At 45.7% G+C, this 143481-nt stretch overlaps 2 protein-coding genes and 1 non-coding gene across 4 annotated transcripts; 2 read left to right on the top strand and 1 right to left on the bottom strand.

The window, feature by feature from the left end:
• Positions 1-34521: 34521 nt before the first annotated feature.
• PDIA6 (protein disulfide isomerase family A member 6) lies at positions 34522-65846 on the top strand. Its single transcript, XM_049784529.1, has 13 exons — positions 34522-34608; positions 41510-41651; positions 48747-48804; positions 50283-50409; positions 52594-52688; positions 55612-55742; positions 56369-56483; positions 56853-56993; positions 58527-58611; positions 58729-58801; positions 61219-61377; positions 63993-64089; positions 65379-65846. The coding sequence occupies exons 1-13, from the start codon at positions 34587-34589 to the stop codon at positions 65445-65447; spliced, it is 1314 nt and encodes a 437-aa protein (XP_049640486.1). The 5' UTR covers positions 34522-34586; the 3' UTR covers positions 65448-65846.
• Positions 65847-66505: 659 nt separating this feature from the next.
• ATP6V1C2 (ATPase H+ transporting V1 subunit C2) lies at positions 66506-138373 on the bottom strand. 2 transcript variants are annotated; one of them, XM_049784531.1, is made up of 13 exons: positions 138245-138373; positions 135958-136025; positions 95342-95427; positions 88672-88766; positions 81356-81447; positions 77942-78040; positions 77386-77454; positions 75523-75615; positions 75310-75403; positions 73178-73315; positions 72381-72478; positions 66854-66986; positions 66506-66595 (listed from the first exon to the last, which is right to left on the bottom strand). In XM_049784531.1, exons 1-13 carry the CDS (start codon positions 138371-138373, stop codon positions 66506-66508), a joined length of 1284 nt encoding a protein of 427 aa, XP_049640488.1. The 2 variants fall into 2 exon arrangements, with proteins under 2 accessions (XP_049640488.1, XP_049640489.1); XM_049784532.1 differs by lacking the exon at positions 73178-73315.
• Positions 99108-99214, top strand: LOC126025147 (U6 spliceosomal RNA). The gene has a single exon (XR_007501191.1). It is a non-coding gene; the product is annotated as a U6 spliceosomal RNA (small nuclear RNA).
• Positions 138374-143481: the final 5108 nt, after the last annotated feature.

Raw genomic sequence — 143481 nt, 5'->3', positions numbered from 1 at the left:
GGTTCCTGGATATTTCTTGTATACCTGGAGACTTGGAAAAACCAAGTCAGGGGTGAGGAGTATGCAGCAGAGAAGAACATTTTTATCCCACTGTTCTGACCCCAGAGATCCCAAAGATGGCTCCTGTGGCCAGCTGGAGAGAAAGGAGAACCTAGATCCTGGGGTCCTTCTAGAATGCAGGAGCCAGTGGACTAGACTATGTGCTGGCCTGTCTACAGGCAGGCCTGGGCTAGAAGGCCTTATCCCTAAAATTTGTCCATTTCCCCCTACCCTGGTGCTTTCCAATTGTCTTGGCTGGCTTTTTTTTCTGCATCCCACATCTTCTGGTGCTTTCCCCCTCACACTCACTCCCCACATCATTCTCCAAGACCCTTTTAATAGGGACCAAAGTGATAGCACAGCAGTAGGGCATTTTGCCTTGTACACTGCTGACCTAGGATGGACCCAGGTTCAATTCCCAGCATCCCAGATGGTTCCCTCAAGCCTGCCATGAGCGAATTTTGAGTGCAGAGCCAGGAGTAACCCCTGCGCACCACCGGGTGTGACCCCAAAACAAACAAAAATGACCCTTTAAGAAGCCCTGAAAGGCCATGCTCTGATCCAGGACCAAAGGTGGTTCGTTCGAATCCCGGTGTCCCATATGGTCCCCTGTGCCTGCCAGGAGCTATTTCTGAGCAGACAGCCAGGAGTAACCCCTGAGCACCGCCGGGTGTGCCCCAAAAACCAAAAAAAAAAAAGAAAAAAAAAAAAGAAAGGCCATGCTCTGGAGGCATCTGGGACTCTGGCTTCTACAGGTCTGAGATTCAGCAGCTCAGTCCTGATCTTGGCCTTGGCTTTTCTGCACCTCCAGTGTGTCCCCTGCTGGTCCACTTGATCCTCATGGACTTGTGTTTGTCTGAAGGAACCGCATGACCCTCAAGTCCATGACCCTGCCCTGAAAAATCACTTTTTCTGCTTAGATCTGGCCTCTAGGCTTCTGCCCCAGGAAGTTGGGCCCCAAACAGTGACTGAGAGGAAGAGATGGGGACTAGGAAGGCCCTGTGAATTAGAGCTCCACCATAACCGATATATTCCCCTATGGCATGAATCAAACCCAGCCAAATTTTTTGATGTAAGCATTTTTCTGAAGTATACGACATAAAAAAATAATAAAAACTCATAAATCCTCATCCTCACCTTTACTAAGCGTTTCTCCAGAGCCGGTGCTGCCCCCTAGGGGGCCCTTCTGGGAACTGCTTCGCACCATCAACACTCCCTCTGGCTTTAGACTTCTAGGGGACAGAATTCTGCCCATTAATGCGTTTGTGACGTGGCCTGTCTCCTGGGAGACAAGACATCTGAGATGCTTCTGTCTGGTGCTCATTGCCGGCATTCCCACAGGGAGATTTAACAAGCACTAGTGAGTGAGCCTTGAGCACTGAGTGCCGCCCTGGGATGAGTTGCTTGGCTCTCTGAAGGCCTTGTGCGTTCTGCTTTGAATTGAGGATTTCGTGTGGTTGGGGTTTTGTCGTTGCTGAAGAGGTGTGTCGCGTTGCCCAAGGTCAAACCCAGAGTCATTCAGGTGGTATGTACTTGGCCTGTGTAAAGAAACTGTCCTGGAAGAGAGGATTCTTTTCTGTTTCATTCAAGTATCAGAACCTAGACTGGACCTAGAATACAGCAGAGAAGCAGGTAACAATCTGAGGAGCAAACTAATTTGAATTAGGGCTGGAACGTGGGGGAGTGAGAAATTTTTTAATTAAAAATATTTGTAACATTGTGAAAATAAATCACTCTCGGGGCCGGGCGGTGGCGCTGGAGGTAAGGTGCCTGCCTTGCCTGCGCTAGCCTAGGACGGACCGCGGTTCGATCCCCCGGCGTTCCATATGGTCCCCCAAGAAGCCAGGAGCAACTTCTGAGCGCATAGCCAGGAGTAACCCCTGAGCGTCACAGGGTGTGGCCCAAAAACCAAAAAAAAAAAAAAAAATCACTCTCTGGAAAAAGTAATAGGATCTTTTTTTCTTCTCTACATATGATATATTTTTTAAAGAAGCAAGCTTGAATAGAGAGATCATAAAAGTAAGACCAGAACTCCCATATAACCCAATAATACCATTGTTAGCATCTACCTTCCAAACACAGAAATATTCATGCAAAAGGAAATTATGTTCATTGTAGCTCTTAGTGCAAGATACCCAAATGCCCAGCTGATACATGGATTAAAAAAATTGTAGCATAGGAGCCAGAAAAATTGTATATCAGGGAGGACACTTCCCTTCACACAGCCTAGATTTGATCCGTGGCACCCCATATGAGTCCCCAATGATGGCCAAGAGAGATCCTTGGGCACAAAGTCAGGAGTTAAGTCCTGAGCGTCTCTAGGTGTGGCTCTTCGAAAAAGGAAACAAAAAAAATTTTGTGGTATATATTATGCATAATATAATACCAGGACAAAGAAAGGACAATTTGATGCAACATGATGGAACTAGAAGTTACCGTGTTGATGGGGCTGGAGAGGTAGTACAGCAGTAGGGCATGTGCCTTGCATGCAGCCAACCCAGGACAGACCCAGGTTCAATTCCCAGCATCACATATGGTCCCCCGAGCCTTCCAGAAGTGATTTCTGAGCACAGAGCCAGGAATAACTCCTGAGCACTGCCACCAGGTGTGCCCCACACACACACAAAAATAAGTTACCATGTTGAATGAAATCATTTTGAAGGAACAGAAACTCTCATTTGTAAGATTGATACACACAGAAGGGATAAACTATGGGAAAAGGCAACAGAAATGGAGAACTGGTTCACAGAACTGAGCTTGGGAATAGGGAATGTGGAACAGGAGGAGACACTGGAGACAGAAGGAGATTGAAACTGAAGACACTGGAACAATACATTGGACAGGAGACATTGGAACAGGAGGGACCTTTGGGAAATTGGAGGAGGAATGCAGGCTCTGATAACAGGTTTGGCATTGGAATATGTGGCATGAAAACATCACTAGTGCTAAATGATAGCACCTCAACAAGATTCAAAAAAGAAGCTGCAGTCAAGGCTTTTGAGAGTTGTTCTTGTGGAATCCAAACCACATTTCTGGACCCTCACAGTGGCGCAGCATTGGCCCAAGGCCTTCGTTGCTGAACAAGGACCATGTCGGTGGGCACTGATCAGATAGCTGGTAAGGCTCAGAAGGACCTGAGGTGCCGTCACACCCTAATATGCCCCCCCCCCCAAGATGCCACCATGACTGGACTGGATGAGCTGCCAACTCACCTGCGACAGGCTCTCAGGTTCCTCCTTGGATCATAGTGGCCTGTCAGGGGTGTGTCATTGGAGGTGGCAAAAGAAAATTTAAGTTTTGCCTCATGAACTGCATTTGGTATTTGGGGTTTTGCAGTGCATGGATTCCCCCCACCCCAAATCCACTACTTACTTAGACAACCCTGAAATCTCTTGAATGGTGCTGTCTTGTCTTGAGTCCTGCCAAGAAGGAAAAGAAGTGACACCGGTATTCAGCCTGGCAACTCAGCGCCATCTGGTGGCAATTTGTTTATCATACCTTCCCCCGGAAAAAGACTGCGAAGACTGACTTTGAAGGAGAAATTGACTTGGCAGTCTTCAAAATTAACAAAATTCTAGAGGTTCAATAAAATTACTCAACCCAAAATAAATGAAGAACTTATTCGCACAGAGATTCTTCTTGGTATTCTTTCACTGAGACATTTATTCATTGGAAGGTTCCTTCATACATTTCCCCGGACTTCTGGAAATGCTGGGAAATCTAGAAATGCAGACATGACTGTATCAGGACCCTCATCCTCAAGATACCAGATGGCCCTCGAAGAAAACAGCTAGAGCTACCGCTTTACCTATAACTCACTGTTCAGCAAAGCTTGTGGGTGCAGCAACCCCTCAAAGACCTTGGGCACAGGTGTGTTGTTAGATCTGACAGTGGATGGAAATCGCCAAGCAGGATTTGGTTTGCTTCCTAGGCTGACAACCAAGATCAAAGACTCCCTGAGGGACTTGATGCCCATCAAGAGGGGCTTGGGGAAGAATGGTGGGGTTTGGACCTCTGGGGGCAGTCCCTGGGGCCATGGAAGTTTATTTGTGCCATTGTAGGTGACCAGACTGGCCCAATTTCTAATCCTCAACTAGTCCACCATTGGACTTTTGTGATTCTCTCAAAGGAAACTCAACATTTAATCAGAAATACATACTGGTAGAGTACAAATAATGTAGTATTAGAAAACTAGTTTGCGGGGCCGGGAACGCTAGAGGTAAGGTGTCTGCCTTGCAAGCGCTAGCATAGGACGGACCGCGGTTGGATCCCCCGGCGTCCCCATATGGTCCCCTCAAGCCAAGGGCGATTTCTGAGCACATAGCCAGGAGTAAACCCTGAGCATCAAACGGGTGTGACCCAAAAACCAAAAAAAGAAAAAAAGAAAAGAAAACTAGTTTGCATGGGTGCATGTCCTATTATCAAGTCTTACCCCTTGGAACAAGTGATTTCTGTTTAAACTTCTATAGCTTTTTATGACTAGCATAACTAGTCAGCCTTAATTTTTCTTTTTTTTTTTTTCTTTTTTGGTTTTTGGGTCACACCCAGCAGTGTTCAGGGGTTAGACCTTCTGCATGCAAGGCAAACTTCTTACCTCCATGCTATCTCTCCAGCCCATGCCTTAATTTTTCTAATCTAAATTATTCTATTCAAGGTAAACATGAAAAATCCTGTAATCTGTTCTTTGATATATGTCTCTTAGTATTATAAAAATAATAATGGGGGAAGAAGGAACAGAACTGGGTCTTCCTGAATCTCAGAAAGATTTTCCAGGAATGCCTGGAAAAGAATGGAATGAGTGAGAACAGTGTAAAGGAAGGGGAAGAGGTGACTGTTATGATAGTTCAGACTGAGATGTCAAAGCCTGAGGGAAGCAGCACCTGTGTGAAAGAAGTAAAGAAATATTTAGGGGCCGGAGAGATAGCATGGCGGTAAGGCGTTTGCCTTTCATGCAGGAGGTCATCGGTTTGAATCCCGGCGCCCCATATGGTCCCCCGTGCCTGCCAGGAGCAATTTCTGAACCTGGAGCCAGAAATAACCCCTGAGCACTGCTGGGTGTGACCCAAAAACCACAAAAAAAAAAAAAAAAGAAATATTTAGATTTCAAAATTGATGTGATTTAGTGATTGATTCTGAAAAAAAACACTTTATTTATTTATTTATTTATCTGTGGGTCTGCTTATGATAGAAGATCCTGGTGTTCCCAGATTTACAGACAACAACCTGTTAGTTTTTCTTTACCAGTGTTCTATAACATGGGAGGTGTGGGTATGAGCTGGCAGAAGCAGAAAGTGGGTAATGAGATGGGAGACAATCCATTGGCTGCAAAGAGGGAACATCCGTTATAGGACAAGACTCTGGTAACATGCAGTCAACAGAAGAGGCCTGGGAAAGAGGAGATTCCATGAGTGATTATTGCAGGCAGATAGATGGAGTGGAGGGAACCTTGGTAATGTAGATTGTGAAAGAAAGGTGCTATCTGGAACTCAACAAAAACATCAAGAACAGGGCCGGAGAGATAGCATGGAGGTAAGGCGTTTGCCTTTCACGCAGAAGGACGGTGGTTCGAATCCCAGCATCCCATATGGTCCCCTGTGCCTGCCAGGGACGATTTCTGAGCATAGAGCCATGAGTAACCCCTGAGAGCTGCCGGGTGTGACCCTCCCCAAAAAATTATATAAAAAAATATAAAGAACTTTGAATCAGAGGAGCCAGAAAACCTTAAAGGGCAGAATTTTATGACTGGACTCCTGAGAGAAGAGGCTTCCTTATAGGAAGAAAAGAAAATCATGAACAAGCCAAGCTCTCTCATTGGACTATACTCTAGCAGCAGACTTGGGAAAGAGGAAGTTTAGGAAAACTACTAAGAATTCACTTGGCAGAGGAAATGGTGCCCGTTCATCCAATGTGGACATAACCCAAATCTTGACCTGAGATGTGCGTTCTCTTTCTTTTACTTCAAGGTGTGCATTCTCCATCTTGGGTATTTTATTTTTATTTATTTATTTATTTTAATTATGTTATTTTTATATATTTATATTTTATTTGTTTTGTTTTATTTATTTATTTTTATTTTATTTTCTTGCATCTCTCCTTGTAATGAGTACTTGGCTCTCTCCACTCTGGAGAAATTGTGTCTTGAGACCATATTCTCTTTAAGTCCCTTCATATTGTGAGGTAAACTGAAGAAAAACTAAGCAGTGAAAAAACAGCTAACAAGGACTTAAGATCACAGAGGCACCCAAGTCACCTGATCAGGTTCAGCCAGATTAGCACAAAACAACTTTTGTTCAAGGCCAGCCATATCAGTTTTGTTACTTAGTTTGTGTAAATGTGTCTTGTTTTTCAAGGCCACATCAGCTTTGCTTATAATTTAGATTGTTTGTGGAAGAATTGTTTGTGAAAGAATGCTTGCCTGATTATTAGGACACATAAAAATAGTGTGGAGGAGGCCTGGAGAGATAGCACAGTGGTGTTTGCCTTGCAAGCAGCCAATCCAGGACCAAAGGTGGTTGGTTCGATTCCTGGTGTCCCATATGGTCCCCCGTGCCTGCCAGGAGCTATTTCTGAGCAGACAGCTGGAGTAACCCCTGAGCATCGCCGGGTGTGGCCCAAAAACAAAACAACAAAAAAAAATAGTGTGGAGGGGCCAGAGAGATAGCATAGAGGTAAAGCGTTTGCCTTGCATACAGAAGGTCGGTGGTTTGAATCCCAGCATCCCATATGGTCCCCTGAGCCTGCCAAGAGCGATTTCTGAGCATAGAGCCAGGAGTAACCCCTGAACACTGCTAGGTGACCTAAAAACCAAAAAAAAAAAAAAAAAAAAAAAAATTAGTGTGGTTACTTTCCTAGAAGCCAAGAGTTGTCGATACTACCTGTACTCTTGGTCCACGCAAATAAACCCCTTTCTCTTCCACCCACCTTGGCTGTGAAAAATCCGGACGACCCGACCCCCCAGTTGCCCAGCACAGAATAGTGAAAAAGGCACGTGCTCAGCAAATTGCAGGCAAGTTCCAAGTTTAATCTGATCGATCAGAGGTTCGAAACGTGCTCAGAGCAGAGCAGAGGTTGCGAACCTCAAAGTCTGAAATCAAGGGGTTTTTATACAGTTTTCAGGTGGGCTGTGTTATTTTTACAGAGGAAACAGGAATGGGCTTTGATATGGGGGAATCCGGAGGTTTTGGGGGTAGGTGTGAGTAGGGTCCAGACTTCAAGTCTCCAAGTGAGCGGGATCCAGACATTAAGTCTCCAAGATGTCTTCAGCACAATTAATGCAGGGTCTGTAAAACCATGGGGAGCCAGCAAATGGATCAGCACCTGTAACTCAGTAGATAAAAGACAAGCAGGTAGTTAACACAGAGGGGAGGTTGAGGGGGGAACATTGCATTGCATGAGAAAGAGACAGACAACTCCCATCAGGAATGTGTAGGGGAAAATATGTTTTTCACTTCTTTCATTTCCCACTCCTTCTTGTTAATAATTCTATTCTTAGAATTAACACAGAAGTAACCGAAGTAACCACTGCTAGCCAAGAACATTGAAGGGATTTTGGGCAGACGTCTCTTCTGTAACTACTTCCTGCTGAGGTGGGGCGGAGTTGGTTTCAGGGGTTAAGTTCAAGGTGCAGCAAGTGGTTACTCAGAGTTTTGTGGGTACTTCCTGATATTGCTGTCTTAGCACCATTAGCTTAACTTCCCCCACTTGAGTGCGGATAAAAGTTACAACTCTGTTTACGATACAGGGTCCTACTGCAACTATTAAGAGTACACTTAGCAGTGGACCAAGTAAAGGCAGGAGGTAGGGGAGGATTCCTTCCCATAGAGACCATAACGGTTGATCATAGAGTTCCTCCCTTCGCTTTGCTAATTCTTCCTGGTGTTTCTTTATTCTGTCTCGTACTATTCCGGATTTATTAACATAAAAGCAACATTCTTCTTGTAAAGCTACACACAATCCTCCTTTCTCGGCTAGGATTAAGTCTAGTCCACTCCGATTTTGCAGGACCACCCGGGCGAGTGAGTCATGCTGGTCTTGTAGGTCCTGGATAGACTTGTAAACCTGCCGGATGTCTGAGGCCAGTTGATCAGATAACTTATTATACCGGTCCAATGAAACTCCTAACCCTGCAGCTCCCATTCCTAATCCTCCGACCACACCTAACGCAGCCAGCAGGGGTAGTAATACTACAGCCCTACGAGTTCGAGTTCGGTGTCCTCCCAGGAGGTCTATGCTGGGAAGAGGGACTGGTTCAGTTCCTGGGAGAACATCAATGTTGGGTAGCAGGAAGGCAGGTGCACAAATGCCTGTGCTATTTCTGGGTAACACTGGATAAGCCAAATTTTCTCCACAGACCCAGACCTGTCCTGGGGGGAGGCATCCCAAGTCCAACGAGACTTCGGAGATGTTAGAGCACCTTGTTGTTGGTACTTGCCCTAAATCTATGGTTAGTGAGTAATTTTTAACATAGCAAGTGGAGGAGTCAAATTCCTGAGGGATTACCTTAAAGGGCTTGGTATAGGTGCAGTTTGAAAAGCTACTTATATTTGGTTTAGGCACAGGTATTGCTAATGGCCAATCGTTACTCATTTTCATGCATAGCCAGCAGTCAGCCGCTAAGCTTGGGTTGGTTTGATTTAAGAGCTTGTGAGTGTACTTTAGAATCTCATGTATATTTGAATCCAGATCCTCATTTAGCACCCTAGCTTGAAGGGAGGGGTGCTTGGGCCAGTTTGGCATTAGGTTATAAACTTCCTTTTCGGCCCATTCTATGGCTTCCTTTTCTTTTTCTTGATCTGTGGGCCCTCCCCCATCTGATATATGTAAAGGGGCCTTTAGAGGCCAGCAGACCACATCTCCAATATTTGCTAGACAATGTGCTGCCCCGTATGGAGTTTTAAAAGTTTCAGGACCCCATTCACCTCCAGTGCTCCCCTTGTAGGTATCAGTTAGTTTCGCCACCAGGTAGAGTTGGCCATTTTTAACGCACTGCTGATAGGTTTTATAGCACCGTGAGTGTACCTGAGTTAGCTCTACACATCCTGGGGGGCAGGTTCCTTTCGTGTCCGGGGGAAGGGGTTGGGGTTTTTGCTTACATACCCACTGAGCCTTGATTTCACCTGTGGAAGCTGTTGGCTTGAGCTGGAGATAGGCCGTTTTAGTGCCACAGTCGACTGCCTGTGTAGCTCGGTACTCAGGTTTGAACTGATGACCTCCGGGGCAGTCACAGGGGTTACCGTAGAGAGTCCTTAGCAGCTTTTGGTGTTCCACTGGCCGATCAAACCCCCCTAAGACTGGGGGCATTAGAAGTAACCACAGGAGTTGAGGCAGGAGGAGCAGTTTGCTGGCGTTTAAGCCGGATTTTGAGCGGGTTTTCTGCTCGCTCCACTGCCCACTCATTCTGATTAAATTCTATTGGTGCTGGCTTTAAATGTGAGGCGTGTATCCACGCCACAATACCGTCTACCTTAACTGCAGTAGGGGTCGTGAGGAGGACAACATACGGTCCCTTCCACCTGGGTTCTAGTGTTAGAGCACGATGTCGCCGCACGAGGACTGAGTCTCCTGGCTTGTAGTTGTGTGGTACTGTCAGGTCCCCGGGCTCGTATGCCTGCTGAAGATTTTTCCAGATGCACTTTTGCAGCGTGGTGACAGCAGCCAGTCGGGCAGCCAAGGGGGAAGAGGAAGCAAGAGAAGGTTCATAAGTATCAGTTATAACTTTTACTGGGGGAGGAGCCCCATATAGGATTTCAAAAGGGGTTAAACTACACTGGGAGGGGAGAGGGGTGTTTCGAGCCCGGAAAAGGGCTGAAGGGAGGAGGGAAATCCAGTCACTTACGCCAGTCTCTAGAGATAATTTAGTTAAAGTCTCCTTAATAGTTCTATTCATACGCTCTACCTGTCCTGAGCTGTGGGGATGATAGGCACAATGTAGCTTCCAATTGATTCCCAGAGCCCTGGCCAATCCCTGACTTACCTGGGCCACGAAAGCAGGTCCGTTATCGGACCCGATTACCTGGGGAAGTCCGAACCTGGGGAAAATATCATCTAGAATTTTCTTAGATACCATTTGCGCAGTTTCATTTTTACAGGGGTAGGCTTCTACCCAGCCGGAAAAAGTGTCCACAAAAACTAATAGGTATTTCAGTCCATATTTGGTGGGCTTGATCTCGGTGAAGTCAATCTCCCAGTGCTGTCCAGGTCGTGTTCCTCTTAATCGTTTTCCCATTTGGATTCTTCCAGGGTAGGCATTTACCAGCTGACATGGCTGGCACAACTTAACAACTTGTTCTGCAAGTCTTTTTATTTCCTCGGGGCGCGTGTCCCCCAGCCAGTCTTTTGCAATTTCTAACATTTTCCTGGGCCCTAGGTGGGTGAGGCGATGGAGTGTTTTTAGGTACTCTTGAATTCTTGAAGTTTTCTCTTGTCTAGGTACTTCCTTGAGTGGCAACAACCTTCTTGCCTCTGGGTCAGGCTCTTCTATTTCTTCCGGATCTAGTTCAGCAATTTTTGTAGTTTTCCACTCCGGCTTGAGTGGAGGTATAGGGATGTCTTCTCTGACCCATACTAATGCCTCCTCCTGAAGTGGCCTTGGTCCTGCGACGGGGCAGGGCAGTAGTCCCTCAGCTGCAGCCTTTGCCTCTGCATCTGCTTTTCGGTTCCCTGCTGCTACTGCTCCATTTCCTTTTTGATGTCCGGGGCAGTGAACGATGGCCAGTTCTTTGGGGAGTTGAAGGGCAGATAATAATTCCAGTATTTCCTTTTTATTTTTAATGTCCTTTCCCGCTGAAGTCAGCAGCCCTCGTCTTTGATAAATTATGCCATGGACGTGGGCGGTTCCAAAAGCATACCGACTATCTGTGTAGATGGTGGCTTTCTTCCCCTTTGCTAATTTTAAAGCTTTTGTTAATGCAATTAGTTCTGCCCGCTGAGCAGAAGTTCCATCTGGCAGCCGTTGGGCCCAAACCACTTTATGATTGCTTACTACTGCTGCTCCGGCTCTTCTTTCTCCTCCTTTTACAAAACTGCTCCCGTCTGTAAACCATATCACATCTGACTGCTTTAACGGCTGGTCCTGGAGATCTTTTCTGGTACTGCTTTCCTCAGCCAGTATGTCTTGGCATTTGTGCAGTACCGGCTCTGCTTCTTCTTCAGGCAGCAGAGTGGCTGGGTTTAAGGTGGCGGGTACTCCGATATGAATTCTGTCTTTGTCTAGCAGAATACTTTGATAGTGTGTAATTCTTGCGTTTGAGAGCCACCGGTCCGGAGGCTGGCGGATGATGCTTTCCAGTGCATGTGGGGCTACTATAGTTAGCTTTTGCCCAAGGGAGATCTTGTCAGCATCTTTTACCAAAAGGGCCGCGGCTGCAATTGCCCTAAGGCACTTGGGCCAGCCACTGGCTACTGTGTCCAATTTCTTTGATAAGTAGGCAACCGGTCTTTTCCACGGCCCGAGTGTTTGGGTTAAGACGCCTCTGGCCACCCCGCCTCTTTCTTCCAGAAATAAAGTGAATGGCTTACTCACATCAGGTAGAGCCAGCGCTGGGGCGGACAGCAGGGCCGTCTTGATTGCATCGAAGGCTTGTTGGCAATCAGGAGTCCATTCAAATGCTGCATCTCCCTTTGTGAGATGGTATAGAGGTGCTGCCAGGTTGGCAAAACCCGGAATCCATAAACGGCAAAACCCTGCTGTTCCCAGGAACTCACGCAGCTGTCGCCGTGTTGTTGGTGGCGGGATTTGGGCAACTACTTTTTTCCGAGCCTCCGTCAGCCATCGTTTGCCATCACGTAGGGTATATCCTAGGAACGTTACCTCCTGTCTGCATAATTGGGCCTTCTTGGCAGAGGCCCGGTATCCCAGCTGGGCTAGCTCTTGTAGCAAATCTAGAGTGGCTTGCCTGCAACTGCCCTCGGTTTCGGCAGCGATCAGCAGGTCATCGACATACTCTAACAGAGTTACCTGTGGGTGTTGTTCGCGAAAAGCACTTAGGTCCTGATGCAAAGCTTCATCAAAAATGGTGGGGGAGTTTTTAAATCCTTGCGGGAGTCGTGTCCATGTCAGCTGGCCTGAGATGCCGGCCTCCGTGTTTGTCCACTCGAAAGCAAACAACGGCTGGCTAGCTGGGTGCAAGGGTAAGCAGAAGAAGGCGTCTTTCAAATCCAACACAGTGTACCAAATTCTGTCTGGACTGAGGGTACTAAGCAGATTGTAGGGGTTGGGCACCGTAGGGTGAATGTCTTCCACCCGGGCATTAACTGCCCTCAAGTCCTGTACTGGTCTATAGTCCCCGGAGCTAGGTTTCTTGACAGGGAGGAGTGGAGTATTCCATTGGGACTGGCATTTTACCAGAATTCCTTGCTTATAGAGCTTTCTGATGTGGGGAGTTATTCCCTGCTTTGCTTCTTGACTCATGGGGTATTGCCTGATTCTTACAGGGGTTGCGGTTGCCTTTAATTCCACCACTACTGGTGCCTGTAGTTTTGCCAGCCCTAGTCCAGCAGTCTCGGCCCATGCTGCTGGTGCTATTTCTAACCACCAGTCCAGATCTGTTTTGGAGGTATGGATTTCTTCCTCAAATATTCTATACTCGTCTTCAGCTCTCATGGTTAAAATGGATGTTTCAATAGGTTGGACTTTTGGATTCCTAAAAATTACCTCAGGGCCTGTTTCCTCAAAAGTAATTTGTGCCCTTAATTTAGTTAATAGGTCTCGACCCATTAAAGGTGAAGGACAGTCTGGAATGACCAGGAAGGAGTGCTTTATTTCTCCTCTCCCCAGATCCATTGTACGACTAGTAGTCCAGGGTCTGTACTTGCTTCCATTTGCTCCCTGTACTAAAGTTATTTTGTTTGCCAATGGCCCTAGTGGTTTCTTCAGGACTGAATATACTGCTCCTGAATCTAACTCAAAATCCACGGGAGTCCCCTCCACTTTAAACTTAGCCCTGAGCTCCGGGAGGGGATTGGAGCCCCGACCCCCTCATTCGGAGTCTATTGCTAGGGTCTTTGTTGAGCGAGGTTTCGGGGGTTGGGAGCACTCCCGTGCCCAGTGCCCTATCTGTCCACATCGAACACACTGGTCCTTCTCGAGCTTGCGCGGCTTCCGTCGTGATCCTAAATCGCGACGCGGGCCTGAGCCCCATCCCGGGTTCTTACGTGGGCCCAGGTCCCTGTCTGCCCTTTCTGCACTGACTGCTACGGCCAGGGCTCTTGCTATTTGCTTAGTTCTCCTGTAATCTCTCCGATCTTCCTTCCGCTCTCTCTCTAATCTTTCTTTCTCTTCCTCTTCCTTCTTACGCTTTTCTCTCTCTTCTTCCCACTCTCTACGTTCCTTTTCTAACCTTTCTTCTCTCTCTTCTTTTGTTTCTTTTTTTTTCTCATATATCTTTTCTGCCTCTTTTAACACATCCTGCAAATTTTTGCCTTGTATGTTTTCTAGCCGCTGTAACTTCCTTCTAATATCTGTTGCTGACTGTCCTACAAAAGCCATGATTACTGATGCCTGATGGACCTCAGAAGCAGGGTCAAATGGGGTATATCGCCTATATGCCTCCATTAGTCTTTCTAGGAAGACAGCTGGTGGCTCCTCTGGCCCTTGTATTATTTCTTTTACCTTGGCTAAATTTGTGGGTTTCCTAGCAGCTTCCCGGAGACCTCTCATGAGTGTCTGGCGATAAGTGGACAGATGTTCCCTACCTCCAGGAGCGTTGGGGTCCCAGTCAGGTCTGCGCAAAGGAAAGATGTCATCTATTTCATCAGGCCTGTCGGTGATTAAACCACCATTCCCAATCACATTTTTCCGTGCTGCGGCCAGGATTCTATTTTGTTCCTCAGTAGTAAAGAGGGTTTTTATCAGTTGTTGGCAATCATCCCAGGTTGGTTGATGAGTGTTCATTAGGGAGTCAAAAAGGTTGATTAATTTAGTAGGGTCCTCTGAAAAAGAAGGATGATTTAGCTTCCAATTGTACAAATCAGAGGAGGGAAAAGGCCAGTACTGTAAGGTAGGCATATTTCCACCATGCCCATCGGGCAAAGGAACGTTGGGGACCACTGGTCTTAGTGGCATTATAGATGCTGCAAGAGGGGCAGAGCTTTGTCCTCTTAGCTGGCTCCGGGTCCCTGCAGCTGGTCCTGTGGGTCCATCCCCTCCCTCTGAGTCAGGGGGGGAGGGTGGATAGTATGATTCCTGTCCGTCTGTTGTTAAAACAGAAGGCAGGCAAGGGGCCCGGTCATGCCCCTTGGTTAATAGTGGTGGTGGTGGCTGGGGAGGGGCAGTGGGAGCTGACAGTGTGGATGGTTCCCCTCTCCCAAATGCAGGCTCTGCGGTGAGCCGCTGCGTCCCCTGGTCTGCACTTCCTGCATTCCCGCAGATCGAGGCAGGCGCTGGGGTGACCCACCACGCCCCCCCGTTTGCCCTTCCCTTCTCCGAACTTTCACAAGTTGAGGGAGACGCAGGTTGGGCAGACGCTCCCCGCTCTGCAGACCCGGGAAGCGGCCACGCCCCCTGACCTGCTCCCTGCTTCTCTGAACTTTCGCAAGTTGAGGGAGACGCAGGGGAGACAGGTGCCTCCCGTTGTGTGGATGCAGGCTGGGCGAATCTCCGTTCTGTGGGCCTGTAAGGGGGGGGCTCGAAAAGAAGAAGATCAGTTGTATCTGGATAAATGTTGGGGAACTGTGGTGGGCATAGAGGTGAGCCGGGAGGGGCTGGCTTCGTTATCTCCTCCGGGGCGCCTCCTTCTTGGGTTCTTACGGGAAGAATGCTATGGTTAGTAGGTGGGGGTAAGGAAGAGCGCTCAGGGTCAGGCGGCAAGGCGACCAGGCTGTCGGGAGCTGTTGGAAACAGAAAGGGGCGCATCCATTCCGGGGGGCTTTCACACAAATCTTCCCAAACAAGAATATAGGACTCCTGTTCTGGGTGTCCCTCGGGTTTGGCGCGGTAGATAACGCTTTTTACTTTCCGTACCGATGGCAAATGAAAAGAGCCTTCCTTAGGCCACCCTACACCAAAGGAGGGCCATTCAGAAGAGCAAAATGCCTGCCATTTTCTCTTCTTTATAACCCAAGACTGTTTTTTTTTTTTGCCCTTTTATTAACTTCTTTCCAGTGCTCTAGTGTAAGAGCAAGTGGTGTGGATTGTACCTGTCCCATTGCTGCCTGGTTTCACCAGCCTTATGCACAAACAGCTGTTACCAAGCCTCTCTTTCACACAGCAATATATCAAGCCCTCTTTCCACACCTAACAGTGTAACAACCAACAAGGAATAAAAAAAACACAATACAGAGTCCGATTTGGAACACGAAAACAAGGGTAGGGTGTTCCGTAGAGAGAAAACAACAAACTGGGATGAGTGTACCAGAATATGAGGCTGGATTAGTCCAGTTACAAGTAAGAGGACAGAAAGAACTAGTCACAGAAGACATAGAAAAAGAGAATGTCCGACCACTTGAGGGAGAAGTGTATTGCTTAAACCAATGTGTTCCTAACCGGAGCTCAGTTTGTCTTGCTGGAGGGCAAGTTTATCTGGAGAGACTTGACTGAGACCCTTTATTCTTCACCAGGATTTATCTATCGGACCACGTCTTTTATGGAGAAGACGGGGTACCTGGCTCCGGGGGACTTTTGCGGTCGGACTCAGTAGCGTTAGTTTAGATACAGTTAGTGAGAGATCTTAAACAGAAAGTTTTTCGGCTCAACAATCAAAGGACGAGCCCCAAGGGACTCACAATAGAGAAACACAATGACGATATCAGAATTGCCAGATATTCAACTCAAATCGCAAGCCAATATTCCAACAACAGTTTCAAATTCAATAATAGTGACAGAAAGCAAACCTACGACGCAGACAAACCTTTACACAGACAGACCTCCTTCCTGCAACCAGGGAACGTCTTCCCCGTTGCTTTAAATCGCCTCCTAGGCACCCTGGTGCGCGCGGCCAGGGATGTGACTTTGCGTTGGAGTTCGTCAACTCCTTTGCCACTCGGTATACGCATCGAGTGGGAACCTCAGTCTGGGATTCCAAAGTCACACACTTCCACGACTAAGCCCCTTAGTCGATTACCAGGTCTGTTTGCAATAGCGCTTCCCACAGATAAACCCAGAGCAAAGCACACGGGGAACTAGAGAGTGAGCTAAGGGGAGGAGGAGGGAGAAGGGATCCCAGGGAACTCACCAAGCAGACCTTGTTCACTCGTCCGGCTCGGGTGGGGTGTGTAAGGGTCTCCTGGTGGCTCGCCAAAAATGAAAAATCCGGACGACCCGACCCCCCAGTTGCCCAGCACAGAATAGTGAAAAAGGCACGTGCTCAGCAAATTGCAGGCAAGTTCCAAGTTTAATCTGATCGATCAGAGGTTCGAAACGTGCTCAGAGCAGAGCAGAGGTTGCGAACCTCAAAGTCTGAAATCAAGGGGTTTTTATACAGTTTTCAGGTGGGCTGTGTTATTTTTACAGAGGAAACAGGAATGGGCTTTGATATGGGGGAATCCGGAGGTTTTGGGGGTAGGTGTGAGTAGGGTCCAGACTTCAAGTCTCCAAGTGAGCGGGATCCAGACATTAAGTCTCCAAGATGTCTTCAGCACAATTAATGCAGGGTCTGTAAAACCATGGGGAGCCAGCAAATGGATCAGCACCTGTAACTCAGTAGATAAAAGACAAGCAGGTAGTTAACACAGAGGGGAGGTTGAGGGGGGAACATTGCATTGCATGAGAAAGAGACAGACAACTCCCATCAGGAATGTGTAGGGGAAAATATGTTTTTCACTTCTTTCAGCTGCAATCTCAATTTTATGCCATTCCTTAACAATATTTCCCATATAAACTTATCTCACTTCACTATCAGTCTCCTTGAAGATATTTTCAAAAAAGATAGGTAATGACTTGAAAGAGACTAACACTTATTTTTCCCTTTTCTACAAAGCACAACTTCTCACTTCAGCCTATATTCATGATTCTGGAATAACTTGGTGATGGGAACCAGTTTTCACATGTGTAGATCAAGTGGGATTCAGATGTAGTTTCAAAAATACTGTGTAAAGTCGGGGCCGAGAGATAGCACAGAGATAAGGCGTTTGCCTTGCATGCCGAAGGACAGCGGCTCAAATCCCGGCATCGCATATGGTTCCCCTAGCCTGCCAGGAGTGATTTCTGAGCGAAGAGCCAGGAGTAACTCGCCAGGTGTGACCCAAAAGCCAATATATATACTGTGTAAAGTCAATAAGACACAAGATATCTACTATGCAGGAGCTGAAAGCCAACTCTCTCAGTCCTAAACCTTTCAGGCACTTCCCAGGTGACTAAGAAGGGTGAAGAGGAAACAGCAGGCTCTATTTATCATCTCTCTACTCCATATAAATCACTTTCAAGAACAGAGAATCTACATATATGTGGAAAACAGCTGTGGAAGTGGGGTGTGTCCTACAGGGAGAGTGAGAGGTCCAGAGAGCTCCAGGATGAACCCCATTTTCTGACTGAGTGGGTCTGCTCCCTGAAGAAAATTTCTGAAGAGAAACCATTTTTTAAGTATTTTAATCTCTATATTTTCTTTTAATTAGTTACTTTTTTTAATTTTATGAAGGGCCCATGATTTACAAAGTTAGTTGGAGAAGTAGAACCGTCTGGCTCCAGGGATCAAATTGTTACAAAAATTTGACCAAGATTCAGAGTGATAGTACAGTGGGTAGGGTGTTTGCCTTGCACATGGCCAACCTGAGTTCAATCCCTGGCATCCTATATGCTTCCCTGAGCCTGCCAGGAGTAATTTCTGAGCACAGAGCCAGGAATAACACCTGAGTGCAACCAGATGTGACCCCAAACCCCAAAAATTAATTAACTAACTAATTAAAATATTTTTGAGCAAGAAGTAGGCAATACCCCCAAAAATGAGGGAGACATTTCAGTCTCATTTCTCATGTGGACTCTACCTGGTTATCATCACATATGGGTTGTACCCGGATGTAATTCACAAACACCTTCTAGGCTAGTTATGGGCTGCATGTTTTTCAGGGAACATTATTCATTCAACATATGCAATGGTTATTAACATACACAATGATTGGGATAATCAGTGATTAGTACAGTTTGCTTTACATTCCACATAGACATTTGCTAATTATTTTCGTTACCGTGTTCTGTTCCTGCTTAAGCAACCTGATCACATTTCCTCTCTTGCTCTGTTCTTGTTGTACCCTTATGATTTATAGCCTATTCATCTGTGCCAGCTCCTAGAGTGAGTCATTCAGAGATCCTGCTTTTAAGTTTCCCATTTCTCTCACTGACTTTCCCACTTCAGGATGTCATCAGGCTGCAGCCTATTCCAGGATGCAGCATCTGGAGCTGCCTCAGTCAAAGGCAAAAGGGAAAAGTCTGTCTTGCTCATCATCCTTCAGTAGAGGGTCCCTGTGGATTTCCCCAGAGCTGTAGGGCTGTGGGTCAGCTGCCACGAAGCCAATGTCCAGACTCACACTAAATTGGACACTGGCTTGTGGAAGCTGTGAACAAATGAGGATGACATCATAATTTTCCTATGTCTTTGAGTTATCATAAATGATTAATTGCATAGGTGCATGGCCTAGGCCAGGATATGATCCCAATGTCATGGAATCCAGACTTGAGCTACATTATTTAACATTATCAGGTGGCATGGAAAATGGGGACAATCTCACTTCCTAAAATGCTGCCTTGGAAGAAGCACCCCAATAAGGAATGTGGAGCCAATTATCTTTGTTTGTCCACCTGCAATAAAAATCCCTATTATTGCCCAGCACTTCCTCCTTTTTATGAGGAGCCCTCCAGTTCAATCCCCCGTGCACCTGATCCCCTGAGCACCAAGAGCCGGTTCTGAGCTCCTCTACCCTGCCCCCAAAAGATTCACTGTTTCTCCTTAGCCTTGTATCTCTGTAGAACTGTAATTGGGCTTCAGTAAAAGGGAACAAAGTCCCAAGGAACAGCACAGAAGTTTGAAATTCCTGCCTTGCATATGTGGTCACAAGCTCAAATCCCTGGTGTCCTACAAGGTAAGTGTCCTACCAGCTGTGCTATCACTCCAGCCCTAGAAATGCAAACTTCTGTAAACCTCATGATCATAAAACACAAGCACCACATGTGAATATGTGCCAGCACCACAGTCTGGCTTGTGGTGTCCCCTGGTTATCACAACAACAAAGGGAAGGGGGAGCAGGGAGGGATAGAAATAAATGAACAGGTGGGGGAGGAGGGAAATGGGGGTATTGGTAGTGGAAGTGTTGCACTGGTGAAGGGGGTGTTCTTTTTTACTGTAACCCAACTACAATCATGTTTGTAATCACGGTGTTTAAATAAAGATATTATTTTGGGGCCGGGCGGTGGCGCTAGAGGTAAGGTGCCTGCCTTACCTGTGCTAGCCTTGAACGGACCGAGGTTCCATCCCCCGGCATCCCATATGGTCCCCTAAGCCAAGAGCGACTTCTGAGCACATAGCCAGGAGTAACCCCTGAGCGTCACCGGGTGTGGCCCAAAAACCAAAAAAAAATAAATAAATAAAATAAAATAAAATAAAATAAAGATATTATTTTAAAATAAAAAATAAATAAAATGCAAGGATTAAAAAAAAAGAAATAAATGAACAAAATCTAACTTTGACATAATGATGCTGGTGCTACAATTTATGTTTCTTGCTGTATGGCAGTTCCATTCAATAAACCTTACTTTCTTTCAATAAATACAAGTTATATAATATATATTTAAAATATCAGTAAGCAAATTAATTTTCAACACATTGTCAAGATTTCTTCTATTTAGCAAACCAATTTAACAAAGAGTAGTATGGAAGGAAGGCAGGAAGGAAGGAAGGAAGGAAGGAAGGAAGGAAGGAAGGAAGGAAGGAAGGAAGGAAGGAAGGAAGAGGGAGGGAGGGAGGGAGGGAGGGAAGAATGGAGGGAGGAAAGAATGGAGGGAGGGAGAGAGAGAAAAGGAAGGAAGGAGGGAGGGAGGAAGGAAGGAAGAAGGAAGGAAGGAAGGGAGGGAGGGAGGGAGGGAGGGAGGGAGGGAGGGAGGGAGGGAGGAAAGAATGGAGGGAGGGAAAGAGAGAGAAAAGGAAGGAAGGAGGGAGGGAGGAAGGAAGGAAGGAAGGAAGGAAGGAAGAGAGGGAGGGAAGGGAGGGAAGAAAGGGAGGGAGGAAAGGGAGGGAGAAAAAGGAAGGGAGGAAAGGGAGGAAGGACAGGGCAGGAAAGGAAGGAAGGAAGGGAGGGAGGGAGGGAGGAAAGAATGGAGGGAGGGAAAGAGAGAGAAAAGGAAGGAAGGAGGGAGGGAGGGAGGAAGGAAGGAAGGAAAGAAGGAAGGAAGGAAGGAAGGAAGGAAGGAAGGAAGGAAGGAAGGAAGGAAGGAAGGAAGGAAGAGAGGGAGGGAAGGGAGGGAAGAAAGGGAAGGAAGAAAGGGAGGGAGGAAAGGGAGGGAGAAAAAGGAAGGGAGGAAAGGGAAGGGAGGAAAGGGAGGAAGGAAGGAAGGAAGAGAGGGAGGGAAGGGAGGGAAGAAAGGGAAGGAAGAAAGGGAGGGAGGAAAGGGAGGGAGAAAAAGGAAGGGAGGAAAGGGAAGGGAGGAAAGGGAGGAAGGACAGGGCAGGAAAGGAAGGAAGGAAGGGAGGGAGGGAGGAAGGAGAAGGAATGTGATAAGAGATAAAATGTCCAGGTTGGTGTACAGTGAAAAATAAGGATGGTGTAAAGTGGTTAGCTTACTACTGGATGAACAAATAAAGGTTATAGTTTTCTAAAAAAGAGATAAGAGACACGGCAAAGAATTTGGAAGCTGGACTCAAGTGATAGTTCAGCAGGTAAAGTACTTGCCTTCTATGTGGCCAACCTGAGTTATATCTCTTGCATCCCACATGGTCATGAGCACCTCTTGGAGTGATTCCTGAGTACAGAGCCAGAAGTAATTCCTGAGCACATCCAGGTGTGCCACCCCTCCACCAAAAAAAATTGGTAAACCGGCTTTTACGCCAAATAAGGAATAAACAAGACAATGACAGTGAGAATGGAAAAAGGGGAAACTACTTTAGATCTGGTGAGCATGGTTGCCACCAGTTAAACTCCTTAAAGAAGCACATATTGCAGAGGAAAGAGGTAGCAGGGTGGGGGAGAAAGATCTGAAGCTACTCCCAGCTATGCTCACTCAGCATCCAACTGTTAACCTCTAAGACACAAGAATAACTGAGTAGGATGCTTTGTATTAATCTTCACTCCTTTGGGAGAAATGAATCACCACAGTTTCTTCAGCCCAATCTAGCTCCAGAGCAGGATCATACAAGCAGGGGTCCTCACACTTTTTAAACAGGGGGCCAGTTCACTGTCCTTCAGACTGTTGGAGGGCCAGAGTACAGTAAAAACAAAAATTATGAACAAATTTCTATGCACACTGCATATATCTTATTTAGAAGTGAAGAAACAGGGCCCGGAGAGATAGCACAGCAGCGTTTGCCTTGCAAGCAAGCAGCCGATCCAGGACCAAAGGTGGTTGGTTCGAATCCCGGTGTCCCATATGGTCCTCCGTGCCTGCCAGGAGCTATTTCTGAGCAGATAGCCAGGAGTAACCCCTGAGCAATGCTGGGTGTGGTCCAAAAACCAAAAAAAAAAAAAAAAAAAAAAATTAAAAATTAAGAAAAAAAATGGGAATAAATACAATATGTGGCCTGCGGGCCGTAGTTTGAAGACCCCTGGAATATTCGCATCTCATCATCCTATAAATCTGGAGGGTAGAGTGTGTCAGAATCTCCTATTATATGACTGAAACCAAATTACAATCGTGTTTGGAATTGCGGTGTTTAAAAAAAGAAATTAAAAAAAAAAAGAATTGAAAAATAGTCAACCTGTCAACCCTTGGCTGGCATGTAAAATAAAAGATTATTGGGAGAAAAAAATAAAATAACCTCCCATGAGGATTGTTGCATTAAATAATTAACAATGGATCTGGATAGTGATGGATGGATGAAGGGATTTTTCTCTGCCATCCCAGGCCACATGGCTCCGCAATCCCCATCCAGCTGGCAGGTCCCAGGTTTAGGCGAACAGCGGAATCAGACTCATCCAGAGACTGGCGTCAGGAAGCATCAACTTTATTCATGCCCTATCCACCACACTGTGTGGCCTATATCATAACCTTTTAAGCATTAGCTATTCTTTTTTTTGTTTTGTTTTGTTTTGGTTTTTGGTTTTTGGGCCACACCCGGCGGCGCTCAGGGGTTACTCCTGGCTATCTGCTCAGAAATAGATCCTGGCAGGCATGGGGGACTTATATGGGACACCGGGATTCGAACCAACCACCTTAGGTCCTGGATCGGCTGCTTGCAAGATAAACACCGCTCTGCTATCTCTCCAGGCCCGCATTTGCTATTCTTAGCTAGCCCTGCATCTTAACTCCTTTCAGCCATCTTCCCTTTGACCTCCATGCTGGTCAAAGACCAAAAAGCAGAGAGCGGCGAATCCCCTGGGTCAAAGGCTTTATCTACCTTTTCCAAGACCCCTCCCAGGAATGGGCGGGGTCTTGCAGGTAAGGTCAAGTTACCTAGGGAGAAAGGAGGGATAAGGCTTCAGAGGATGTGCACAGAATCCAGGATCTTTAACTACAGAAACCTGACACCAACAACAGCGAATATGCAGGAGAAAAAAAAATTTACTGGGACCACAGAGAATAACTCTTGTTGGACAACCTAGTATGCCTGGAACCCAGAGCTAGTCTTATGCCAGAAAACTTCTTGTATTTAGGCCAAGGATTTTTCTTTCCATTTCCCTCATATTTTACTGGGTCGATGCAAACAACAACAGTCACCACTCTAACACCATTCTTACTGTATTTCTTTAACTCTTATCCTTAAGAGAAAAAAAAAAAAGAAGAGTTTACTAGGGCTTTAATGAGTTCATCGGTGATTCAATAATTTTCAAATATGTACTTGCTACTGAACTTTTTCTTATTTCCGTTCTCTTTCATCTCTTTAGTTTTTCTATTTTTAATAACTTTGCTTTTGTTCTTCCTGAAACAAATGTATTATATCAATTGTGTCAACTATATGATGTCTTTTCTAATAATAATGATAATAATAATAATAATAATAATAATAATAATAATAATAATAATAATAATAATAAAAAAAGAACCTCCCATGGCCCCACACTTAAATTCTAGCTGGAGATGAACTGTGGGAGGAACCTCAGAAAGAAAATGTTTATAAGGCCTTTCTCCATCCAGGAAAGCGGGTTCACAGCTTCCTCCTGAGATTCTCCAGATCAGCAGCATCAAACCACACTGGCTTTCCAAGTAGCCACCATGAGACTGGGGTTCAACTTTGTCTGAAATATTGCACAAAGCATAGGTGCATGGTCTATGCCAGGACACAATCCAAATGCCACGACGCCTGGATTTGAGTTGCATTATTTGACATTAGATGGCATAGAGAGTTGGGATGTTTTCACTTCCTGAAATGCTGCCTTAGGAGAAGCACTTCAATAAGGAATGTGGGGTGAGTTATCTTTGTTTGCCCAACTCAATAAAATCTCTTATTATTGCCCTTGGCAAGGATCTGTAGAACTACAGAAATGAGTGAGCAAATCCATCGCAGTCTGCCAAGCAAGCTCCTGCCAGCCGGATGTTTGACTTCTACCAACTCAGATACTGCTCAGAATGGGGCATGCGTAAGCACATAGCCAGACACCGAAGGCATCGGGGGAGCAGGACTCTATGGACTCTCTCCTTTCCACCTCTTTGACTTCCTAGTCATACTCTCTTAAATTTTTATTTTATTATTTTCATTTTTTTGGTTTTTGGGCCACAAGCAGCAGTGCTCAGGGGTTACTCCTTGCTCTGAACTCAGAAATTGCTCCTGGCAGGCTCTGGGGATCATAAGGAATGCCAGGAATGAACCTGGGTTCATCCCCGTTGGACTGCATGCAAGGCAAACACCCTGCCATTGTACTATCACTCCGGCCCCTCTCTTCAATTTGTATAGGGGTCCTACTCAGCCGTGCTGAAGGTGGGGTGCAGTGCTGGGGATCCAATGCAGCTTCATGCATAGGAGGCCAGGGGACTACCACTAGAACCACAGGAGCCTGCAATGGAAGTGCTTTGGTTTATATCAGTAACTGGGTGTTATTGGCCAGGGAGAGCCAATCATGAGAAATGAGATAGGATGTCTGAAATCAACCCCCTTCCCCAATCCTGGCTTCTCACAGGGCAACAGAGAGATTCGAGGAAGGCAGATAAACTTGAGGTGATCTGGCACATAGCGACACTATGAGTGAAAGAAATGGGGAACTCTTGTGGTGATGGAGGTGCTGTTTAAGTGGTGGAAATAAATGCTGATCTCCGTGTGCCTCTGAAAGGACCCTTCTCTGCACTGAGGAGGACATCAAGAGGACATCAGCACAGATGAGGCCATGAAATGAGCCTGAATCAATGTGCTGGAGCGATAGCACAGTGATAGGACATTTGCTTTGCATGTGGCTGACCCGGGATGGACCAGTATTCAATTCCCGGTATCCCATATGATCACTTGAGCCTGCCAGGAGCAATTTCTGAGTGCAGAGCCAGAAGTAGCCCCTGAGCACCGCCAGGTGCTCAAAAGAAACCAAGAAAAAAAGGAAAAGAGCCTGAATTTCTCTGTGTTAAATTCTTGGTCCCATCCCTTATTGCCAAATTGCATATGTCTCATTATTTCTATGAGAGAACTAGTCACACCAAATGCTAACTTCTTTTCTCCACTGGCCATAAGCCTTCTGAGAGCAAAGATAGTATTAATATTTTGCCAAGCTTCACTCCCAAGTTTTTGGATTGAACCTACCACACGAAGATTCTGTAAAGAGTTGTAGAATAAATGAATATGTGTGGATAATGAATTGATGTGTGGTTTAATGATATGATTAATGAAATGAGCAATAAAATAAAATTCATTTAAACTGTCAGAGTCAGCGATGTCACTCAGTAGTAAAAGCACATGCTCCCCAACATTGAGACCTGGATTCTGCAAAAAATAAAAATTTTAAACGGGTTTATCATTAATAAAATATTTTAATAAAAATACATTCAGAAAATTATTACTGGAACTAGAGAGACAGTACAGCATGTAGGTGCTTGCCTTGCAGGCCGAGTATGGTCTAAGCAACAACAATAATAGAAAATTTTGAAGGATCAACATTCTGGTAAGTTAGATGAAGTATTGTATGAATGCTTGATTGACTGAAAACAATGTCTGCACTGTGGTTAGTGAGAGAATAACTACATACACATGAGCAAATTATACATAAATGAAACAAAAGAGTAACATTGAGTAACTTTGGGAACAGATGTATGCATAATCTGTATAATTTGTATTATCTTAACTTTTCTCTTTTGCCCAATAGAAATAATTTCAAATTTTATTTCAATCTTTATTATCTACCCTCTCAGGAAGAGTGTTGGGAACACCCATGCTTAGAAGTTTAATTCTTTGGAAAAGAATTGTTGTAATCACATTAGTGTTGTTATTACAGTTGATTCAACAAACCGGAAGGTAACTTGGCAATATCAACAAAGCCGTAAGTGATGGTGTCTAGGTGAACAGCAGTGAGATGTTGCAGATACAGTACAACATTATTGCAGAGCTTAGCTGGTAAACGAACGTTCACTGGAATATTCCCTGAAAATATGAACATTCACTGGAAATTCTCTTGAGGGCTGCCCATCCTGATTCTTCCAGTAAGTCTCTGTCATCTGACTGGGTTTTTGCCTCCCTGAGAAAGTTTTCTGAAGAAAAGAGATCTGAGTGACATACATGCTGTGTGGGGTTGTTCAGTTCTCACTTAACACAATCTCACCAAGTGCCCGATGGGCCAGTGCTGATGCCTTAGCAGATGCAGACAGGCACAGACCTGCCCCCAAAGACCTCACAAATAGGACAAAATGAACCCTCCTGGCACAGTGTCCATTTCCACAACAGACAGGATATTGAACCTCCAAAGCAAGAGGGGATTTGTTTGCAGATAGAGTGAGGGAAGATAATCCTGACTTCTCTGGATGAGCTCTGTCACCCCTAAGTAATCCTAAGCATGAAAAAGGGAGGCAGAAGAGAGACCAGAGGTGTGTAAAGAGCAGGACTCAGCCTGAGATAGCTGACTCTGTGGTGGAGGGAGCAGCCAACAGGCTAGAAGCTGGAAAGTCTGAAGAAACAGGTTCTGCCTAAAGCTCCTGCAGAGAGCATTGCCCTGTGAGACCTGGCTGTTACCCTGTGAGACCTGTGTGGGTCAGCTCACTTCCCTGACAGGGAGGACATCTAGGTGCACTAAGATTCTCAATTTGTGAACACTAGTTACAACAGCAACAGAAGCCAACAGAGTTGCTAGCAAGGGGAGATCAAGAGTGTGTGAGAGAAAAATCACAGAGCCCAGAATTGCCCACCTTTGAAGGATGTGGTCAGTGGAGGCCTCTGAGGACTTGCGGCTTAAGCAGATCCCTACAATGGAGGAGGGGCTGAATGATAGCAGAGCAGGCAGGGAGTTTGTCTTGCACGCTCAATGTCCTGGGATCTCATATGGTCCCCTGAGCCCCTCTAAGTGATTCCTAAGTGCAGAGCCATAAAAGAAAACAAATGAACAAAGATTCCTACAGAATGCAATGGAGTCGTTATATGGAAGAGAAGGAGAGCAAAGAAGAGGGATGCCAGGCAAATCAGTTTATCTGATTGGCTGTTTTGTTTTATTTTATTTGCTTCTGGGGCCATACCTAGTGGTGCTCAGGGTTTACTCTGAGCTCTGTGCTCAGCGATCACCCCTGGTGGTGCTAGGGAACCATATGGGGTTTGTGTGTGGCAAGCACTTTGGCACTCTTTATTGTCTCTCTGACCTCACAATTGCTCATTTTAAGTGAGCAATTTAAAACCACTCCAATTATACTATGTTGTCGTTAGGGAAAATGAAGTCATGAAATTTGCTTATACATGATTGGACCTGGAGATTATTATGCTGAGTGAAATGAGTCAGAGGGAGAGGGATAAAGATAGAATAACTCCACTCATATGTGGGATATAGGGAACATTAAAAATCAAAAACTCTCCAACTGAGGGATAGCCGGTGAGACAGATAATGGATATGGCTATGGGACAGAAATAGTATTTGAAAGGAGGGACACAGAGCAGGTCACAGGCAGGTGGCAGGAAGCAGCAGTTCTCAACCATATATGCACAAGGCAAGCCAAAGGGAGCAGAGCACCCAACAGCAGCCAGAAGAGGCATCAGGGATAGAACAGCATATCATGGAGAGCATTGAGCCTCTGGGCACATTGAACCCAGAGGTTTCTGGGGGCAAAATAGGCAGAAATCAGACAAGAAGATCACTACCTTCTTAAAGATTTCAGATAAAGAACTCATAGACATTTGGAGCATCTGAAAGCTTGTTTTATATACAGACCTGCAAGGACGTGTCAGGAGTTAGACACAGGGAAATAGTTAGCTCCAAGAAGGGGACCAGATCCAGGAAAAGCCCAGCTCAGTTTCCTGCTGCTGGATGAGAAAATGCAGAAGTCAGAGAGGCTGAGCAGGATCCTATACCAGGTTTTGCCCTGCAGGGCCCTTGGCCTGGAGCCTGGAGCCTGAAGACGAAGGCAGAAGGCAGAAGGCACTTCTTCCACCCACAGTGCTTTTATGTCTCACACCCTGAGGAAGGAAAGGGGACTATCAGGAGAGATGTGCCTCTGCTCATTCTGACCCATTCCACATGTCTGACCTTTCCCTTCTTCATGAAAGGTACAGGCAGCCAAAGAGGTCAAGGGATAGAGGTAAGGAGTGGACTTTTCAATTATTCAACTGTGGAGCCTGAGTGATAATACAATGTAGGGTGTTTGTCTTGCACACAAACGACTTGGCCAACATCCCATTTGGGCCCCTGAGCCTGCCAAGAGTAATTCTTGAGTGTGGAGGTAGGAGTAACCCAGAACACCCAGGCCAAAAAAAAAAAAAATTATCCACCTTGGGGGACTGGGAAACATAAAGAACTAAAAAGAAAAGTGGCGGGCCTGGAGAGATAGCACAGCGGAGTTTGCCTTGCAAGCAGCAGATTCAGGACCAAAGGTAGTTGATTCAAATCCTGGTGTCCCATATGGTCTCCTGTGCCTGCCAGGAGCTATTTCTGAGCAGACTGCCAGGAGTAACCCCTGAGCACTGCCAGGTGTGACCCAAAAACCAAAAAAAAAAAAAAAAAGAAAAGTGGCATCTGTTTCTTTTACTTTTTTTGCTCTGCCCCTCTTTCCCTTTTTTCCTTAACTTGCATCTAGAAATTTGCACTGTCCCAATTTTATGGGACTGAGGGAATTAAAAGACAAAATGTCTGGGCCCGGAGAGATAGCACAGCGGCGTTTGCCTTGCAAGCAGCCGATCCAGGACCAAAGGTGGTTGGTTCGAATCCCGGTGTCCCATATGGTCCCCCGTGCCTGCCAGGAGCTATTTCTGAGCAGACAGCCAGGAGTAACCCCTGAGCACCGCCGGGTGTGGCCCAAAAACCAAAAAAAAAAAAAAAAAAAGACAAAATGTCTAAAGAAACCCGTTAAGGACTTAATCATGAGATAGATTTCTCTAGAACAATGCTTTCCAGTAGAAATGTGTGAGGAATATGTGGAATCAAACAAAATAAAACCAAAAGTGGGGCCCAGAAATGGGTTCAGGAGTAGTCTTGCACATGGTAGATCCAAGTTTGGTCCCCAGCACTGCATATAATCCTGCCAAACTCTACCCGAGACCACCAGGTGTGATCCCTGAGCTCTGCCCAGAGTCAGCAATAGGACCTGTGAACTACCAAGTGTGCTTATAAAAATCCACAAAGATAAAAGAAACTCAACCTTGGGCATCAGCAGAAAGGGCTGTGTCTAGTCTTTGAATGAAAGTCTGGTGCTGACCTGCCCCAGTGATGTGGAAAGACCCACATCTCCAGCTGTGGGCTATTGACACCCCAGAACAGTATCAGTAGCACCCTCAGTTCTATGGTTTCATATACAAACCTCACCCCCAAAACTAGGAGTAAAAAAAAAAAAGGTATTTGGGCTAGAGAGGTAGTCCAGCAAGTAAGGTGCACTCTCCATCCATGTACCTTCCACATGGATGACCCATTCTGAATGGTCCCCTTAGCACCACCAGGAGTTACTCCTCAGTGCAGTCAGGAGTAATCCCTGAGTGTCACTAAGAGTGGGCCAAAGAAAGAAGTCGAAGATATAGAAGAGTAGATTTTGACTATAAAAGGCCCAAACTCTCATAATAGGGGAATTATGGGGTCCTGGAGTCTGAATCCAAGTCAACCACCTATAAAACAAGTGCCTTACCCACTATACTATCTCTGGCCCTGTACTATAATCTTTTTATAGTTCATGATTCAAAAAAGACTCATTCCCTGATTTGATCTGAGCCTAAGGAGAGGTCAATATATCACCTGAACATCCAGGATTTGGGGTGCAGGAATGCAGGAAAGCACTTTGGGAGGAGTTCCTTGAGGGAGATGAAAAGTGTAAAGGAACAATAACAGGAATGTTTGGAATGTTTGAAAGTCAGAGGGCAGGCTGCAGTAGAGCTAATCTTGATCCTAATCAACCCAATTTCTATTTTGGGCACTAAGACTCCATTTCTCAGCTTCCTTTGCTGGGTTAGGTAAGGTGAGGAATACCTGGCTGACTTCTGGCCAATAAAACGCAGAATAGACTAGTCCTGGAGCAATATCCGATAGGATTCTCATTACCATTTTTGGAGTCAGCAAGTGCAACAAAACCAATCAAGGGCTTGAAGTAAATTCTAGAACTGCACTGTCCAATAAGATAGCCCCTAGCTACTTATGGCTATCTTATGGCTATGACCACTTGAATATAGATGTCTAAATTGAAACAACCTATATGTCAAAAATAGACCCTCGGTCACAAAGACTGACAAAATGGACATAAGTAACTCTTCATTCATTTTATGTCATTACAGGCTAACAGATAACATTGGGCATTTGGTGTTTTTTTGTTTTGGTTTGGTTTGGTTTTGAGATCACATCTAGTGGTGCTCAGGGGTTACTTCTGGTTCTGCGCTCAGAAATTGTCTCAGGCATGTTCAGGGGACCATTAGGGATGCCAGGATTCAAACCACCATCTGTCCTGGGTAGGCCACATGCAAGTCAAATGCCCTACCGCTGTGCTATCTCTCTGGCCCCAGGGGTATTTGGGGTTTAACTCTTATTAAAATCAATCTGTCCTTTCACATTTTAAAAATGTGGCCACTAGAAAAAATTTCTATTCCACATCTACTTCACAGTTCTCTGGACAGCCCTATTCAGAGCAATGTATTTGGATTTTTTTCATGATTACCTGACAAAGGAGCCAATACATTTTAGTCATCTTTCACAAAATTGAATAATACAAGCACACTATATCCTGTAGCCTCTAAAATACATTTTTCACTTTCTTCAAAAACCAATTTTGACCCTTAAGGATGTATGAATATTAATATTCAGAGCCCCATTAAAATAATACAAAACCTGTATAAATCAACCAACTGCATCTCATCCAACATCCCATCTCTCTCCTGTTTCCTTTGTAGTAAACTGGAAGTGGGGTTCTCCAGAGGCTATTTAGGGAGTTGTTGGCCTTAGATCTTGTGACAGGAGTGTTATGAATGCACTCTTCCATCTACCCTCCACACACTCTTTTGTTGTTTGTTTCCAAACAAACTCTACTGTGAATAGAAGAAGAAGAAGAAACAGCCTTTGTTTGCTTACAACCAGTGGCAACCGAGTCCGCAGCCACCAGCCTGTGTTTCAGAAGAGAAGTTCTGGAGAGGGAGATGCTGGTATGGAATTCCTGGGTCAATACCTGGAGAGCTGCTTGCTAGAAAGAGAAAGAACACTATGGTATAAGCCACTGAGGTGTTAGGGCCACCATCGATGACTCTGGCACCCCCACTCGTACATTTTACAACATAATCAAAAGGTCCAAAAACTTATTTTGAGGGCCCGGAGAGATAGTACAGCGGCGTTTGCCTTGCAAGCAGCCGATCCAGGACCAAAGGTGGTTGGTTCGAATCCCGGTGTCCCATATTGTCCCCGGTGCCTGCCAGGAGCTATTTCTGAGCAGACAGCCAGGAGTAACCCCTGAGCACCACCGGGTGTGACCCAAAAAACAAACAAACAAAAAAAAACTTATTTTGTTTTTTGTTTTTGGGCCACATCCAGCTGTGCACAAGAGTCACTTCTGACTCTGCTCTTAGAAATCACTCCTCCTAGGACAAGGACTCAAGTTTTGCATGTGAGAGTTCTAGATTCAATCTCCATGCACCATCACAAGGGGCCCCTGATTGAACACTCCTACATATGATGCCCCCAAACACACATGCCAACGAGATAACAAGTGGGTAAGCCAGCTCACCTTGCTTCAATCTTCATTGTACCAAATTGTTCCTCAAGTCCACCCAGAAGTGAATCATGGCAATGGTCCTCAAACTATGGCCCGCGGGCCACATATTGTATTTATTCCCATTTTGTTTCTTCACTTCTGAATAAGATATATGCAGTGTGCATAGAAATTTGTTCATAATTTTTGTTTTTACTATAATCTGGCCCTCCAACAGTCTGAAGGACAGTGAACTGGCCCCCTGTTTAAAAAGTTTGAGGACCCCTGATAGAGCCTGGAATAAGCCCTGAGCACCACCAGCTGTGACCCCCAAAGCAAAGCAAAGCAAATAAACATTAAGTAAAACAAAAATAAACAAAACCACACACACATATACACTAACTTCAGGAATCTATACTGCTCAGCCTACCATCTATATAAGATCTGAAAATCTCTCTAGTCACACAGTAAACCAGTACCACTGCATCTACTGGCATCTGTTGCTGATTTCTACCTAGTGTCTTGCTTAACAGCCAAATGCCAGCCACAATGTACTTAGGTGGATAGTTTCATTGAGTTGTACCCTCTTCACTCCCTTGAAAAACTGTTCCTGGAAGATTCTCTGGTTTGTCTGACAAATCTAGAATAAGTTCTAACATCTCTTCCTCTGGAAATGCCAATGCTACTCACCACCACTCCAGAACCCTACTATGCCAACAAAAGCTTGAGTCAGAATCCAAGATTTTTAGAAAGTTAGCAATCTGGAGAAAGAAAACATTATGAGCAAACAGGAAAACAAAACCAAAAAGTTCAAGTCCATTACCAATATAAGAGAAATCAGAGAAGAAAGGGAAGATAGTCTAAACCATGTTATACTGAAGATATTTCATTTTTGAAAATTTTACACCTGTTGAAGGGAGCTCTTGCTAGGGCTTTCCCAGAATTAGAACAAGTAAGTAAGGAGCTCTGAAACTTAAGCAATAGAAAGTCTACAAAGACAGCCTAAGGTCTGAAGGAACAGCTCAGTGGCTTTGAGCACCAGCCTTGCAAATTATGAGGTTGCAAATTCAATCTCCAGTACTACCACATGTGCTGAACATAATCATGGAGGGTATTTTTGTTGTTGTAAATTTGGGGTTACATCCAGCATTGTTCAGGATTTAATTGTGGATCTGTGCTCAGGGATCACTCCTGGTGGGGCTCGGAGACCATATGGGATGCTGAGGATCAACCGGGGTTCGCTGTGTGCAAAGCAAAGTGCCCTACCTGCTGTACTATTGCTCCAACCCTGATCCTGGTTCTTCTGTCAAAGGAAAACTATAGCCAAGAAGTGTAAACAAATCCTGGTGGACGCCTCAGTGAGGACCATAGACACTCCAGGCAAGTACAGTGTTGCCCCACCAAGCAAGGGACTAAGTATATCATAACTGAAATCCCATGTGTGACCCCCTTCCACTGGACACTACAACTAACAAAGAATGAGCATCACAGCCACATGCTTGTGTAAACCCCCTCATGGCAATAGCAAATAAATACATAAGTTTTTATTCAGACTTTCTTTCTTTTTGGGCCACATCCAGAGGTACTCAGCAGTTACTTCTGGCTCTGAGGACAGGAATTACTCCTGGTGATGCACTAGTTACTATCTGGGATGCCGGGGATCAAACCCCAGTCAGCTGCATGCAAGGCAAGTGCCCTACCCACTGTGTTATCACTCCAGCTCAAATAAATGCATTTTTATTTAGGGCCTAGGACATGGCTTAAAGAGCTGGAGCAAGAGCTTGCATGGAGCCCTAGCTTCACTTTCTGGCATTGCTGGTTCTGAGCACTGAACGTCCAGTACCATTCCATGTGGCCCAAATACATAATACATACATATGTATACTTACACGAAAAGATTTTAAAACTGGAGAGACAATATAGTGAGTAGAACAATTTGCCTTACCAACCGGGAGCACCACATAGGTCTCACCAAAATAGTAATAAAACTTTTAAAGATGCCTTGTCTGTCAAAAGCTTTACAATCAATACTGGGAATCTTTTTATTTTTAAACTTTACTGATTGATTGATTGGTTGTTGGGCCACACCAAGCGGTGCTCAAGGGTTACTCCTGTCTCTGCACTCAGAAATCGCTCCTGGCAGGCTCCGGGGATCCTATGGGAATGCCAGGAATCCAGTCGGGTCCCTCCAAGTAGGCCACATGCAATACAAGCGCCCTATCACTGTGCTATCTCACCGGTCCCAATACTGTATACTTTTTTTTTTTCTTTTGGTTTTTGGGTCACACCCAGCAGCGCTCAGGGGTTACTCCTGGCTCTACGCTCAGAAATCGCTTCTGGCAGGTTCGGGGGACCATATGACGGGATTCAAACCACCGCCCTTTCTGCATGCAAGGCAAACACCCTACCTCTATGCTATCTCTCCGGCCCCAATACTGGGTCTAAGTCAACAAAATTGATGGGTTTTTTCCTGCAGTATGTTCTTAGCAAATGTTGTTTTCTGCTCACTGGAAACACAAAATTTAAACTGTCATTTAATACGAGCCCCAAAGAAAAGTAATCTTTTGTGGGGAGGAGGGAGATTTGGGACATTGGTGATGGGAATGTTGCACTGGTGAAGGTGGGTGTTCTTTATATGTACTGAAACCCAACTACAATCATATTTGTAATCAAGGTGTTTAAATAAAGATAAAAAGAAAAGAAAAGAAAAGAAATCTTCCCTGGGGACAAAAAAAAAAGATACAGGGAGGCAGTCAGGAGAAGGAAAGACATAAAATAAAATAAAATAATAAAATAAATTAAAATATCGTCTAGGGCCCAATAGACAAGTTTCTGCGAACACAATAGCTCAAAGAGGGAAAAATCTCAAAGCCCAGCAGAGTGGGAGATGTCAGAGGCTTAGGGGAAGGAGATATTGACAAGCCCTGGGGGTGGGGGGGGGAACAAGGAGGAGAAATTTACAAGCCCCGCCCACAGGAAATCCCTCCGTAAAAAAAAAAACCCGTATCCTCTACCCGGCCGACTCCCATAGGCTGCACGGAATGAGTGACTCCTGCATCGACCAATGAAATGCAGCCACGGCTTGGCGAGCGCTTCCGGCCCGCCCCCGCCGCGCCTCCCAGCATTGGCTTGAAGGACCGAGGGCGGGCCGCGGAGCAGTGGGGGCGCGGCGGGCGGATCTGAGCGGGTGGCGGCGGTGGTGCGAGACCTCGGCATGGCGCGCCTGGTGCTGCTCGGTAGGTGCGGGAAAGGGGAGCCGGATTCTGGGGAGCGATCCACGATTTTTGTCCCGGGAACGGGCGCTGGAGTAGGGGGTAGGCCGCAGGAGTCAGCGGTGAAGTGGCTGGAGTGTGTGTGTGTATTTGGGGGGGGGGGTTCGAGGGAGCGCTAGGGAACCCCGAAGGAGTTAGGGAGAGCTCTGGGATTAGTTTTTGGGGGGATCGGGAATGGGGGGAAGCCCCACAGGGCAGTAGAAAAAGGGTTTTGGGGTGATCCTCCTTAGCTGGAGCCAGGTAAGTCACTCCTCAGGCCCTGAAGGACTTTGGGGTGCTTTGGGGGAGGTCTTTTTTGGGGGAAAGAGTCTCCTATGCTCTCCCTGGGGGTCAGGGTGGAGTCCCCAAGGCCTGCTCCAGCGTGATCACCTCAGGTTGGTTGGGGTGGGATATGGAGGGGGTGCGATCTCCAAAAGGTGGGTTGGGGGGAGGGTTCTGGGAGTATCTCGTGGGGGGGGGGGCCTCCTGATCCTCGGTGAATTATTTCTCCCGATCAAACCGAAATAGCAGAACCCTCGGTGATGCAAGATGCAAGGCCGCTGGGTGGAAGGTGCAAGGCCTCCTGGAAGCTGGTTTTCCGAGTGCAAGGACGCTGGACAAAATGTGGGAGCCAACTTCTCACGACCAGGCCTGCTTTCTGCTGTGGAGGCTGCTGGAAGCGTGTTGGAGATCCCCAGCACTTTTCCTGGCTCCCAGGCGCCCCCCAAGTCGGGACCTGTATCCTGCAGCAGGCTGGCCACACCCCGCCCCAGGCCACCCCTCTCTCAAAACAGCACTAACCATGCATAGGAGAACCAGGCATTGCTCTTGTAGGCTGGCCACCCTGGAGGGTGGTTTCGGGGCTAACGAGTTAATACACGCACACCCAAAGGGTATAAGCTTGATTCTAGGGTTTGCTGTACTCCTGTCGAGAGTAGGCTAAGCTGCTGAGTCCTAGGAGATTCTAATCTCCTTTTAGCAACCCTCTCTTTTGTGAATTTACTCTGAGCTCAGGAAGATCAGGAAGATGCAGATTCTGCCCCAGGATGAGCTCGTTGCTCTCGTGCGTGATATAGTCACCCTTTGGGGATCCCCTCTGGTGGTCCCACGCCTGCTTTGGGATCGAATCCTCATGTTAGCAGGTATGGAAGGAACATCAGCTATTGAGCTAAGATTTACAGCATCCTAGACTGCTGTGGAGGAGGGACTGGAAACCAGATGGCAAAGCCATCTGCTCTCACGTTCTAGTCTAGAATTTCTACGCAGGCATGTTTCGGCTTTCCTTTGGAGCACCTCATGGGCCAGTGAGGTGGCAGGAAGAGCTTTTGGACATTATTGGTCAGTGTCGGTGATGTGGGCCCCGTATTTTCCTTGAAGGTTTTCTTTTGAGAGGGCTACTTTCTGGGTACATAACTAGATATCCTTACATACATGCCATCACCTTTTTCTCTGAGCGTTGTGTTTGATTTCCTTCTAACCCAACTAGCAAGCACATAAGCCTTTTGAGGAGAATCAAGGGCTCACACCTTTTTTTCCAAGGAAGGGAGCCAAACCTCTGGTGAGAACCAGGCAAGATTTACAAAAGAAGGGACAGAGATATAGGACAATGAGTAGGGCGCTTCCCTTCTGTATGTAGCAGAAGTCAGTTCAATCGCCAGCACTCAGTGATGGTCCTCTGAGTCTGCCAGAAGTGCTTGTTGAATGCCCCCAGATATGGCCCCGAACAACCCTTCCTACCCCCCATTTATAAATAGAGCAAATTCAACATCATCAGTATAAAGGGATAAATGGGTGCCCACATTCATGCTCTGCTGAGTGTGGAAGGAAAGCACCTATATCGGTTATAGTTATGGGTCCCTTGGGTGCACAGCCTATTTCTGAGCAGGCAGAAAGGAGAGAAAGGGGCATGCATCCTCTCAGCATATCTGCTGGGCAGGGGAAGGGAAAGGCCTCCTGCCACTGTCCACTGAAGGTGTCACCTGGTGTGATGCTGCTGTTCTCTCCACATCATTTGGGTTGTCTAACCCTGTTCTGTGTCTAATGGTGTGGCCTCAAGCAGTTCCCCTTAACTCTGTCTACATTTTCTGATCTAAATATGGACTTGAGGGCCGGAGCGATGGCACAGCGGTAGGATTTTTGCCTTGCACGAGGCCAACTCAGGACAGATGGTGGTTCAGTTCCTGACATCCCATATGGTCCCCCAAGCCTGCCACAAGCAATTTCTGAACACAGAGCCAGGATTAACCCCTGAACGCTGCCAGTTGTGACTCACCCCCCAAATGGACTTGGGCTGAAGCAATGATAGTACAGCAGATAGAGCATTTGCCTTGCATGCAGCTGACCCGGGTTTAATTCCCGGCATCCCAGATGGTCCTCAGAGCACCACCACAAGTCATTTCTGAGCAAAGAGCCAGGAGTAATCCCTGAGCACCGCTATATATGACTTCAAAAATTTTTTAATTGGGCCCGGAGAGATAGCACAGCGGCGTTTGCCTTGCAAGCAGCCGATCCAGGACCAAAGATGGTTGGTTCGAATCCGGGTGTCCCATATGGTCCCCCGTGCCTGCCAGGAGCTATTTCTGAGCAGACAGCCAGGAGTAACCCCTGAGCATTGCCGGGTGTGACCCAAAAACCAAAAAAAAAAAATTTTTTTTTAATTAATTAAAATGGTCTCTGATGCAGACTACAGAGTTTTGAAATGAATGGCTCTGTTAAGAGTGTAGAACAATGTCAAATCTCATGTCATATAAGTTTTCTTAGTTAAGAATTCAGGAGGCTAGATGGGCAGCCAGATAAGTCAAAATGTTAGCCATATCTTCAGTCTCTTGTCAGTCTTTTTTCTTCCAAGGAAATATGTTTGAGAGATAGGAGGTGGGATTTAAGAATTTTCAGCATTAGTCTTGTTACTAGAGGAAAACATGGCAGCAATTAAATTATTTGGTGGGCTGAAAATTATCCCTAGCAGTATTAGGGGAACTTGAGTTGCTGAGGATCAAACCTGTGTTCCCTATGCAAACTTTGTTTCCAGCCCCTTGATCCATCTTCCTGGTGTAATGTTTTGCTGTGTTGGGGATGGAAGCCAAGGCCTCACACATGCAGGGACAACCAGCTCTCTCTGAGAGAGCTACATCCCCAGTCCCTGAAAATAGTAAATAAAAATGGTTACATTAAAAAAATAAAAAGAGGGGCCGGGAAGGTGGCACTAGAGGTAAGGTGTCTGCCTTGCAAGCGCTAGCCAAGGATCAGGACCGCGGTTCGATCCCCTGGCGTCCCATATGGTCTCCCCAAGCCAAGGGCGATTTCTGAGCACATAGCCAGGAGTAACCCCTGAGCGTCAAACGGGTGTGGCCCAAAAACCAAATAAATAAATAAATAAATAAATACATAAATACATAAATAAATAAATAAAAAGAGGGCCGGAGTGGTGGCGCAAGAAGTAAAGTGTCTGCCTTGTCCACACCAGCCTAGGACTGACCAAAGTTCTATCCTCGGTGTCCCATATGGTCCCCCAAGCCAGGAGCGATTTCTGCGCACATAGCCAGAAATCTGCGTGCATAGCATCACCAGGTGTGGCCCCCCAAAAATGCTAATAAATAAATAAATAAATAAATGAAATAAAACGAAAGAAAAGCAACTGGCTACATATGAGGGAATAAGCAATACTCAATTACTTGTATGGAAATGTCTGACTTAGTTGGAAAGAAATAGCTTTATAGACATAGAAATGTATAATAAAAATCATTTTGATAATATTTAGATTGTTCTGCTGCCTAAGACATGTAAAAAGGAAGCTGAGTGAAAGTACAGTGGGTAGGGTGTTCCCCTTGCATGCAGCCCACACGCATTTGATTCTATATCCCATATTGTTCCCTGAACCTTTCTAGAGTAACTCTTGAGGGGCCGGAGAGATAGCACAGCTGTAGGGCGTTTTCCTTACACACAGCCGAATCAGGACGAATGATGGTTCAAATCCCGGCATCCCATATGGTCCCCCATGCCTGCTAGAGTAACTCTTGAGTGCAGAGCCAGAAGTAACCTCCAAGGGCCGACAGATATGGACCAAAAACCAAAAAAAAAAAAGTAAAAGGATACATCAAATATTGTGTTTTCTAATGGACCATTTAATGGTTTTTTAAATTTTCATCATAATCTCAATGTACTGAACAAGCATCCATTTATATATAAAAGTAGTTCTTTAAAAGTAATTGGGTCCTCAGGACTGGAGAGATAGCACAGTGGTAGGGAGTTGGCCTTGCATGTGGCTGACTGGTTTGGGACCCGGTTCTGACATCCCATGTGGTCCCCCACTCTGCCGGGGGCCATTTCTGAGTGCAGAGCCATGAGTAACCCCTGAGCGCCACTGGGTGTGGCCCAAAAACAAAAACAGAAAAAATGATTGATCTCTGGTGGAGAGATAAAACAGGGTTTAAAGTGCTTGTCTTGCCTGTGTTCTCTGATTTGGACCTGCACACAGCATATAGGTTACACAGCACTACTAACAGTGATCATTAAGCATAGCCAAGTATATTCCCCTTCCCCGCTCCCACCTTCAAAAGTAGTGGATCTATTCATTTTCAAGCTTACACAGAATTAGGACTATCTCATTTTAGGTTCTTAGTTTAGAATAGCATTCAATTAAAATATACAGCCTTAGCTATAATGTAACATATTCTAGTCGCCTAGGACCAGAGAGATATTACAGCAGGCAGGGCATTTGCCTTGACTGTGATTGACTAGGTTCAATCTCCAACACCCCATACAGGTTCTCTGATGCCTTTCAGGAGTGATCCCTGAGTGCTGAATCAGGAATAAAAAATAAAATAAAAGGAAGTGAATTTTTAATATTACCAATTCAAAGTGTCTACAATTTCTCAAATAATGTTTCTTTTGATTTATTTTTCAGAAGATGAAGGAAAAAAGAATCCTGTCTAATGTTGAATGAAATCTAATTTTATTACACATTCTCACTTAACATTATGAATGGGTTTTGGAAACTAAAAGACCTACAGTAAGCCAGAGTCTAGAATGAATAACTGTTTTATTCAGTAGCAAATAGCAGGTTTTCTTTTTCTATAACTAAACAGTATTAAGAGGCCACTAATAGGGCTGGGGCGATGGCACAGGGGGTGGGGGCATTTGCCTTTCACATGGCCCAAACAGCATCCCATATGGTCTATCTCCCAAGTCTACCTGAAGTAATTTCTGAGCCAGGAGTAACCCTAACTGCTGCTGGTGTGGCCCAAAAACAAACAAAAAAAGAGGCCAGAGACATAATACAGGGGTTAAAATTTGTCTTGCACATAGCGAACTCAGTTCAATCCTAGGCATTACCTATAGTCCTGGGAACATCACTAGATATGGCCCAAGGGTCGCCCATTATTCCCCCACAAAAATAATCCATAAAACACAGCATTGAGGGGCCGGAGCCAAAGCAGTAGGGCCTTTGCCTTGCATGCACTAACCTAGGATGGACTGCAGTTTGATACCTCGGCATCCCATATTGTCTTCCAAGCCAGGAGCGATTTCTGAGCGCATAGCCAGGAGTACTAACCCCTGACTGTCACCAGGTGTGCCCCCCCCCCAAAAAAAAACCTACACAGCATTGAACAGAAGATATTTGAGAACCTGTGTTAGATACAGTTAATCTCTATTTGTAAAAACTCAACCACAAAGTTAAATGAGCATTGACTATGATTAAATGGTGTTTAAGTTTCTGAATACTCAATAGAGTATAGTTGGTACACTACTATGCTAACAATGCACTACTAAAATAACTACAAAGCTAAACAATGCTATCAGTAAAATGATAGATTTTATCCTCCTTATACCAGCTACATTATGAGACACTAATGATATGCTGTGTATAGTTAGTAGAACTAGTTTCTTTTAAATAGCTTTTGTCTTTGAGAGTCCTAATTTTGGGAGAAGAAAATTATATTTTAAAAATTTTGTTTTTTTGGGGGGGGCTGCACCTGTTGATGCTCAAGGGTTACTCCTGGCTATGTGCCCAGAAATCCTGGCTTGGGGGACCATATGGATGCTGGGGGTCGAACCGTGGTCCGTCCTAGGCTAGCGCAGGCAAGGTAAATGCCTTACCACTTGCATCATCACTCTGGCTCCTAAAACTTTTATTAATAAAGACTATTTACTAATATTGAAACTGAATAGCAAATACTGTTTGGATTTCTTAGGATCAGACGATAGATTTGACCTCCCAGTCCTGCACAGTCGTTGCTCAAAAATTAATAATTATGGTACTGCGAATACTGTGGTATTAGTAGAAGGTATTTTGGCAATATTGATTAGTGCATGGAAAGCACTAAGAATAATTTTTTACCTTTGACATTTGGCATATTCTGATGTTACCGCGTGCTCGGGGATCACTTCCAGTGGTGCTCAGGGGAATCATGGGGTAATAGGGATAAAACGCAGGTTGACCTTATACAATATGAACCCCTTAACTTCTGTGCTACCTAGCCCCTAATTTGGTTTGTTTGTTTGGGGGGAGCCACACCTGACTCAGTACATACTCCAAACTCTAGGATCAGGCGACCATGTGAGATGCTGGGGATTAAACCTAGTTCAACTGAGTGCAAGGCAAATGCCTTACCCACTGTGCTCTCTCTTTCCAGCCCCCACCCCCCAATTTTTAAATCTTTTTTCAAAGAAGTTGAGAAATGAAAGGGTGGACTTTGTTACCTTGCTCAGCACTGTACAAGTAAGAGTAATCTAGTGGATTTCCTTCCACCTGTAGCAGAAGGGCAGAGGCACAGGTTCAAAGGGATTGTGACCCAGGAAGCTGAAGTGGTCCAGATTTCCTGTTAGAAGGTGAACTCTGCCATTAATTGTGTTCTTTTTGTTTTGTTTTGTTTTGTTTTCACTTCAGGTCTGGTGAGCTGTACCTTCTTTCTAGCATCGAACGGTTTATATTCCTCCAGTGATGATGTGATTGAATTAACACCATCAAATTTCAACCGCGAAGTCATTCAAAGTGATGGTTTGTGGCTTGTAGAATTCTATGCCCCATGGTAAGTGTTACAAATTAGTTGTATATTTATGATACTTTTACAAATTAGGAAAAAATATGATATAGAAATGTCATTTGAGGAGAATGTGAAATTCTACAAAGTTATTATTAAATGGCTATAAGTAATAACTATTGTAAAATAGAAGAAATTAACTTCCCTGGTTTAAAGTGTTTCCCTCATGATAAATTAATAGGATGAGGAAGGATGGAATTGGTTTTATGAAGAAAACACATTGGACAAAGGAAAGGGAAGAACAAATACTGGTTCCACTTTATTTCTGAAAGAGTTTATTTCAGAAATAAATTAATTTAAAGATTTGGTTTAGGGAGGCCAGAGTATTAGTACCACAGGTAGAGAGCACTTGTATTATGTGCAGTCATTCAGGTTTGGTCCCTGAACCCTTTATGGTCCCTCCCAAATCCACCAGAAATGATCCCTGAGTCAGCAAGGAGTAAGCCCTGAGTGTAATGGGGATGTGGCTCCAAAACAAAAACAAACCAAAAAAGATTTGGGCTGGAGATAGGACAGTGGGTAGGACACTTTGCTTTCATTGCATTTGTCCAATTCCAGTTCTGTCCCTGGTACCACTTACGGAAACCAGCTAGGAATGATCCCCAAGTACAGGTAGGTGTGGTCCCAAATCACCACTGCCTCCCAAATCAGTTAAACATCCACATACTTTACATTCATCACTGAGGAAAAGAACAAGACAAATCTATGTGGTGTGAAGATGTAGTTGCCATTAAAATTAAAGTGCCACTGAAATTAGAGGTGTGTAATTAGATATAATCAGAACGCTTAATATGTTGTTTATGTAGCTAAAACATTGAATTACCTTAAATGTTTATCGCACTGAATACTGTTCATCTTAGTTTCTTTGTTTAGAAGCTCTTGATTTTTGTTTGTAATTCCAAGTGATAAATCTTTATTAGTTAATTTATTTGTATCAATAAATGTGCAAACCTTAACCTTTTGTGGTTTGGGGGACAAAATTTAGGTAGGACATGCAGTACTTGTGCCTTAACTCCTGAACTGTCTCCTTTGCGATTCCTGGCATCCCATGAGGCTCGCTTTCTTTTCTTTTCTTTTCTTTTCTTTTCTTTTCTTTTCTTTTCTTTTCTTTTCTTTTCTTTTCTTTTCTTTTCTTTTCTTTTCTTTTCTTTTCTTTTCTTTTCTTTCCTTTCCTTTCTTTCTTTCTTTTCTTTCTTCCTTTTTTTGGGTTTTTGGGTTTTTGGGCCACACCCGGCAGTGCTCAGGGGTCACTCCTGGCTGTCTGCTCAGAAATAGCTTCTGGCAGGCACAGGGGACCATATGGGACACCGGGATTCGAACCAACCACCTTTGGTCTGGATCGGCTGCTTGTAAGGCAAACACCACTGTGCTATCTCTCCAGGCCCCTTTCTTCCTTTCTTCCTTTTTTTTCTTTTCTTTCTTTCTTTCTTTCTTTCTTTCTTTCTTTCTTTCTTTCTTTCTTTCTTTCTTTCTTTCTTTCTTTCTTTCTTTCTTTCTTTCTTTCTTTCTTTCTTTCTTTCTTTCTTTCTTTCTTTCTTTCTTTCTTTCTTCTTTTTTCACTTTCTTTTCTCCTTTTTTCTTCCCTCCCTCCCTCCCTTTCTTTCTTTCTTTCTTCTTTTTTCACTTTCTTTTCTCCTTTTTTCTTCCCTCCCTCCCTCCCTTTCTTTCTTTCTTTCTTCTTTTTTCACTTTCTTTTCTCCTTTTTTCTTCCCTCCCTCTTTCTTTCTTTCTTTCTTTCTTTCTTTCTTTCTTTCTTTCTTTCTTTCTTTCTTTCTTTCTTTCTTTCTTTCTTTCTTTCTTTCTTTCTCTCTTTCTTTCTTTCTTTCTTTCTTTACTCTTTCTTTCTTTCTTCTTTTTTCACTTTCTTTTCTCCTTTTTTCTTCCCTCCCTCCCTCCCTTTCTTTCTTCTTTTTTCACTTTCTTTTCTCCTTTTTTCTTCCCTCCCTCCCTTTCTTTCTTTCTTTCTTTCTTTCTTTCTTTCTTTCTTTCTTTCTTTCTTTCTTTCTTTCTTTCTTTCTTTCTTTCTTTTATTTTATTATTTTTGGGGGGTTTTTGGGTCACACCCAGCGGTGCTCAGGGGTTACTCCTGGCTGTCTGCTCAGAAATAGCTCCTGGCAGGCACGGGGGACCATATGGGACACTGGGATTCGAACCAACCACCTTTGGTCCTGGATCGACTGCTTGCAAGGCAAACACTGCTGTGCTATCTCTCCGGGCCCTCTTTTTCTTTTTCTTTTTCACTTTCTTTTCTCTTTCTTTTTTTCTTCCCTCCCTTCCTCCTTCCCTCCCTTCCTCCCTCCCTTCCTCCCTCCGTCCCTCCCTCCCTTCCTCCCTCCCTCCCTCCCTCCCTCCCTCCCTCCCTCCCTCCCTCCCTTCCTTCCTCCCTTCCTTCCTTCCTTCCACAAGGCAGAGATAGGGAAAGTCCCAAAAGGGCTGAGGGAGACAGTCCAGTAGTAATTTCTGAGTGCAGAACCAGGTGTAACCCCTCAGCACTGCTGGGTGTGACCCAAAAACTAATGATGATAATAGTAATAATCTAGGAGTTGTTTTTATAAATATGGTTACGCTGGCAGTTTTGTTTGACAGTGTTCCAAATAAAAGAATACCTGATTGGAACAGGTACTCTTAACCTCCTTGTGCTTGGACTTTGGCAGATTGCTGAAAGCTTTGGATTAATTCCTTTCTAGAATAAAATATAGTATATAAGGATCACAAAGGGTAGCTAATATCTGAAAGAAATTTAGATTGAGAAAATATGGGGTTAAGGTGCTACTTTACATATTGTAGACCCTGACTTGACTGCCAATGCTGGTGTGGTCTCCGCCACAAGAACAGCCCCCGTGTGTCACCAAGCATAGACCCAAGTCCTACACATATATACACAACAACAACAACAACACAAAATAATGCTGCCAAATGTTAAAGTATTTGTAGTGTGTTATATACTCTGTTGCTGGGACAGTAAATAGGGCATTTAACAGTTGACCACCATAATGCCATTTAATTTCTGACAAAGTTACAAGTACTGTCCAACTATATAGTATGTTTATAGTTTTTAGTGAGACAATAAGTTTCTAGCCTGTATAAACAGCATGATTGTATTTTGTTTTGTTTTTCTATCATCCAAATCCACAGAGCCTCTAAATGTTAAAAATCTCCAGTCCTTTGAAGAGTTGGGATGCAGATGAATAATCCTTAAGTTAGGGGGTAGCTAAATCTTTCATGCATCTGGCATTTGATTTGTCCTTACGCTGTTATAATATTGATATTAAAGGTGGTATAAGTGCGTATATGACAATGGTATAAATATATATGTCATAAATATATTTATGGTACTATAATTACAATATATGTATAATAACATGTAACATGTTCATATAAATATAATAAATGTCCATAATATATAAATATTATATTTATGGTGGTACACATATGATTATCTTTAATCTAAAATTAAAGAAGTGCAGGATCCTTTAAAATTAAGACCTTTGGAAGTCTAAGTAATTCTCATCAACACCAAAAGGTTGTAAGTATGTAGAAACTAAGCTTTAGGGGATCTAGCTCCCTGAAAGGTCCTGACTTAAAACACGCACACTTGGGGGCCAAAGCAATAGCACAGCAGTTAGAGTATTTGCCTTGCACACAGCCGACTGCTAGGAGTAACCCCTGAGCACCACCAGGTGTCCCCCCCCCAAACAAAACAAAACACACACTCTTGAGAAAATGTGGGTCGAGTTCCAGGCCACTGCACAAGCACAATTTTTTTCTAAACACTGCATATAAAAAACAGTGTTTGAATAATACTACCATCTGTTAAGTGTAGGATAGCATTATTGTTTTAAAAAGCAGTATATAAAATAAAAAGCAGTATATAACATGTTTTTGTTCTAGTTTTGGTGCCATACCCATTGGTGCTCAGGGGTTACTCCTGCCTCTGCACCCAGAGATTATTCCTGGTGGTGTTGGGGGGGACCATATGGGGTGCTGGGGATTGAATCCAGGTCAACCATGTGCAAGGCAAGGGCCCCACCTGCTCAATTACCGCTCTAGACCCCAAAAGCAGTCTATAACATCTTAATATGACTCCCGGAAGTGAGCATATGCTCTTGGAAAAATGGCACTGATACAACTTGCTTGATAGTTCTGATTTGTTGAACCAAAAGGCAGTAGTTACAAATCACAACCAAACAAGATTTGCCTGTAGTAATGAAGCTGAGACCCCTCTGGAGGGGTGCTCCTTAGTGATGAGGAACAGCTGTCTCTGCCTTTATAGGGCTGGGATTCTCATAGGTATCTTAACCTCTCAGCATCTGTTTCATAATCTGTAAAATGAAAGTTAGAGCTGCCGGCAAAGTTGTACTGCTGAGAGGAAATGCTGCATGAAGAGAGTTCAGAATACTGTTGGCATGTGGCATTTGCTCACTAAGCCTCTTGAGACCTAATTAGAAGATTTACTAAGAAAAAAAAAAAATAGGGGCTGGAGAGATAGCAAGCAGTCGGGTGTTTGCCCTGCACACAGCCAATCCCAGATGGACGGTGGTTCAAATCTTGGCATCCCATATGGTTCCCTGTGCCTGCCAGGAGCGATTACTGAACGCAGAGCCCTGAGTAACCCCTGAGCACCCCCAGGTGTGATAAAAAAAAAAAAAAGAATAAAATAAAATAGTAACGAGAAACCGGAGTGATAGCATAGTGGTAGGGCATTTGCCGACCCAGGACAGACCCAGGTTCAATCTCCGGCATCCCATATAGTCCTCTGAGCCTGCTAGGAGCAATTTCTGAATGCAGAGTGAGGAGTAACCCTTGAGCACTGTTGGGTGTGGGACAAAAGTGGGGGAGGGGAGAGAAGGAAAGAAGGAGGGAGGAGGAAGGAAAGATGATAGATAGATGGATGGATGGATGGATATGTAGATGGATGGGTGATATAGATAGATACCTGGGCAAGAAGTAAACTTACAGAACACAGGCTTTGCATATGGGAGTTTGGGAGTTCTAATTTTGACCTGGGTAGCACATTGTCCCCTGAGCACCACTGGATGTGGTCTCCCAAAAATCTAAGAAAAAGAAAGCAAATCACCTGTGCGTAAACGATGGTATGACATTACACAACAATATTTATATATATATATATGTATATATATATACATATATATACTATCATGTAGTAAGATAAGAAGAGTAGATTTGTTTGTGCATATAGATAGCTAAATGATATGCACATTTAAAAAATCATTTCATGGGGCCATCAAGGTGGCACTAGAGGTAAGGTATCTGCCTTGCGAGCGCTAGCCAAGGAAGGACCGAGTTTCGATCCCCCAGCATCCCATATGGTCCCCACAAGCCAGGGGCGATTTCTGAGAGCTTAGCCAGGAGTAACCCCTGAGCATCAAACGGGTGTGACCCGAAAAACCAAAACAAAAAACAGGGCCCAGAGAGATAGCACAGTGGTGTTTGCCTTGCAAGCAACCGATCCAGGACCAAAGATGATTGGTTCCCTGGTGTCCCATATGGTACCCCGTGCCTGCCAGGAGCTATTTCTGAGCACACAGCCAGGAGTAACCCCTGAGCACCACCGGGTGTGACCCAAAAAAAAAAAAAAACCATTTCACGTCCTCCCCCTGGACCCCATACCTAGTGCCTAAGTACTTATGGTTGTGGTTTGGTTTTGTTCATTGCTTTGGGGGTCACACCTAGTTCTGATGTCTTGGTGTAGCTGCTGGCTATACTCCTTGTTAGGGATTGAAGCCAGGGCCTCAGGCATGCTCTACAAACTCAGCCAAATCCCTGGCTGGGCCCAGAGTTGTGTTTTGTCACTGTCTCCTCAAATTTTTTTGTTTTTGACTGAAGTGGATTACAAATCTTTCACAGTATTTTTTAGGTACATAGTGATATTGAATCAGGGGCACTCCCACCACCAATGTTGTCCTGCCTCCACCCCTGTTCCCATCATGCATCCTATATCCCCCTTCTTTACCCCCCCCCCCCGGGTTGCTAGTATAAGTGTTCCCCTCTGTGTCTAGCATGTTGTAGATTGAGTGTCAATTCTGTTGTCGTTGGCTTAGGATTTGGTGTTTGAGTCTGATCATTTTTTTTATTTCTACTTAATGTTCTCACATTTTTATCACCCCTTTATGACAAATGTTTTACAGCTTGTTGGTTTCCTGCTGTGGGATCATGTACGCATTTTAACTCCAAGTTCAGAGTATTTTACATTTGTCAGGAGACAAAAATCATAGAGTTAAGCATAGGCAATCTAAGCCTTGCCTGTAAAGCAAAACAAAAATGATTGGACTGGGTCAGAGAAAATCTGTAGACTTCCTATAAAAATAGGCTTAAGCATCACTTGTAGAATTTATTTTAAAATGTAGACTCTGGGACCAGAGAGAGAGCTTCACAGACTAAAAACCTTTTGTTCTCCATGTGGGAGACCTGGGTCTCAGCTCCAGCACTGCTCTGTGTTGACCCTATCAACCAAAAAAAAAAAAAAAAGCAATTGAAATATAGGTTCCCAGGATGTGTGACTCAGGTGTAAAGCGTATGCTTCATGTGTATAGAAATCCCAGTTACCACAACAAAAATTCCAGAGCCTTCTCTAAATAATTCTCTTTGAATCTCAAGATTCTACCTTTTGCTAGACAACTAAAACCACACAAATGAAATACTTAGATTAGAACTATGTGTTTAAACTCCTTAACTATAATTTAACTAAGAAGGAAATTAGAAGCTTTTTGTTTGTTTGTCTTTTGGTTTTTCGGTCACACCTGGCAGCGTTCAGGGGTTATTCCTGGCTCTAAGCTCAGAAATTGCTCCTGGCTGGCTCAGGGGACCATATGGGATGCCAGGATTCGAACCACTGTCTTTCTGCATGCAAGGCAAACACCCTACCTTCATGTTATCTCTCCGGCCCTATGGAAATTAGAAGCTTTTTGAAAATTATGCGATACATGGAAGGATCACATGACATGATATGAAATGATTATTATGTATTCACAAAACTGAGTTTCTTTAAAGATTGTAGGAGGATGGTTTTTTTAATTAGGGATCAAAAACTCACACTTATTTTGTGTTTTTATCCTATAAAAGGTGTGGCCACTGCCAAAGGTTAACACCAGAATGGAAGAAAGCTGCAACTGCATTAAAAGTAAGTTTCCATTGGGGCGGGAAAGACGGTACAGTGGGTAGTGCACTTGGCTTGTATGTGGCTTGATCCAGGTTCCATCTAGGCACCCCATAAGGTCCCTCAGGCATCACAAGGAGTGATTCCTGAATGCAACTCCTGAGCACTGCCAAGTGTGGGTGTCCTCCCAAATAGTTCCATGGTGTCCACATTCCTCTATATTTAGACAAATATGCAAATGTTTTCATAAGAATAATAATAGGAAACTAGTTTGCATCTTGACATTCAAAATCCTGGTCCTGATTCTGAATTTTAAAGAGGACATGGGGATGGTGTATATTTTCATATCGTTCCCTTTCCCTTTTCTTGGTGGTGGTTGTGACTGGGGTTGCAGATGTACTTGGCTGTGGTGCTCACCGGGGAGTCCACACTTCAGTGCCAGCATTTGTGGGGTTTACGTTCTTAGTTGTGGTTCTTAGGCACCTTCTGGAAGTTGTACTCCCTCACTAGGATAGGGCACTCTTGTTTCTGGTACTCCCTGGGGCGGCCAGCACACATTAGTTGTGATGCTGACATCTTTTTTTTTGTTTGTTTCTTTTTGTTTTTGTTTTTGGGCCACACCCAGCATTGCTCAGGGGTTGTCTGCTCAGAAATAGCTCCTGGCAGGCACGGGGGACCATATGGGACACCGGGATTCGAACCAACCACCTTTGGTCCTGGATCGGCTGCTTGCAAGGCAAACACCGCTGTGCTATCTCTCCAGGCCCGATGCTGACATCTTAAGGGTGCCAGAAATTATGCACCATTGCATTGCTGGGGGCAGGGTGAAGATCCCGGGTTACCCAAGGCCACAAGAGCCATATGAGCATGTGAGCAGCAGGAGTCAAACTTGCAGCTGCATGTTTGCAGAGCATGTGTTGTTGCCACTCTGCCATCCCCAGGCCCTGTGCATTCTAATTTTCATGTTCTTTGTTTTCGTTAATTCTACTACCGGAAATTAATTAGCTTTTTGGGGAAGGGTTGGATACAGGGACCAGTTCTGACAGTATAACGCTGGGGATGGAACTTGGTCATGTACATTAAAGACATGTGCTTCATTCACTTCTTGAGCAACTTTTCAACCTCCTATAATTATGTTTTTTTGTTATTGCTTTTGGGCCATCACCAGTTTTGGATGCTCAGGGCTCTTACTTCTAGCTCTGTTCAGAGATCACTCCTGGTGGGGGCCACTTGTGGTGCCTGGTATTAAACTCAGGTTTGCCATATGCAGTGCAAGCACCCTACCTACCGTACTCCAGCCCCGTCTCATAATTAACTCTCTAATTGTATGAATTTAACTTCAGAGTTCCTTTGGGAACGACTTCCCAGACTTCAGTCCTCACTGCTTGTCTTTGTAAACTTAGCCCTGTTCTTTATGTATGTATGTGAATTGGAGTGAATCAGGTGGCAGGGTTTTGTAGAACCTGTTTCAGATAAAAGATCGTTCCTTTCTGTTCCCATAGGATGTTGTGAAGGTTGGTGCAGTTGATGCAGATAAACATCAGTCACTGGGAGGTCAATACGGTGTTCAGGGATTCCCCACCATCAAGATTTTTGGGGCCAACAAAAACAGACCAGAAGACTACCAAGGTAACGCCCTATTTCTTGACTACTCCGTTCTTCTGGTTAGAAATTTAATTTGAGCAAGTAGGTAGAAAGAGAGCGTTCTGGTTACTTGCCAGCCCTGTACTCGGCAATATTCTCGGCCACTTAGTGCTTGAATTTTCTCATTTCTGAAATAAGATTGTGTGATTCCTACCTCTTCTGGGGAAGCTGGAGGATGTGTTGTGCAGGTAAAGGGCTTTTGTTACTATTTATACTAGTATGGACACAGGTTCTTAGCTTTGCTGGGACAGTAAGGCTCTGCGTATCCCTCTTTCTCGGTTGCAGTGTTGAATAAAGATTTGCAGATGTTTCTGTTCTTCTCTTTCCTGTAGAAAAGGGATCTGACCATCTTCACAATGTGTGTTACACTGCCAGGGGTTGGAGGGTGGTATGCATATGGCTGGAATGATCCAGAACGGCTGTAGCAGCCGCAGTTGCAAATTGGAGGCTCTTGTTTATTTGCTTAAAGAAGGTAGATTTCTAGGGACAGGAAAGGGGTGTGCTGACTTTTTTAAGGCAGTAAACCATATAGTTTGAGAACCTCTGATCTGACATCATAATGTGGACAAAGAAGGCCTGTCATTTGAAAACCAGTTTAATTTGTCTGTTCATGTACCTGTGGAGTATTTTGCCCATGAATCCTTAGGCCTTGTATACTACCGTATTTTCCGGCGTATAAGATGACTTTTGAAACTAAAAAAAAGTCAACTGAAAATCAGGGGTCATCTTATACGCCGAGTATATCCCGAAAAAAATTTTGATGTGCTGCTAAACGTCTGGATATTACCACGAAACAAATTTTCCAACTCGATCCTACACCAATCACTGCAAGGCTGCTCGGACCACCTCTCTAACTCAGCCAATCCAAGCAGGCTTTTGATGCATGCAAATTAGACAGTTTTCTGTACCCGAATCTACACTGTAAAAAGCCTGGCCAGAGTCAGAGAGGAAGTCTAAAATTAGGGAGTCGTCTTATACACCGGAAAATATGGTAAGTATTTGCACTGCTGAGTTTTAATCTCCTGAAGTATTATAGTAAATTAACACCACAAATTTTCTTGGTGTTTTCGTTTGCTTGTTTTCTGGGCTGTACCCAACTGTTCTCAGGGCTTATTTCTGCCTCTGATGAAGGATCACTGCTAGTGGAGATTGGGGTTACCATATGAAGTGCCAGGGACATCCTCTATACTATCTTTCTGACCCAGTTTTCTCTGTTTGTAGATAAGTAAATGTGAGTATTTGTTATAAGTTACTGAAGCAACTAAAGGGAGAATTCTGGCTTTAGGCTCCACGGCAAAGTGTTGTTTTAGTCATCTGTCACTTAAGATTTCACAGACAGGGCCCGGAGAGATAGCACAGTGGTGTTTGCCTTGCAAGCAGCCGATCCAGGACCTAAGGCATCCCTTATGGTCCCCCGTGCCTGCCAGGAGCTATTTCTGAGCAGACAGCCAGGAGTAACCCCTGAGCACCACCGGGTGTGACCCCAAAACCAATAAATAAGTAAATAAATAAATAAATAAATAAAAAGATTTCACAGACATTATGTTTAATATAATTGGAATTACTAGGTCAAACCATTTTTTGGTTCTAAGGAAAAAGATTGGCGATAATAGTGTAATACTTTGGTTTTTTAAGTTTAAAACTTTATTAATAGAATGCTTTCGTGGATCATTTAATAAAGTTGTGGAGGTATTGGGGGGAATGTATACCTGGTGCTTGGGAGTCTCTCCTACTGGTGCTCTGTGGACTGTGCTGTGCCAGGGATTATTAAGCCAGAGGATTTTATGTATATTCTCCAACCCTTTGAGCTATCTCCTGGTCCCTGGTAAGATTTTGGTTTCTTTTTAACAGAGAAAAGATGTTGTGCAATGTACTGGAGAGATACTACTGCAGGCGGTAAATGCTCATTAGTAGATGACATGTGTAGGTGAAGAGAAAATTGTTCATGCTAATAACCTAATCTGAAGTAGAGGGATTAATTGGTTTTCCAAGTGTAGGTAAAGTGCGCTGCAAAGTGCTTTCTGGATTGAAATCACCTTTTCCCCCAGTACCTGTGCTGTCTATAGTGTCTGTTAGAAACATGAAAGCTAACAAGCTCTTTCCCTAGTAGGGAAAGTAGGCGGCGCAGGATGCCCATTCACCTGCTTCCCTTCCTCTGTCTTCCTGTAGGTGGCAGAACGAGCGAGGCCATAGTCGACGCAGCGCTCTCCACTCTGCGCCAGCTCGTCAAGGATCGCCTTTCAGGCCGGAGTGGTGGAAAGCAAGTAAGTTCCATGATGTCCCATCCTAGTGTGTCTCATTTTAAAGCTTGAATGCAAACTCCTTAGAGAAGATGTACTAATTTTTTTTCTTTATACCTTAAACTGGTGAATTTTCAATAAAATATAGAAAGGAGAGTAACTTGATGGGGTATATGTTTTGCATGTTGGGCTCTGGTACATATATATATATATATAGTGTGTGTGTGTGTGTGTGTGTGTGTGTGTGTGTGTGTGTGTGTGTATATATATTTTTTTTTTAAATAAAAAATAGGCTGGAGCAATAGCACAGTGAGTAGGATGTTTGTCTTGCACGCAGCCAACCCAAACTTGATCCCCGGCATCCCACTTAGTCCCCCGAGCCTGCCAGGAGTGATGTGAGTTGGAACTGCAGAGGGAGAAAAAAAACTTTGTCCTATGGCTTACTTCCAAAATGCAGGATCACCCCAAGAGTAGTTCCTTCCCAAGAATCTGTGGTGAGCAGGGGTGAGGATGGATCTTTCTGGTCTTCTATGGCGGTTTAGCTCAAGCCTGTGGCTAATTTTTCATAAGGAAGAAGATGATAAGGGATTGGTGTCTTAGAGACTCTTGATGTTTGTATAAAAAGGTTGTAAGTTCTTTTGGGGATAAAATGGCCCTCACTCTTTAGCACTAGCTTTTTACTGATTTAGGGCTTACACAGAGGGCCTCTGATTTTTACTCTTTTTTTTTTTTTTGTTTTGTTTTTTGTTTTTTTTTTTGTTTTTGGGCCACACCCTGTGACGCTCAGGGGTTACTTCTGGCTATGCGCTCAGAAGTTGCTCCTGGCTTCTTGGGGGACCATATGGGACACCGGGGGATCGAACCACGGTCCCTCCTAGGCTAGCGCAGGCAAGGCAGGCACCTTACCTCCATCGCCACCGCCCGGCCCCTGATTTTTACTCTTATTTCAAATATTTGACAAGCCTAGACAATAGAACCAGATTCATTTTTGTGCTAGTGTTTTAGAGAAAATTCTTCAAATAATAAAAAGGGTTGATTTTTATTTTTTGCCTTCTTGAACAGTCAAGGTTTTATGAAAAGGTGTTAACTGTAGTTTTGTATAGACACTGGGATGACAGAAAAAAAATAAATCATCCTTATACTTTGAAGTTTTGGCAACCAAGAGTGAGAGGGGAAATATTGGAGGGAAAACTAGCAATATTTGCCTCTCAGAAGTAAACTTGTAAACAATAAAGAGACTGTTTTGCTCAAAAAAAAAAAAAAAAGAAAGAAACCTAGAATTTAACTATCAGTAGGGTATTGAAAATTAGTCCCCAGATCCTTTGCCTTCTGTTTGATTGCTCTTATAAAAACTAGCAAGAGACTGCTAAAAAGAAGCCAAGTGCTTTGTTTGAGCCAGGACTAGAACCCAGCTCTTAAAACTGCAAGTCAGTTGCATTCCTTTAAACCATATCCTTGACTTTCTATGGATTCTTTTTTATTTTTCCAGCCACACCCTTTTGATGCTCAGGAGTTACTCCTGGTTAAGCGCTCAGAAATTGCCATTGGACACCAAGGGATCGAACCGTGGTCCTTCTTTGGCTAGCACTTGCAAGGCAGACACCTTACCTCTAGCGCCACCTCACCGGCCCCTTTCTATGGATTCTTAAAACAAACCAAGATACCCCTGGAAGAAACTAACTTGAATCTGAATTAGAAGTGTTACAAGTAGGAATGTGTGACAAGTACAGTGGTAGAGCTTTTGCCTTGCAAGCAGCTGACCAGAGAGGTATCCCATATGGTCCCCCAACCTGCCAGGGGCAATTTCTGAGAGCAGAGCTAAGAGTAATCCCTGAGTACTGCCAGGTGTGGCCTCCAAAAAAATAAATAATTAATTTCTTTTTTTTTTTTTTTTTTAAAGAAAAAAAGAAGTGTTACAGGAGGAGAGCTAATATAGCAGGGAAGGTGCTTGTTTTGCAATTAACCCAGGTTTGATCTCTGGCACCCTACATGGTCCCTGAGCACCACAGGGACTGATCTCTTAACTACTGCTGAGTGTGGCCCTTTAAAAACAAACAATAAAGGAAGTCTTAGAAACCATAAAACGGGCCGGAGATATAGCAGAGTGGCGTTTGCCTTGCAAGCAGCAGATCCAGGACCAAAGGTGGTTGGTTTGAATCCCGATGTCCCATATGGTCCCCCGTGCCTGCCAGGAGCTGTTTCTGAGCAGACAGCCAGGAGTGACCCCTGAGCACTGCCGGGTGTGGCCCAAAAACCAAAAAAAAAAAGAAAAAAAAAAAAGAAACCATAAAACTTTGAGCCATGTTGTGGTTTCTCTTAATAAAAATATTGATAAGATTTGGGCTATAGCTCAAAGGGGGTAGAACCTTACATGTGTGAGATCTGAGTTTTGTTCCTAGCGAAAAAAAAAAAAAAAACATTGTAGCTGGGATAGGGAGTTTGCCTTGCATGCAGCCAACCTGAATACACTCCCAATCCCTGGCATCCCATATTATAGTTCCCCAACCCTGCCAGGAGTAAGTACTGACTACCACAAGATATGGTCCCAAACAAACAAACAAAAAATAGTGGTAATATGGTTCAGATTATGCGGTATTACCCACTATGAAATTGATTTTGCTTGAAACAAATCTCAAGTGCTTTATTAAGATAGAAAAGCAGTTGTGGGCCCGGAGAGATAGCACAGCGGTGTTTGCCTTGCAAGCAGCCGATCCAGGACCAAAGGTGGTTGGTTCGAATCCCGGTGTCCCATATGGTCCCCCGTGCCTGCCAGGAGCTATTTCTGAGCAGATAGCCAGGAGTAACCCCTGAGCACTGCCGGGTGTGGCCCAAAAACCAAAAAAAAAAGAAAGAAAAAAAAAAAAAAAGAAAAGCAGTTGTGTATAGATAGCATCAAAATTATGTTCTTTGGCCGTTACAGATTAATTTTGAATTTTATAAATTACAGAGTAGAAGTGAAAGCACAAGTAAGAAAGATGTGATTGAGCTAACAGATGACAGTTTTGATAAGAATGTCCTTGACAGTGAAGACGTTTGGATGGTTGAATTTTATGCTCCTTGGTGTGGACACTGCAAAAAGTAAGTTTTTCCCAACTATAAGTCACTAAAACATTCACTAGATTGTTTTATTATGATCTTTCGCTTACACCTTGCCTCTGGCAACCACCCATTGGTTCTGCTCAGGAATTTGGGTTTTTTATTTAGTTTCCTCATATAAGAGAATTAGTTCAGGGCCGGGCGGTGGCGCTAAAGGTAAGGTACCTGCCTTGCCTGCGCTGGCCTTGGACGGACCGAGGTTCGATCCCCCGGTGTCCCATATGGTCCCCCAAGCCAGGAGCAACTTCTGAGCGCATAGCCAGGAGTAACCCCTGAGCGTTACTGGGTGTGGCCCAAAAACCAAAAAAAAAAAAAAAAAAAAAAAAAAAGAGAATTAGTTCATCTCACATTTAAAAAAAAAAAGCTGATCTAGGTCCTTTGCTCAAGGTCTTTATGGAAGTTCTGACTCGAAATATATGTTAGACACAGGCAGTAGTGCCAGAAATTTTCTGCCTGTGTTTTCAAAGGCTAATGGGGAGCTAGCAAAGCAGATTTGTGGGGAATAACAGACGACTGGCAAACCAATAAGAAAGATGCCATCATTTCTTAACTACACTCAAGTGGTTTTCAAGTTCAGTTTCTCTGTAGTAACAAATATTATCTTGTAGCCTAGAGCCTGAATGGGCTGCTGCAGCCTCCGAGGTAAAAGAGCAAACAAAAGGAAAAGTGAAGCTTGCTGCTGTGGATGCTACAGCCAATCAGCTTCTGACCTCTCGATATGGGGTGAGTTTGTTCAGAAGCCAAGGCAACAACTTTGTAAAATGCAACTGAAAGCTCTTAAACTCCAGATCTCTTGGTTTTTTATTTTTCTGTTATCTTCACTGTCCTGTGTTCTATGTGTGTATGCAACTTTTTCAAGTTTTCATAAGTTGTTCCCTAGAGCCAAGACATTAATATTAATTATTTCTCCAGGGTTTGAATAAGATTAGCTAAGCCCCACAATGAGAATGGTAAAACCCCTGATTAACAGACCTGTGTGTCCCTTAGATATTGGTACTGGCTGGGGATAGCTTGATACATGGAATTAAGATGGTTTAAGAACACCTAAAGACTTTATTTCTTACTAAATGTTAATTTGATTTTGCAAAACAGATTAAGGGATTTCCTACAATCAAGATATTTCAGAAAGGCGAGTCTCCCACGGATTATGATGGGGGCCGGACCAGATCTGATATTGTTTCGAGGGCCATGGATTTATTTTCTGATAACGCTCCACCTCCTGAGCTGCTTGAGGTAAGCCACACACAGTGGTGCTGCCAAGGAAAACCTTCCCATTCCCACTTTGAGGTGTTATGGGGATAAAGGCTCTCTTTATCTTCTCAAATGAGTTTCTTTCTTTTTAGAATACTTCTTTCAATGTATTTTTGCGCTTTCAAAATGGGCAAAATTAGTATGATAAATTGCAACTTATTGTAACTTTGAATATTAAAATAATCATACTTGGTTGGGGTGGTACAAGTGGTACAAGTGGTAGGGCATTTGCTTTGCATGCACTAACCTAGGACAGACCAAGGTTCCATTCCTTGGCATCCCATATGGTCCCCCAAGCCAGGAGCAATTTCTGAGCGCATAGCCAGGAGTAACTTGGCATCACCAAGTGTGGCCCAAAAAGCAAAAATAAGTAAATACATAAAATAAAATAATCATACTTTAAGTATCCTTGAGCTGCTTAAAATAGAGTGGTTCCAGGGTCAAACAGATAGTATTGCAGGTAGTTTGCTTTTGCATGTGTCTGACCCGAATTTTATCTGGCATTCCATATAGTCCCAAAAAGCCCACCAGGAGTAATCCCTGAGTTCAGATCCAGGAGTAAGCCCTAAGCACCACTCAGTGTGGTGGGGTTCAAAGACCCTCACACTCAAATCGAATGAATCCAGTCATTAATGTGTCCTTATACATACATACATTTCTATAGATTTTGATTATTCTTAGATGAGTCTTGGAAATAGTCTATATTCCATTATATGTGTAGAAACTGAGGCACAGAGCCTGGAAATATAAAAATATAAACATGCCTATAAATGGGGCCGGGCGGTGGCGCTAGAGGTAAGGTGCCTGCCTTGCCTGCGCTAGCCTAGGACGGACCGAGGTTCGATCCCCCGGCGTCCCATATGGTCCCCCAAGCCAGGAGCGACTTCTGAGCGCATAGCCAGGAGTAACCCCTGAGCGTTACCGGGTGTGGCCCAAAAAACCAAAAAAAAAAAAAAAAAAAAAAAAAAAAAAAACATGTCTATAAATCTGTGCGGATGTCAGCCAGGCACACATAGATGCCTCTGCCTTACTACCACCACAGTGGGTGAGATTATGGTTATGGAAATAAATCACAAGAATCTCCTAGAGAGCATTATATTGTGGTTGGTATATAGGAAAGTCATTGGGGAGAATGAAAGTGGTGGGGCCAGAGAGATAGCAGGGAGGTAAAGCGTTTGCCTTGCATGCAGAAGGACAATGATTCAAATCCAGGCATCCCATATGGTCTGTCCCCTGAGCCTACCAGGAGTGATTTCTGAGCTTAGAACCAGGAGTAAACCCCTGAGCACTGCCAGGTGTGACCCCCCCCAAAAAAAAAAAAAAAAAAAAGAATGAAAGTGGTGATGCTCAGGGTTTGTTTCCCAATGCATTTCTGAGTTTTGTTTAAGGGTAGTTTGGTTTGGGGCCACTTTGCACTTTGAGCAGTGCCTGCAGACAGTGCACATTTGCTCCAGCTCTTTGAGCCATCTCCTTGTTTTTGGCTTCTCTGTGATCCGGCATTCCCACACTCCCCAGATCATCAATGAAGACATTGCCAAGACGACGTGTGAGGACCATCAGCTGTGTGTTGTGGCAGTGCTGCCCCATATTCTCGACACAGGTATGGTCAATGTGCACAGGCTCGCTTACCTTTCATCTCTGACAATGCTTTCTAAATAGATTCATGTTATCAGCTCCTTTATTTTCGCTAAAAATATTTTTTGTCTGTTCAAATCAGGAGCTGTAGGTAGAAATTCTTACCTGGATGTTCTTCTGAAATTGGCAGACAAATACAAAAAGAAGATGTGGGGGTAAGTTACTGAACTTGCTGTCTGTATCTTAGGATTCTGCCAAGTGTCTGATTTCCTCTTTTTTAAGGGCCATTCCTGTGTTCACACAAAGATAGCCTAGGATGAAAAGTAGTGTATGTCTCATCTACAACACCCTTATTGGTACAACCGCATATTTTGTTTTGGGGCCACACCCGGCAGTGTTCAGGGATTACTCCTGGCTATCTGCTCAGAAATAGCTCTTGGCAGGCACGATGGACCATGTGGGACACTGGGATTCAAACCAATCACCTTAGGTCCTGGGTTGGCTGCTTGCAAGGCAAACGCCATTGTGCTATCTCTCCAGCCCCGTATTTTTTTTCTTAATAGGAATTGCATTTTAATAGGTAATTGGGTTTCCAGGCTAGTAAAAAAAATAAACCAACCTCCCCCTTCCTTTTTTTGTTTTTTTGGGGTTTGTTTTTTGGTGGGATATAGGAGAGCAGTGCCACATCTGGTGATGCTCAGGATTTACTCCTGGCTCTTCACTCAGAGATCACTAATGGCAGATATTAGGGAATCATATGGGATCCTGGGGATTGAACCCAGGTCAGCTGTGTATCCTACTTGCCCCCAAATAGCTCAAACCTTTATTTAGTGACAGCTGAATTCTAATACCTTAAAATCTACGTAGATAAACCAGAGGAATTTCTTTTTTTTTTTTTTTTTTTTTGGTTTTTGGGACACACCCGGCGTTGCTCAGGGGTTACTCCTGGCTGTCTGCTCAGAAATAGCTCCTGGCAGGCACGGGGGACCATATGGGATACCGGGATTCGAACCAACCACCTTTGGTCCTAGGTCAGCTGCTTGCAAAGCAAACGCCGCTGTGCTACCTCTCCGGGCCCGGAATTTCATTTTTTTAAGTCAAAATTTTACCTCTCCTTCCTCTTTCTTTGCTTCTCTCCTTCCTTAAACTGTTGCTTCCCTCATACTCCTGATGCCTGCGCCTTCTCCGGTTGTGCAGCAGTATTCATTTTATGTGCCCATGGAAGGGCTCCTTCTGAAGTCCTTAACTCTGCACCACTTAACATTTGATTAAGGAAATTTGGTTAAACATTTATATGTTCATTGAATGGTGACATCTTACCCAAGCTTTTAAGACGTTAGACTTTTTAAAGAGCATACATAGGGCTGGAGATATAACTCAGAAAGCTAAGGTACTTTCTTTACATGTGGGAGTCCTGTATTTAATTCCCAGTACTGAGCACTAGGATGGTGGCCCCAAACAAAACATAAAACAGCCTTAAGAGCATACGTATTGGGGCTGGAGAGATAGCATGGAGGTAAGGCGTTTGTTTGCCTTGCAATCAGAAGGTCGCGGTGGTTTGAATCCGCATTCTATATAATCCCCTGAGCCTGCCAGGAATGATTTCTGAGCACTGCCGGTGTGATCCAAAAACCAAAAACCAAAAAAAAAGAGCATCTGTACTATCATCAAATGATGATGAGTAGAATTTTAGGTTTAGAAGGCAGAAAAAAAGAAAAGGAAGGAGAGAGGAGGCAGATTTGGGCCAGAGAGAGCACAGCAGGTAAAGCACTTGCCTATGGCTGACCCAGATATAATCCCCGCTAAACCCAGAGGGCCGGAGAGATAGCACTGCAGTAGGGTGTTTGCCTCACATGCAGCCGATCCAGGACAGACCTGGGTTCGATTCCCAGCATCTCAAGATGTTCCTTGAGCCTGCCAGGAGCGATTTCTGAGCACAGAGCCAGGAGTAATCACTGAGTGCCGCTGGATGTCACCCCCCAACCCCCCCAAAAAAAAGCAATCCCAGAGTATCACCAGGATAGCCTAAGAAAAAATAAAATGAAAATAAGTGAGGTTATGAAGTTTATTTGGGATGAGAACCAACTGTTTCAGTGGTAAACCAATTTCCCTCTGGGAGTTAGGATTTAAGGAACTTAGAAGAACTGCTTAAGACTGCACCAGGGCTGAATAGAAAACTCCAGTGCAATCCCGCATGATCCCTCGAGCATGGCAGCAGCAAGAACTGAGCTGGAAATAATCCCAGAAGCCCAGGGCCGGAGAGATAGCACAGCTGCGTTTGCCTTGCAAGCGGCTGATCCAGGACCTAAGGTGGTTGGTTCAAATCCCGGCATCCCATATGGTCCCCCGTGCCTGCCAGGAGCTGTTTCTGAACAGATAGCCAGGAGTGACCCCTGAGCACCGCCGGGTGTGGACCCAAAACCAAAAAAAAAAAGAAAAAAGCCCAGAAGCCCTTTGGACATCATTTCCCCAGCCCCACATTTTGGATGTGTTACTTTACAAACAACTAATTTTCATTTTTCAACTAATTTTCACCTATCTCATTCCATGCTATATTCGAAGTGTGGTGATCTGCTTTTAATATCTGCTAGGTTGTAATTGACTTAAAAGGGCTGTGTCTGTGCTTTCCTAGGTGGCTCTGGACAGAAGCTGGGGCCCAGGCTGAACTTGAGAATGCACTGGGCATTGGTGGGTTCGGCTACCCGGCCATGGCTGCCATCAACGCACGCAAAATGAAATTTGCTCTTCTTAAAGGATCTTTCAGCGAGCAGGGTATTAATGAGTTTCTCAGGTAATTTATTGGTTCCTTTAGTTCTTGCTTTGTATGATTTTGTTGTGGGTTGTTATTTTTAGTTTTATTTTCTTTGTGTGTGTTTAATTTGAAATTAGGCATAAATAGAACATATATAAAATACAGCGACACGGGCACTGCAGTTTGTGCTCCTTACCACCTGGCAACTTCATTAAATAGATCCTGCTTTCTTCCAGTAAATAAAAATGATAGAGAAGTTTTCAGCTACATAGCAGATTTTTCTATTTATCATCCCAATTTCCTGAGCCTATTGTACATTCTTGGTGATAAAGTCTTTCCCAGGTGACACTGAGGTCACCAGTGGAACACTGGCATCAGTGCGTTTAGTGGCATCATTGTGAATTTGGTGTCACAGAGGACGGTACATTTTTAAAATTAGCTTTTTCAATTATCTTCCTGTGCTTCATGTGTAAAATACTCTCTTCTCTGGGTGCACCCTACAAAGTGAACGATTCCTCCCCTGTTCCACCCATTGAGCTCTTCCTGCTTTCTCATCAAAGTCTCTCAGACACCCCCCCTCCCCCAGTTCCCACCCTCAGGTGCTGTGAACCACTGACTTCAGGCCACACAGTGGTTTCCATTTCTTCTCATTGTCTTTAGGGCCAAGTTCTACAGAACTTCATCTCTAGTTACTACGAGGTAAACAGACATGTTTATCTCTACTTGCTACTGTGGAGCCTGGCTGATGCTCAGCCCTTAATAAATATTTTATGAATGAGTGATACAACTCTTTTTTTTTTTTTCCCTGAATAGTTTCAATTAGGTTGAACCTCCCTGCCCTCTGGGAACTTAACTGATTAATGGGACACAGCATGGAGATACTTAGAAAATTTACTTCATCCCTTTTCAATAGATTCTACTGTTCAAAGCCCTAAAGAAACGTAGGCAAGTGATAAGTAACAGTGAAACTGAGCCTTGGGTGCAGTCATAGGTAATTGTAGGTTCTATCACCGATATTAATAATTTTATTTATGGGGCCCGGAGAGATAGCACAGCGGCGTTTGCCTTGCAAGCAGCCGATCCAGGACCAAAGGTGGTTGGTTCGAATCCCGGTGTCCCATATGGTCCCCCGTGCCTGCCAGGAGCTATTTCTGAGCAGACAGCCAGGAGTAACCCCTGAGCACCGCCGGGTGTGGCCCAAAAACCAAAAAAAAAAAAAAAATTTTATTTATGTTTCTTTTCAAAGTAAAGAGAAAGTGAAGGTAAATGCTTCAGAGAAAAGGCACAGGGAACGACAGCATATGGTAACTGGAGACACAAGTACATTTTTGATTCAGATCACACAGGTCACTAGTTCTCAAGTGTTATGTCTGGGTAATAATAGGAAAGCCTGAGAACTCATCCAATTACCCGTGGAGAAACTGTATGTGGAAAAGAAGCAGAAGGTGTCATTATATTCCTGTTCGTAGCTATGTGTAATCATGTTTCTGAGAAGCATATATATTGTATCCACAGGTGATTGTAGGCACAGCTCCTGGCTTCCCTGAGGGTTGGGTCTAGCTGAGAGCTGGTATACCCACCACCAAAATCCAGACTTAAAACCTCACAGTCTGGCTTTTAGCAAGCCAGAGATAAAAATCCATGACCCCTAGCCCCAGTTACCTCAGGTAGGCAGCAGGGTTTACCTCAGCTGGCCAGGACTGCTTCTATTAAAATATATATATATATATTCAGATATTGTCTGCAAATGTATACAGTCTGTCAACACGTAGAAGTTTAAGAAACAGTGAAGCTAAGTTCATCATTTATAGATGTAGTGCCAATGGTTCAACTATGACCAAGCCAAGACAGTGTTTGTGATCCCTGTATCTGTAGTGGCCAATAATATGAGGTATAAATCCAGAGCAATGAAATGGCTTGAATCTTAGGATCATTTTGTTTGAAAATGAGCAGCAGCAGAAGCCATGTTCATCTGCCTTCTCATGGTTAGGGTGAATATCGTGGAGCAATACTAAAACTAAAACAAGTGGAGTCTTAATGCAGTTCCCTGAGAATTTTGTTCCAATTAAAGGAACTTCACACCCTTCCATTCGAAGGAAGCAGGCTTTGTTTTTAAATAGCAACTCCACCAAATACACAATACAGAGATAGCTCAGCCTTTTCTTGAAGTCTGAAGAGATGAACATTGTGGAATACTGTATTTATGGTCTAGAATAATTAATTATACAGTGGGTAGGGCACTGCCAGGTTGATTCCAGAGCATTGCTGGGTATAGCTTAAAAAAAATATGCCCCCAAATATTGTCATTGAAAAAGCTTTTGTGAGATCTGTTTTTTTAAGATTTTGCTTATCAAATGTCATTGTTGGATTTTCCCATGTTTTAGGTCAGCTTTCAGTTTTTCTGTACTTGGTTTGTATTTTTTGCAAAATATGTTGGCTATTGTTAATACTCATTGAGTAGGGACTAGCTTTATCTGATGCCATTGCAGTAGGCAGGAATCCTTGGTATTGTTGTGCTGGAAGCAATACCATTGATGAGGTCTGTGAGATCTACCTCTGCGTAAATCCAATGGGTAAATCATTGTTGAAGTGTGAGAACTGTGTCTCAGCAATCTTTTGTGACCATGTGCCTGTCTGGGACATTTCCTTCCCAGGGAGCTTTCTTTCGGGCGTGGATCTACAGCTCCTGTGGGCGGCGGTGCTTTCCCATCCATCATCACCAAAGAACCTTGGGATGGCAAGGATGGCGAGGTGAGGACCGAAGCTCTAGGGGTGTGGGTACAACTCTGTCCTTTTCACATACCTGTCCCTCACGGCCCCAGTGAGACCCTAAGTTTCGGCATGATGCCTGGAGTCTCCTAAAGGCCTTTGGAAAAAAACCTCTCCCAACTCTTGATCCTACCTCTCTATTCAAAGGCGATACCTAGAGAGAGTACATGAAGAAGGCATTTGCCTTACCTGCAACCATGTGGGCTGTGACCCTAGCTCAAGCCCCCAAGTACCACATGTGATCCCTGAGATACTGTCAGCAACCATTTCTAATCAGAGTCAGAAATGTGCAACACCAGCTGTGGCCCGAATCTTACCAAATAAAGAAAAATTGGGAGGGAAACAAACAGCTAAATCTTAAATCCAAAATTGTTTCTTGGCATGTAATCTATTTTGTTGTCATTGTTTTGAGGGGAGGGGCCACATCTCGTGGTGTTCGAGAGTCTTCTGGCAGTGCTGTGGGGCCATACAGTGCCAGGGATCAAGCCAAGTTCCCTTCCTTTGAAGCCTATGCTTCAGCTCTGTCTGCACCCCTTTGGTGTTCTTTTTTTGTTTGTTTGTTTTTTCTTTGGTTTTTTTTTTTTGGGGGGGGTTGGTCAGACCTGGCAGCTCTCAGTGGTTACTCCTGGCTCTATGCTCAGAAATCACTACTGGCAGGCTCAGGGGACCATATGGGATGCCGAATGATTCAAATGGTTCGATGATTCGAACCACCATCTTTCTGCATGCAAGGCAAACGCATAGAGCTCTCTCTCCGCGCCCCCCCCCCCTTCTCAGATCACTCAGATCAGTTTTGTTGCTGGTGTTGTTTTCCTCATTATTAGCCCAGGATGGTAAATATTTACTCTGGAACTCATTTACTTTGTTTTTTAAGAAACATAAAATTACAGCCCTGACCTTAACAGTGAAAGTTACGCTTCACTACCTTCTTCAAAAGGACAATTAAGTTAGCCGTCACCTTTACTGTTTGTTTGGTGGGGTTAATGCTGAGATTGAAACCAGGTCTGCAGCATACAACACATGTGTTGCCTCCTGCTGAGCTCTCTTCCTGGCCCTGCTGTCACTTTTAAAGATGGTCAGTTGGATTTCCTTTACCATTCTCAGCTGTTCCATGTCTATAACAGACAAAGTTAAAAGCAGGAACTGGGCTGAGAAGACCTAGTTTTCTGTGGGTCCACGTCCCTCTAGAAATTCCCGTGCTTCTGCAAAGAGGTAGTTGACTGGCAGCGACAAGACCCTGCAGAACTGAAACACTGGCTTTTGTTTTCCAGTTTCCCGTGGAAGATGACATCGACCTCAGCGACGTGGAGCTGGATGACTTAGAGAAGGACGAGTTGTGAGACACGGCATGGAGTCAGTTTTCTTTTCTTGGGAGCTTATTTTTTAGCAGTGAAGGAACAGTCTTAAAGAAAGATGAATCTACCAGTGGCCTTTTTAACCGAGGAGTAGCACTTGATTGGTCATTTGAAAAACACTGCAACAGTGAACTTTTGCATCTCAAGAAAACATTGAAAAATTCTATGAATTGTTGTAACCAGTGCATTGGGTCATATTCTGTCAAGTAATATTTTCAAGAAAACTGATGGGCTAGTGAAACACTTCCCTCCCTCTGCTGCTTGGATGGTCTTAGCGATTGTTTCTTACATGTTGTTGTTTTTTTTTTTTTATGTGATTCTTTCATTTGAATATTAATGGATTTTTTCCATGAAAGAATAAAACAATATTTTGGACAATGCCAATTAAGTGTCCACATCATAAACTACAGGGTCCAGTGTTTAGCAAGTAAGTTGATAGTTTGATGTCTTTCCTCTATATGAATTTGTGATTCAAACAGTACTCAATGCTTATCACACACACACATGTCCTCTAAGTTCTCTCAATGTGAAATGTAAAAGAAACCGATAGATAAATGTCGAAGAACTATCTCTTAAGCAGCATTTCATGCCCAGTATTTTGTCTTTCTATTGGTGGCGACTAAGGGGGAAGGTTATTGGTTATCAGCACAAAGATTTTGTGTTACTGCTAAGTCCTCATCAAATGTCCATTAAGATGTAAACTCAAAAAAAAAAAAAAGAGCAAAAACAAACAAACAAAAAAAAAGATGTAAACTCAAACAGAATACTAATTTATAGCAGCCCCGTTTATGCAAAAAATTCAAAATGAAGCGTTGAGTTATGTTAGAATAAGACGTGAAGAGACAGTTCAAAGGAGTAAGGGCCTTTTATTGTAACTTACAAAAAATAAATACTATGGTAACATCTGTAACTAAATTTTGTGAGCCATTTCTCTAAAACTCTAAATTCTGTAGGACAGTTCATAGTCATCTGTTCTCTAGCTGTGGGAAAGAAGCTTCCGGTACTTTGCATGAATATGAAAGCTCTGATTTCAGTTCGTCCTTCTAGTCCAGAAGATGAAGGTCAATGTGAAAGTAGACGTAAGGAAAATAGTCTTGATTGTTGAGTTGCAATCCAGGAATCTCCACAGATGCCTACAAGAGAAGACAGGTAATGCTCTCAGAGACTGAGTAAATTCCCTGTGCTTTAACTTCTCCAAGCTCTTGCTAGCCCCTTATTTCTGCCCTCATACAACAGCATTCCTATCCCCATGCACAACTTCTTAGTTCCCCCTTGTTGGTCAGGAAAGGTAAACGTTCAGCATGATATGGTAAATACTATCTTGGGAAAGGCTGTCCCTTGTAGAAAGGATGGGGCAGTAGAAGGCCAGGGTTTCTGGATTCTATACATACATCCAAGATGCTTGCGGCTGCAACTTCATCCAGATGTTTGAAGACGGAGTTCAGAACCTCTCGGAGGCGCTTAGTAGAGGATTTTTTGTGAGGCTGGAGGAGCACAGCCTGGAAATTCACTGGGAGGCCATACCTTCACAGATAGATGAGATGTATCAATATGTGCCCCAAATGTAAGGAAAAGATTCATATAAGTGAAAAGTTTCCACCAATATAGTTCAAGAAATCAAACTGTTAACTTGAGAACTGGCTCAAGTCAGTAGTGAGACAATTCAAGATCTTCCTGGAGAGAAAATTTAAAACACTGCTGTCCTACTTCTGATCAATGTCGTTTTGACATCTTGTTAAAAGTCACCCTAAGCCATGTACATAATAAATAGGTATAATTTAGGACATGTGGAAGTTCCAACACCAGGGCCAAAGATGTAGTTCTTACAGAATGTTTGCCTTGCACTTGTAAGCCTGGGTTCAGCCCTGCATCATCAAAAAAGGGAAAAAATGGTCCAACGCTATGATTATCTGTCTGAAACCCTGCTGAGTTGATTTTTCTTCACCTCTTATAGCAGACAGTGATCTGATTTTTCATGCTTATCAATTTATTTCACTGAGCCTTTTTGAATGGACTTTAAAAAGATTTTAAATGAGCTCTGTGTGCCAAGTACATTTAAAATGAATTGTTGAAGCTGGAGGGTTAGCATAACAGGTAGAGTGTTTGCCTTGCACACGACCGACCCAGATTTGATCCCCAACATCCCCTATGGTTCCCTGAGCCAACCCAGAGTGATTTCTGAGCATAGAGCCAGGAGTAACCCGAAGGCCTTTAGAAACAAAAAGATTGCTGGCAGCTTCATGGTACAACAAAACATTGAGTGCCATATTTTGAAATGGTACACAAGAATTGTGACCACTAAAATTATTTTTTAATATACTATCAGCAAGAAAATACTCTGTTCACTACTTCTCACCTGTTCCTTCATGCTCCTCAGGCTAGAAATGTGAAAAGGCCTTGGGATAATCATCTTTCTACTTGCCTGACCGACATGCATGCAGAGTCTTCATTCTTAGTGACAAGACCTCTTCATACCACTTATTATCTTCCTCTAGTTTTGGGGCCACACCTGGCGGTGCTCAGATGCTCCTGGCTCTGCACTCAGTAATCACTCCTGGCAGGCTCAGGGGACTATGGGATGCCGGGAATCAAACTCAGGTCTGCCACATACAAAGCAAATACCTTACCTATTAAAGTATAAACCCAGCCCCCAGATACTGCTTCATTTTTATTTCCTAACCAATGTCTATACATTACCTCCTGCTCTTAAAATGTGCCCAGTGCTCATTTCTGGCTGCTAATGAAGCAATGTGCTCTAAGATACTGAAATCTATTTGCTCTATAGAAGACTACGAATACTGATGAGAGAACTTTCCTGATGCTTTCAGGAAACAGGAGTCAGACCTACCTTGTGTGACCCAGAGTCAGACCTACCTTGTGTGACCCAGGAATGGGACTAGCCTGCTGGATCCCCATTTGGGATCCCACCAGATCGTTTGCTCCTGAGATGCAATGCCCAAGTGCCAGTGGTAGTGGTACAAGACTAGACCAGGGGAAAATGTAGCCCAAGTGTTCACAGCTTTTTTTTCTCTGTTACATCTTTGTTTTGTTTGGGGGGCCATACCAGTGGTGCTCAGGGCTTACTCATGACTTTATACTCAGGGATGACTACTGGCAAGGCTCCGGGAACCATATGGGGTGCTGGGCATCAAATCAGTCAATGTGCAAGGCAAGCACCTTTAGCCATGTTCTCACGCTAGCCCTCTGTTTTGTGGCATCTTTAGTCATTGAGGTTCTGTGTTGGTTGCCCAGGGGAACCTGAGGAGACAATTGTCAAACCTTTCTGCAGTGGCAAAGCCCCACCCCCGACCCAGTGATCTAACAATCTAATCACACTTTCCACCTAATAGTTTTCTTCCCACTTATCTCAATGAGACACAGGCTGGCATTGTAAGTATTTTGCATTTGCCACATCATCCTGCTGTGTGTGTATGTGTGTGTATCAGAACTGAGAATCCCGTAGCTACCCCACCTCTTTCTACAAGGCATCAGCCTTTCCCTCCCACTGCCAACCTCCCCCACTTCTTTTAGCCTGCTGCTCTGTTTAAAATCAAAACTCTCAAGTTTTGATTTTAAACAAAACAGAATACAGCAGGGTAAAGGTGCTTGCCTTGTATGCTGTTGACCAAGCTCAATCTTTGGCACTGTAATATGGTGAGCACAGCCGAGTACGTTTCCCCAAATAATCAAGACTTAAGGGCACCCCCCAAAAAAGGGGGGTTAGAGAGATGACACAGCAGGTAGGCCATTTGCCTTGCATGCGCCGACTCAGGTTTGATCCCCAGCTTCCCATATGGTCCCCCAAGCCTGCCAGGAGCGATTTCTGAGGACAGAGCCAGGAGTAACCCCTGAGTGCCTCCGGGTATGTCCCTAAAACCAAAACAAAAAAAGTTGAGGGGCTGGAAACATAGCTTAGAGATACAGTGCACACAGGAGATATGGTTGGGAATCCCTGAACCCAAAAAAAAAAAAAAAAAGAATAGCTTCAATTCCTACTCATTCCAAATTTAAGAGTGGCAGGACATTGTCACCTAGCCATCTTTTGAGCTACTGCACTCTAACCTCTCCCACCATGACCTTGTGGCCCATCCCAGGGACCTCTGCAACTTTAGCTTTCCACTCAGTTATTGGCCACTCCTCTGCACCTTCATGGCACCTGTCAGCAGGAAAGATGATGGTGCGTGGAACTGAGAACCTCCAATTCTAGAAGCAGGTTGTACACCTTATGTGACCAGAGCATTCCATTAGCTTGAGAAAAACTCAACCCAATGCCAATTTGTGCTATGACAGTCCTCCAAGGAGGAACAGGAGTATGTCAGGACCAGCTCTAATCTGTGTCTAGACAAAACCAAATACAAGTGGAGGAAGAATTGGAGGCAGAGAAGCAAGATGGAGCCAGGTGAGCTGTTGGGTGCTAACTAAGGGGGAGGAGGGGAACAATGACAGGAGGGAGATAGGAAAGGGCAGGCAGTCCAAACTGGCCCCCACTGAGGTTTGGAGCCCAGGACTGGAAAGCAAGGGGAGACCACTGGCATCATAAATGAGGACGTTGAGGGTTTAGGTAACACCTAAGTCAAGCAGACTTAGTTGGAAATGATTGGCAAGGCTGCTGGCTGGCCAAATCTTCAGGCTGCTCTCAGAGCAACAGTGGCAGAGCCAGGGTGACTAGCACAGAGGCTTCTAGAGCTGCAGGAGCTAGCAGGTTATGGGCAATCCAAACTGGAGACGACTGTGGAAGGGTGGAGCCAGCACTAGCATTTGTGACAGCAGAAAAATGGGCTTCAAAAATGAAATCCATGCTAGAGGGATAGTACAGCAGGTAAAAATGAAATCCTGGGGCCAGAGAGATAGTAGATGCAGATTTAATACTCGTTACCCATATGGTCCCCTGAGCACCACCTGGAGTGACTCTTGAGTGCAGAGCCCGAAGTAAGTCTTGAGCACCACCAACACCCCCCCCCAAAAAAAAAAAAAAAAGATGCTGGACTGGAGAAATAGCTCAAGTTCTATTTCTAAGACTGCATGGCTCCCCAAGCACTGGTCAGTTATTTCTTGGGGCTCCCTGCAGTACTGGGCCTGATCACTTGCATCATCATATTCAGACTGAATATTGCTAGGAGTATCCCAGGGCTTTAAGCAATGCAAGGAGGCACAGGGTTGTTTTTTTTTCCTTTGATTCATTTTTCATAAAAAAAAATTTTCAGGGGCTAGGGCCTGAGTGATAGATAGCACAGTGGGTAGAGTGGTTGCCTTGCACATGGCCAGCCTGAGTTTGTTTTTGTTTTTGTTTTTGGGCCACACCAACGTTGCTCAGGGATTACTCCTGGCTGTCTGCTCAGAAATAGCTCCTGGCAGGCACGGGGGACCATATGGGACACCGGGATTCGAACCAACCACCTTTGGTCCTGGATCGGCTGCTCACAAGGCAAACACCGCTGTGCTATCTCTCCGGGCCCACCAACCTGAGTTTGATCCCCAGCATCTCATATGGTCACCTAAACCTATGTGGAGCCAGAAGTAACCCCTGAGGGCCACCATGTGCGGCCTAAAAACAAAGACAAACAATTTAGGGGTGGGGAGATAGTGTCACAGGGCATGTGTCTTGGAGATGCCCAACCTGGGGCTCCCAGTGCCACCTTGTCTCAGAGCATCATCAGATGCTAGAAGACTCTGAGCACTGCCAGGTGCAACCTGGCTTCCCTGGCACCAAAGGGCTGAGTGGCAATGCCATATCCTGAGGGTCTATGCTGAACCAACAGCCTAGCTGACTTAAAAAAATTTTTTTCGGGCCCGGAGAGATAGCACAGTGGTGTTTGCCTTGCAAGCAGCCAATCCAGGACCAAAGGTGGTTGGTTCGAATCCCGATGTCCCATATGGTCCCCCGTGCCTGCCAGGAGCTAAGCTATTTCTGAGCAGACAGCCAGGAGTAACCCCTGAGCACCGCTGGGTGTGGCCCAAAAACCAAAAATAAATAAATAAATAAATAAATAAATAATTTTTTTTTCATTGGAGTCCATGGGCCTCCTGAGCCTCCAATTTTTTTTTTTTTATTTTGGTTTCTGGGTCACACCCAGCAGCACTCAGGGGTTACTCCAGGCTCTACACTCAGAAATTGCCCCTGGAAGATTAGGGGGATTGTATGGGATGCCATGATTAGAACCACCATCCTTCTGCATGTAAGGCAAACGCCTTACCTCCATGCTATCCGGCCCAGCCAAAAATTTTATTTTAAAAATCTATTACAATCATGTGCTGACTCATGCAGTGGCCTGGTGTGGAGATCACAGCTGAGTCTCAGTATCTGAGCTCAGCTAGTTTCCACAATTACAATAACCCCATTTTGCTCTGGTTCTCAAAAAATAAAAGCAAAACCAGTTAGTCATTGTGAGAGTGCGCTTTGATCTGGGTTTTATCTATCTATCTATTTATTTTTGGGGTCACACCTGGTGGCACTTAGGCTACTCCTGGCTAAGTGCTCAGAAATCGCCCCTGGCTGGCTCGGGGGACCATATGGGATGCCAGGATTTCAACCACCTTCTGTCCTGGATTGGCTGCATGCAGGCAAACATCATAGCGCTGTGCTATCTCTCCGGCCCCTGGGTTTTATTTTTATATGTCTACTTTGAAGATTGGGACTCAAGGGGCAAGGACTGAGTCAAGGCTGGCACTCTAAAGGTCACAGGGCCCGAAGAATAAAGCAGATGATGCTTGCCCCTAGGCTGGCAGAAGGGGAAGGAACATGGGCCAAGAGGACCATGGGGGAGAGGGTTTGTGGACCCAGGAAACGTTTTCAGCACCCAGAGGGAGAGGATGGGGTCAGGCCTAGAGAGGCTGGAGGGGTGGAGCAAAAATTAGGAGCTCAGGCACCCCCCTAGCCGGCCCCCACCTTAAACCATTAGGCTGGGCAGCTCCACGAACCTGAGCACAGACTCCACAAACACCCGCAGCGCCTTGATGTGGATCCAGGCAATAAAGGCCTCGCTGAAGTTCACCTTGAGCCAGCGCAGCAAAGGGCCCTGCAGGGACAGGAGAGCCATGACCCTTCCCAGCACTGCCCCAACATCAGGCCAAGGGAACACGGTTGTGGACAGAACTGAGAAAAAATGCCCCAAAGGCAGCAGAAGCAGAGTAAGTCGAACAGGGGACCCCCCACCCCGGACCACAACCTTGGGGCCACCTGGTGTCCGGGAAGCTCAGCTGACCATTGGCCAGGCACACAAACCTCAGCAGGCCTGGCAGGTGGCTGCCCAGGGTCCACCTTCTCCAGAGGGGTTCCCCCAAGCCACCGGTCACCACCGACCCTCAGGGTCACAGTTGCTGTCACTATCACTGGTGTGACCCTGGGGTGGGTGGGGGCACCTGGGCAGGTCTTAGAACAAAGATTCTAAGATGCCACCTGTTACTCTAGGTGCTCCCAGGGTCCAAATAAGTCCTGCCAGGCAGCCAGAGGAGAGCTGAGCCACCCGCACACCCCCAAAAGGCCCTACCCACCACCAGCTCCGCCACCTCCTGGCCACCAAGCCCCGGTCATTGCTGGGGGGGAAAGGAGCCCCAGAGAGGCCCTGCAGCCCAGGAGGAAGGTGATCCCAGCTCCTGGATTGGAGACCTCCAAAGCCATAACCCCCAAGGCAAGGATTTATGTCGTCAAAAGACACCAGAGCTAGGAGGTCATGCGAGCCGAGCCGGGGACCCCAGGGCTCTGGGTTGCTGCTTACCTCACCCTCGCCCTCACTCTCTCTCTCTCTGTCGCTCTGCCCCGCAGCGGGCCTATCAGGGTTCCCTAGCGGGGTTACCTTAACCTTGTGGTCCGGGTAGGTGGATGATCCCTTTTTAAGAGCAACACAGGAATTTTGCTAAAGGCACAGAAATGATTTATTAATCTTCTGACAGAGAGGCATAGCAAACACACAGCAGTCATTCTCAGAGCTGAGCAGCACGGGGAGTGGCTGACTGAAGACTCTACAGTGGCTGGTGGGCTCAAAGCTCAGGTTCAGAGACAGCTGATGGCTGCCACGTCCGGCCCTGTTCCCCCTCCTTCCTCCTGGCAACCACAACCTCCGCAAATGGAGGCAGGGAGGCAGGTCTCAGGGGAACAAGGTTTGGGGGTCCCTCAGGCTGGTGGTATTGTCTGTCTGGACCTGGCCCCCCATCTGGACACAGTTGCTGCCTGGATGTTCAGGGAGCATAAAGCAGTTACCCCATAACCCCATGTCACCCTCGGCCATCTCTCTGCAGAAAGGCAGAAAAGTGAGGGAATGGCTCCTTCAATCTCAACAAGAACAGCCTAGATCTTGTCTAGATCTCGCCTGTTTCCTTTGGTTGACTGGTCCCATAAGGACACAAAAATCTGCTTGCTCCCCCCTCCAGACAGGGAAGAGGAATTTCCTCCAATGCACTCTGCCACCCACCTTGCAAAACCGACAGTACAGTGGGGTGGGTGTTTGCCTTGCATTCAACAGATCCTAGTTCAATGCCCGGCATCCCATATGGTCCCTGGAGTACCTCAGGAATGATTTTCCAGTGCAGAGCCAGGAATAAGGTCTGAGCACTTCTAGGTATGTTTCCCCTCACCCCCTCCAAAAAAAAAAAATAAAGTTTCAAGCATCTCTGAGATCATTTTTCTATTCCCCTCCCTGCACAGATGCCCTGATGCTTTCCCAGGCTCCTAGGGCCTTGAGGGATTGGGGTAGGGGGCAGAAGTCGACAGTGTCTGAGCCCCAGCCACTTCGAGACTGGGCAGTTAGTGTCTGCTCTTAATTCTCACAGGCCACAAGCCCTACCTGACCCCAAGTGGATACTGGCAGAAGCCACCATGTCTAGACCTTGCCCAGGGGTGCAGAGCTTAGGGCCAGCAGGACAGAAGTTCCTTGAAGGAAAACAGTGTACTGGGAGATCAGGTTTTGGCCAACCCCAGGAACAGAAGAAAGAACACTTTACTTTAGGGTCCAGTCCTGGTAGACGAGGCTATGAGGCCTGGCTCAGCCTATGTCTCTGCAAGGGAACACCCTTCAAATTGGGGGTGGGGAAATAATTGGAATTCTGGAACAGGCAGCACCTGAAGAATGGAGGACAGCACAGTGTCCACTATGTCCACTCACTAATGGCAGGTCGGTGAGGCTCCTTGATAGCCACTCCCCAGAAATGCCCCATTTCCTCCCAGGGAGGCTCAAAGAACCCCATTTTGGGGGTAACTTGTCCAGAATCCCAATGAAAGGCCCTTGACCAAGTGTGTGGAGCTAGACATGAGAATCCCCACTGATGTCCAGAAAAGCCTGGGGCTGGGGCTGGCCCTGGGTGGGAGCTTGGCGCTGCACAAGCTTACGCTGATGCTGTTCAGAGGCCCAGAGCACAGTCTCCCATTCTTCTGGTCTCCCTAGCACCTGAGAGCAACAGAGAATCTCCCCCACTGCCACACTGCCCCATTCTGATCCTCTGGAATGAGATACCCTTATAGTAAAGAGTTGGGGTAGGGGCTATAGTGGGGACTTGTTGAGAATCACACCAGCTCCTCCCCTAAAGCAAAGGGAGGTAAACTTTCTGGCGAAAGTTGACCCTGTGGTGGGGACAGCAGGTGACCAGCCCTCTGGAGCCCCTCCTGCTTTGCAGGGGCGAGGAATGTTCTTTTCCCGAGGGGAATCACTCCAGCATCTCTGAGCTGCAGTGACTCTGCTGAGTAGTTATGGAAGGGCTGGGCTGGCCGTGGGAGCAGGTCCCACAGGGCAGAGCTGGTACTTAAAGTGTCCTAGGCCACCCCCTACCATAGCTGTGCCCTAAGAATAGCTGCCTGGAAATGGCACCCAAGGAAGTGGGGTCCCAGGGAGGGTGGACAGACATTGCGCAGACTCACATACTGTTGCTTCTTATCCGACAGCAGGCGGGCCATCTCCTCCCTTTCCCTCTTAATTTCATTCTCATCATAGAAAAACTCACGCACAGTGAACCTGCGAGGGGAGAACCAAAGGGCTGGGTCCCAAGGGCTGGGTAGAGGGGCTAGGCCGAGGGTCTGGGCCAAGGGACAGTGCAGAGACCATATCCTCCCCTCCATCAGCTCAGCCCTTACTTGTTCTCTTTGGCTTTGGTTTTGAAATCATCGATCACTTTCCGAAACAGCGTCACGGTGAAGAGGCCGCCCTCACCATCCTCAGCAATGAGTCTGCAGGAGAGAAGTGATGATTCCCAGGGGGCCTTGGGCTCCAGGTGTAGGTCAGGGCAGAGCCAGGCCGGTGACCTATTCTGGGGTGCAGGTGATATGGGGGCTTCCTGTGGTTGGTTCCAGATATCCACTCAGTTCTATCTTCTCCCCTTCTGGCTATTTCCTATCTCTAGGCTTGCTTCCCCTCCAGGCTGAGGCCTCTGGGATATAAACAGAGGGAAGGACAAGGTGGAAGAGGCCTGCAGGGTTGAAGTTGGCTCCTGGAATGCCTGAGAGATCAGGCTGCTGATCAGGGCAGCCACTGCCCACCATGTGTACATCCCACCCAGCCTTCCTGGCACAACACCAGATGTGTCACTCCCACCGGGTGGTCTAAGTACTTTTCTTGCCTCTGACCAGAAGACCCGATAATGAGGATCCTGTGGACATGCAGACTGGGCCAACTTTTCTGCTTCTCGGAGGCCCTCTGCCCCACCCTAACTCTGTAGGTGTGACCCCAGACTTCAGGGGTCTTCTCAGAGTCCTCTACACATTCTCAGGTGAGAGGAAAATTTCCTCCAGGAAGCCTGCATGAGAGCAGGAAGTGCTCCTGCTGGTGAGAGGCATGCCCAACTCCTCCACTCTTCCTCCACCTGCTCCTCCCCAGCCCTCTCCCTCAGCCTTATTCTGGGACCCCAGGCTGCAACTGTCTTGGTCAGTGACAAGTGACTCAGTTTGGCACAAGGGCCCCAGGCCAGAGGCTTCTAGAGGGCAAAAGAGGGGATGGGGCTCCTGCTAAGCTCTGGGCCAGGAGGCAGAAGTAGGAAGCAGGCACAACTGTGCCCACTCAGTGCCAGCCTAGTGAGCTGTTCGAGAGGGTGAGGAGAAACAAATGCCCACAGAGCTGCAGAGGTAAAACATCAAATAGCTTTCCTGGGGCCAAGGATGCAGCTTGATATGGTGGAGCACACGCCTCGCATGTGTGTGAGGCCCTGCATTTGATGCCCTGAACTGCAAAGCCCCCCAATTTCTTCCAGGTGTATTCTGAGAGACCCCACACCAACAGACTACCCCAGATGTCTCCCAGCACCGCTGAGGGTGACCCCTGTGAAAACAGCCATGAACACCTTGGCCCGCAGTGGAAACTCCAAGGCTTCCCTGGCTTGCCTTCTGCTTTCTCCATGTACTTGGCATTTCTGGGTCCCTCATTCTCCTGCACATGGTGCTATCATTGCCCCCTCACTGCTACTTCATCTGTCCACACCGTGACCTTCACAGTGTGGCTGGGTGACAGGTGCCCCTCTACCCCCCTGGCTAACTTTCTCCTCTAACTTCAGAGCAGGGTATTCTGTCCTGTCAGTTCTCTCAGGGCCCAGGGAGGGCAGCGATGATGGTAAGAACATGTGCCTTCATCCCTTCTCCCGCCAAGGAGAACCACCCCCCGTGGCCACTCCTTCCAGTGCTTAGCAGCCACATGCAAGACTTCCTGCATGGATCTACTTTGCAGGCATCATGCCAGGTCTTCACTTGACCCCCAGTGGTAGAAACCATATGTGGGGGGAAAAAATCAATGGAAAAAGAACCTTAACCCCATGGAAGCCAGAGGGGACTTTCAGGTCGCAGAATTCTGGAAGCCAAAAGGATCTGGGCCTGTATGGCTAGGAAGACACAACAGGCTCAGGGTCTGCAGGTGAGGAGTCAGCTATGGAAGGTCTATGCACCCTCAGGCATGTTCAGTGCCGAGTTCCCCCAAACCCATAGGACCTCTAGGGCCAAACTGGGGTCACTTACTTGGTTGATCGAGGGACCACCATGTCTGAGAGGGATTCGTAGGTTTTCTGCCACTGTGTGTAGCTCTGTCTGTGGGATATAGAAGCATTAGTGATGTTTCAGAAAAGGCTGGGAGTGGACCAGAGAGATAGCACAGAGGGTTGATCCCCAGCACCCCATAAGGTCTCCAAGCACTGCCAAGAATGATCGCTGAACACAGGGCCAAGAATAACCCCTAAATACAGCTGAGTGTAACCTAAAAAGGCAATAAAGAGAGGGGGAAGGTTGGGGTGTACTGAACATTTAGAAATCTATGCACTCCCTCTTCCCAGGAAATGAAGTAAACAGAGAGGAACCAAGTGAGCCCCAAACAGCCACAGAGGCCCTGCCATAGGGTCTGGAAACCATCTCTGAACCTACTACACCTTGGGGTCTGCCAGCCTCTGAAGTGCATATATGAAGACTCAGCTGCATGATCCTGCCAGAGCCCCTCACACAGAGGCACTCTGACCCCCCACCCAGCTGCCTCCCCTGGATCCCAGACCCATCCAGTCCTCCTCCAATGGCCCCTGCTTACTTGGGGACGATGACCAGGAGGGTGATGAGATACTCAGAGTCCAGTACAAAGTCTTCCTTGTTCACAATGTCACACAGAGTGCGGGTGAAGAGGTTCCCCCTGAGTGCAGGTGGGAAGGGAGGATGGTCAGAGGTGCTGGAGGGCACATGGGGCAGGGGACAGTGGGGTGGAGGGTGCTTCCTTTCCATTGGGGCTGCAGAAACAGCTTCAGTCACCTGCACTGACCCCTGGTAGAGAAGTCAGAGTGTAGGTAGGCTGAGTGATCTCAGTTGCCCCCTCAGGGCTCCATGTCACTGGACACGATGTCCAGGTCCCACTGCTAATGCAGTGCCCTGCATCTCTTGCTTCATGCCCAGGGAACATGCACTGAGGTTATCATAGTTCTAGTTTCTGAGCGCCGGGATCCAGGCTGCTTTGCCAGGCAGCAGGGGAGGCAAAGCTCAGGCAAGGCAGATGCAATTAGCTTAGCAGGAGCCAAGCAAAGCATGCATTCCTGCTGCCTGCATTTCTCTGCCTATGCTCCTTCTCTCTGTAAGCCTTGTCTATACCCTGTCTGCACCCCCTCTGTCCATCCCTTCTGTCCACCCTCTCTACCAACCCCGTTTGTCTATCTGTCCCCCTTGCCTCATCTACTGTCCTCCACACTCCAGTCCCTTTGTCCTAGGGACTCCCTCCTCTCTCCAGGGAAACTGTCTTCTCTCTCACAACTTTTATTACCTCTCTCTTTAATAGGATGTCTTCGAGACTGGAGCACTAGAACAGCAAGTAAGGTGTTTGCCTGGCATGAGGCTGACCTGTGTTCAATCCCCAGGACCATATGGTCGCCCAAAACCTACTAGAGTTAATCCCTGAGCACAGAGTCAGGAGTAAGCCCTGAATACTGCTGCATGTGGCTCAAAAGAAATGAACGAAAGTAGAATGTCTTTATTTCACCCGTCATCTCCTGAAACTCCTTTGTGGGCTGAAATTCCCTAGAATCTGAACTGGGGTAGAAATGATTTCCCTCTCCCTCAAAGAGAAAAGCCCCTCTTCAGCTTGGGAACCACAGCTCCCCAAAAAGATGGGTGATAGAATATATCATAATTTGCAGATCAAGAGGGTTCTGGGTATCATCAGAAGATAGTCTCCTCTGTGCCATTGGGGCTGTCTGCACCTGGCCACATAGCAGAAGCTCCTGCAGACATACCAGCTTGACCTCCCAGCACAGCACAGACTAGTGGAAGGCCCAGGGGGCCCAGATAGGGGCATTGGCATGCTCACTCCTGGCTACTTCCCCTGACACTCCCATCAGGAACAGCCTGAAATCAGCCCACACATAAGCACTCAAGCTTCGAAGCAAATGGCATGCAGCCATGGCCAGCATTTTTAGATAAAAATCCCAGTGCAGGGATCTCCTGTCTATGCAGGGAGCAGTTCAGAAAGACCCCACATGGCAGGGATGGCCAGGAGTGCCCTGCAAGCATGCCCTGAACACACCCATCCTCAGCCTCATGGTCAGGCACAGAATGTGACCGAGCACAAAGCATATGGATTACAGAACTTGCTGAATGAATAACTGAGTTACTTTTCTTTTTTTTTTGGGGGGGGGGGTCACACCCAGCAGAGCTCAGGGGCTACTCTTGGCTCTACACTCAGAAATAGCTCCTGGCAGGCTCAGAGGACCATATGGGATGCCAGGATTCGAACCATCATCCTTCTGCATGCAAGGCAAACACCCTACCTCCACGCTATCTCTCTGCCCCAATAACTGAGTTTCTAAGTGCAGCAACTGTATTCTGTTCTTCTCTCTACCTTTAGGATCTAGACCAGGCCTGAGAAGACAATGAGTCCTTAATAAAATAAGTCTTTAATAAAAGTAGATGGACTGAAAAAGGAGGAAGAGACGGACCCTCTTCTCTTCTACTCAACAGGGCAGTGACCCTGTTACTGCCAATCCATGAATAAGCTTTTTTTTTTTAACCAAAGGGCTGAAGAGGTTGAACCAAATTTCACAAATGTCAAATAAGTCTTAGAAAGAGACACAATATGGATAAGGTGCTTTCTTTGCATATGGTTGAACTTGGTTCCATCTCAGAACCACACATGATCCCTTGGGTATGGTCTGGAGTAGCCCCAGAGCATCAACAGGTGTAGTTCCAAAACAGAAAGAAAGAAAGAAAATATAGGGAAGGAGGGAGGCAAGCAGGGAGGGAAGGAAGGAGTGACGCAGGGAGGGAGGGAAGGAGGGAGGCAGGCAGAGATGGAGGAAGGAAGGGAGGGAGTCAGGGAGGGAAAGAGGGAGGGAAGACTAGAGGGAGGGAGGGAGGGAGAGAGGGAGGGAGGGAGGGAAGGAGGGAATGAGGGAAAGAAAGAGGGAAGGAAGGAGGGAAGGAGAGAGGGAAGGAAGGAGGGAAAGAGGGAGGGAGGAGGGAAGAGGGGAAGAAGGAAAGAGAGAGGGAGGGAGGGAGGGAGGGAAAGAGGAAGAGAGGGAAGGAGTGAGTGGGAGGGAAAGAGGGGAAGAGAAAGAAAAAGAAAAGAAAGAACAAAGCGGGCCGGGAAGGTGGCGCTAGAGGTAAGGTATCTGCCTTGCAAGCGCTACCGTAGGACGGACCACGGTTCGATTCCCCGGCATCCCATATGGTCCCCCCAAGCCAGGGGCGATTTCTGAGTGCATAGCCAGGAGTAACCCCCGTGCGTCAAACGGGTGTGGCCCAAAAACCCAAAAAAAAAAAAAAAAAAACCAAAAGAAAGAACAAAGCAACTCAACATCCTAATGGTGTGATGTGTTAGGCCCAGCAGGCCAATGAAATACCTCCAATAACGGGATGCTCTTTCCCTTACACAAGAGCCTTGGACCTAGTCTAAAACCCAGGGCTAATGAATTCTCAGCTACCTACCACAATCCCAGTGCCTAGCAGGTCTAGTTGAGTAGGTCTAGCTCCCTTTTACAGGGGACCTTTTGGGGAGGGAGTAGAAAAGGATCTATGAGTGGACTGTGTCAGGAGGAGCACTCAATGCCTTCAACTGGACCACGGGCATTCATGGGGAATCTCTGCCCTAGCAGAGAAGTTGGGAGAGAGAGGAGGACAGTGAGGACATGCTGAAGGCACACTGAGTCCTGCATGGAACTTCCTTCCCATTTTCCCGTCCAGCATAAATAGAGCTCCTGGGTGTATGAGAAGCAAATGCCTGAATCTGACCATTTGCCGTCTGTCTATCCACTCTGTCCTTCTGTCCATCCATCCACCCATCCACCTGTATATCTGCCAGTCTTCCAACTTCCCATCCATCTTCTATCCACTTGTCTGTCAGTCCGTCCATCCATCCATCCATCCATCCTTCCATCCATCCATCCATCCATCCATCCATCCATCCATCAATCCATCTATGTGTCTGCCCTCCTCTCAACTGCAGACCTGACTCATGGCTACTCACATAGATCTCTTCTCTAAATTCTCCAGGTTGGTCTTCAGAGTGTTGTAGGCGACTGTGCGGGACTTCAGATCCGTGTCGATCTGGGTCAGTTGCTAGGGGGAAAAGGCAGGTTTGAACATGAACCCAGTTCTCACGCCCAGCCCCGATGGCCCTGCCTGTCCAAGGGATCCATAGCTGCTCAGCAGATAGTCTGCAGTAAGGGCCAGTAAGGGCCTCACACTGGAGACACTCAATGCTTCTCAAACCACCCCATGAGAATCTCAACTTTGCCATCCTGCACTGCCAGGCTCTAGTGATGTCAGGTTGGGGTCCCTACACTCTGGTCTCCAAGGCCCAGTTGACTCACATCAGCTGTCTAGGCTCAGGGGTGCTCTTTCCAGTCTTGCCTGTGTGAGGCCCCTGGGAGCTCCTGGCACTGGAGGGTCCCAGGGCACTGATTATAACAGCACTGGCCCCTGACCACTGCTGATGTGGCTGCCACAACAGCTAGGAAAAAATAAAATAAAATATTTTAAATAATATTTTTTTTTTAGGTTTTGGATCACACTGGTTGGTGCTCAGAGGTTACTCTTGGCTCTGCTCTCATAAATAACTCCTGGCAGGCTCAGGGAACCATATGGGATGCTGGGAATCAAACCTGGGTCAGCATGTGCAAGGCAAAACCCTACCAGTGTGCTATCAATCAGGCCCCTAAAATGTCCTAGTTTTGGGGTATTTTTGGGGGGGGCAGGTACACACCCGATGGTGCTCAGAGGTTACTTCTGGCTCTGCACTCAGAAATCGCTCCTGGCAGGCTAGGGGGACTATATGGGATGCCAGGATTTGAACCGCCATACGTCCTGGATTGGTTGTGTACAAGGCAAAAGCCCTACCGCTGTGCCATCTCTCCAGCCCCTCCTAAAATGTTTTAAATAAATTCTTTAATTGAATCACTGTGAGATACAGCTCCAAAGTTGCTCATTATTGAGTTTTAGTCCTACAATGTCAACACCCATCCTTTCACCAGTCCACATTTCCCACCACCAATGTCCCCAGTTTGCCTCTTGCCTTCCCTCCTTTCCTCTCTCTTTCTCTCCCTTTTTGACAGTGCGGATTGCAATATGGTTACAGAAAGAGTATCATACATATTATTTCCCTCCTCTCAGCACCCAGTTCTTGTCCAGAATGATCATTTCCAACTATCACTGTAGTGATCACTGGTAGTCCTTTTTCTGCCCTCACTGATCTATCCCACTATTTGTGACAAGCTTCCTACCATTCACTGGTTTTAAGTTAAATAAAAATATATAACTGAAGATATGGCTCAGAGGCACAACATGGGCCTTGCATGTGTGAGGCCTCAGGTTTAATCGTTTGCACCAGAAATTTTCTTTTTTTTTATTGTAAGAATTTATTCAAGAGGGGCTGGGTGGTGGCGCTAAAGGTAAGGTGCCTGCCTTGTCTGCGCTAGCCTTGGACGGACTGCAGTTCGATCCCCCGGTGTCCCATATGGTCCCCCAAGCCAGGAGCAACTTCTGAGCACATAGCCAGGAGTAACCCCTGAGCGTTACCGGGTGTGGCCCAAAAACCAAAAAAAGAGAGAGAAAAAAAAAAGAATTTATTCAAGAGACAAAATTGATTAACATAATGAGGTAAGCTAACATAACATAATATAGTGACATAACATAACATAATATAATTGATATAATAATAATACATGTAAGTCAAAGAAAGTTTCTGATTAAAAACATATATTTTTTCCATAATGGCTTACATATCTTTCACAGTAGTGTTTTAGGTACATATTAACATTGAATCAGGGGAATACCCATCACCAACTATGTCCTCCCCCCCATTCCAGTTCCCTTTCTACAACTCATATACTCCACCATCACCCCCCGGGCTGCTAGAGTAGGTGGACCCCTCTTTGTCTGGCTTACTACTAGTGATCTCATATCTGTTTGGTCCTGGAACCCTCGTTTCCCCTTCTATTTAAGAGGCAGAGCTAGAAAAATCAAGGTATGTGGTTTTGTTTGAAGGCAAGAAAAGCAATAGAATGGGGTACAAAATAAGAGGGAAAAAAAAAGTCAAAAGTCAAATACGGGGGGGGGGGGCGGAGAGATAGCATGGAGGTAAGGCGTTTGCCTTTCATGCAGAAGGTCATCGGTTCAAATCCCGGCATCCCATATGGTCCCCCGTGCCTGCCAGGAGCAATTTCTGAGCATGGAGCCAGGAATAACCCCTGAGCACTGCCGGGTGTGACCCAAAAAAAAAAAAAAAAAAAAAAAAAAAACCAAAAAAAAGTCAAATACGCTAAAAACGGGCTGAGTCTCTCTAGAGGCTTCCAACCTCAGTTTGAGAGAGGATGTGAAAAAGTAATTGAAATAGCACAACAATACAGAGAAAATTATCAAATTAAATAACCGGTGAGCAGAAATTTTCTTTTAATGAAGGTTTTCTTTCCGGATAATTCCATTATTTAGTTATACCAAGAAATATTACATAAATTATTCATGTTTGCCAAGGGAAAGGCTTTGAGGAGGTTGGAAAAATTATGATAAGGTGGAGGGAATGTTACTACACTGATGGTGGGATTGATGTTGAAATATTGAAGGCCAGAAATAACTATTATGAGAAACTCCATAAACCATGGTGTCTAAAATAAAAGAATTTAATTAAAAGAATGAAAAGAAAAATAAGGTCATGTCTTTATATTTGCAAGACATGTACTAGTCCCAGAGCCACTTCCTCAGCTCTAAAAGTTGTGCACATCCACGCATGACATACTTACACACAAACACACACATATGCACGCATATATGCACACACAAGCATACTGCTTTCTTTTAGTTTTGTTCTTGTGGGCCACGCTCATCGGTGGCACTACCCACTGGGATATTGCTCCAGTCCACAAACCTTTAAAAAAAAAATTCCTTCATGGCTTTATTTTTCTGATTTCACTGGCACCAGTGAGAAGCTACAAAGGAGTGATTAGAAAACAGTAAACTGGGCCCAGAAAAATAGCACAGCGGTGTTTGCCTTGCAAGCAGCCGATCCAGGACCAAAGGTGGTTGGTTTGAATTCAATCCCGGTGTCCCATATGATCCCCTGTGCCTGTCAGGAGCTATTTCTGAGCAGACAGCCAGGAGTAACCACTGAGCAACGCCGGGTGTGGCCCAAAAACCAAAAAAAAAACAAAAACAAAAAAACAAACAAAAAAAAAAAAAAACAGTAAACTGGGAGGCCCAGAGCTGAGGAAACACAGGCCTAAGTCTGAATTCCAGCTCCTCCTCTGATGGGCTGTGCATTCTAGGGTCAGCTTCTCAACCTCTCTGAGCTTAGTGACACAGACTAATTGTTCTTACCAGCACACACACCCCACCTCATCCCCTTTCCTCCCTGCCCAGACTGAGTCATGGAGGCCACCAGGATGTAGGTCACTGCAGTGATTTATGGAGAGAGCTTAGCTCAGGCCTCACCAGAACTCAAAGCTCCTGCTGCTGCTTGCATTCCCCATTCTGCAGGCAGGCACCACACAGTGGCCACACAGGGTGGAGGCCCAACTCCCTCCACAGCAGCCAGAAGTGTTTCCGGGGGTGGGGGTGAGGCGATGCACATTCCACGCATCAGTGAGCCTGTAACGTCCAGGTCTACCTATGGGGAAAAGTGTGCAGCAGGAGACCGCACTCCTTGTGTTACTCCTTGTGGGGTGGAGTGGACATGTTTTTCTGTTTTTTTGTCGTTGTCGTTGTTAGTTTTTGTTTTGGGGCCACACCCAGCGGCACTCAGGGGTTACTCCTTGCTATGTACTCAGAAATCGCTCCTGGCTCGGAGGACCATATGGGACACTGGGAATCGAACCCAGGTCTGCCCTGGGTTAGCCACATGCAAGGCAAACACCTTACCGCTGTGCTATTGCTCCAGCCCCAAAAGTGGGTATTTCTAATCTGGACCCCAGAGATAGGAATGAAAGTAAACTTCTTGTGTGTGGTTGACCTTGGTTCCATCCATGGTATCACAAAGTTCTCTGAGCATCATTAGATGTGGCCCTGGAAGCCCCTGAGCACCTCTATGTGGTCTTGGTAATTATCTGCACCACAGAGCCTGAGCAGCCCTGAATTTTAGGGCAGGGGTCTTTGAATAAACTGACCAAGAATCTCGTGGGGTGACACTTGGACTTCTTATAAACTGTTTTGGGGATCTCCCAAATATGTGAATATTTATTTTGTATATGTATTTCATATTTATATTTGGTTTTGGGGAATATTCACCAGGTGGAATTCAAGGCTGACTCTTGGCTCTGCACTTAGAATCTGCATTCATTCCTGCAAGCGCAGGGGACTATAGGGATGCTAGGGATGTGCCTTATCCACTGTACTATCTTCTGACTCCTAATGTATGTGTATATTTTTTTATTTTAGTTTTCCCTTATTTGGAGGATAGTGTGATATAGGGCTCTAACTTTCCTGCTATCATCTTAATTCAAACATTTCTATGGATTTATGATTCATTCACAACAGAATGGGATTTCAGGGGTTTTGCTTCACAAGCCCTATTTGTGGATTAATCTCACTACTTTCACTACCAAAGTTCCAATAATATCACAGTAAAAAGTTCTCTTTTCATTATTATTTCTTTGTGGGCTTCCTAACTGGTGCCCAGGGGGTTCGGGATCCCTCCTGAGATTACTTGGCCAAGTAGGCATGATGGCTCAATGTGAGGGCCAGAATGTGTGATATTGCTTGGGCCTTTGTCACTGTCAGGGTCACACCCAGCACTACTGGGTAAGAGTGGACATTTCTAAACCACAGCCCAGACTGGCCTGCTGGAGTCCAAATCTGATCCCCACCACCAGGAGGTCCATCAAGCACCTCTGGGAGTGGTTTCTGAGCATAGAGCTGGAAGCAGCCCCAAGCACTGTCAGTGTGGGCCCCAAAATAAAGCAAAACAGAAACTGCAGCCTATGCTTCGTCTGTGGGCTCCTGCACTTTGTAGCAATGTTATGGACAGTGGCATGGTGGTCAGGAGGGCAGCATTCTGAGGCCCATCATCCTGCTTTCTACTAAGGTTCATGACATGCTTGGTTTCCAGATGTTGGAGGGCCCAGCCAGGATCTGGCCTGTAGGGCACTTCCCAGGACCCAACACTGTGGTTCTGCCCTCCAGTCACCCCTAAAGGCAGTTCCTGACCAGGTGCCACTGGCTAACTAACAAGTTCAGACTCGTAACTGAGGGTGTCCAGGTACAGACTGTAGAAAAAGGGTCCTGGTGAGAGTGAGTGGGGTGCCTCACAGCCTAGACTTATCCATGCATGCAGGTCTCTGAAAGGGAGGGAGAAGCTCCAGGTTAGGAAACTGATCTTACCAAAGCAATCTGTGATTAGGAGATGTCTCAAACCAGGACCCTCATAGAGGCTGAGTCCTGGGGCTGGTGGGTGCAGAGTTTTCCATCCTGAGGTCAGACCAACAGCACTAGGGTCCCCCCACCCCCGACTCCAAGAGCCACACAACAGTGGGAACCCTTGGGAATACCAGAATCTAGGAGCAAAGGAAAACAGAAAGAAAGGCTCACAGGGCATGTCTATGCTGCCTCTCACTTCCTGGGCCAGCCAGCACCCTATGGTCCTCTCCTTCCTTTCCCTTGTGGTAGCTGTCACTCTCTTGCTTCAGGTCCCTGAGTGAGTTTTCTTTCAGTACATAAAAACCCAGGAGAAAGAGACTTCTCCAGGGGCAGTTTCACAGGCAGATAGAAAACCCAGGCCTCCTCCTCCCCACTGTGCAGTCCCTATCCCTCTCAGGACCTCCTGCACAAAAGAAAAGCCACATTTCTCTCCAGAGCAGCCTTGCCTACAGGGCAGAGCATGGCAGACCCTGGTGCAATCACACACCATCATCCTGCATATCACAGCAGCCGGCCATAGGTACAGGCCACAGGAAGCTTATAAAGCTTCCAGAATCACTACTCGATTGTCCCAGGAGGAGTTGGGAATCTATGATGTGAGCAGGGCTCCACAGCCTCACCCAGATTCCAAGACTTCCTGCCCCACCCCTTATTCCCATAGACAGGTGAGGGCTCCACAGCTGTAGGAGCCACACAGGGTGGGGCTGTCTGCGGGGCCCATCACCTGCCACTCCTGGCCCTGCCCTGCCACTGGGGGGTGTCTCTGCTATGAAACAATAGAAAGGCTTTGTTCCCTGACACCCAGGCCAACAGAGAACAGGACTGCAAAGAGTAGGTAGGTGTGAGCTATCAGAACCTGAGTTTTCTTGAGGGATTGGAGCAATGTAGTGAGTAGGGCACTTGCTTTGCATGTAGCCAAGCCAGGTTCAATCCCCCAAGCATCTCATATGGTCTCCTAAGCACTGCCAGGAGTGATCATTGAGCACTGCTAAATGTGTTCTAAACATACCCCAAGAAGAAAAAAAATAAAGAACCTGGGTCCTCCTGAGACAAAGTATAGTCAGTGGCATGGGAGATGATCAGAAAGACTTCAGAGCTTCTACTCCTGAAGGAAAAGCCAGAGGTGGCAGAATCATGGAGACTTATAGGGACAGTCTCTCATAGCCTTACTATTGTCCCAGGTGCCTCAGAGGTAGGGTGATGCCTCCCCAAAATGCTGAAAGATAGTCTCCACCAAGCATAGAATTGGTGTCACATAATCTCCTCATGAGTGGAACCTGCTCATAGACAGCAGGAGAGCTGGCATTTCCATCCACACCTTCACAAAGCTGAGTGACAGGAGCTGAGCTCAGCCACCTATAAGTTTAAGGCCCTAAGTTGGATCCCTGGGGTCACCGGCATGTGAACCACATGGTCCAGAGGGTTGGCTGAGGAGGATCCACAGGTGCTGCCATAGAGCCAGTCACCTCTGGAGCTCAGGGACATCTCAGCTCCCCCGGTAAGCACATGTGCAAGCCCCACAACTCAAGAGTGCTTAAGCAAACCTGGTGAGCACAGGACTGGGCATGAGAGCACCACAACCAAGAGTAGGTATAGCCTGTGATGCTCACAACAATGGGAAGGAAGAGAGAGGAACAGTGAATGGGCCTCAGGACTGAGCTCAGAGCCCTGGTGGCTTAGAGGCATTGAGGGGAGGAGACAGCAAATACAGGGACCGCCACAGTATTAGAAAGAGAGTAGGTCTAGAGGCATCTGACGGTCAAGAAGGAAAGGCCATACCTCAGCCCTCGGGTTCCAGTCTGGACATGGGTCCAATCAGCAGGACTCCAGTCTCCTGGAAAACCCGCTAGTCTCTCTAGGGACAAGACACCTGCCATCACACCGCAGAGGGAAGTCCCCCTATATAAGCCGAGAAGCACCAAGAAAAAGCTTCCCTACCTTGGCGAGAATATCCACCAGGCTGACCATCGGCTGCTTCGCGGGATACTTGGCCATGTCCCACTCAAAGTGGGTCACAAAGGACGTCAGGTCCACTGGAAGGACACAAACACAGTTTCATAAGTGAACAGCTTGCCTCTCCTTTGCGGGGAACAGGAGGGCATCCCTGAGCCGCAAAGTTGTGGCAGCAGGAAGCAGAGCTCAGATGAGGGATTCCAGGGTCTAAGACTCCCATCCAGGGCCCCACTGAGAAACACACCACCAGTAGCCAGGTGCCACAACAGCCCCGAACTCTAAAGCCCCACAGAGCAGCATGTGATGATACTGTTTTCACATCTGAGGCCACCCCCTGGCTCTGCCTTTCACAATGGCCTCTGAGAACCAGACAGGCCACCATGGCTAGTCCTGCCAATAAACAGTTTCCACTGCCTGCACATTCTCTTGTTAGTTTTTGTTTTGTTTCTGTTTGTATCCAGCAATAGAGTTCAGGATCTCACACACACAAAGTATTTACTCTGGGCTGGAGGGATAGCACAGCAGTAGGGTGTTTGTTTTGCACATGACTGATCTGGGATGGACCCAGGTTTGATTTCCAGCATGCCATATGGTCCCTCAAGCCTGTCAGGAGCGATTTCTGAGTGCAGAGCCAAGAGTAACATCTGACTGCAGCTGGGTATGGCCCCAAAACCAAAAAAAAAAAAGAATAAAAGTGTCTACTGCTGAGCTGTGTCCCCAGCTCCTGACTCTTGTACCTTTAAGAAGGTATTTTTGACATTAGCCAGACCCGTATTTATGGGTGCTAAGACGACCTGGAGTGGCTGTGTGGTTCTCAGTGGACAAGGTCATCTGGGGCCAGGAAGCCACTTGCAGATTTCCTGGGGCTGGGTTGAAGGAGCACTGTGGGATTGAGAAGACAGAGAGGGGAGAAGAAAAGAAGAGAAGTTAAGATGGACCAAAGAAGTGGGGCCAGGCGGTGGCGCTGGAGGTAAGGTGCCTGTCTTGCCTGTGCTAGCCTAGGACGGACCACAGTTCGATCCCCCGGCGTCCCATATGGTCCCCCAAGAAGCCAGGAGCAACTTCTGAGCGCATAGCCAGGAGTAACCCCTGAGCCTCACAGGGTGTGGCCCAAAAAAAAAAAAAAAAAAAAAAAGATGGACCAAAGAGCTGGGCCAGGGAAGACTCGGTCATGCTGCAGGAGGGATAGAGTGCCCAGGTAACCCAGGCTTGCATGGCCAGAGGGACCATCATGATGTGGACAGTCGATTGGAGAGGAGAGGAACTCGGCTTGGGGCAAGGCTGAAGTTGGAATGTGGATGCACTTCCCCAAGAAGCAGCTGGAAACAAAGTGGGCATGCCAACAGTACCACTTCTTAGTATCTATCTTCCAAATACAAAAACATTAATTTGAAAGTATATGTGTACACCTGTGTTCATCGCAGCACTTAGGAGTACAAAAAACAGAGAAAGAGACCCAACCACAGATAGATTAATCTAGGAGCAATACTGAATACTAACAACAAAAACATGCAGTTGGCAGCAACATAGATAAAAATGAAGGATATCATGCTAAGTGGGGTTGGTCAGAAGGAAAGAAGCAAATTTAGGCTGAATTGATATTTTTTTTCGAGTCACATCTGGTGACGCTCAGGGCTTATTCCTGGCTATGCGCTCAGAAATCTCCTGGTTTGGGAAACCATATGGAATGCTGGGAGATCGAATTGCAGTCCATCCTAGGTCAGTGGTCTGCAAGGCAAATGCCCTACCACTGTGCCACTGTTCTGGTTCCCGAACTGATTTTTTAATGTAGCCCTTACAAGGCAGCAACAAAGAGCTAAAGGCATCCCAATGGGAGAGCTTATGCACATTACTGAGTTTGTGGATGGGTGTTGGGATCCTTGGGAGAGGGAGGTAGAAAGGGAAATGATTGAGGGGGTGTGGTGTTAGAATTATGCACATGAGAAACCATCATTAACAGTACTGTAAATGACAGAACCTTTTAATAAAGGTTTCATGGGGTGGGAGCTATAATCTAGCAGGTAGAGGTTTGCATTGCCCATGGCTGACCCAGGTTCTATTCCCAACATCCCATGTGGTTCCCTCAGTCTTAGGAGTAATTTCTGAGTGCAGAGTCAGGAATAACCCAAGTACCACTGGGTGTGGCCCAAACCCTCCCCACAAAATACAAGTGTTGTTGCTGTTGTTTTCATTAAAAATAGAATTCTCTGGGCCGAGAGCATTAGTACAGCAGGTAGGTCACTTACTTGTCTAATCGACTGAGTTAGATTCTATTCCAGTGTCCTGTATGATCCTCCAACCGCCCCCCAGGAGTGATTCCTGAGTGCAGGGCCAGGAGTAAGCCATGAACCCTGTTTAGGTGTGATTCAAAAATAGCACAGAGATATGGCGTTTGCCTTGCACACGGCTTGCCCAGGACGGACCTGGATTCAATCCCCGGCATCCCATATAGTCCCCTGAGCCTGCCAGGAGTAGTTTCTGATCGCAGAGCCAGGATTAACCCCTGAGCGCCACTAGGTGTGGCCCCCAAACAAACAAAAACAAAAACTAAACAAACACAAAATGGGGTTGGAAGAGAAGGAATGCCTGCCAGCAGGTGGGAAGCAGGAAAGCGGCCTTGTGGGGCTGCTGTGGTTGATACCAAACCCCTCCCAGGGCTGGCACTGAGTGTGGACCTTGGTCATAACACGGGGATTATCTTACTTAATTTACTTGTCCACCCTCTTAAGTACCATGACCAGCTCCACTCAGCGATGAGGAAACTGGCAAGAACACAGCCAGTTACATAACCTCAGCTATGAAAAGAGACTGTGAGCTTCCGGTGCCAGGGGAGCACATCTGCCCTCCAGCACTGGTGAGGGCAGAGGAAGGCCAAGGAGGGCACGTGGCATATCGCGGGTCCCTTCATGAGATCAACCACGGCATTGCCTCAATGCCCTGGCTAAGAGGCCCTTGAAATTCCAATGGTGAAGCAATGATGGATGAACCTCTGGCACCAGGACAGGCATCCTTAGCAAAAGACACCAACTTAGAATGCCCACACAGCATGTGTCAGGCCCCCTAAGTGTGCTCTGGGGTTCCTTACCTGGGATCTCCAACACCACAACCTAGTATATGATCCCAACACACAGAGGCATGTGAAATGCGTGTCCCTTGGCTGGGTCCCCCCACCTAGCACACGAACCTTCAGGGCATTTAAAGAACAGCAGCAACAAAGGGGAGGGTAAAAAGTGATTGCTTTTAAAAATTTGACATACAAGGGCCAAAGAAATAGTATAAGGGGCTAAGACATTTGCCTGGCATGCGCTGAGCAATGTTCAACTCATAGCACCACATTTATTTCCCTGAGTCCATCAGGGGGCACTCCTGATGAACAGTCTATGCAGGTGTGACTCCAACCCATATAAACAGAGTGTAGATAGGTAGGTAGAAGATAGATGATAGATAGATAGATAGATAGATAGATAGATAGATAGATAGATAGATAGGTGGGTAGGTGAGTAGGTAGATAGATGATAGATAATAGATAGGTAGGTAGGTAGATATGATAGAGCCACTAAAACCCATATAAACAGAGAGATGATAGATAGGTAGAAGATAGGTAGATAGATAGATAGATAGATAGATGGATGGATGGATGGATGGATAGATAGATGATAGATAGATAGATAGATAGATAGATAGATAGATAGATAGATGGTAGATGGTAGATGGTAGATAGATTGGTAGTAGATGATAGATACATAAAAGTCACCACAATACATATAAACAGGAGATGATAGATAGGTAGAAGATAGAACAATAGATAGATAGAGAGAAAGAAGAATAGATGAAGCTTTTCTCCATCTAACTGTGACCACACAGAGGAACATCTGAGCTCATGGCCAGGCAGCAGTGGCCTTCTGTAAATCAGGAGACAAGCCCTCACTGGGAGCCAAGCCAAAAGCAAGTTGATCTCTGGTGTCTAAACTGTGAGAGTCATGGTCACTGCTGGGGCTTCTCAGCACACAACCTTCTGTGGTAGCCCAGACAGCTGGGTATAAACATGGTACTAACAGGGATTCTGGTATTATTACAGAATGTATTATTACTTTACTAGACAGGCATTTCAATGACTCTAATTTATAAAATCTTCTTGGGGGAAGGGCCTAGCAAGCAGAAGACAATATGTTCCACTCCTCATCTCTGTCACACAGTCAAGTACCAGCCTGGCACTTGTGTTGACTACATCTCACACCCCACCAACCTAGCAACCACCTCTATAAAGGGGAAGGGGACGCTGACCTGAACCTCAGCCGTGAAAGATGGGAAGAGAACCCAAACTCAGGGCTCCTCTAAGGCTGAAACCTGGGCCCGGAGAGATAGCACAGTGGCGTTTGCCTTGCAAGCAACCGAACCAGGACCAAAGGTGATAGGTTTGAATCCCCGGTGTCCCATATGGTTCCCCGGGCCTACCAGGAGCTATTTCTGAGCAGACAGCCAGGAGTAACCCCTGAGCATCGCCAGGTGTGGCCCAAAAACCAAAAAAAAAAAAAAAAAAGGCTAAAACCTGACAAGTCTTTTCTGGGGACCGGAACACCCCTGAGGCTGGAGAGAAGAAAGGTCCTGTAGAAAAGAATCAACCAGGACAGAAGGCACAGTCTGGCTGTTCAGTTGCAGTATCAGTGAATGGGCAGTGCCAAAAGCAGACAGAAGGACTCTGGAGAGAGCAGGCAAGCCCAGGAGCCCAAAGTGACAGCAAATGAAGTGAAGTCTAGAGGTGAGGCATCCCCTGACCAGGACACACATGGGGCTGCTGAGGGAGCAGGAGTCACTAGGGACAGGTAAGGAAAGAGGAGAAGGAAGAAAGTGGGAGGAATGGGAGGATAGAGGAAGAGGAAGGGGAGGGAGAGTGGAGGAGAAAGAGGGAAGGAAGAAAGGAGAGGGGAGAGAAAGAGGAAAAGGGGAGATGAAGGGAGAGAAAGGAGGAGAGGAAAGTGGAAAGAATAGGGAAAAGAGAAGGGAAGAGAGGAAAGTATAGGAGAGAAAGGAGGAGAGGAAAGGGGAAGAGGGAAACAGAAAGGAGGGAGAGGAGAGAGACAGAGAGGAGATGGGCCTGGTATCAGCTGAAGCACAGGGAGGGGCGAGCACACAGCTGCTATCTGTGTCATATGGATATGGTGACCATGCTACGAGGTGTTTACTTGAGAAATCCGTCGTAACCTGATCACTGTACCCCTACAACCAGACTGAGGGTCACCATTGGGGCATGCGGGGGGTCACACTGAGCGCACACAGCACACTCCACACAACCTACTCTTTAAACATTTCAACTTTTCCTTCAAACCTGCAACACAATAGTGGGGTGTTATTAAACCACTTGACATACACAGCCAAATTCCCACTGGGAAGTGGACGAGGTCAGGGGTCAGCGAAAGCAAGCAAATGCAGAGGCCTCAGGCAGGTGGGGAGAAAGAAATGCCACAGAGAGGCAATAGTCATTAATATGCACGCTCATCTGTAGTGGATATCCAAGACACAGGTTTAATGATCTGGCAAATATTTAAACACCTAAAATAAAAGTTTTGGGGTCTTGGCTTTTCTAGCCTACTTTAACTGTAGTCAACTGTACATACACAATTGTGGTACAGATGTCACTAGAATCTGAAGTTTTATTCTACCAGCACAGGGAAGACAGAAATTCCATCATGAACCACTATAGAGCATGTTTGGCCTCATCTGCCGACTTTCTGGGCATATGCAGATTAAAAATTGGAAAGGGTGTTTGCCTTGCATGCAACTGAAACCGGGGTTAGATCCCCAGCATCCCATATGGTCCCCTGAACCTGCCAGGAGTGATTTCTGAGTGTAGAGTCAGAAGTAACCCCTGGCCCAAAAATTAAAAAAATTTTTTAATAAAAAAGAATATTTGGGGGCCAGAGAGATAGCATGAGGTAAGGTGTTTGCCTTGCATGCAGAAGGTCGGTGGTTCGAATCCCAGCATCCCATATGGTCCCCCAAGCCTGCCAGGAGTGATTTTTGAGTGTAGAGCCAGGAGTAACCCCTAAGAACTGCCAGGTGTGACCCAAAAACCAAAAAAAAAAAAAAAATACTTGGAGAAATTTCTTGTCATGTGAGGGCTGGTGAATGGGGACAGGGACACAGTAGGCTTTTCCCATTGACACAGATTGGAGGTGAGAGAGAGAGAAAGGGTGACTGGGTCATGCACTAGAGCCTGGCTTGAGATGATATCTCTTTTTTTTTTTTTTTTTTTTTTTGGTTTTTGGGTCACACTTGCAGCACTCAGGGGTTACTCCTGGCGTGCTCGGGGAACCATATGGGATGGCGGGATTCGAACCAATGACCTTCTGCATGAAAGGCAAATGCCTTACCTCCATGCTATCTCTATGAACCCAAGGTGAGATCTCTTGAATCTCATTTTTCACTGAATTTCTCTGAGGAATTAAGTAGCAAGGACACATAGGCCAAATGCTTTGGGAATCCAATAGCACAGCTAGAAACTTGCCAGAAGTGAAGTCTATATGCCAGTGGCTCAGCAGAGCTGGCCAAGTATATAGTCTTAGCCTTAGTGGGAATCCAGACTTCTCTTTAGTCATGCCAGGGGGATCAGATAAACTGAGTTACGACTCATGGGAAGAAGCTGTCAAGGACATACCTCCGTTGGCCAGGAGGTTCTCCTGAACTTTGCCTTTGGCGTCTTCCATCACTTCCACCACACTCTGGGCCATTCTCCTTATGAGGCTTTGGGAAAAGAACAGAGGGCTGGTTAGAGCAGGGTGGGGGAAGGAATGGGAACATCAGCCCTTAAGGAGCAAGTTGGCACTAGGTATGAAGAAACTTAAAACGCTAATGGCCTTGGAACCAGTATTTCCACTTCTGAGAAGACATGTTAAGGAAAGGGGACAACAGAAAGTGTGTTTGGAATAAAACGATGTTCTTCACAGCGCAGTTGCTGACAGTAAAAAGCTGGAAACCACATGGAAGGTTTGACAATGAGGGATTGTTTCAAGGAAAAGATGGCCTAGCCAGCTGAAAGATGATCAGGTGACCACTGAAAATAAGGCTTACAAGAATTTTTTTTTTTTTTTTTTGGTTTTTGGGTCACACCCAGCAGTGCTTAGGGGTTACTCCTGGCTGTCTGCTCAGAAACAGCTTCTGGCAGGCACGGGGGACCATATGGGACACCGGGATTCGAACCAACCACCTTTGGTCCTGGATCGGCTGCTTACAAGGCAAACGCCGCTTCAGGCCCACAAGAAATATCTAATACAGGACAAGGGATGCATTATAATATTATGTGGGGAAAAAAAATCCCAGTCTGCAGCAAAATAAAAATATCTTCCTGTTTTACATTATTTTTCTTTTACCTGTAATCCTTTACCATAATAAAAAAAAACCTTGTTTGGGCCTTGCACGTGGCTGATCCAGGATGAACCTTGGTTCAATCTACGGCGTCCCATATGGTCCCCATGCCAGGAGCAATTTCTGAGTGCATAGCCAGAAGTAACCCCTGAGTGTCACTGGGTGTGGCACAAAAACAAAAATGAACTTTGTTTGGAGGATTATATTTTATAATTACAAAATTAAAATGTCTTTTAAGTCTCCAAAAAGCAGAGGGAAGGCTTCAGAAAAGATGAGAGGGGGCCAGAGAGATAGCACAGCAGGATAAAGAATTTGTGTTGCATACTGCCAACCCAGGTTCAATCTCTGGCATCACATATAGTCCCCCAGCACTGCCAGAAATGACCCCTCAATGCAGAATTAGAAGTAATTCCTGGGGCTGGAGAGATAGCACAGTGGTAGGGCATTTGTCTTGCATGCAGCCGATCCAAGACAGACAGTGGTTCGAGTACTAGCATCCCTTATAGTCCCCCATGCCTGCCAGGAGCGAATTTCTGAAGCAGAGCCAAGAGTAACCCCTGAGCACCACTGGGTGTGACCCAAAAACAGAACAACACACAAAAGGGGCTGGGGAGATAACATAGCAGTAGGGCATTTGCCTTGCATGCAGCATTTCCAGGACGGATCTGATCAATCCCTGACATCCCATATGGTCCCCCTAGTCAGGAGGGATTTCTGAGTGCAGAACCAGGAGTAACCCCTGAGCGCCACTGGGTGTGGTCCAAACAAACACACACACACACACACACACACACACACACACACAAAATTCCTGAGCACCACCAGATGTTGCCCAAAAACAAAAAGGAAGGAAAAAGAAAAAAAAAAAGAAGGAAAAACAAAAAGAAAATTAAAGAGAAGATGAGAAAAGAAATCAGCAAGTTTGGGGGTAGGAGGCTCCGTTCATCAATACTTTCACCAACCATCACACAGAAATTTGATCTAGCCATTTGGCAGTTAGCCATAAAATGGGAATGTGGCCCATTTTGCAATATCATTATAAATATTAATTTATAATAATCATATTAAACTAATAACCTAATTGGCCTAGTAGGTGAGAGTATACATCCCTGGGGGTGGAGGACTTTGAAAGGCAACAGGAAAATAGGGCAAACTAGCATCAAAGTTAAAGCTTGCGTGACTCAAATCTGCCTAGGGCTTGCTCTCAGCAGCTTCTGGGCACCTAGGAGGGGTCTGGGTCTGCAAGGAGTGGGGGACATATAGTCCTCGCCGAGGGGGACCTACCCACCAGAGCATGAGCCAAGTAACATTAGGTGTAACATTAAGAAAGGCAGAGCGATAGTACAGTGGGTTAGGCACTTGTCTTCTATGCAGCCAACCCGAATTCCACTGCCTGCACCCCCTATGGTCCCCCAAGCACTGACAGGAATAATTCCCTGAGTGCAGAACCAGGATTAACCCCTGAGCACCACCTGATGTGGCTCCAAAACAAACAAACAAACAAAAAAAAACGTGGAGGCAAAGACAGTATTAGTAGTACTCTAACCTCCTATCCACCATCCCACCCCCCCAATCGTGGGGAAGAGAACACAATTGTCTCTTATCAGTGTAGTTGTGTCCATGATCAAGAGCTGAAAATTGGTAGTAAAAAGTAATAACTGGAGCCGGCACAATAGCGCAGCAGTAGGGCGTTTGCCTTGCATGTGGCTGACCCAGGACAGACCTTGGTTGATCCCAGCATCCATAATGTCCCCCAAGCCAGGAGCGATTTCTGAGGCATAGCTTGGAGTAACCCTTGAGCGTCATTGGGTGTAGCCCAAAAAACAAGCAAAAACAGTAATTACCATATTTTTCATAACATGAGATGTACCTTTTCCCCTAAATTTTAGGGCCTAAAAGATGCATCTTTTGGAGCGAATGTAGCCTGAAGCTGAAGCTTGAGTGCAGGGGAGAAAAGAGAGTCATAATGCTTCTTCCTTTTTTCTTTCTTTCTTTCTTTTTTTTTTTTTTTTTTTTTGGATTTTGGGTCACACCTGGCAGCACTCAGGGGTTACTCCTGGCTCTATGCTCAGAAAACGCTCCTGGCAGACATGGGGGACCATATAGAGGGAGGCCGGGATTCGAACCACCGTACTTCTGCATGCAAGGTAAACACCCTGCCTCCATGCTATCTCTCCACACACCCCTTTTTTGGTGATATTATTTTGTTTTGGGTAGCACCCAGCAGTGATCAGGAGTTATTCCTGGTTCTGTGCTCAGAAGACCATCCTCGGTGCCAGAACTAGTATTGGCCATGTGCTCTACACTATCTCTCCTGCCTCAAAGCACTGATTTTAAAAAACTGCTGACTTAATAAAGATTAAAGCACTTGGCTCGCATACAGCTGGTGCCAGTTTGATCCCCTGAACACCTCCAGAAGTAACTCCCAAGCAGAGTCAGGAGCAAGCCCTTGAGCACTGCTGGGTGTAGCTCCAAGGACCAATCCCTAACTTGGGCCAGAGAATAGTTCAAAGGGCTGAGGCCCTGCTTTGCATGCATTTGGTCTAACTTTGATTTTGACACATGCTCCCTGAGCACTGCTGGAGTGCTTCCAGAGCACAGAGCTATGAGCACCTCCAGCTATGCCCTTAAGTACCCCAGAGAAGTAGTCAAAATGAGCATTTAAAAATTAATCAGGCCCAGAGCAATAGCACAGTAGTAGGACATTTGCCTTAATCATGGCTGACCCAGGGGGGATCTGGGTTCGATTCCCAGCATCCCATATGTCCCCCAAGCCTTTCAGGAGCAAATTCTGAGTGTAGAGCCAGGATTAACCCCTAAATACCACTGGGTGTGACCCAAAAACAAACAAACAAAAAATAATCATGAGATTGGAGTGATAGCACATCGGAGAGGGCTTGCATGCCTTGCATGTGGCTGACCTGGGTTTGATCTTTGGCATCCCATTTGGTTCCCCAAGCTCACTAGGAGTGATTCCTGAGCACAAGTCTAGGAGTAACCCCTGAGCACCACCAGGTATGACCCAAAAATAAACAAACAAACAAAAAATCATTAACTTGGTGCTTGCTTCGGCAGCACATATACTAAAATTGGAATGATACAGCGAAGATTAGCATGGTCCCTGCGCAAGGGTGACACGCAAATTCACGAAGCATTCCATATTTAAAAAAAATAATTACCGAAAAAAAAATCTTTTTAAATTAAAATTTTTTATTTAAAAAAAAAATTAACTTGAAACTGCTACAAATAGAGAAAATAAAAGCAGATGGCCAGCCAAACACCCTTTTCCCTCTCAATGAGCCACAGGACTTGTTATCCTATGCCAGTCTTTCACCATTCAAAGACCAGCTGAGACAAGGTTTCGGACCACTCTTCTACTAGCGCTTCAGACTGGGCTACTGGAACTTAGGAATCATATTCATGGAGCCTTTGGAGTTTTCTGGGGCAAACCTTACAGTGCAGTGCCCATTGCCTCCCATTGACAGCCACTAGGGTCCTGAGCAGTGATGTGTACATGCTGTGACCAGATACTTCCTCATGAACAGGTCTTGACAGTGAGAGCAAAGTTGGATCCTTTCATTCATCACATTTGGCGGGGGGCATCACTGCATCACATGTTATCCCTACTACTGGACTATTTGGGTTGGATCCACTTTCACAGGAGACTGCAATGCTGACACATTTTGCCCAAAGTGCATGTGGTTTTAGGAGTTCCAAATCTCTCTCTCTCTCTCTCTCTCTCTCTCTCTCTCTCTCTCTCTCTCTCTGCTTCTTTCTCTCTTTCTCTCTCACCTCTCATCCCCTCACTCTTTCACACACATACGCAGTGCAACTACTGAACAAAAGAGAATCCGCATTTACTATTACGCTAATGAATAAAGCCACACTCACTTACCAATAAACAGAGTCAAAGCAATGGAGAGGCCTGACAGCAATGAATACGGGGCTTCTTCTCTAAACCCTTGACAACATTAGCATCAAAAATCTCTTGAGGGCTGGAGTGATAGCACAGTGGTAGGGTGTTTGCCTTGCACGTGGCCAACCCTGGACGGACCCAGGTTCGATTCCCAGTATCCCGTATGGTCCCCCAAGCTGCCAGGAGCGATTTCTGAGAGCAGAGCCAAAAGTAACCCCTGAGTGCATATGGGTGTGGTCCAAAAGAAAAAAAAAACTCATGAATCTGATAACTGGGGGAACAAAGTGTCTTTGTGGCTCTGATCTTCATCTTCTCTGTAGGGGATTTCAGGTCATACATAAACTCAAGAAACTATTCCTGCTCAGTGCTCAGATAATGCTGTGTGCCAGGGACTGAACCGTGGCTCCCACATGCAAAGTACATGCTCCCATTCCTCAGAGGTATCTCTCTGGCCCTGAACTTTTATCTATTTATCAGCAAGCCTGGGAATCTCTCCATGGGTTTACTGATTTTCAGAATGACTGTTGTCTTCTGTAAAGGGCCTGTTCATATTATTATTGTTTTGTCTTACGAGACTTTTTTATTAAAAAAATTATGTGTAGACTGGAGAGAAAGTACAGTGGGTATGATGCTTGCCTTGCATGTGGCCAACCCAGGTTCCATTTCTGGCATTCCATATGGTCCACTGAGTACCTCCAGGAGTAATTCCTTAGTGCAGAGCCAAGAACAACCTCTGCTGAGTTCTCAAAAACAAAAAACAATTTTTGATTTTTGATTTATAAAAACAATTTTTGATTTATAAAGACTCGGGACCCAGAGAGATAGTACAGTGAATAGGGCACTTGCTCTGCATGCAACAGGCCTGGGCTTGATCCCCTGGCATCTCATATGATCTTCCAAGACCCACTAAAAGTGATCACTGAACACAGAAACTAAACATAATCCACTGTGACCACTCCCTTACCCCCACTTACCAAAAATATTCCTTGCTGTTTGGAAAATTTAATTCTTTTTTTTGTGTGTGTGTGTTTTTTGGGTCACACCTGGCAGTGCTCAGGGGTTATTCCTGGCTCCAGGCTCAGAAATTGCTCCTGGCAGGCACAAGGGACCATATGGGGCACCGGGATTCAAACTGATGACCTCCTGCATGAAAGGCAAACGCCTTACCTCCATGCTCTCTCCGGCCCCGGGAAATTCAATTCTTGACAGTTCTCACTTAATATGCCTGAACCAGGTTTGATCCAGCAGCACATCCTGCACATTTGGTAAGTCTGGAATATCTCAAGAATCTCAATAATCAGCTCAAGAATCTCAATGGTCAGTTTGGGCTTTCATCAGGTTGGCTTCATGCAAGGCAAGTTCCCTACCCACTACAGTATACTATCTCTGACCCCAAGAGATCAGATCTTCAATGTACTCTAGCACCTTCCTCCTCAACACTTAACACCAAATTCTAATACATTAGAAAGGAAAATGTAAAAATGTTTTTGTTTTGTTTATGGGGGCAACACCCAATGGGACTCATGCTTTACTCCTGCGTAAGCTCAGGGATCACTCCTGGTAAGGCTCAGAGAATCACACACAGAATCAGAGATTGAACCTGGATAGGCCATGGCATGGCAAGGCAAGCACCCTACATACCTGTTGTACCTTTTCTCCAGTCCTAGAAATTATTTATTTACTTACTTATTTTGGTTTGATGGTGCTCAGAATTTACTCCTGACTCTGTACTCAAGAGATCACACCTGGCAGGCTTCGGGACCATATGAGATACCAAGAATCAAACCTAGGTCAACTGTATGAAAGACAAGTGCCCTGCCAACTTTTGCCCATAAAGTTATTTTGAATTAAAACTAACTAGAGGGCTAGAGAGATAGTTCAATAGGCTAGATTGCATGCATCATATGCAGGGGATCAAGTTGGATCACAGGCAGAGTACATGCCTCCACCCCCCAACAACCACTGGAAGAATTCTCAAGCATCAAGTTGGAGACAACCCTGAAGCATTTCTGGGTGTGGCCCCAAGCAAACAAACAAAATTATCAAAAGCATTTAATGTTGATTGGGATGCTGATTTCACTGCTGTATCCACATAGACATTCCATTAGACATAAATTTTACCTCATTTGAAAAAATGAACAATGGTGGAGAGATCACTCACATGGGAGAGTTCAAGCCCAGAAGGGCAAGGACCTGAGTTCAATCAGGCCCAAATGGCCTTTCAAGCACCACAGTGGAGCACTGGGTCACAGGCCCAGAACACCCAGTACTGCCAGTCCCAGTTTCTATAAAGTATTGATGCTCTTTTGTTTGGGTCATACCCAATGGTGCTCAGTGTTTACTCCTGGCTCTGCACTTAGGAATCATTCCTGGAAATGCTCAGAGACCATATGGAGTGCAGGGATAGAACTCGGATCAGTCGTATGCAAGGCTTACCCACTGTACTATCTCTGTGGTCCCTAAAATTTTTATTTGTTTGCTTTTGGGCCACACCAGGTTGTATTCAGGAGTTACTCCTGATAGCCTTGGGGGACCATATGGGATGCTGGGAATGGAACCCGGGTCCACTTCGGGTCAGCTGTGTGCAAGGCAAACTCCCTGCCTCTGTGCTATTTCTCCAACCTCAACCTAATATATTTTTAATAAAACTAGGGGCCGGGCGGTGGCGCTAGAGGTAAGGTGTCTGCCTTGCCAGCGCTACCCTAGGATGGACCGCGGTTCGATCCCCCGGTGTCCCATATGGTCCCCCAAGCCAGGAGCGACTTCTGAGCACATAGCCAGGAGTAACCCCTGAGCGTCACCGGGTGTGGCCCAAAAACCAAAAAAAAAAAAAAAAAAAAAAAAAACTTAATTGTTTTTTTGGTGATACTACTTTAAGTGACCTGATTCAGCCTCACAATTAGTGGGAAAATGAATAGCATGACTTTTGTAGTATTTTTGTGGCCTTTCAAGTAAGGAACCTAAATCTAATTATGAGGAGCCAGCAGGTAAGTTCAAGTTAAGAAACATTTCATAAAATCACTGCCCTGTATTCTTCAGCAAACTTGGTGTTGTAAAAAAATCAGTCTGGGGGCCGAAACGGTGGCACAAGGGGTAAGGTATCTGCTTTGCCCGAGCTAGCGTAGAACCGAGGTTCAATCCCCCAGAGTCCCATATGGTCCCCTAAGCCAGGAGCAATTTCTGAGTGCATAGCCAGGAGTAACCCCTGAGCGTCACTGGGTATGACCCCAAAACAAAACAAAACTCAGTCTGGGAGCACGACAGGGGTGAAGGTTCATGTCTTGCATGTGGCCAACCATCCAACCAACCAACGTTGCCACACATGATCCTCCAAAACACTGCTGGGTTGCCAACATCGGGTGACCTGAACAGATTTGCCTCCTGGATATTTGCTTTGAAGCACTCAGATTGACTCAGTTGACCAAGAACTATCAGACAGGGGTCCCTTAGCCTCCTGGGTACTGCGTGGGAGGTTAAAACAAAAACAAAACAAAGTCTGAAGAACTGTTTGTTTAAATGAAGTAAAAGAGGGGCTGGAGAGGCAGTATAGTGAATAGGATACTTGCCTTGTACACAGCTGACCTGGATTTGAACCCTGGTACTCTGAGTACCACCTGGAGGGCCAAAAAGTAGCATGGGATTGATAAAATGGTTGCCTTGCACACAGCCAAATTGGGCTAGATTCCCCATTCTGCATATGGTTTCCTGAGATGTAACAGGAATGATCTCTGAGCATGGAGCAAAGAGTAAGCCCCGAGCACAGCCTTTTGGGGTATGACCAAAAAGCCCAAAAGAAAAGAAACTGGCGGTATTTGAGTTAAATCAGTCGATTATATAACAACACTATTGTTGCTTTTGATTACTAGTCTAAGTTTATATAGGAATGTTTACTTGGGGCCGGTGAGGTGGCGCTAGAGGTAAGGTGCCTGCTTGCCTTGCAAGCACTAGCCAAGGAAGGACCGCGGTTCGATCTCCTGGCGTCCCATATGGTCCCCCCAAGCCAGGTGCAATTTCTGAGCACATTGCCAGGAGTAACCCCTGAGCATCAAATGGGTGTGGCCCAAAAAACCAAAAAAAAAAAAAAAAAAAAGAATGTTTACTTGGAGTCAGAAGGATAATACAGGAGGTAAGACACCTTAATTGTATGGGCCATGACAGATGTAACCTTGGCTTGAATTCCAGCACCACATAAGAACCTCTGAGTACCACCAGAGGTCACTCCTCTCAGGAGTCAAGAAAGGCCCCTGAGCACTGTCAGATATGCACCACACCCCTTCCAAAAAAGAGTATTTATTTTGGATCTGCCAGAGATATAATGCAATGGTTAAAGGCAATTGCCTTGCACATGGTCAGTCAACCCTGGTTTGATCCTCTTGCACTGCAAATAGCTCTCTAAGCACCTCTAGAAGTGATCTCTGAATATAGAGCCAGGAATAAGCCCTAGGCATGCCAATTATGCCCCCACTTAAAAAATTGCTGAAAATATAGCACAGGGGTTAAAATGCTCGCTTTGCAGGCAAGTGATCCCAGTTCAATCTCTGCCATTGCCTATGGTCCACTGAGTATAGAGGGAGCAGTAACTCCAGAGCCCAAACCCCACACTTCTCAAAAAGAAAGTTGGTTTAGGGAATACACATCTTTGTTGTTGTTGTTGTTGTTATTGTTGTTTTGGGGAGGTCACACCTGGCTGTGCTCAGGAGTTACTCCTGGCTCTGTGCTCAGAAATCCCTCCTGGCAGGTACAGGGGACCATATGGGATGCTGGGAATCAAACAAGGGTCCATCCTGAATCAGCTGCGTGCAAGGCAAACACCCTACCACTGTGCTATCACCTCGGCCCCCACAGTAAAGTCTTTAGAAATAAAGAGACGGGGCCGGAGAGATAGCACAGCGGCAGGGCGTTTGCCTTGCATGCAGAAGGATAGTGGTTCAAACCCTGGCATCCCATATAGTCCCCTGAGCCTGCCAAGAGCAATTTCTGAGCGTAGAGCCAGGAGGAACCCCTGAGCGCAGCTGGGTGTGATCCAAAAACAAACAAACAAACAAACAAGACATTTTAACTGAAACTCAGAAGACTTGAAGGAAAGTGAGACAGATAAGATCAAATACATAAAGATAATAATTCAAGTATTGTAAGTCAAATTCACGGACAAAGAGATAGTAGAATTTTGGTTTTGCAAAACTAAAGAATCTAATGTCAGAATGAATCAAAACACAGATTTGGGGCTGGAGAGAGAGCTCAAGACTGGGATGAATGCTTAATTCACACAGGTTCCAGGTTTGATCCCTGAAGCTATATGAACTCCCTAACATAGCTGGGTGTAGATCCAGTGGCCCTCAGAAATGCTAAGGAGGCCTAAACAAACAAACAAGTGAAAAAAAGATGTGGGCCAAGGAGATAGGTCAAACTGTTGAGGCACACACTTTGCATTCAGGAGCTCTGGATTCCAGTCTCAGTACCTCCTGGTCTCCAGAAAAAGAGTGACTCCTGCTCAAAACACAAAGTCAAAATCCTGCAAGATTCAACAGTTGACAAACTATCATTACAAGATTTTCCCCCAGGGACTGGTGCAGGTAGGTTGCTTGCCTCGCATGCTGCTAACTGGTTTTGATTTACAAAACCTCCTATGATCCCCAGAGTTCCATTAGGAGTGTGATCCCTGAGCCCAGAGAAAGGAGTAAGCACTAAGCACAGGTAGGTGTGTCCCTATCAAAAGGGAGAAAGGGAATAAAAATAATTACTTTTTTCAAAAGAGACTCATTCCAAGGAGTCTTTGAAGAGCTACAAATAGGCTAAAAGCATCCTTACAAGCATATACCAAATGGAGTAGCGATCACTATGATAACATCAGGTTAAAAAAAAGGGGCGGGCCTTAAGACAAGAGTTAGAAGAAACAAAGAAGGATATTATATACTCATAAAAGGTTCACTAGAACAAGAAGACATGAAAGCTATAGGTATTTACACATCTACATGAGAGAGCATCAAAACTCGTAAGTCAAAGCTGACATAATGGAAAAAAAGTAAAGTTCTACATAATGTTAGAGATCAATTTAATGAATAGGAAAATTCTGAAATAAATCTGCTTTACTAAAATCAATCCTTTTTTTTTTTTTTTTTTTTGGTTTTTGGGTCACAACCAGCAGCGCTCAGGGGTTACTCCTGGTTCTACGCTCAAAAATCGCTCCTGGCAGGCTCAGGGGACCATATGGGATGCTAGGATTCAAACCACCATCCTTCTGTGTGCAGGCAAATGCCCCACCACTGTGCTATATCTCCAGCCCCAATCCTATTTATTTCTTATATATATATATATATATATATATATATATATATATATATATATATATATATATATATATATATATAAAGGAGGGAGAAATGAGCTGGGGCCATCCTGCAGCTCATGGGCTTGCATGGTGGGAAAATAAATAAATAAAAGGAGGGGCTGAAGTGATAGCACAGCTGTAGGGCGTTTGCCTTGCAAGTGACTGAACCAAAACTAATCCGGGTTGAATCCCTAGCATCCCATATGTGACATTTTTGTGGCCCAAAACCCCAAAATAAATAAATAAAAAGAAGGACAAGAGCAATAGCACAGCAGGTAGGATGTTTGCTTTGCATGCCCAACTGAGGTTCAATCCCCAGCGTCCCATATGGTCCCTCAAGCCTGCCAGGAGTGAATTTTTTGTTTGTTTTTGGGGCCACACCCAGCAGCGCTCAGGGGTTACTCCTGGCTCTCTGCTCAGAAATTGCTCCTGGCAGGCTTGGGGACCATATGGGATGCTGGGGATTGAACCCAGGTCCTTCCCAGTTCAGCCACTTTCAAGGCAAATTCCCTACTGCTATGCTATCACTCCAGCCCCCCAGGAGTAATGTTTGAGCACTAAACCAGGAGTAACCCCTGAGTACTGCCAGGTATGGCCCCGAAATAAAACAAAACACAAGAAATCAAAAGGGTTATAAGAGATAAATCTAAATAATTTGAAAACCCAATTTGGTAACCAAGCTGAAATAAACATTTAGAAACATAAAATTTGCCAAGACTAAATAACACAGAAATCAAAAATATAAATAGATCTCTAATAGTTGAAAATATTGAAAAAGTAATAAAAAATGTTCTAATGAAGAAAAGTCCTAGAGCTGATGAATTGAAGAGAAGTTAACACCTAACACTTAAAGAAGAAATAAAAATCCTTAAAACACCCTGCAAATAGAAAAGACAGGCCCAGAGGAACAGCAAAAAATATGGAGCATCTACTGCAGAGCATATTGTCATGAGTTTGATTCCCAGAGCCCCACATTTGTGAAGCTCAACCAACCATGGCAGCTCGCAAAAGAATTGCTTGGGTCTCCAGGCTTGTTACGTTTGGGGCCATACTCAGTGATACTCAGGGCTTGCTTCTGGCTCTGCACTCAAGGATGGCTATTAGTATTGTTCTTAGGTCCAAATGAATGTTGAGGATCAAACCCAGATCACATGCTAGACAAAGGCCCTTTCCACTGTACTATCTCTCTGGCCCCCAGGTCCGCAGTTCTTATGCTCAGTGCCATAAGCACTTTCCAGGTGCACCCCAGACAGGTGGGTGTGACCATAGCCAATAAGACAATGAATGTCACAATAGGAAATGGGAGCTGTTGAGCATATTGGAAGAGCAGCATATACATATGACATATATGACAGCAGTAACCCCAGGAAGTGTCAGAGTGTCATCCTAGTGAGCACAGGTAGTGGTGAAAGCATGTAGGCATCAGTGAGCACTGAGGAAGTGTGCAAGACACAGTGAGTGATGTGTCTAAGTTATGAGAATGCCATGGGTTCAATTCTGGTCATCACTGCCAACTGCCATAACCACAAAGGAAGGGGCTGAGGAGGGAATAGTCAAAACAGATGAGATTGGGCTAAAATCCATTTAGGAAAATGAGAGATTTGGAAGGCATTCCAAGAGGCTGTATTATTTTTGTTTGTTTGTTTGTTTGGGCCTACATCCAGGGGCACTCAGGGGTTACTCCTGGCTCTGCACTCAGAAATCACTCCTGGTAGGCTCAGGGAACCATATGGGATGCCAGGAATCGAACCCACATTTGCATGCAAGGCAAATTGTCCTACCTCTGTGCTATCACTCCAGCCCCAGAGGTCACTATTATTACCCTGACATCAGAGTGAAAAACAGACACGGAATGAACATTAGAATAAATGCATGCAAAACAAACACCTTCAGTCTATTAAAAGGATGTCTCCAATAGGAACATGTTAGATATAGGTCTGAAATGCTAGGATGTACAAATCCAATTGTGTTAATACAGCATATTGATAGACCAAAGGGGGGGAAAAAACGCGGAATGGCAGCTGATAATCCCCCCCCCCAATGAGTTGAACAAAAAATAAGAGAGAGACAATTGAACCAAATTTAGCATTCTTTCTTAATACAGATTAATAAAATAATTTTAGGGCTGGAGACCTAGCACAGTGGTAGGGCATTTGCCTTGCACACAGCCAACCTGGAAGGATCCGGTTCTATTCCTGGCATCCCATATGGACTCCCAGCCTGCCAGGGGTGATTTCTGACTGCAGAGACAGGAGTAATCCCTGGGTGCTGCCAAACCAACCAATCAATAGTTTTTTTTTAAAAAATAAAATAATTTTAATAAAGATTGAAAGATATTCAACAAATTAGGAATAGAAGGAAACTACCTTCACCTATTAACCTGTAAATAAAAATCCCACAACAGACATCTACTCAGTGATGAAAGGCTTAAAGCCTTTTTGTGAGGACTGGGAAGGAGACATTAATGCCTCTTCTATTTAGCATATTCATCTCTATTAAATAAGACACTACTGGTATAGATTGACTATAGAGTCTTATAGAATAGCAACAACTCTGACACATTCTTGTTTTGCCCAGCAATTCTACTTGTAGGAACCAGGCGTTTGCTCTCCTGGCTCCTGAGCACAAACCCATACACATGTGTTAACTGTGTTGGCACAGAGCGTACCAACAACAACCGGAAGTTGTCTCTGCAACAAGGGAAGAGCTGATTTATGGGATCATTCAGAAGTCTCTAAAAATGAATGTGGGGGACCAGTGAGATAGCATGGAGGTAAGGCATTTGCCTTGCATGCAAAAGGATAGTGGTTCAAATCCCGGCATCCCATATGGTCACTCAGCCTGCCGGGGGTGATTTCTGAGCATGGAGCCAGGAGTAACCCCTGATCACTGCTGGGTGTGACAGAAAAAAAAAAAAAAAAGAATGTGGGAAGTCTCTCAAGAATGCACATAGGTAAAGGAGAAAAAGAGAAAAAAGTGAAACCATAAAGAGCTGCAATAATCCTCTTCGCATTTTTTCTTTTTTTAAAGTTTTGTTTACTTTTGGGAGGGGTAAAAAATAAAACTAAACTGGCTGTGTGGCTCTGGCTCTCAGTTGCATGTATGTCTTCCAAAGTTAAATCAAACAAAAACCCATGTACTTAGAAAAAATGATCAAGATCAGTGCTACATTGTTGAAATTATGCCCTTTGGAGAGTGTGACTGCAGAGGTGGAATTTAAATGCAAACAATCATCACAGGCCTGGAGAAAGAACACAGGGGTTTTGGCATCTGCCTGGCACACCTAAGGCCATGAGTCCAGCCCCCTGCATCCCCTTGTACCAAGAGCAATACCAGCAACCACAGGGTTTGGGCTCCCAGCTCTGTTGTCTGTGATCCTCAACACCACAACCATCTCCCGTCTCAATGGGAAAGAACAGGTGCAAGAACCACCACAACAGCAATGAAGGGAGGTGAGAATAAAGTAAATAAATGCACCAGCATGCGTTAATTGTCAAACAGGAATAAAGAGACCAGTCACAGGATGGCAAATAAACACAGCAAGAAGTTCATGGAGCCAAGCAAGTGACTGTTTCATAGGCACAGGGCATCAAGGTGTCTTTCAAATTCACTGCCCCATCTTGATCCTCCTCTGGAAGACCTCCAAAGAGATAAATCAGGAGAAATTGAGTAAGAGGTGGAAGGAGTGGAAAGCATTACCCAGGTGTAGGACTGAAAGGAAAGAGCCTTTAGATCTGTGGGGAGGAATCAGAGAAGACAGGTCATGCAGAGTCCAGGGGTACAGGAGCAAAAGTCAAGGTTTTGCTTTTGAAAAAAAAAAATAGAGAGGGACAGGAGCGATAGTGCAGGGGTAGGGCATTTGCCTTGCATGCAACTGATTCAGGAGGAATCTGGGTTCGAGGCCCAGCATCCCATATGGTCCCCTAAGCCAGGAGGGATTTCTGAGTGCATAGCCAGGAGTAACCCCTGAACATCACTGGGTATGGTCCAAAAACCAAACCAAACCAAATGAACCAAACAAAAAAAATTTAGAGGGGCCAGAGCTGTGGCGCAAGTGGTAAGACATCTGCCTTGCCTGAGCTAGCGTAGAACAAACCACAGTTTGATTCCCCCAACATCCCATATGGTCCCTCAAGCCATGAGCAATTTCTGAGCGCCAGAGTAACCCCTGAGCATCACTGGGTATAGCCCAAAAACAAACAAACAAACAAACAAACAAACAAAAATATATATATATACTTTCGGGGCCGGATAGATAGCATGGAGGTAAGGCATTTGCCTTGCATGCAGAAGGACGGTGGTTCAAATCCTGGCATCTCATATGGTCCCCCGTGCCTGCCAGGAGCGTTTTCTGAGCATAGAGCCAGGAATAACCCCTGAGTGTTGCAGGGTGTGACCCAAAAACCAAAAAAAAAAAAAAGAAATATACTTTCGATTGGAAGAGCTATTGCTGGTGAAACGAGAACTCTCTCTGGTGGTCTTGCAGGAAGGGACAGAAGGAGCCACGCTATGCCTAGGGATGCCACGGCCTCTTGTGTCATTTCACACTCCTGTTCTTCTTCCCTTTTAAAAACCCCATTGGGCCAAAAAAAAAAAAAAAAAAAAAGGCCCGTAGAGATGGCACAGCGGCGTTTGCCTTGCAAGCAGCCGATCCAGGACCAAAGGTGGTTGGTTCGAATTCCGGTGTCCCATATGGTCCCCCGTGCCTGCCAGGAGCTATTTCTGAGCAGACAGCCAGGAGTAATCCCTGAGCATCGCTGGTGTGGCCCAAAAAACAAAAAACAAAAAAACAAAAACAAACAAACAAACAAACAAAAAAAACCCATTGGGATCTGGAAAGAGAGTTCAATGGGAGGGTGCTTGCCTTATCTGGATTTCATCTCCAGATCCTGCACCTCTCCAAAAATGATCCCTCCTTGCAGAGCTAGGAGTAAGTCCTGAGCAGTGTCAGGTGTGGCTCCCAAACCAAAATCATAGAATAAAATAAAAGATAAAACAGTTAAAACCCCACTGATTCTGGACTGGGAGCCCCAGAGGCCTTTGAGTTGTTGAGTCGCCCAGTCAGCCTGGAATAGAAGCTTTCCTAAAATCTTTCCCCACCCCTCTCCTGGAGCCCAGAGTTGAAGGGTTTGGGCTCTTCCAGGGCTGGATGGGAGAGTAGATGAGGAAGCTCAGGTAGGTGATGGCCACCTCCAGGCCTCAACAGGAGCTGCAAGCCCCTGACAGCATTGGAGAAGCCTGGTCCTGAACTCCTGAGGCCACATTCATGGCCCAATCACAGAGGAGCCTCCATGTTGTTGGGTGTTTCCAAGTCAAACCATGCCCACCCTCATTATTCCTTCGCTGCCTGGGACCCTGGAGAGAGTAAAGGACAAGAGATCATAGACTGGGCCGGAGAAATAGCATGGAGGTAAGGTGTTTGCCTTGCATGCAGAAGGTCAGTGGTTCGAATCCCAGCATCCCATATGGTCCCCTGAGCCTGCCAAGAGCGATTTCTGAGTGTAGAGCCAGGAGTAACCTCTGAAAGCTGCTGGGTGTGACCCAAAAAATAAAGAGAGAGAGAGGGAGGGAGGGAGAGAGAGAGTGAGAGAGGGAGAGAGAGAGAGGGAGAGAGAGAGAAAGAGGGAGGGAGAGAGGGAGAGAGAGAGAGATTATAGGCCCTGTACTCCAGGGCATGCAGAGCAGATCTGGCCCACAGGATAAAGAACGCCATGCCCTAGGTGTGCCCTGAAGCAGAGGACCAGGCTCAAGGACAACTGCCAGAGTTTAAAGCAAGCTCCTGGGTCAGAGAGACAGTCTCAAAGAAATAGTACAGAGCGTAAGGTGCTTCCCTTTCACAAGGCCAACCCAGGTTCAATCCCTAGTACCACACAGTCCCTTGAGCACCATCAGGAATGATCCCTGAGAAGAGTCAGGAATAAGACCTGTGCACCACCGAGGTGGTCCCCAAACCAAAAATAAATAAACAAACGAGTAATAAATGCATACATACCAAAATAAGTAAATATGCATACATACATAAAACTAGCCTCTGGGGCCGGAGAGATAGCACAGAGGTAGTACGTTTGCCTTGCATGCAGAAGGTCAGTGGTTCGAATCCCGGCATCCCATATGATCCCCTGTGCCTGCCAGGAGCGATTTCTGAGCATAGAGCCAGGAGTAACCCCTGAGAGCTGCTGGGTGTGACCCAAAAAAAACAAACACCTCCCCCCCCCCAAAAAAAAAACTAGCCTCCTTCCTACAGCAGCCCCTCTCAGGAGAGCAGAGAGGAAACCCCAGGCCTTACCACAGTGCCACTATTTGGCATCAGGCCGAGACAGGCCACTCAGGAACCCTGAGAGATAAGGCCCAGAAACTTCCACACAGGTGCAGTCTGCCCCTGAGTGGTGACTCACCTCTGAAGCCCTGGAGTAGTGCACCTGTTCCTCTGTCCCTGGCTCAGTCCTCAATGAATCAGCTGCCCTGTAGCCCATCATCAAGACAGTGTGATTCAGGGACTTTCTTTTTAGAAAAACAAAGATCCACTAAGCCCTCTGGAAAGCTTTAGAGCAGGGTGGGAACATCAATAAAGGCCTGTGAATCCTGATCTGGCCTGCTCCCAATTTGTATGTCTGTACTGGTGTCTGTTCGTGCTGTTTTTTGTTTGTTTGGTTTTGGTTTTATTTGGGAGCACATCTGGCTGTGCTCAAGAGTTACTACTTTGTGGGCTTGGGGTCCATAAGGGATGCTGGGGATTTGGGTAGGCTGAATTCAAGACAAGTGCCTCGGGGGCGGGGCAGTGGTGCTAGAGATAAGGTGTCTGCCTTGCCAGCGCTAGCCTAGGACACGGACCGAGGTTCAATCCTCCAGCGTCCCATATGGTCCCCCAAGCCAGGAGTGACTTCTGAGTGCATAGCCAGGAGTAACCCCTGAGTGTCACCGGGTATGGCCCAAAAACAAAAACAAACAAACAAAAAAAAAACAAGTGCCTCATTCTCTTTGGCTCTGGCCCTGTTGGTGCTGTTTTGATACCTATTTTTTGTTTGTTTATTTGTTTTTAAATTTTTTGATGCCTGTGTTGATTTTTTTTTTTTTTTTTGGTTTTGGGGCCACACCCGGCAGCGCTCAGGGGCTACTCCTGGCTGTCTGCTCAGAAATAGCTCCTGGCAGTCACGGGGGACCATATGGGACACCGGGATTCGAACCAACCACCTTTGGTCCTGGAATGGCTGCTTGCAAGGCAAACGCCGCTGTGCTATCTCTCCAGGCCCTTGTGTTGATTCTTATATTAGATGGTCTATTGTAGATCATTACATTGTCTGCAAATGCTGTAAGTATCCACATGACCCACACAACAGAGAAAGTTCCTCGCCCTTAAAGAGGGTCCGATCTCCCTCTCTCAAAATAAATAAATAAAACTTTCCCAGCATCCCTCTTCCCAACAGAACTAGGCCTTAAAGCAGCAATGAGAGAATATACCCAGTAACACCTGAGGCTGTTACTGGCTTCTGGATCCTTCCAGGAGTTCCCCCTCCAACACAGCTGCTGGAATATCTGGGGGCACTCCAGAGGCACTGGAAATAGGTGGGATCTTTTAAAGGCCTCAGGGGGCCTTGGTGCTCCAAGGGAGACTCTGGGAGGTGTAGAGCCCTGGTTGGGATGTAGCAGAGGTGACACTTGGGAGAGTCTTTTGAGGACCTTGAAGACCCATGTAAGGTTCTTTTCATATTTTAGGGGAGACGGTTATGGATCACTTCAGATTCTATACTCAGATTGCTACTGGTAGAGCTTGGGAGATCATATGAGAGGCTGAGGATTAGATTCAGGTCAGCTGCATTACAAGGCAAATAAATGCTCTACCCACTGTACTAGACCTCCATGTTTTTTGGTTGTGTTGTTTTATTTTTGGGCCCACAGCCAGTGATGCTCAGGGTTTACTCCTGACTCTGAGCTCAGGGATCACTTCTGGTGGGGCTTCAGGGTTCATATACTATCTGGGGAACCAGAAAACAGACCTAGGTCAGCCATATGCAAGGCAGGCACTCTACTCACTGTACTCTCATTCTGGTCCTCCTGTAAAGTCCTGGACATAGAGACACTAGGCTTTGCTTTGTTGTTTTTGGTGGTGCTGAGAATCAAACCCAGGACATTATGCATACAAGGTCAGTGCTTTATTTTGTTTTGTTTTGTTTTGTTTTTGTTTGAGGGCCATACCCAGCGACGCTCAGAGGTTACTCTTGGCTCTGCTCTCAGAAACCACTCCTGGCAAGTTCAGAGGACCATATTGGGGGGATGCCAGGGTTCGAACCTGGTCCCTTCCAGATCTGCTGTGTGCAAGGCAAATGCCCTATCGCTGTGTTCTCAGGCCCCAAGGTCAGTGCTTTACCACTGAGCTATATCCCTGGTCACTAGATACAACAGGTGTGAATCCCAGACTCTAGGGAAGTGACAATAGACTCTTTTGTTTTGTTTTGTTTTTTGGGCCACACCCATTTGACGCTCAGGGGTTACTCCTGGCAATGTGTTCAGAAATTGCTCCTGGTCTGGGGGGACCATATGGGAAACTGGGATATCAAACCAAGGTCAGTCCTAGGCTAGCATTTGCAAGGCAGATGCCTTACCTCAAGTGCCACCTCTCTGCCCCCCCCCCCACCCAGAGACTCTTATTTCCCATTCTGCAAACTTGGAGAGCCCCTCAAGTCACAAAGTTCACTGAGGCTGAGCTGGCCTGAGAGACCCCGATTTGCCCACCCTTGGTTCACCCAGGGACCAACCTAAGGAGGGGAGGGAGAGAGAGAGAGAGAGAGAGAGAGAGAGAGAGAGAGAGAGAGAGAGAGAGAGAGAGAGAGAGAGAGAGAGAGAGAGAGAGAGAGAGAGAGAGAGAGAACTCAAAGCACAGAGCACAAGCTTTGCATATAGGAAGCCCAGGTTCAATTCTAGCACCTCATGGTTCTGAAAGCCCCCAGAAGCAAACCCTGAACACGGAACTTATAGTAACCCCCCACAAGCACTATTAGGTGTGACCCCAACCTCTCCCACAACAGAACAACAACAACAACAACAAAATAAAAGACCAATCTAGGGGCCGGAGAGATAGCATGGAGGTAAGGTGTTTGCCTTGTGGTTCAAATCCTGGCATTCCATATGGTCCTGGAACCTGCCAGGAGCGATTTCTGAGTGTAGAGCCAGGAGTATCCCCTGAGCACCGCTGGGTGAGACCCAAAAACAAAAACAAAACAAACAAATGAAAAACAATCTAGACATTGCTATTAGCTCCACAATTGAGCTCCTTCTGCCTTACAAACAGAAAATCAGGGACGGAGCTGGATAGCACAACAGGTAGACCATTTGCCTTGCATGCGGCCAACCTGGGATGGATCCGGGTTCAATCCCCAGCATTCCATATGGTTCCCTCAGCTTGCTAGGAGTGATTTCTGAGAACAGAGCCAGGAGTAATCCCTGTTTGGTTCAAAAACAAATAGACAAGAAAAACTAAAAACAACAACAGTAATCTCCATCCCAACCCATTGCCATATAGGGCACTATAGAAAATTCTGCTTTTTGGGATGCTGGAGCCCCCAATGAGTGTTTGATTTCTGGTGCATCACTACCAAGTGTACATGGCCCTAGTCATCTCAGAGCAATGGGGGAAGGGAAGGGGAATCTGGCTCAGAAGGTTGGAACACAGGAAAGGACTATGCTCATGCCCAGCTCTGCATGTCCCCCAAGCACTGCCAGAAGCGACAATTCCCTAGTATCACCCCAATATCAAAAATATATCCATTAATTAATAACAATGTTCCTGGATTTAAGGGGGTTCCACTGTCTGTTAGGAATAACCCAGCAGTTCCCTAAATCCTAGTTCATTAAATGTGGGTCATGACTCCTATGAGATTGCATAATTGAATATAAGCAAGAGGTTGCAATTTTTTTGTTTTGTTTTGTTTCTGGGTCACACCAGGCAGTGCTGAGGGGTTACTCCTGGCTCTGCACTCAGAAGTCACTCCTGGCAAACTTGGGGACCATAAGGGATGCCGGGATTCTAACCACCATCTATCCTATGTTGGCTGAGTGCAAGGCAAACACCTTACCACTGTGCTATTGCTTCAGCCCCTTTAATTCATTTTAAATTTCTTTTCAGGACTAGAGAAATAGTTCAACAAACTTGATGCATCCTCTGGAGCATGGTTCCCTGAGCTCCTTTGCGAATAACCCTTAAGCACAGAGCCTGGAGCAACTGCCAGCATGGCAGGATGTGCCCTCTAAAACACCAAAGCAAAACAATACAATTCTCCATGATTTATTATCAGGAAACGTTTGCTTTTGTATATCTATTTTATAGACCTACATATCTGGATCAAGAAAAACATTCTCAGGCAAAAGGAGCCTCAAATAGAAGATGTTTAAGGAGCTCTGCCCTTAACATCCGGGTAGAAAGGTGTGTGCACAATTGTGTAAGTTCTAGAAGCGTTTGCCAAAGTCATTCCGCAAGCGGCCAGGTAAGTGGGCCCCCATGAGGGGTCTCCTCCCCTGGACCCACTCCAGGAGTATGAAGAGTACCAGAGCTGGGCAGGGAAGCTAAGAACACAGCCTCAGCACGTACTCAATGGCCAGGGAAATAAGCAAAGGGGTTTAAAAGGCACTTTCTTGCATCTCCCTGGCAGACGAAAATATTTGTAAAAAAACTTACATGCCTGTATTCTCTGAACAGTGACTCTACTTCTGGAAAAGCAGCTCCAGGAGAGAAGCAAAAATACAAAAATACAAGGATTTGTGCAGAGTTGTTAATTATTTAGTGAACAGGTGTTGGTATGTTATTTTTAGAACAAGACAAGAAAAAAATGATCAAATAAAAGACATTGCAGACTCACGGAGCACAGGTTCCCCAAGAATGAGGCCCAATCATAGGTTCAATCCTCATTAATAATAATAATAGAGAAGATCTTCCTTTACTAAAAATTCTTTTTTAGATTTTGGTTTGGGGCTATACTTGGTTTACTCCTTCCTTGCTCTGTGCTTAGGGGTCATATAAGGAGCTGAGGATCCAAAGTTGGCCAGGTTGGTCCTCTGCAAAGAAAGTCTGCCTTACCTACTGTGTACTAGACGTCCAGTCTTCACAAAAACATTTTAACATCACTTTAGAGTCATAGAAATATGACTATACTATTACCGGTATCTTCCCACCTAGAATCATGGCCTGCATCACAGATGCAGTGGCTGAAGGGATAAAGGCCACACAGCTCCTTGAAAATTGTTTGGAACAAAACAGGACTGGGAGGGGGGGGAGAAGAGACAGTATAGTAATCAAGGAACTTTTCTTACATGCAGCCAACCCTGGTTTGATCCCTGGCACCACGGATATGGTCCTTTGAACACCATCAGGGGTTGCTCCTGAGCACAGAGCCAGGACTAGGCCCAGAGTATACAAGGTGTAATCCAAACCTCCCAACCCTCTCCCCACACCTTCAAAAAAATCCAAAAACCAAAACAAGGCTTCTACAACAGCTAAATGCTCTCTGCGAGGGGCCTGAGGGGGTGAAGACTTTCTTTAGGGAGCACTGACCAAATGCAGAAATGAGAAGGTGATTATGGTTGTGTGACTAGATTGGAGACCATGAAATTGTACATGTTACAGGTACCAGGGTGAACTGGATCTCAATTCATAACCTAAACAAAACAAAACCAAAAGCATGCCCTGACATTTCTCTTGGCTTCAGAGGTCGAGACTCAACCAAGAGAAGAACATCAAGAGCTTCTTGAGCACCTGATCCTAGTTGGCATTAGATATTATCACATTCTCCAAAGTTTCTGGCCCTCTTCCTTTTCCTTTTTATCATCATCATAATGTATAGTTAACCATTCATCTGAACTCATCCTGCCCAGCTCATCATCCTACAAAATCGCTTCATCTCTCTTCTCCCATTTTCCTTCAATGGTTTCCTCTCTGCTTTTCCTGCCTCCCTCAATCCAGGGCATCCTTCCCAAGGTAGCCACAATGATCTCTAAAAATATCCATCTTAACATGCCACTGTACTGTTTGAACTATGTCAGTGATTCCCTGAGTTCAAATATTGATGTCTGGGGATGGAGAGATAGCTCAGGGCGCTGAGTGCATGCTTTACATGAAAGAAAAGAAAGAAAGGAAGGAAGGAAGGAAGGAAGGAAGGAAGGAAGGAAGGAAGGAAGGAAGGAAGGAAGGAAGGAAGGAAGGAAGGAAGGAAGGAAGGAAGGAAGGAAGGAAGGAAGGAAGGAAGGAAGGAAGGAAGGAAGGAAGGAAGGAAGGAAGGAAGGAAGGAAGAAAGAAAGAAAGAAAGAAAGAAAGAGGGGCCGGGCGGTGGCGCTGGAGGTAAGGTGCCTGCCTTACCTGCGCTAGCCTAGGAGACGGACCGCGGTTCGATCCCCCGGCGTCCCATATGGTCCCCCAAGCCAGGAGCAACTTCTGAGCGCATAGCCAGGAGTAACCCCTGAGCGTCACCGGGTGTGGCCCAAAAACCAAAAAAAAAAAAAAAAAAAAAAAAAAAAAAAAAAAAAAGAAAGAAAGAAAGAGAAAGAAAGAAAGAAAGAAAGAAAGAAAGAAAGAAGGAAGGAAGGAAGGAAGGAAGGAAGGAAGGAAGGAAGGAAGGAAGGAAGGAAGGAAGGAAGGAAGGAAGGATGGGAGGAAGGAAGGAAGGAAGGAAGGATGGGAGGAAGGAAGGAAGGAAGGAAGGAAGGAAGGAAGGAAGGAAGGAAGGAAGGAAGGAAGGAAGGAAGGAAGGAAGGAAGGAAGGAAGATTACAAGGCAAAGGAAAGCTTAATAAAAATCAATGGATTCAGGGGCCGGAGAGATAGCACAGAGGGTAAGGCATTTGCCTTTCATGCAGAAGGTCATCAGTTCGAATCCCGCGTCCCATATGGTCCCCCGAGCCGGCCAGGAGCGATTTCTGAGCATGAAGCCAGGAGTAACCCCTGAGTGCTGCCGGGTGTGACCCAAAAACCAAAAACAAAACAAAACAAAACAAAAAAAATCAATGGATTCTTTCAAACCAAAAAAAAAAAAAAGAAAGGAAGAAAAAGAAAAAAAAGATGTGTGTGTGTGTGTGTGTGTGTGTGTGTGTGTGTGTGTGTGTGTGTGAAGGCAGAGCATGAGACACATTGAGTGGCAGCTTTTGAAGCTGGAGACCTGCAACTCCAAGGGAGCCTGGAACTGACACATGAAAAAGAGCACAGGCAAGAAGCATGTACACAGAGGAGAACTTATGATATTATCAGATCAGCACATGCGACCAAGGCCAAAAAAGAGGGAAAAAAGCCTTCAATGGCTACCCTTTCTTCTTAAAAATTTAAAACTAGAGACTTGTCAGGAGTCAGAGTGATAGCACAGCAGGTAGAGTTTTCCTTGCACGTAGGCAACCGGGTTCGATCCCTGGCATCCCTGTGGTCTCCCGAGCCTGCCAGGAGTGATTTCTGAGAGCAGAGCCAGGAGTAATGCCTGAGTGCCACTGGGTGTGGCCCAAAAACAAAACAAAAACAAACAGAAAAAAAAAACTGGATATTTGTGAGGGAGTCTGGCATGTTTTAACCCTTGGTCAACAGGGCTACAATAGCAATACAAAGAAGGGAAATGGGGGGCCGGTGAGGTGGCGCTAGAGGAAAGGTGTCTGCCTTGCAAGTGCTAGCCAAGGAAGGACCAAGGTTCTATCTCCCGGCATCCCATATGGTCCCCCCTAGCCTGGGGTGATTTCTGAGCGCTTAGCCAGGAGTAACCCCTGAGCATCAAAAGGGTGTAGCCACCCCAAAAAACAAAAACAAAACAAAAAAAAAAGAAGGAAATGGAGCAGGGAACAGAAATTTTATGAGACCCATTTATCCTATTTGAGGAAATTTGCCTAATGAATACAGTAACACTAATACGAGCAGAACCATGTTGACTGGAGCATTACTGATGGTACAAGAGCTAGAAAGAGCCTTATAAGTAGAGGAACCAGAGAGATAGTACAGGAGGAGGGCACTTGCCTCCTGTCATCCTGCCGATGACCCTGATTCTAGCCAGCACCATATATGAAGTCATTCCAGAGCACAGTCTAAAATAGTGCTGAGCACCACTAGCTGTCCCCCACTTTCCCACCAAAGATGAAATAGAGATGATGTGACATACATATGCCATACATATGTATTACGTATGTGTATTTATACTATGTAGATATGTACTACTCACCTAGGGAAAAGACATGTCATTTGCACAATATGGATCAAATTAAATGGCTTTATGCTAAGTGAAATAAAAATGACTTCAGTTGGGCCGGAGCGATAGCGCAACAGTAGGGCATTTGCCTTGCATGCAGCTGACCCAGGTTCAATTGAACCCAGACCAAGGTTCAATCCTCTGGCGTCGCATTTGGTTCCCCAGGCCAAGAGCAATTCCTGAGCACATAGTCAGGAGTAACCCCTAAGTGTCACCAGGTGTGCCCCCCCCAAAATGACTTCAGTCACATGTTGTACATAGAGAAAAACAAACACATGAGCTAAGTAAAACCATGGAAACCAACTGTTAGGGCCAGAGCCATAGCACAGTGGTAAGGTGTTTGCCTTGTACACGGCCTATACAGGATGGACTCAAATTCAATATCCAGCAGCCCATTTGGTACCCTAAGCCTGCCAGGAACAATTTCTGAGTGCAGAGCCAAGAGTAGCCCCTGAGCACTGCTGAGTGTGGACCAAAACCAAAAAACAAACAAGCAAACAAAAACAACTGTTGGATCTGGAGAGATAGCATGGAAGTAAGGTGTTTGCCTTGCGTGCAGAAGAATGGTGGTTCAAATCCCGGCATCCCATATGATCCCCCGAGCCTGCCAGGAGCTATTTCTGAGCATAGAGCCAGGAGTAACCCCTGAGCGCTGCCAGGTGTGACCCCCCCCTCAAAAAAAAACAAACTGTTAAACTCTCAGATTGAATTTGCAGTGACCAGAATGGAAGGTGAGTGGATACACTGGGGGAAATGGGGACACTTAGAGGGGAAGGATAGACTTTCAAGTGGAAATAAATGTCAGGTGGCAGACACAGGTGCAAAGTTAAAGTGCCACACACCCAGCCTTGCCTACTGGGGTGATGCAATGTTAGTCCAATAAAGTTAGCTTTAACAGCCTTACTGAAGCCCTCTAGACTCTTGAGAAAAAGGAAAGTCTAAGTGGTTGCCTCCACTTGTGGTGTGAAGAGAACCCCTGTGGCCGTGAAAGCACGGAGCGGGCTCCAGTTCTGTGCTCACCACCCTGTCTCAGTGCAGCCCTTCCTCCTGCATGTTGGCGTGAAATAGCGACTCACATTTATTCTGTCCCTGCTTATGGTTTGGTGGAGCAGCCAGGATGGACAGATGGGGCATGGGTCTTCAGTATCTACCGGCTTTAAATGAAACAGACTCTAAACCCATAGGGCCAGCAAATGGAGCTAAAGGCTGTGAGGCATGAGAGAAAGCCTGGGAGCAAGGACAGGAAGAAGCAGGCTGATGAGGCGAGGCCTAACACACACACACACACACACACACACACACACACACACACACACACACACACACACACACACATACACACACACTCTTACTCTGAGCTCTCCAACAATTTAGGGGAACAAAAGGAGAAATAGAAGCACCTCTTTCAGGGCCTGACACACAATGGATGAGGGAGAAGCAGAAGTTACTGACACAGGGAAGCATCCACCTCAATAGGACAGAAACTCAAGATAAAAATCCAAACAGAAGCTCCTCGGAACAAATGCCCAATGGCGACCCTCACAGTAAACAGCTCACAAAGGCCTGGATGTGTTTGGGGAGCAAAGAGTAGCAAGTACACAAACTTTCAGGCTGCCACAGATCTGAAAAAAATCACTGCCAGTGTTGTCCAAGAGTGATGCTAGCTAATGAAAATAGAATCCACCCACCTGAAGGATCCGAGTGTTTTCTCTAAGCAGCAAGAGATGGGCTTGCAAATTCCCAAAGGAAGTAGTACTTTCCCAGGCAACCAAGTGACAGAATCAGTGAGAAACATAAACAGAAGCCTTCACTAGATAAAGAAAAGGACATCATGGGCCCGGAGAGATTGCACAGCGGCGTTTGCCTTGCAAGCAGCCAACCCAGGACCAAAAGTGGTTGGTTCGAATCCCGGTGTCCCATATGGTCCCCCGTGCCTGCCAGGAGCTATTTCTGAGCAGACAGCCAGGAGTAACCCCTGAGCATCACCGGGTGTGGCCCAAAAACCAAAAAAAAAAAAAAGAAAAAAAAGAAAAGGACATTAAACATGTGCAAAATATCTAGGATGGAGGGAATGATCTTGAAAAGAGCATGTATCAAAGTATTGTAATCTTCAAGAAAAAAACTCTGCTGTGAGTGTTACTGACTGAAGCAAAGAGGAAATGGAACAGAGACCCCATTAAAGCACGAGGAAGGAAAGCAGGATCAGTGGCAGAAATTTAAAGTTAGAAATCCTCGAGGCCGGAGCGGTGGCACTAGAGGTAAGGTGTCTGCCTTGCAAGCCCTAGCCTAAGACAGATCACGGTTCGATACCCCAGCGTCCCATATGGTCCCTTAAGCCAGGAGCAATTTCTGAGTGCATAGCCAAGAGTAACCCCTTAGTGTCAATGGGTGGGTCCAGAAACAAAAACAAATAAAGTTAGAAATCCCCCATATGGTCCCCCGTGCCTGCCAGGAGTAACCCCTGAGCATCGCTGGTGTGGCCCCAAAAGAAAAAAAAACATAGAGAACTTTGTTTTGGGCCCGGAGAGATAGCACAGTGGTGTTTGCCTTGCAAGCAGCCGATCCAGGACCTAAGGTGGTTGGTTCGAATCCCGGTGTCCCATATGGTCCCCCGTGCCTGCCAGGAGCTATTTCTGAGCAGACAGCCAGGAGTAACCCCTGAGCACCGCCGGGTGTGGCCCCAAACCCCGAAGAACAAACAAACAAACAAACAAGCAAACAAACAAAAAAACCCCAAGAAATCCAAAGTGATAAAAGTGACTTAGAAAGCTGAGAGAGAAAAAGCTGTTTCTCCTAAAGTGTGAAGTGGACAAGTCCCTGGGTAGAAATGAGACACAAGTAAGTGAGGAAGCTCATAAGGCTGAGGTCATGTACTGCGTGCAAGAGGATTGGGTTTACAATAGAAAATGAGGGGGAAGAAGTACAGTTAGGGCAGAGAAGGGACCATCATGACAATTATAGTTGAAAATAATGACTCTGCAGAAAGGAGGTAAATTGATATGCATGGTACTCCTTCAGTAACATTATTGCAAAGCCACAGTGTCTAAAAGAAAAATGGAAGGGAGTGTGTGTGTGTGTGTGTGTGTGTGTGTGTGTGTGTCTGTGTGTGTGTGTGTGTGTAGAGAGAAAGAGAGAGAGAGAGAAACAGAGAGAGAGAAACAGAGAGAGAGAAACAGAGAGAGAAGTGCCATAGATGCTGGCTAGAAGGGTGGAACGAGGGAAACTGGTGGTGGAAAATTAGAACATTGTATAACTAAAACTCAACTATCAACAACTTTCAAAATCCATATATTGTGGTTATTTAAATTTGTTTGTTTGGGGGTCACACCTGGTGATGCTCAGGCATTACTCCTGCCTCTGCACTCAAGGGTTATTCCTGGTGGTGCTCGGGAGACCATATGTGATGCTGAGGAGGATTGAACCCAGGTCAGCCATGTTCAGGGAAAATGCCTTCCTGCTGTGCTATCACTCTGCCCCCCCCCCCACCAATTTTAAAAGGCTTGGTTTCATCCCTGGCATTGCATGGTCCCCTGAGTTTTGTCAAGAGACCCCCTAAGCATCACCAGGTATGTCCCTCCAAATTAAAAATTAGCAGACATTACAAAACTATATGAAAATATGTATATTAGTAAACTTTGCAAAAACAACTTGGGAAACTAATGAAATTGATAAATTTCTAGAAAAATAGCTCAAAGATTTGATGTATAAGCTTTGAATGCAGGAACCTCTGGTTCCATTCCCAGCACCTCTGGGTCCAACCCCTGGGGAACCAAGCCAGGAGTAGCCCCAGAGAACTGACTTGATATATAAAAATAAATGGATAATTTGTTCAGTTGAAAAAAAAGTATAAAAAAATGCAGCTAGTAGGGGAAAAATCCCACTCAAAATAAGAAAATCCCCCTGAGTAGCTACAGCAATTCTTGGAAATAAGATGGGAGGCATCACTTTCTCCAACTTCACATTTTTCTACAAAGTGGTAGTAATTAGAAGAGAATGATATTGGAATAAAGACAAACCCTCAGGTCAATGGAATAGAATCGAATATCCTGAGACAAATCCTCAGGTATAGTCAGTTAATCTTTGATAAAGGAACAAAAAAGTATAAAAGAGTGAAACAACAAGTGGTGGTAGGAAAACTAACCAGCTACATGCAAAATAATGAACTCAGACCTCTTTCTTTTTTTTTTTTTTTTTGGTTTTTGGGCCACACCCGGCGATGCTCACGGGTCACTCCTGTCTGTCTGCTCAGAAACAGTTCCTGGCAGGCACGGGGAACCATATGGGATACCGGGATTCGAACCAACCACCTTTGGTCATGGATCAGCTGCTTGCAAGGCAAATGCCGCTGTGCTATCTCTCCGGGCCCGAGACCTCTTTCTAATGCTTTTCCCAAAATTTAATTAAAAATTAATTAGGGGCCTGGAGAGATAGCACAGCGGCGTTTGCCTTGCAAGCAGCCAATCCAGGACGTAAGGTGGTTGGTTCGCATCCCGGTGTCCCATATGGTCCCCCGTGCCTGCCAGGAGCTGTTTCTGAGCAGACAGCCAGAGTAACTCCTGAGCACCACCAGGTGTGGCCCAAAAACAAACAAACAAAAAAGTAATTAATTAAAGGGGGCTGGAGAGATAGCATGGATGTAGGGCATTTGTCTTACATTCAGCAGGAAGGTGGTTAGAATCCCCTGAGCCTGCCAGGAGCAATTTCTGAGCATAGAGCCAGGAGTAACCCCTGAGCGCTGCTGGGTTTGACCCAAAACCCCTCAAAAAATTTAATTAAAGACTTTAACATATACTTGAGTCTAGAAGGTGTATAGAGGATATATATAGGCGTAACTCTCTATAACACTGAGCTAAAGGTATCTTCAAGGATGAAACACCACTGACCAAGCAAGTGAAAATAAAGATAAACAAATGAAACTACATTAAACTAAAAAGCTTCTGAACCTCAAAGGAAACGATAACCAGAATACAAAGACTATACATAGAATAAGATAAACTATTTCTCCAATACCCATCTAAGAAGTTAATTTCAAGGTACATAAAGCACTGGTAGAGCTTAAAAAGAAAAACTTGAGCCAAGGCGATAGCACAGTGGATAGGGCAGTTATCTTGCATGTGGCCGATCAGGGTTCAATTCCTGGCATATCATATAGTTACATCCCTCCCATGCCTGAGCCTGCCATGAGTGGTTTCTGAGTGCACAGCCAGGAGTAACCCCTGAGTTTTGAGTGTGGCCCAACCCCCCCCAAAAAAAGGAAGAAGAAAAAACTTCCAACCCAACCTCCTCAAAAAAACGGGGAGAAGAGATGAACAGGAACTTCCTTAAAGAAGAAATATAAATAGCCAAAAGGCATATGAAAAAATACTCCACATGACTAATCATAAGGGAGATGCAAATCAAAACAACAAAGAGGTACCATATCACGCCACAGAGACTGGCACACATCAAAAAGAATAAGACCAACCAGTGCTACATGGATGCAAGGAGCAAAGGACTCTTATTTACTGCTGGTGGAATGTCGGCTGGTCCAATCCTTTTGGAAAACAACATGGATATTCCTCAAAAAAACTAGAAATTGAGCCTCCTTTGGACCCAGCAATACCACTCCTGGAAATATACCAATGAGGCCCAAAAATGCAATGTCTATGTTCAGTTGAAACTCTCTTTACAATAACCAGAAACTGGAAACAACTCAAGTACTCAAGAACAGAGTGGATAAAGAAACTGGTACATCTACACAATGGAATACTATGCAGCTGTTAGGAAAAGTGAAGTAGTGAAATTTGTTTATATATAGATGGACATGTATTAAGATGACACCCAGCTATTAATCCATAACAAAGGCATTTCTCCATCTTCCTCATGTCTTTAAATATTTTCCTTTTAATGTAAAAGCCCACCTGGATCTTACAGACATGGGAAGTATGTATCATACTGAGAGGGAGAAGGATAGATATAGAATGATAACACTTATTTGCAGGACATAAACAAGCATAGTATTAGAATAATACCCAAAGACAATAGAAACAAGGGCCAGGAAGGCTGTGACCTCGTAGGAAATTTGCCACAAATAGCAGGGAGTGCAGTTAGGGCAGAGAAGGGACCACTATGGTAATGATAGTTGAGAATGATCAGTCTGGACAAAAACTGGGTGTAAAGTGATATGCATGATACCCTCTCAGGAACACTATTGCAAACGAAAGTGTCTAAAGAGGAAAGAGGAGAGAGAGAGGGGGGGGGGGGGGAAATTGCTCACCATAGAGGCAAGCTGGGAAGTGGAGAGGGAAACTGGGACATTGGTAGCAGGAAATGTACACTGGTGAAGGAACAGGTGTTGGAACATTGTATGACTGAAAATCAATTATAAACAACTTTGTGGCTTTGTGGGGCTGGCGGGTGGCGCAAGAGGTAAGGTAAGGTAAGGTAAGGTAAGGCCTTGCAAGCACTAGCCAAGGAAGGACCGTGGTTTGATCCCCCGGCGTTCCATATGGTCCCCCCAAGCCAGGGGCAATTTCTGAGCTCCTAGCCAGGAGTAACCCCTGAGCATAAAACGGGTGTGGCCCCCCCTCAAAAAACCCCAACAAAACAAAACAAAAAAATAACTTTGTATCTGTATATCTGCAATAAATTAAATAAAAATAATGTAATGAGGACCCGGAGAGATGGCACAAGCGGCGTTTGCCTTGCAAGCAGCCGATCCAGGACCAAAGGGTGGTTGGTTCGAATCCCGGTGGTCCCATATGGTCCCCTGAGCCTGCCAGGAGCGATTTCTGAGCATAGAGTCTGGAGTAACCACTGAGCACCGCCGGGTGTGACCCAAAAACTAAAAAACTAAAAAAATAATGTAATGAAAAAAAATCTACGGGCCGGAGAGATAGCATGGACGGTGGTTCAAATCCCGGCACCCCATATGGTCCCCTGAGCCTGCCAGGAGCGATTTCTGAGCATAGAGTCAGTAGTAACCCCTGAGTGCTGCCGGGTGTGATCCATAAACCAAAAAAATAAAATCTGATACCCACCCACCTCTTCCTGCCAGTTATTCCAAAGAAATTATCAACAGGATCTTTGCATTATCGAGGTGTGAATTTCTGCCCCAGGAACTTAACATATTTTAAAAATCAGTGCATAGTAAGTATCTCAAACGAAATACTTCACAATGTGTAAATATTTGGGCTGAATCATGAATGTGTGTATGTGTGTGTTTGTTTCTTTTGGTTTATTTTATTTCACGATGGGAAGAACCATAGGAAACCCCACTACTGGCTCCCTTGCTTTGAGGAAAGGGACTGGGGATAAAGTGAGACTTTTTGTGTTTTTTTGCACTTCTATATGCCATTTGTTTGTTTGTTTGTTTGTTTTTTAGTTTTGGTTTTTGCTGTAAGTGCTCAGGGTTTACTCCTGGCTCTTCACTCAGAAATTGTTCCTGGCAGGCTCGGGGGACCACATGGGATGCCGAGATTTGAACCACCATCCTTCGGCATGCAAGGCAAATGCCCTACTTTCATGCTATCTCTCCAGCCTGCCATTTGATTTTTTTAAAGTCTAAGTATATTAGACTTTTTTTTTTTTTTTTTGGTTTTTGGTTTTTGGGCCACAGCCGGTGGTGCTCAGGGGTTACTCCTGGCTGTCTGCTCAGAAATAGCTCCTGGCAGGCACAGGGGACCATATGGGACACTGGGATTCAAACCAACCACCTTTGGTCCTGGATGGGCTGCTAGCAAGGCAAACGCTGCTGTGCTATCTCTCCAGGCCCCTAGACTTTTTTTTTTTTTTTTTGGTTTTTGGGCCACACCCAGTGACGCTCAGGGATTACTCCTGGCTATGCGCTCAGAAGTCCCTCCTGGCTTGGGGGACCATATGGGACACCGGGGGATAGAACCGCGATCTGTCCAAGGCTAGCGCTAGCGCAGGCAAGGCAGGCACCTTACCTCTAGCGCCACCGCCCGGCCCCAAGACTTTTTTCTTAATGTCAAGAATAATTATCTGAGCAAATGACTACCACACCAGCAACTCTAATGTCTATATTTTCAAGGACCATAAAGTTTTATCATAAAAAATGGCAATGATTGATGGTGGGTGAATGCTGGGAGGATAGAAGAGAAGGAGAAAACCCACTTTTTAAATTATTTCATATAAAACTCAGGATATTGGGTCTGGAGATATGTCTGAAAGGGCTGGAGTGAATGTTTGTGTGTGGAAGCTCCAGGTTTAATGCCCAGCATCAATGTTTCCTCAAGAACCAGGCCAGGAGTAGCCCCCAAGCATCACTGGGTTTGATTCACAAACAAAACCAAACCAAAAGAACAACAAAAGTGACAGGGCACTAAGTCTTACTGGGCCTTGAATTGATTGGAGGCAGAATGGCACAAACAGACTATTTTATTTTAGGTCAGGCCTGGAGTCTCTGCCCCAATCCACCCTGCTCTAAAAGCTTCTCTCTGGCCAACCTGTTTCCTTGTACAGAATAGGAAAAGGTTTTTTTCTTCCATTTCTTCAGTTAGTTCTTAGGATTTTGATTATGTACATAGCCACAGTCTAACGGGGGACAGAGATATTAGCCAAGGCTCCCCCAAGTAAAAGTACAAAGCTGCTGTAGAAATGGCAGTGCTCTGAGGAGGAGTGCCCTTAGCTGTCTCTGGATAGGATAATTGGCAGATCCCAAACACTAGGGCTGGGGAAGCTTGGAAAGCCCCATTGACGCACAGGCAAGGATTCAAAAGTCATTTACGAGAAGGCAAGAAAAATAGTAGACATGCAGTGTCTGAGTGACAAGCACCTGAGTGGAGTCCAGACAGCAAACAGCATAAGCAATTCAACTAATATTTGTCTAATGGCACAAAGGACATTCTTGGAGTAACAGAGAAGGGGATCTTGGGTAACTATGACAAATGATAATTTTCTTCTCTTCAGAATGTCCTTAGGAGGACCTGCTCCCTAGAGCTGCAATGCTAAGCAGACATTCACTCTCAGAAAAGTAATCTTGGATCAGTCAGCCCTTGGTCAACTCCATGGAACCATGTGGGTAAGAGAGCAGCTATTCTACATGCCAGATAAGGTGATCTGGAATAAAGGACAGTGACCAACAGTGTGTGGAAGGTTCTAGCTCCAGATGAAGTTCTAGCTGAAGGCTCAAGGACTTATGAACTGCAATAATTCAACCTGAATCACAACACAGTTAAGATACTATAAAAGTGCTGGGGATGGGGCCTGAGTGATAGCACAGTGGTAGGGCTTTTGCCTTGCCAATGAGGAAAGGACGGGGCTTGATCCCCAGAATTTCCATATGATTCCCTGAGGCTGCCAGAAGTAATTTCTGTTTTGTTTTGTTTTTTTTTTGGTTTTTGGGCCACACCCAGTGACGCTCAGGGTTAATCCTGGCTATGCGCTCAGAAGTTGCTCCTGGCTTGGGGGACCATATGGGACACCGGGGGATCGAACCGCGTTCCGTCCAAGGCTAGCGCAGTCAAGGCAGGCACCTTACCTTAGCGCCACCGCCCCCGGCCCCCAGAAGTAATTTCTGAGTGCATAGCCAGGAGTAATCCCTGAGTGCCACCAGGTGTGGCCCCAAAATAAACAAAAAGTATTGGGATGGGGCTTGGCAGTGGGGCACTCACTTTGCTGATGATTCTGGGTCTAATCCTCAGCACCACATAAAATTAATAAGTACAATTATGAAGAGCATTTTTTGTTTTGTTATTTGGGGGGGTGTTGTTTTGGGGCTACACCCAGCAGCTCTCAGGAGTCACTTCTGACTCTGTGCTCAGAAATTACTCCTGGCGGGCCCGAGAGATGGCACAGCGGCGTTTGCCTTGCAAGCAGCCGATCCAGGACCAAAGGTGGTTGGTTCAAATCCCGGTGTTCCATATGGTCCCTCGTGCCTGCCAGGAGCTATTTCTGAGCAGACAGTCAGGAGTAACCCCTGAGCACCGCCGGGTGTGATCCTCCCCTCAAAAAAATAAAATAAAATAAAGAAAAGAAAAGAAAAGAAAAGAAAAGAAAAGAAAAGAAAAGAAAAGAAAGAAAAGAAAAGAAAAGAAAAGAAAAGAAAAGAAAAGAAAAGAAAAGAAAAGAAAAGAAAAGAAAAGAAAAGAAAAGAAAAGAAAAGAAAAGAAATTACTCCTGGCAGGCCCAGGGGACCATATGGGATGCTGGAGAGCAAACCTGGATTGGCCACATGCAAGGCAAAAATGCCCTACCAGGTGAGCTATCGCTGCAGCCCCTGAAGAGCATTTTTGGAAGGGGAAGAAAGGACCAGGCCAGGGAGAAAGAACAGGGTTGAAATTGCTTGTCTCGCCTGTGGCTGACCCCGATTCAATCTTTAGCACCTACATACTCCTAGTTCTGACAGGACTGATTCCTGAGCACAGAGCCAAGAGTAAACCTTAAAAACTGCTGTGTGTGGCCCAAAAGCTAATTAATAAAAGTGTGTATGGGAGGGAGGAGGGGTGCAAGGAGGCCTGGGGTAGCCCAGAGTTAGTGATCATCTTTTACATGCTAGGTGCAGGTTTAATCCCTGGCACTACGTGGTCCCTTTAACACCAAGTTAGCCATAGACCATAAGCAGAGTCAGGTGTGTCCCCCACGAAAAGAACACAACCACGGGTGAGGGAGGGAGGTAGCTTAAAGATAAAATCATGTTTCCCAAATGCCCATGAATTTCCAGTATAAATACAGAATAAATTAGCAAGGGGTATATAGATGAGGAAGTCAAAAACGAAGGGAAAGTGGTGGTAAGGGCAAAACCTGCCTTGCAGCTACACGGAAAAACACTTAGTGCCCCCAAGTAAATAAATAATAAAAGGATATGGAAACAATACACCTTGAAAACTCTGGGGCCTTCTCTGCTGGCCTGGCCAGAAGCAGTGCGGGCAGGTTTCTGCTGCCTCGGTTACAAGCCCAGCTGGCATTATTTACCTAAAAACACGCGAGTACTTCCCAAAGGGCACAGAGAGCATTGCAGAGGACTTGAGAGAGACTCATGGTTCTGAGAGCAGCTGATTCTTTGATGCCAATATCCAAGATCTAGAATAGTGTTGAAACTGAGAATCTGGTCTGTGCTAAGACCACATCCTAATATTTTTTTTACCTAATAGGAAAGTTTGTAAGAATATATAGACACAAGGAAAATTAAAGCAATCCACAGTAGGTTTTCATTTTTACCACACCAGACTTATAAAAAAACAACACAACAACAAAAAACCTTGGAGGGCCAGAGAGATAATACACCAGGTAAGGAATTGGCGTTGCATACAGCTGACCTACGCTTGGTACATGGCTCCATAAATGTAGCCCTGAGCACAGCCAGGAGCTAGCCATGAGTACAAAGAGAGAAGTAAGCCCTGAGCACAGCAGGATGTGCCCTTGATCCCCAAAATTAAAAACTAAAATATAATAAAACAAAACCAAAAAAAGTAAAACAGGAAAGAAACCAGTAACATCAACACAAAACTTCAGTGCCCAGAAAAATAGCTCCAAGGGCTGAGTGTATGCCCAGATTCCAGCCCTAGCACTGTAAAATTCCCTGAGTACTGGCAGCCTGAATCCGAAGTAGTCCCTATGTACAGCTGGATGAGTACCCCCAAACCCCCAAAGTAACTGTTGGACTTAAGGTAACTGAGTAATTGAGTTACTCAGTTACTCAAAGTAACTGTCGGTAGCTCGATGGTGGAGTACTTGCATGTGTAAGGCGCTGGATTTGATCTCAACCATTTATATTATTAAATAACTTAAATAAAATGATTTAAAATAATTTTAAGACCAGAGAGATGGATTAATAGACTGAGTCTGAGTTCAATCTGCATCATAATGCAGTTCCTTGAATTCTGCCAGGAACAACCCATCCTGGAGCAGAGCTAGAAATAGCCCCAAGCACTGCCAGGTGTGCTCCCCCTAAAAAAAAAAATCCACAAAATAAATTAAATAATAAAAATAAATTTGGGGCGGAGAGATAACACAGCGGTAGGGCATTTGCCTTGCATGCAGCCAACCCAAGATGGACCTGAGTTTGATTCCTGGCATCCCATATGGTTCCCTCGAGCGTGCCAGGAGCAATTTCTGAGCACAGAGCCAGGAGTAACCCCTGAGCATCACTGGGTATGACCCAAAAACCAATCAATCAATCAATCCATCAATAACCTGTTTAAAAATTAATTTAAATTAAATTGTTTAAACAAAATTTAAAAGATCTTGTTATACAGGTCCTACCTTTCTCGCAATTACAATCTTAACCTTGTTAGTTTGTACATTGATATGTAATCTTCCTTCCTCCCTCACTAACTCCTTCTTTACCTTCCTTCCTTCCTTCCTTCCTTCCTTTCCTTCCTTCCTTCCTTCCTTCTTCCTTCCTTCCTTCCTTCTTCCTCCCTCCCTCCCTCCCTCTCTCCCTCCCTCCCTTTCTTCTCCCTCCCTCCCTCCTTCTCTTGCCTTCTCCCTCCCTCCCTTCCTTCCTTCTAGTGGCACTCAGAGCCTCAAACAAATAAGGGCAAATGCTCTACTGTAGAGCCACATCCCTGACCTCTGCTTTATTTCTTCTGTTTGATTTTTGGGCCACACCTTGCTATATGCTCAGATTTACTTTAGGCTTTGTGTTCAGGACTCAATCCTGGGGGGACATAGGGACCAAATGCAGTGTTGGGTATTGAACCCAGATAGACTGTCTACGAAGCAAGTGAGTTACCAGCTGTACTATCTCTCCACCCCTGTATTATTTCTTCAAACTATACTATATTACCAGCATGATCAACCCAGGCAACAAAGAGGTAGCCAAGAAACCTTACTGAAATTAAAAAGAAAAAAATATTGAAGTAAAAATAGTAATCCACAATCACAGAATTTTAGGACTTATGGAGTCACCTTTCATTTTAATGAATAAGACAAGTTTAAAGACTAGCAAGAAGATGCATTTGGTGCTGCAGAAAGTTCTAGAAAGGGCCGGGCGGTGGCGCTGGAGGTAAGGTGCCTGCCTTGCCTGCGCTAGCCTAGGACGGACCACGGTTCGATCCCCCGGCATCCCATATGGTCCCCCAAGAAGCCAGGAGCAACTTCTGAGCGCATAGCCAGGAGTAACCCCTGAGCGTCACAGGGTGTGGCCCAAAAACCAAAAAAAAAAAAAAAAAAAAAAAAAAAAAAAAGAAAGTTCTAGAAAGATAGAAAGCAGAGTGTCTGGGAAGTCAGCCTTCTGTTTTTTAGGAGGAGGATATGTTGTGTCTGTCTGTCTGGGTTTTGAGCCACACCTGGCAGTTCTCAGTGGTTGTTTCTGGCTCTGAAAAAGAAGTTACTCCTGACGGTGCTCAGAAGACCATATATGGTGCCAGAGAGATAGCATGGAGATAGTGTTTGCCTTGCATTGCAGAAGGACAGTGGTTCAAATTCTAGCATCCCATATAGTTCCCCGAGCTGCCAAGAGCGATTTCTGAGCCAAGAGTAACCCCTGAGCACTGCCGGATGTGACCAAAAACCAAAAAAAAAAAAAAAAAAAAAAAAAAAAAAAAAAAGACTATGTATGGTACTGGGGATCAAATCAGAACCTCGCATAGGCAAGACATGTTTTGAGGCCATTGAGCTTTCTCTCCTGATGGCACCTTTCTGAAGTCAGCACAGCAAACTTTTCCTGCCTGAGCTCAAGCTGCTCAGAAAATTAAGTCAGGGTAAGGAATGTAGCTTCAGAACCAAGTTGCATGAAGGAAATGTGGGTCAGGTCTCTGGCATGGCAAATAAAAATAAATTAAAAAATTGGAGCATGAGCCAATTGGGACAGTGGGTGGGCTTCCAATTTGTTGGGCCTTTTATCCCTATGGCAGAAGAGTCAAGAAAGGAGCAGCTGGGGCCAGAGCTATAGTACAATGAGTAGGGCTCTTGCCTTGCACATGCGTGACTCAGATTTGATTTCTGGCATCCCATATGGTTTCCCAGGTACTGCAAAGAGTAATTCTTAAGTGCAGATCCAGGTGTACTACCTGAACATCATAAGGTGTGACACAAAATCTGAAAAAAAAAAAAAATTTTTTTTTTTTTTTTTATGGTATTTGGGCCACACGTGGCGTTGCTCAGGGCTGTCTGCTCAGAAATAGCTTCTGGCAGGCACGGGGGACCATATGGGACACCGGGATTCGAACCAACCACCTTTGGTTCTGGATCGGCTGCTTGCAAGGCAAACACCGCTGTGCTATCTCTCCGGGCCCAAAAAAAATTTTTTAAGAAGAAGAAAGAAAGGAGTTGTTAATTAGGATTAAGCCAGTATTTGTGAGGGATGGGGTCCCAACAGTGCTTAAGGCTTTGTGCACAGAAACCTTGTGAGTCAGCATGTAAGACAGCATTTATGTACCCTGTGCTATCCTCTCTGACCCAGGGTCAAGTCATATTTTCTGAGATTTTTTGGGGGGAAAGGCACCCTATAGTGGCTGAAGGGTTACTCCCATTCAAAACTAAAGTTCTTGGGTAGTGCGGCCATGATGTGCCAGGGATAAAAGCCAGTCCCACTCCCCCCGATCTTGCACTCCAGCTCTTGGTATCAATTTCCCTGTCCCAGGACTTTAAAAACATATCTTTAAAAACATGTCCTGGGATTTGCTAACACTATTTTGAGTCTCTGTGCTCTGCCATGACAGCAAAGAAAGGGCAGCCATTATTTCACTATACGGATGAGAAAGGAAAAGCAACAAGTTTGTGGCAAGGTAGCATGGCTATATCTATAAAATTTTACATGCAAACAGACTGAGGCAGCATTTCAACTTGTAATCATCCCATTCATGCAGGTACAAAAAAATGGAAGCCAGGTAAAGATGTGTAAGGCAGAGCATTTGCCTTGATATTTGAGAATCTGGGTTTGATCCCCAGCTCCTCAAGAAATAAAGTATGTCAAAGGAAGACAATATAACAGCAGTTGTCATGTGCTAGCATAAAATTGTAAGATGAATGATTACAAAAGCAGTTCAGAACATGCGCTGTCATGTGCATAAAACTATTTTAAAGAAAAGATTCATATCTGCTTGTCTCTGTACAGACTATCTCTGAAAGGCTCTCATAAGAAATTACAAAGACACAGCTTCAAAAGAGAGAAAAGAGAGAAAAAAAAAATAATAGCCCCTGAACAGATTTTCTTTTGTCATCTGGACTCTTCTTCATGTGTCCCTCACCACAAAACCAAAGCCAAAGCCTGAGGCTAGGGCTGAAGACACAGCACCCACCAATTAGTCTCCAAATGTTTCAGTACCTTATGTCATGGGCATTTTCATTTTGTAGGCAATCTCCTTAAATAGAGATAGAATGGTGCCTGCTACTTACACAGAGAACTATCACAAGTGTCCCTAGTGCTCCCATTGACCCGCATTCTCACCAGCCTAATCTTTTTAGTGACTTCTAGCATCAGATTTGGGCAAGTATAGATCTGGCCAGTGCAAGAGGCCTGTGTCCTTCACACGCAATGTCAAATTTGCACTTGTATGTAGTAAATAAGAAATAGTTTACCTTTCAGCAAAGGTATCAAGTTTCCCCAGTTCATCAGAGAGGCCGACGAGGGAGTCCAAGGTCCCCACCTAGAGAAATGGTAAGAACATTAGAGGGTCGTTTTCTAGCACTTTTCAATGAGGGTACCTTTCAACCACAAAATTTCCAGGACGTCCACAACATTCAACTTGAGTTAGTTGTTCTTGGTCAGAGGCCAAAGTGGAAACTGGAAGACTTCTTAAGGGAATGTAGTGGGTTGAGGACTTTTCCTTTGGCCAACAGGAAGCATTCCCACATTCCTGCAGAGGAAGGAAGGCACAGGAGAGCAAAGTCTGATCTCAGGCCTTCTCTATGAGCAGTCTTGTCCAGTGGTCCTCAAACTATGGCCCGCAGGCCACATATTGTATTTGTATCTGTTTTGTTTCTTCATTGCAAAATAAGATATATGCAGTGTGCATAAGGATTCGTTCATAAGTTTTTTGTTTTTTTTGTTTTTGGGCCACACCCAGCGATACTCAGGGATTACTCCTGGCTGTCTGCTCAGAAATAGCTCCTGGCAGGCACGGGGACCATATGGGACACCGGGATTCGAACTAACCACCTTTGGTTCTGGATCGGCTGCTTGCAAGGCAAACACCACTGTGCTATCTCTGTGGGCCCATTAGGAGCGATTTCTGAGTGTAGAGCCAGGAGTGACCCTTGAGCGCTGCCGGGTGGGACAACCCCACACACACACACACAAAAGAAATTATATTTGGAAGCTCTTCTACTTCAAGATAGTCCAGTCAGTGCTTTTTTTCTGCACTTTTTGAGATTTTTTAACAATAATCCTGCAGAGGATAGGCTTGGACAAGCAGCATTTCCACTCACTGTCATTGACGGAGGTCCCTTTCAAATGATGAAATGATGGTTCTTAGTGTGGAAATTACTACAAGCTTCAAACTGCTTAAAAAAGGACTATCCTTGGGGCCGGGCGGTGGCGCTGGAGGTAAGGTGCCTGCCTTACCTGCGCTAGCCTTGGACGAACCGCGGTTCGATCCCCCGGTGTCCCATATGGTCCCCCAAGCCAGGAGCGACTTCTGAGCGCATAGCCAGGAGTAACCTCTGAGCGTCACCGGGTGTGGCCCAAAAAAAAAAAAAAAAAAAACAAAAAAAAAAAAAAAAAAAAAGGACTATCCTGGGCCAGAGAGATATCACAGATGTAGGTGTTTGCCTTGCGTATAGCCAATCTAGACCAGACTGCGGTTCAAATCCCAGCCTCCCATATGGTCCCCTATGCTGGGAATGATTTCTGAGCAAAGTCAGGAGTAACCCCTGAGGGCTGCCAGGTGTGACTCAAAAACCAAAAAAAAAAAAAGACTTCCCTATTATAAGGTATTTTATTATAAGGCAATTTGACCGAAGTGCTAATTAATATCAATCCTCTACCACTGCCACCTGCAATGCATTTATCTCTGCTTCCCCTCCCAGTGCCAGGGATTGAATTCAGGGTTTCATACATGACAGATAAGTGCTCTAACCACAGGGCTATATACCAGCCTTCTCTCTCTCTTTTAGAAGACAGTTTCTAGTTTCTCCCCATTGGAAGTTTACAGTCTCATGAAGCACTGCAAAGAAATGATCCGTGTTGTGCTCCTGTTTCATGCTTGTTTCATTCGAACTCTACGCATCACAGTAAGAGCATTAAGACTTGCATGCACCACCTATTTCTTGCTGTCACCTTTCCAACTTGATCAAAAGTAAAGGGACATTGAATTTCCCACCTGACTCCTAAATCCAGAGAGCAAGGCTCCAAGATTACACACTTAAAGAAGACAGAGCAGGAAGAATGGGAGGAGATTCATCAGAACTCAATGTGTAAAAGGTTCTGCCCATGATTTGAAGCATTAGACATTGCTATCTGTAGTGTTCTCTCCCTTTTATATTTATTTGCTTTTATTTGGGTTTTTGAGCTACCCCTGCAGTGCTTAGGACCTACTCCTCGTTCTGTGCTAAGAGATCACTCTAGTTGGATGCAGAGGTCATATATATTGCTAGGGATTGATCCTGGGTGTATGACTTACCAGCTGCACTAACTCTCCAGTCCCTCCCTATTTATTTGTTCTTTCCTGTAGCTTAAGTCCATGGGTATCATGATTAATTTTGAACTTTAGTGGTAGATATACAGGCTACAGCTTTCTAGTCTGTGTGTATCACACACATACACACACACAACAGTAGTCAGCTTTGCTACATTTGTTTTGTTCTTTTCTCCTTGACTCCCTACACCCCAAGCCATCATCTCTCTCCTTCCTTCCTGGAATTTTACCTTGAAGTCGGGAATCGCAAATTTGGTGTTATAAGACAGGTTGGATTTCGAGGTTACTATATTCATCCTCTCCAGTGCTTGCAGATTTTCTTTATCACCAGGGGCAGAAATTAGCCAAAACTCCGACATGCTTTCCAGTCTTCTTTGATTCAGTGTCTAGCCAGAACCACAACAGCACACACACAAACTGAAAGAGGAGGAGAAAAGTGTCAAATATCTCTACTTCACCACTCCCTATCCTCAGAATTAATCCTCTCCAGGATTTGTCACTTGTCCCATTTCTCATTCTGGTCTCTTTTGACCTGTCAGTTTACATTCTAAAGCTCCAAGGGCATTCAAGCAAAAAGAGAGGTTCTTATCTCCATTTGGAAAGCCCTCAGGTAAGGCAAGAAGACACCCAAAGCTGCAGGGTGATTCTGCCTGGTTTTAAGTAGGGTGGGGTTGATTTCTACTTGTTTGATTGTGTTTTTTTTTTTTTAATTTTCACTCTCCCCACTAAACGTGGAGACCTGAGAGTATACTGGAAACTTCTCTGTCCCATACACTCCACTGTCTTCTTGGATGCCAAGTAGGAATGAGTCAAGGAGGGATTTTCGCAAGAAGCCACCTGGACACACCTAAGTCCTAACTGCCCAACTCTGAAGCATTAGAAACGGACGTCAGGAGGACTTCTCTGTAAAATAAGGGGGCGTGGGACTCTCCCAGGAGTGATTTTGTCACAGGACCAAATTTCTACACTGCAGAGGTGGGAAACTTGCCCAGCTTCGTGGTCCATGTCTGTACAGCATTTGTGGCCTCTAAAGTCCATTAGTTCTCTCATTCAAATGTGGCCACATCCACATCTTTCTTCCCAGACTCTCCCATGCTTGGATGCCCAAGGGTAGAAGATAGGTAGGTACATAGATAGATAGATAGATAGATAGATAGATAGATAGATAGATAGATAGATAGATAGATAGATAGAAAGAAATGTTCAAGGGTTGAAGGTAGGTAGATAGATAGATAGATAGATAGATAGATAGATAAATTGATAGATAGGAATGTTCAAGGAGGGCCAGATAGATAGCACAACCATAAGGCAAACGTTTGCCTTGCAAGCAGCTGATTCAAACAGTGGTTCGAATCCCGGCATCCCATATAATCCCCCCCCTTGCCTGCCAGGAGCAACTTCTGAGCGCAGTCAGGAGTAACCCCTGATCGCCGCCGGGTGTGACCCAAAAACAAACAAACAAACAAACAAAAGAAATGTTCAAGGGTGGAAGATAGGTAGGTAGGTAGGTAGGTAGGTAGATAGATAGATAGATAGATAGATAGATAGATAGATAGATAGATAGATAGATAGGAGTGTTCAAGGGTGGAAGATAGGTAGGTAGGTAGATAGATGATAGAAATGTTCAAGGTTAAAAAAAAAACATTCACTTTAAAAGGGCCCGGAGAGATAGCACAGCGGTGTTTGCCTTGCAAGCAGCCGATCCAGAACCTAAGGTGGTTGGTTCGAATCCTGGTTCGAATCCCGGTGTCCCATGTGGTCCCCCGTGCCTGCCAGGGGCTATTTCTGAGCAGACAGCCAGGAGTAACCCCTGAGCAGACAGCCAGGAGTAACCCCTGAGCAATGCCGGGTGTGGCCCAAAAACCAAAAAAAAAAGAAAAAAAAAAGAAATGTTCAAGGTGGAAGATAGGTAGGTTGATGAAAGAAAGAAAGAAAGAAAGAAAGAAAGAAAGAAAGAAAGAAAGAAAGAAAAGAAAGAAAGAAAGAAAGAAAGAAAGAAAGAAAGAAAGAAAGAAAGAAAGAAAGAAAGAAAGAAAGAAAGAAAGAAAGAAAGAAAGAAAGAAAAAAGGAAGGAAGGAAGGAAGGAAGGAAGGAAGGAAGGAAGGAAGGAAGGAAGGAAGGAAGGAAGGAAGGAAGGAAGGAAGGAAGGGAAATAGATAGGTAGGTAGATAGATAGATAGATAGATAGATAGATAGATAGATAGATAGATAGATAGATAGATAGATAGGAATGTTCAGGGGTGCAAGATAGAAAGGTCCAAAGGTGGAAGACAGACAGACAGACAGACAGACAGATAAATGAATAAATAAATAAAACAGGACAACGGCCCCAGCCGGAGCTCTATCCTGCAACCTTCATCTTGGCAACTTCCAAGCAGCCCCCCCCCCCCCCTCTCCTAAGCAGCTCCAAGCCAAGAAACGTTTAGTCTCTCCCAGCCAGCGCAGTTCTTGGCGGCCCAAGTGCAGGCGGCCCCGGGCACCAACAGGTGGAGCGGAGATGCCACTGGCCAGGTGGCGGCTCCGGGAGGAGCGCACAGTGCAGTGAGGGCGCCTGGCCTCCGGGTTCCCAAGGGGGTAAATGCGGCGCACCGGAACGGGGGAAGCACGCGGTTTGTTGTTGCCCCCTCGTCACGACGGCTCCCCGACACCCCGGCTCGGCTCAGCTCGTCTTACCCGGAGCAGGCGGGCCGCGCGCGGGTCCGGGTGGCGGCGGGCACGGGGCGGGAGCGCTCGGCCGGCTCCCGGGAGGCAGCGGCTTCTGCGTTGCGCCCCGCCCCGCGCTTTTATCCCGGGTGCGGAGGCGGCCGCCGGTCCCCGCCCGGTCGCTGACCATTTGCATACTCGGCCATCGCCTCCCTCCCGTGCCGGGACACCTGCCTCTGCCACCGGGCGTCCACTCCGGGGAGCTCACGCTGCTTGCAAGGTGATGAACGTGACCCCCCGAGCCTTCTGCATGTCTTGCAAGAGCTGGATGCGGGTTCGGATTGCGCAGCATTTATGGGGGTTCCTACCCCAAGGACGTTGCAAAGTGAACCGGATCAGATGTGGAGAAAGAGAAATTGGAGGGGCGGGAGAGGTAGTTAGGTAGGGCACTTGCCTAGCAAGCAGCTGATCTAGGACGGATGGTGGTTCGAATCCCGACATCCCATATGGGTCCCCCGAACCTTTGCCAGGAGCGATTTCTAAGCGCAGAGCCAGGAGGAACCCTTGAGCGCCGCCGCCTGGTGTGACCCAAAAACTAAAGAGAAGTTGGAGCCGGGGATGCGTAGACACGGACACACACACCCCCATTTCCCCATGACAGGCGACCGGGTGTGTCTTGGGGGGCAGCTGACCTGTGCAAAATTGCGCATTCCACAATTGCACTTAGGTTTCGGAACACGCAGCTGGGCAGAGGAAAGAACCTCCCGGGCCACGTAGGCGGGAACCGGCCCTGGACCGCCAAGGTGAGAGATCCCGCAGATCAGACGCGCGCCCACCCTCTCCAAAGCGCCCCAGCAAGGCTCCAGGAGGGACGGAGTGGCAAGCTGCCCAGCTGCAGTGCCAAGTGAGCCCATAATCCGTGCGCTCTGATGCAAAGACAACCCTCCGTGATGAACCTGTACTTGTTCACCAACAAAGCGCGCCCACCCTCTCCAAAGCGCCCCAGCAAGGCTCCAGGAGGGACGGGGTGGCAAGGGAATACACTGCCCAGCTGCAGTGCCAAGTGAGGCCATAATCCGTGCGCTCTGATGCAAAGACAACCCCCCGTGATGAACCTGTACTTGTTCACCAACAAAGCTCTGAGAATTCGTTTTCTCTGGAGTCCAGGAGGAAACGGGTGCGGGTGCGTCCTGCTGTCTGTCGGTGCAGCGTTTCCCCGGATTTCTGAGAAAGATAGACATCTCAGAATTATTCTGGGTGGTGGTGGGCGGGCAGCAGATCCAAAATAGGGCTGTTTTCTCAGGAATGAACTGCCCCCCAATGTATAACATAAAGTTATTTAAAGCATTTGAGTGAGGTGATTGCTGTTTCAGTTATTTGGGGAAAGAGGTTAAGGTTCAGTCCCAAGAAAGCCCCAGATGGGGATCAAAATATAAAGGAGCTTTTTAAAAGGTCACCCACGCTGGCTGGGCACCTTAACGCCATTTGGAACGCCCAACACCTGCTGCTGTATCACCGGTATTGGGCCATGCGCATTACTCAGTCCTTGCAACACTTTCCCGAAGGAGGACCTGAAACCGACCGATGAGGAAACCTGGCGACATACAGGGAGGTTAGGCAGAGATGCCAGGGAGTGGGCGGGTGGATGAGGAACCTGGGGGTCTGATCTTGGCCTTTACCCAGTCATGCCATGCTTTCCAGCCAGAGTAAATGGAAGCTTGGAACTAGCTGGTAGCAGACCTCATCGGCAAGCAGGAGTCAGGGTGACCCTAGGAGCTGCATGGACTGCTGGGAGTCCCAGGTTTACTGCAGAACTAAGAAAGAAACTCGGGCCTCTGAGTCCATCTTACTACTGCCAGCAAACTTGCAGAACTAGGTCACAGCAAGAGCAGCCAGGTTGTTCCCTTCAGCCTCAGCTTTCCTACTGTCTACCTTCAGAGTCATGGGCCTAGCTTCTCAGAGATGGCATCAGAGGTTCCTGATACCCTCCCTACGAGAAACAGGGGCTCCTCTCACAAGCTTGTTTCTTAAAAAGAAAAAGAAACAGACACCATGACTCCTGGGTACCTATTTAAAAAGATAGTGACCAGGCTGGAGAGAGCATGGAGGTAAGGCGGTTGCCTTGCGTGCAGAAGGACGGTGGTTCGAATCCCGGCATCCCCATATGGTTCCACTGTGCCTGCCAGGAGTGATTTCTGAGCATAGAACCAGAAGTAACTCCTGAGTGCTGCCGGGTGTGACCCAAACATAAAACAAAATAAAAATAAAAAATAGTAACCGTCTGTGCCCCTGGACTACTCAAAATCTCTAATATCTCTCTCTCTCTCTCTCTCTCTCTCTCTCTCTCTCTCTCTCTCTCTCTCTCTCTCTCTCTTCCTTACAGCTTAAATTTTTTATATTATATTTGGGGTTTATAAGTTGGTGATGATCCTCTAAAGGTTGCCTTTTTGTTGTTGTTGTTGTTTTTGTTTGAGGGCCACACTTGGCGACACTAAGGGGTTACTCCTGGCTACGTGCTCAGAAATCGCTCCTGGCTCAGGAAACCATATGGGATGCCGGGGATTGAACCTACATCCGTCATGGGTCAGCCACGTGCGAGGCAAATGCCCTACGGCTCTGCTACTGCTCTGGCTCCTAAAGGTTGCCTATTTTCAAACAACATTTGTTTTCTGCTTATTATGATTTTTCTGTGCTTCTTATGGAGAATCTGAAAAATGAAGTCCGCAGAAATAAAAATCACCTGTATTTTTATGATTTGAAAATAACCTCTGCTAACACTTAAATTCTCTTTTTTACTTTTCAGGGTATATTCCTATGCAGATGT

This window comes from Suncus etruscus, chromosome 12 (genome assembly GCF_024139225.1).
Source record: "Suncus etruscus isolate mSunEtr1 chromosome 12, mSunEtr1.pri.cur, whole genome shotgun sequence".
NCBI classification, from domain to species: Eukaryota; Metazoa; Chordata; class Mammalia; order Eulipotyphla; family Soricidae; genus Suncus; species Suncus etruscus.
This window is presented reverse-complemented; position numbering and strand designations above follow the sequence as displayed.

Excerpts from the sequence above, each read along its gene's own strand:
- PDIA6 (XM_049784529.1), top strand. The coding sequence starts at position 34,587 with ATGGCGCGCCTGGTGCTGCTCG. Across the intron at positions 50,410-52,593 it reads CAGACCAGAAGACTACCAAG|GTGGCAGAACGAGCGAGGCC; the intron begins GTAACGCCCTAT and ends GTCTTCCTGTAG. Across the intron at positions 58,612-58,728 it reads GCCCCATATTCTCGACACAG|GAGCTGTAGGTAGAAATTCT; the intron begins GTATGGTCAATG and ends TGTTCAAATCAG.
- ATP6V1C2 (XM_049784531.1), bottom strand. The coding sequence starts at position 138,373 with ATGTCGGAGTTTTGGCTAATTTCTGCCCCTGGTGATAAAGAAAATCTG. Across the intron at positions 81,448-88,671 it reads TGGTGGATATTCTCGCCAAG|CAACTGACCCAGATCGACAC; the intron begins GTAGGGAAGCTT and ends TTTTCCCCCTAG. Across the intron at positions 66,987-72,380 it reads TTTGTGGAGTCTGTGCTCAG|GTATGGCCTCCCAGTGAATT; the intron begins GTTCGTGGAGCT and ends CTATCTGTGAAG.